Genomic DNA, 111,405 nt, shown 5'->3' on the forward strand with positions numbered 1-111,405 from the left:
AGCAAAGAAATCCCTTGTTTAGCTTAATGAGGAGATTGGGAGGAATATAACTTTCAATCAAAGGATTATATTTTTATTGCAAAAATACACAAAGGTAAAACATAATACACATGGAGAATCGATAAGTATAGATTTCTAGTACTGGTCTGGTGTACCTAACTAGTGGTGGATGCGTGTGTTATGTATTTTGGGTGCATCCGAAAAAGAATCAGAAATGGACAGGAAGTAGGGAGGTATTATAGGGGTTCCTTAATCTGCTAAACCTAGTTGCTGACTAAAGATGGGGGAGCAGGGAGGAATAGGTAGGGAAGAAGGGGGGGGGAGTTTAGACGCAACGATATATTTACCTGTCCGGGGGGAGGGGAAGAGTTGGAGGAAGAGTCTGGCCACTCCGGCCGGTGGGCAGTCAGAGAGAGACCGCATGTGCTCTGAGTTCTCTCTTAAAAGTTGTCTTTGACCTGGAAGTCAATCCAAACTGACCGGAAGTATCCCAGAGCTGTGGGCATGCTCAGTAACACACAATGGTACACGTGGAGTATGTAAAGAAAAGGTGGAAGGGTCCAGAACTCTGTTATCAGCAAAGCTTGGTTCTGGGGGAGGGAGGCAATTTGCATAAGGTGCTTAAGAGTGTTAAAGCTACAACAAAAGAACAATAGACTTCCTCCTCCATAGGTGCATGCTTGTTTTGCATAATCAGGAGACACAGTGATTAGGTTCTGCAAGGAAGTGGGGGTTTGTGTAATTCATGTGTTTGTAGCTTGGTCATGGCCCTTAGAAACATGTGCTGGGGGAGGAGTGGCCTGCTTGCTTGGTCTGTATAGTCCAAAATACATAACTAGATATAAAAACACAACTTGGAAGGGAAAAGGGGATTTTCACGTAACAACATCTTTGCAACAATGTACTTTGGGATGGTGCTGGAGCTCAGTGAAAGCACATATGCTTTGCATGAAAAAGGCCTAGGTTTGATCTAGGCATCTTCAACTAAGCTGGGAAGACCCATCTGAAACTGCCAAGTGTGCTGCAAATAAAAAAAGACAACAGTTTTGACATAGAAGGGCTTGTGGTCCATATCACAATAAGACAGTTTCTTATGATCATATATCACTCCTCTTAACATTTGACTCTCCAGTGCAGACTCCTGGGGCCAGGAAGCAGAAGAAATTTGCCAGTAGACTGACTCCCCAGTCCAGCTTATATTTTCACAATTAGAATAATACAAACTTTAGAAGTAGCAATCCAACTTTGTATTAACACCACAAGCTCTGCCAGAAAGGGTACAGGATCCAAGCTCAGATTTCTCAGCAAGATCAGCAATTTAACTTGCAGCTGTATCACATGTTTATACAGCAGGAAGTCCCATTTTGTTTAATGGGCTTACTCCCTAGTCAGAATGTTTAGGACTGCAGCCTTACTCTGTCTCTAGTGGTCCCATTGGTTACTGAGAAATTTCTGACCCTGCATTTTCTTTTAATTTCAAGGGCAACCCTTGCAATAGGTTGGAACAGGGAAATTGATGTTAGTTACAGAAACAAGCAGTAGCTGTGAGTGGCACTGCTTTTATTCGTAATTAATAACAGGAAAATGTTATCACCACTACTTTGAAGACACCCCTTTGCTTTAGATGGTTCACAGCATGAATGAGAAGGGTGGAATAAAATACCATTTCACACCTATAATACAGAGGTGTCACTGACACATGCTTCAACCATTTGATAATCAAAACATAGACTTGCATATATCTCATTGATCACCACTAGATGGCACAATGAAGGAAGAAAGCCACATGAAATGTAGGTTTCTCATGCTCAGTTCTCACACAATGGCATCACATCTCTTGCTAGCATTGTTCCAACACTCAGACTCTTTATTTCTTATGCTTTGAAGAACTACTGGAACACTTTGTTGACTATTGGTGTTGCTTAAGTAATTATTCAGTTTATATATGTTAACCACGCTGAACTACTGTCTGCAGCACTGCATGCTATGGGGTGGAGGGAGAAAGGATTGTTAACATAATAGAACACATCACATTTATTAGAGGAGAATAATTATTTTGTGGCAAGGTCAGACAAATGGAAGGGGACTGTGAGACAATGATACTGGTTATGTTCATCCTTTTTCTTTATTTTCATTGTTTTTCTTTATAGAAACCATGGCAGCAATGTATTATTATTCAATCCTTTTCTCATTTGGAATCTTAATTGTATTTTGGAACCTTAATATATGAAAAAAGTAACACCTTTCATATTCTATACAAAAGCATTCTCTCAGCTCCAAGCAGGGGTGTGTGTGTGTGTGTTTTAGATAACATGCAATGTTTCAAAGAAAGCTGCAAAGTTTAAATGCAAAATGCAGGTGTGTAACTGTACTAACATAAGGAGTGGTTAGCTATGCTACAGAGCTGCTGTTTTCAAACTCACAGGGAGTTTGAATCTCACAGTAAGTCTTTGCAGGGGCGGGGGAAGGCAGTGGCGCGATCCCCAGGATCGCTCGGCTCAGGGGGGCTGCAGGGGCTTGGTGCACTTGCCCAAGCCCCCTGCAGCCCCCCGGGGGTGCGAGGAGCCCTGCACAACCTTCGGCTGGGCTCCCCAGGTCAGAGAAGGTGACAGCAGAGCGATTGCACCCCGCTCCGCTAAACCGGAAGCGGTGTGCAATCGCTCCTGTTCCCCTTTTGACCGGGCTGCAGGGACTGGGGTGCACCCTCCAGTCCCTCCAGCAGCTGTCCCTGGCTGCGGGGAGCCAGGCGTGAGTGCCTGCAGGGCTCCTCGGGTCAGGGAAAGTGAGAGTGGGGCGAACGCGCTCCACTTCCCTTTTTGCGGAGGCAGAGCGTGATTGCCCCACTCTCACCTTCCCTGACCCGAGGAGCCCTGCAGGCATTTGCGCCCAGCTCCCCGCAGCCAGGGACGGCTGCTGCAGGGACTGGAGGGCGCACCCCAATCCCTGCAGCCCGGTCAAAAGGGGAAGAGGAGCAATCGTGCACCGCTTCCGGTTTAGCAGAGCGGGGCGCGATCGCTCCGCTATCACCTTCCCTGACCTGGGGAGCCCTGCTGAAAGTTGCGCAGGGCTCCCTGCACCCCCGGGGGGCTGCAGGGGGTTTGGGCAAGTGCACCAAGTCCCTGCAGCCCCCCTGAGCGGCACAATCCTGGGGATTGCGCCGCTGCATCCTCCCTGCCTCCTGGCTGCCCCCGCCCCTTAAGGGGAAAGGGACCAGGACCCTCCCACTGTTACAGAGTATTGCAGGAAAGCTGAAGCTACCTTAACCCATTTCTGCCCACAGGTATGCATATTTGATCACTGTTGCATATATGCAATGTTGGGCAGGAATGGCTTAATATGTGAGGTTGAGAGATGGAAAGAACAAAGACATTTTCAGCAGAAACAGATCCCTGCTGATGACTTTTATGAAGAAATGATATATTATTGAGAATAAAAAATTCCATACTATGAATACTTGGTAGAACTGGGTTATTTGTGATTACCTAATCTATGACAATGATTTAAGTATGCTTATGTGATGAATAATCTCCCCTTTTGTTTTTGTATGACTGAGATTTCAAAAGACTCATTTACCAGTACCAAAATTTCAATAAATTATTTTTTATGAAAGCAGAAAAACAAGTTATTAATACCAAATCATCACCAGCTTTCACGTCCTTATACAACTCTTTACCCCATATCACATTCTCCCCCATATCCTTCCAAAAAGCATCATATGAACCAAAATATTCAACATTCTGAACTTTAATGAAACTCTACCGGAATAGTCACAAAAAGGACTACAGGAATGGGTTTCTGCTTAGTTCAAAAGCAGATGCAAAGACTTTTCCTGATAATGTTTGAAAATTTTTCTTCTTCAAGTCTAGGAGGGGGCCAGCGTGGAAAAAAACGATTCCCTATTTTTCACACAAAGTTTTGGGCAATGGCCAAGATTTTGGAAAATTCTCCTTGCCTCTTCCTCAGCAGAGAGGGGATTGGGGTCTTGATCCTTGTCCCGACTGGATTCCCATTATCTTCTATGAGCACCACGTTGTTGGAATCAAACCTGGGCGTCATGCAAGGGCCAGGCATCTTGTGGCCAACGATTAAGGCTTTCTTCTTCTCCCCTTTGATGGCCAAAAGGATTTTGTCCCCTACTTTACCTACTCCAGTTTTGTTGTATACATGGATGCATTTTGGTGGCCGGTGATATGGTGTGTTCCCCAAGGCACTGTTATCTACCACTCGAACACGGGTCATCTTCTGGATCGCATTGCATACGCCACTGATGCTGGAAACAGACAACCAAGAATACTAGACAGAGGCATGGCAACCAGGCAATAAATACAAATTGTTTGCATGAAACAGGGAAGGCAGCTTTAACAGATAGTTTCTCAGAACTGACAGAAAGAGAGAGAAAGATTTGTTTAAAATTATTACTTCCTGTACATCATACAATTGAAGAAAATATATTTTTTCAACACTAGGCAGACCTTCTGGGAAGACTAAAGGCACAAGCCCAGTTCAAGACCACCAAAGTACTCAGCAGATGCTATTACAATGATCTTACATTCAACACATTATTTAAAACTAAAAAAAAATAGTGTAAAACAAAGACATTTCAATAAACTGTAGACCACCTGTACATAGTATGAGGGATTAAAAGCAGTTCTAAGAAACTAGAACTAAATAGCACAGTGACTTCCTTTCTTCAGGAAATGTTTTCCATTCCAGCCTCTCTGTTGAGGAACATGCATGCACTACAGAGGATTTGGAAAACTTTAGAAGGGTCACAATTTCCTCACAATTCCGGCTGCTGCTGATTAGAAACCAATAGCAGGCTTTTGTCCCCTCTTTCCCTAAAGACTGAAAGTGATTCTATAGAGGGACTGTGGCTTATTACTCAGATATGACATGCAAATAAAGCTATAGAATTGTCAAACAATGAGATAAAAAAGCACATTTGGAGCTCATTAGTCAAATATCTTCTGGAATGCTCATGGCAGATGACTATTTGGTGGGTCTATAGAAAGAGTTGCTATAGTCAGTGACAAAACATTGTTGAAAAGTGAAGCAATAGGGACTCTAAAGCTCAAGTGCATAGTGGACTTAATGAGGATTGGGAATTGGCTTCTCTACTAGAAGGCTAAATATTGTGCTGCTCCATTATTTTTATTTTGCTGCTTTTAGAGCATGTTATACTGTATTTTATTATATATCTATGTATTTGCACACTGTATGCCACCTTGGACACCTAATTTACAAGGGGAGGGATATAAATCTTTTAAATAAATTCCACACATTGCTGGCTAAGATTGTACATTGACAGGCTTTTCTGGGGAAAGGGGAACACCTTGATCTCCTTCCTCAAAGAATAAAATAGTTATATACAGGGACTCTTGCCAGTTTGAATCTCAGAGTGACTTCTGAACTGTTACAAAGTGCCCTTGCACTGTGGCTTACTACCAAGTACATTAAATGTGATCAAATATACGGCAATAAAAAGCATATTGGGATAGAATCAAAGGCACTTATTCATAGTGAAAAATGTGTATTATTACCAGTGAGAGTAAACTGAACACATCAAGGTCAGATGTCAAGTTTGTTAAACAGATTACATCTCCACATAAATATATATCACAATAATTTTTTTTTTTAAAGTATCCTGGCACACATTGCCATTTCTAGCACATGCATTCATTGTCCTGCAATTAATTTATGACCCACATTTATAAAGTGGGCATGTACAAATATTTTATTAAAAGAACTGAATTTCCAATGGTTATAAATTAGACACACAACACACACACTTTATATCCTAGTATTATAGGATATAATTTTTTTAAAATCCCAGTATGTAGTAAGATATAAAATGTGTGTGTGTCTCATGTGTACTGCACTTTCTGAATGGCCATAGTACATCAAATGTATTATGATGTAGTCATGGCAACACACCCTGAAAGGTAAATATTACCCCCATGATGCAGGAGAGGCTGAGTGGGAGTGCCTAGTCTAAGAACACCCAGTGAGTCATAACAGAGGAAGAGTCAGACCAGGGAAGTCCCAATTCCCAGCTCAGTTTCTTAGCCATTAGGCCAGATATGAACATAGTCATATGTTTTTAAGGACATCCATTAATTGTTTTTATGTATGAATAGTTACTTACAATTTTGTTTTTCTTGGAGGGCCCTAGTCATGCTTGTTGGGCATGTAAAGTGACCCTGCACAAACCAAGAGTGTACCACAGAATACACTCAACACCTCCCTATAGCTGGAAGTGCGAGAAATTTTTTTTTTTTTGGATTTCAGTGTTCTTCTAAAGTTTTAAGTGCAGAAAGCGGCATTATGTGCTTTTATTCAAAATTTACATTATAATTACAAATTGTATTGCTTTAAAAGTGTACTAGGCAGGTGGTATAGTATCAGCAAATGCAGCCATACTCATTACCCATGCACCCCAATTAAATAATAAACAAAAAGGGGTTTTGGGGCAGTTTTTTTAAAACAAAAATGAGAAGTGCTGAAAAAGGTGCTATGTGTTTTTATTTCATTATCAGCACTTTCTCCCATCTCTACCTCTAGCTAGGTGATCTAGGAGCAATTTTGTAGCAGTGCGCAAGCTGTCAGGGAACCTTGTCTGGGATTACTGATCTTCCCACTGAGGACTGACAATAAGTTTCCAAGAACCCCAGAATTTCAGGAATACACCTGAAAATTCCTCTGCACTTCATCTACTCCACAAAAATATATATTATCTGCTTCTCTTTATAGCAACTCACAGATCAGTAGCTATTAAAACAAAGTAAAAAGGCAGCTTTCATTGGGAATGTGCAAAGGATGAAGAGTTTTCCCCCAATCCCATCCAAGGCTGGGAATCCAAATGCCCAAACGTGCCCAGTCTGTGGCAGTATTCTCTCCTAGCTCAGACAAAGCAGAGGGAAACACTGGGATAGCTAATTGCTAGCCAATACTTGTGGCACAGGCACACATGACCATATTCATGGTGAAAATACCCAATGCTCCCCTATTTTTTTAAGCAGTTTTGGACTCTTCTACCACCTCAGAAGCTTCTGGCATAACTCAGCACTGCAAGGGGGCTGCTGACTCATCCAGAGTCAACTAGACCCTGCGCTCATCTTGCCATACTGTTGCTTTCTCTTTTCTGAAGTGTCTCCCCTAGGACTGAGGATGACATTGAATACTGCAGGCTGGACCATCAGTTTGTTTATCTTCCATAAGGAGATGCATGGACAATTATTTTCTTGACCTGAGAAAACAACTATGAAACCAATTTTAGACATACCTCCTGCCCATTTACCCTGCATAAAAGGGAGATATGCAAACCAGGAACATTTTTTAAGGTCACACAGCAAAGAGCCATAGATTTAAAATCTCTCTAAATATTGGTTATCTTGTATTAATGAAGAATCACATTCTTAAAGATGATAGCAGAAAATACTTTGGTCCTGGAAAACCACACTTGCTTATGTACCAAACCTCAAGAAGTGTTGCCACTTACAAACTAAGATCTGCAACAGCAGCCAGTCTGACCTTAGTGTCCACAGCTCCAATTGCCAAACTGGGGCCTATGGGTGGTTACCCTTTTTGTTCACATTGACTACTCAAAAACTTCCTGATGAAGAGCCAGTTTTTTTTCAGAAGCACTCTCAGTCTACAAAGTATTCATTATTCAAAGGAACCACAAGTGTCAGAAGTCAAGGGTCTTTGTACCCTCTTGAACTTCAAGTATTTGGGACACAACTTGTTCCTCTCACAAGGAGCAGTACACTAAATACCACACCTGTACCCATTTGAACTTAAAGGCATCTTTACGTACAGATGAAGCTGACATATTGAGTCAACCCATTGATCCAAGTTTGCCAAAATGGCAGTGGCTTTACAAGGTCTCAGGCAGAGATTTTTTCCAGCTCTGCTTTCTTTTCATTGGAGATGCCAGGAACTGAACTTGCCTGTTTTTAAAAGAGCAGGATATGGAAAGGTAGGGAAAAAAACAGACTTGAACCCTACAGATAGACAGGCCAAATCTTCAAATCCATTTCAAGCAACATTGGCACCTCGAGATTTATGAAAGGTTGTATTTCTCACGTCACTTATATGCCTACAAATTTGACTCATTTCAATGAATTTACATGTATCTGACTGAACCAGCACACTTCCATGGATAAAGTCAGATTTATAGCTAGAAGACTCTCACCTTTCACCCCAACTTCCCAAAGGAAAGAGAGAGAAACTTGCAGAAACTTTCCAAACTTACAGAGAGATACCACAGCATATTTCTGTTCCTGCTTCTCCTAGTAGCAATCCCAACCATTTTGTCCCATATCCAGCTCATGCTTACTGGGTGTTTATGCTTTTACCACACCCAATCCAGTTTAACAGGAGACAGTGATGCAACACTGTGTTTACCACAAAAGAACTCTGTATTTTGTTTTAACTCTAGTAAAAATGGGAGAAAATTTATTTTATTTGTTCTTTTGTTCTGAAAAGTTCTTTTTTGTATGTACTAGATCAGTGTTTCTCAAACTGTGGGTCAGGACCCACTAGGTGGGTTGTGAGCCAATTTCAGGTGGGTCCCCATTCATTTCAATATTTTATTTTTAATATATTAGATTATGCTACCTTGGTATGTGACTGCATCTGGGGAAATGTTACATCTCTGTATTTTTAACAGGCTACTATGTATATGCTTTTACCAATAATAGTAAATGGTACTTACTCCTAGGTAAGTGTGGGTAGGATTGCAGCCTAGAATTGTTAAAAATTTTCCCGTTTGATGATGCCACTTCCGGTCACGACATCACTTCCAGTGGGTCCTGACAGATTTTCAATCTAAAAAGTGGGTCCCAGTGCTAAAAGTTTGAGAACCACTGTACTAGATTATCTAGGTTGGTCATTTGCCTTTGCCGTACGGTAGCCTTTGGCTACAAGCAGTAAAGTTTGTATATTGGAACTAATTTTGGACTTCTTGTACCACAAGAGAGTCTTCAGCATCTCACATGGGGAATACCTTTGCTTCCACTTAAGTAAAATGAAACTACAAAGTTGAATCCTCTACTGATTGATTTTATTTTCACCCTACCTTTCTCTCCAGGGGACCCTATATACAGACTGTAGAAGAAATTAAGATAAATGCCTACAACATTCTCTAGCCTTCAAGAGAATTCAGTTCTCCAAGAGTTGTTTTTGCTCAGATAAAAAGAGAACAGGTCAGCAACCAGAAATATAAACATTCCTGTAGATACATTTACATGCATTTTTTAAAGTTGCCGACTGCTTTTGCTGGTTCTACTTCAGTGCTCTTAGCACCAGCTAGATAATGCAGGTTGATTTGCACAATATTTTTTTCTATCACTTTAGCTCAATGCTAGGAAAAAGCTTCACCTGCAAAATTTCTGCTTGTTAAACTGCTTTTCAACAGGCTCAAGCAAGGTCAATTTTTATTACAAAAGTAAAATTTAGCAAGTGGCTATATATTATGACAGGTACCAAATTAGAAATATCATTGGCTGCAGAAAGTGTTCGCTGCAGGCCTTTTTGTCCGGTGAGAGTACTGATTGGCAACACCTTCTCAGCACTGCAGCAATGCTCCTTCTGTGGGTCAGACAGAGCAAGGAGGCAGTTGCTTTTCCCAGCCCTGAAGTAGAGCAACATTGTGACAGTGCCCTAGTAAACTTGTGAAAAAGTGGTACAGTAGCAGGGAGGAGAAGGATATTTTTAAAAAAGTTTTACAAGACTACAGCAAATTGAAGCTTGTGTAACTTTTGGTCTTCCACAATTATCACGTCACAATTCCCAGTCATTAGTATATCTTGTCATATTGTACAGAAATTGAGCAACCAGAAAAACTCATCTCAAAAAGACATCTAATTAAACCTCAAAAGTGTAACGCTATCAAGCATCAGGCTATCAGAGGGACATCTTGAATGTACCAGCCAATAATTGGGTATCTGTTACATCCTGATCTTGACAGACTGTCAATGGTACAGTTGAAGCAGCAAGTCCAGAATTATTATATTTGTACAATATAAATTGCACAAATTGTATTATATCTATTTGTGCAAATAGAATTAGCTGCTAAATTGAAATTGATTCAGTGCTCAACTGGAATCTTACAGACTAGAATGGCATAGGAATGGTTAAGGGAAGGACAGAAGGTAGAAAATACATGGAACATGTAATCTAGTAATTTTGCTTCTGGAGAGAATAAGAGAGAGAGAAATACACTGAAGCACCAGATTTTCTTCACAGAGTTGGTTGATATTCCTTTAAGAAATATACACAAGAATAAAGGCACCTTCTGTGCTGCATTCCATTGGGAGCATGGGAACAAATTACCTGAAATTTCGCTGATTGGTTGCTCTGCTTATTTGGGTCAGGAATAACCCTGGGTACCTTTTCAAAAGAGCCATTGGGATTTTGGAAACAAACCCTGGACAGAGAAACAAGACAGGATTATTGACAGTTGCAGAGTTGTTGTATGTGTGTCCATTTATAAAGACATAGCAAACTCAATCCTAAAGACACATTCGGGGGGGGGGGGATTACACTGGTCCAGAAAGCCCTCAAAGCACGCATTGTATTCTTGACAAAAGCACAGCAACATTCCCTCTTTAAATCAGAGTCAGTGCAACTTAGCAGAGTCATGCAACACAGTGGAACCACATTTTAAAAAACACAAAACACTGCAGTGCAGTTCCTATTTTTCAAGGGCATAGATCCTTTCTGTACAGCAATCTCCTAACCTAACAACTGTCAGTTACTAATGGAGAGCATTTTGAGAATACCTGCAAAAGGAGAGAATACAATCTTAATACACTATACTAGACCATTTGACAGCTATACAAGAAGTTCACTTTAGAACTATTAATAATAACCGAAGGAGGCAAATTTCTTTGTTGCTATGTTTCAAGGTAGGCTAGAAAAAAAAATTAGTTACAGGATTTCAAAAGCCTTCCTATAGGTTTGTTTATATGACTGATTTGTACATTGGTCAGGGTTTGGTTTCACTCTTAAGTTGGAAAGTAGTCAACAAAGTTAATAACTTTTTAAAACCAAGTTCAAAATTGGGTACTGGCTAGTGTTATTTCTGGAATAGGCAACAGACATTTTCAGTGGACCATACACAGGTATTACTTTCAACAATATAGAGAATGTGTCTTCAGCAAAAACTGTTACACCACCAAAGCTTTGCTTCAGATTAATTTTTTTCACAGTTAACTACGTATATACAGTTACAACATACAACTATATATTTTACAATATTGCTATTCTTGGATATAGCAACAAAGTTCCTTTTCTGAATTTTTTCTTAAAATAGGGCTACAAAACATAGTACAGTATTCTAAATTGGGAATGAATGAGGAAAACATGAGAAACATTGATATTTGCACATTGTATTTTGGTTGCGCAATTTGCTTTATATAATAAAAGTTCTAAAAGATACCAAAGGATTAAATTCCATGGTGTAAAATCTTCTGGCTCAAAATGACCCACAAGGAAATAGAAAGCTTTTGGCACACCCAGAGCAATAACCACAAAGTAACCACTTTGCTCAAGCAGTGACCACTAAGAAGGAGGTAAATAACTTTGTAACTTTAAGTACCACCATTATCTGCATTCCAAAGATGCGTTTGAAAAAAAAGTTCTCCTTTGCCCTATTATCTCCCAGCAATCATTTTTCAGTTTTGAGAATGGCTCCCCAAAAGACTTCCTAAGGCAGTCCAGCTGGAACACAAGAAGAATTGGGCAATGCCCATGACAGGCAAGGAGAGGGGCATTCTTGTTTGATATTTATACTCTTTTCATAGTTCAATAATTCATGATACACCAATTTTCAGGCTGATGCTGACATCTTCTTCCTTCTGATCAAAGCCACTGATCAAAAATAAGCACTAAACCAAGAACCAATCTGTATTCAGTATAAAGGCAACATGCCAAAAAGGGGTTTCTGACCCAGTGATATTCACAATAACACAGCTATATCTACAGCTTTGCAGCATGGCTATTTCTTCCCCCAGGGGTCATTTGAATGGACATGCTAACATTGAGGATCTCTGCTTAAGCAACAGAAGTGCAAAGGAAAAGGAAATGTTCCTGTTCACTGGAGGTCTTCTGCATACAACCACTCCTTCACTCTGAAGCAAGTTCCACCTTTTTATTTCACTAAATACACAACTATCAGCTAAAGTAAACATTCCACACTTAAGCCAATCAAACCACTACCCTCTGTAAACCCATTTCTGGGCTGCAACACTTCAGGTTGCAGATCACAGAAGTGAATGTTTATGTTACAAAAACATAAAAAAACCTAAATGTCAGGGAGAAGAATTCTAGTCACCACCAGCCATTCTCAACCTTTCTAGGACTAAGGCCCCTTAGCAGCTCTTCTCAGGCCCCAGAGTCCCCCACCCCACCTGTCAAACAAGGATATAACATGGATAAACGTTAAATTATTTATTATTTCAGTCTGTGGCCCACTTCAAATGCGCCCAAGGTTGCCCACGGGCCATATGGCTCCTATGAGAATGGCTGACCTAGTCTGCCAGTTCATTTCCACATGCAAAAAAACTGTCTGTATGGAGGAACATTACAAAGATTTAGCATCTCAGAGAGAACTATCCCACTCTTGACTCCCACTCTGGAGTCTCAAGGGACACCCAAGAGTCTTTTACCAATCAGAATCCAGCATTTGCCACTGCAACCTTTCAAGTGCCATGTGACACATTTCCACACTGCCCTCTCCCAAGGGTTTAAAGTGCCAGCATTGTGAATCTAAGGGCGCAATCCTAACCAACTTTCCAGCACTGGCATTGCTTTGCCAGTGGGGCATGTGCTGCATCCGACTGTTGGGGGGAAGTCACGGAGGCCTCCTCAAGGTAAGGCAGTGTTTGTTCCCTTACCTTGAAGTTGCATTGCCCTTATGTCAGTGCTGGAAAGTTGGTTAGGATTGTGGCCTTAGTCGGATTCCCTCTCCCCCCCCCCCAGGAAACCCAGAACAATTCTTGAAAGTTGAATTCCAGCTAATGTAACAAGAAGTCACTCAAAATAGACTCACCCAACACACTTGCACAACACCCACTTCTCATTCCTTGCCCCTTTCTCAGAGGGTTGGCTAAAAAATATTACAGACTGGTTGGAAAAAATGCAAGCATGTGGTTGCCTCATAATTCAAAACACTGTGTAGCCCTGGAAACTAAATGCTAAGTGGCTTGCTCCCAGATACTGGTACCTAAGAAATGTCAAGTATTTTCCGTACCTGCTCTTAGTTATAAGATTTATTTTTTTTTAAGAAGCCCTTTGCTACTCAAGTAACTCAGTGCTTTAGCACCTCTGTGAGTAGGAAGCTTCAGTGAAACCACCTAGGGCAGTGTTTCTCAACCCCTTGTTGTACTCAAGGTGGTGTCTTGTGGTACGTACAGGATGCCCAGATCCCCACTGCCTGGCAGCAAGAGCAGCAATGCAATGTGACAAGCAGCAGTAAGAGGCTTTGCTTGGAGGGCAGAGCTTCAGCGTGTACTTTTCACAAGCTCAAAATGCCCTCCCATCTGCCCTGAGCCCTATCATTTGTCGCATTGCATCCAGCCTCCCAATTCAAAAGTAACTGGCAATGTCATCAACAGTTACTTCCGGTAGTAGTTCCAACAGGCAGACCATGCAAAGTGGTACAGTGGAGGACAAACACTGAGAAACACTGAACTAGTGGTATAATTAAATAGTTTCTAGGTGTCCAGGTAGACGGAGTGTCATTTAAATCTCCAGCAGAATGGTCCCAATCTGATTGTCCTGATCCAATAAATGTGGAGTAAGTTCTTCTCCTCCCTCCTTGACAGTAAAAGGGATAAAAACAACCTTGAGTAGCTGATAAAGTGAAGCACTTTATTTTTTTGCTCATAAAGCTAGGTGAGTCCTATGTCATCTTTAAGTGGATCCCTGTGTCATCTTTAAGTGGATCACTTACCTGAGAGTAAGTCCCATTACACTCAATGGGGATTTCTTCCAAGCAGACATGCCCAAAACTGTACTATAAAAAACCAGCATATATGTTCACATTTTATAAAGAAGCCAAGAACTGCAATATCAACCAAATTAACTTTCAATCCATGCAAGATACAGTTTTAGGCCAATGACACCAAGTGACATTGGTACACACACACACACACACACACACACACAGAGGAATCAGCATCTACTCAGCTGCTATTAACTCAAGTAGGAGACTGCAAAACACTCTGTTTCCAATTCACTGCTGCAAATTAGTGGATTTGTAAAAGTACAAATTCCAAGACTATCCAGAACAGTTTGTTGAACAATTCTTCTGCGTATGTTCGCTTAGGCTATATTTATAATGTAGAGCTGTCATTTGATTAAAGAAAATCCTGGCAGACTAATCACACATTTTAATAGATTACTTCTGCGTGAATTTACACATCAACAAAACAATCATTCTGAAGGGGGAAAAAAGCACTCTTGTTTTTAAATGATGCACACTTTTGTCACAGCAGGAACCATCTCAGAAAAAGCACTAACTCATCTCAGAGTACTTACAAATGTATAGGTGGTTTCTTAACAAGGCATTCCCCCTTCTCTCACACAATGAAGGCGGAATATCTTGCCTAAAAAGCCATCTATCACCCAGGCATCTGTAAGTATTTCTGCTTTAAAAAGGTTAATTTTTAATATGCTGCCCAGTCAATCAGAACTGCCTTTTAAATCAATCTACAGTCTAATCAACCTAATGAATCTAATCAATCACCTACCACTACAATCCTAATCATATGAACTCAAAAGTAAGCTTGGTGTTTAGTCCCAGGTAAGTGAGCACAGAAATACCATCAAAATGCTGAAGCTCTAGTTTGCATCAGTACAATACATTACTGAATTATAGTCCAAAGTAACCTTGCCATTATAAGATGTACTTGTACTATCATGTGAAAAATTCAGTGCTCAGATGTGATGATTGAAGACTGTATTTGTGAAACTACGCCCATGGATCTCAAGTACTGAATCAGAACTCAGTGCTGGCAGTGGATTCAGCAGAGAATTAACAGAAGTTTTCATCCACTGGCAGATCCCTAAAATTGCTATTATTAAGCACTGAAATAAGATCAAGATGTCTACAAAAGCAAGATAAACCAAACTATTTTCTCAAGCTGCAATCTTATGCTGCAATCCTATACACACCTGAGAATAGGCCTCACTGAAATTCCATGAATAGACATGTATAGGATTGAGCTGTTAGCTCCCTATCTGACAAGAGGGACTATTAATTGGCTATTTCACAAGGTTAAATATTGGCCATTTTGCAAGGTTAAGCACAACAAAAACGGTAAAGCATCTAAGTTAAAGTGGCTGTGTAAACAATTGTAAATACAAGATATTTTGAGTTCAAGTTGATGCCTGGTACAATCCTATATCTTTCATATATCAGCCCCCACTGAATTCAATGGCATACCCCATTGCTCCCAAAGCATGCATCTGAGTGTGACCTACACATGAGTAACCCTAAATACCCTTAATACAAAGTAACTCAGAGTATGCATGCTCAGGTTGATACTGCAATTCATTTAAGGAGGAGATTGCCTCTTATTGCTTCATGATCCCAGTGCAGACCTACAACAGCCCTCTCAAATGCTAATACAGGGCCAACTAACAAGAAACAAATTGTCACACCAAATATTCAAAAAATAAAGTGCTATTGACTATTAATTAATTATTATTATTATTAACTTTATTTCTACCCCACTTTCCTCCCCAGAAGGACTCAAGGCGGCTTACAACAAGGTTAAAACAAATTAAAAAACATCATTTAAAATCAGATGAAAGCATATTAACAACATTAAAACATATTAAACAACATATTAAACAACATATTAAAAACAGTAGTCAGATAAAAAAGTAGTCAGGTAAAAAGAGCACAGAGCAGCAAATCATAAAAGAATCAGGCCTGTAACCAGGTATTTAAAAAGACATTAAAAGATGTTTAAAAAGGCCAGGAACTCAGAAGGCTGGTCTAAACAGAAGGGTCTTCAGGCCTCGCCAAAAAGTTTCGAGAGGGAACAGTTCTTAAGTCAAGGGGAAGGGAATTCCATAGTGTTGGTGCCACTACTGAGAAGGCCCTATTTCTTGCCACCTCCCCACGTACCTCCCTAGGTGGCGGCACTTATAAAAAGGCCTTCTCTGATGACCTAAGAGGACGAGCTGGATTGTACGGGAGTAGGCAATCTCTAAGATACCCTGGCCCAGAGCAGTATAGGGCTTGAAAGGTCAAAACCAGCACCTTGAATTGGGCCCGGAAACGAATGTGCAGCCAATGCAGCCGCTGGAGAAGCTGAATGACAGAGTCAAACCGTCTACCTCCAGTAATTACATGGGCCGCCGCATTCTGCACTAGTTGCAGTTTCCTAACCATCTTCAAGGGAAGCCCCACATAGAGCGTGTTACAATAATTTAACCTCGATGTCACCGTGGCATGGATCACCGTGGCCAGGTCTGCATGATCCAAGTATGGCCGCAGCTGGTGCACCAGCCGAAGCTGAGCAAAGGCCCCCTAGCCACAGCCGCCACCTGGGAATCCAGGATCAGCTGCGAGTCCAGGTGGACCCCCAAGCTGCAGACCTGTTCCTTCAGGGGGAGTGCAACCCCATTCAGAGCAAGCCGATAGTCCAGCACCTGCATCGAGGATTTCCGAACCAGGAGAGCCTCTGTCTTATCCGAATTTAATTTCAGCTTGTTAGCCCCCATCCAGATCCTCCCTACCTCCAGACAGTGCTCCAGGCCCTCAACCGCCACCCTGGAGTCTGGAGGAAAGTAGAGATAGAGCTGGGTGTCATCAGCATATTGATGGCACCCCACTCCAAAACCCCGGATGACCTCTCCCAGTGGTTTCATGTAGATGTTAAATAGCAAAACAGTGCCTCCAACTCCCAACTCGGCCAATCGGCCCAGAAGGATACCATGGTCGATGGTATCGAAACCCGCTGAGAGGTCCAGCAGGACCTGTCCAGTCCCTGGCGTAGGTCATCCACCAAGGCGACCAAGACAGTTTCCTTCCCAAAGCCCGGTCTGAAACCAGACTGAAAAAGATCCAGATAATCTGCTTCATCCAAGACCCCCTGCAGTTGAGACGCCACCACCGGCTCAATTACCTTGCCCAGAAACGGGATGTTGGAGACTGGCCGGTAGTTGTCTAATACAGTGGAATCCAGGGAGGACCTCTTCAGGAGGGGGTGAACCACTGCCCACTTCAAAGCACATGGTAACGTCCCCTCCATCAAGGAAGGGTTGACCACCCTCCCTGTCCACTCAGCCAGTCCAACCCGGGCAGCTCTTATCAGCCAAGCTGGGCAAGCGTCAAGCAGGCAGGCAGATGGCCTCACACTCCAAAGGAGTCTGTCCACATCCTCAGGCTGTAGAAGCTGAAAAGAATCCCACAACACCGGACAAGCAGTTGCCAAGGGGACATCATCAGACACTGTCAATGTGGCATCCAAGTTGTGATGAATATGATCAATTTTATCTGCGAAATGTTGTGCAAACACGTCACAGCGGCTGACCGTGTGTTCCTCCTGGTCTACTGGAGGGGCCTGATGGAGGAAGTCATCAGGAGGACTAGGAAGGAGATGGAAGAGGACTAGGAAGGCATCTCAATTTTTTTTTTTACCAAACCTTTTCTTTGAAAGTTCATGTTACACTTGCTATCCAGACAGCCTTTCTGACAACCCCATAAAGACCTCCCATTTTTTTAGGAAATAAAGAAAAACAGTAACTTTTCTTTGCTACCACCATCTTGTCCCCACTTGCCTTGCCCTGAACTTTTCATTGTGGTTTACTGTGTTGTAGGAAGGCTAAGTATTCTCCCCACCCTTGTGCCTCTGTCTGGAGGCCCTGAACATGTGGAATCAGTGTTCTGAAATGAGAGCCACATGATGCTCCCTGCATCTGCAATATCTGCAATAACAGATATGAACACAAGGCCCATTTCAGGTGTATTTCACCTCCCATTTCACTTGGGAGGTGTACTCAAGATAAGGTGTAAATCTTAAACACATGAACTTGAGAGTACACCTCCCAGAAGACAGTAGGCCAATCCATTGGGCTGGGCAGGAAGCCCCACACTGTTCAAGACAGTTTGCTTCCTACTAAGAGCCAAATCCTACGTTTGTCTACTCAGAAGTAAGTTCCGTTAAAGTCAACAGGGCTTACTCCCAGGTAAGTGTGGATAGGATTGTAGCCTAAGGTTGCAATTCTAGCCACACTTTCCTGGGAGAAGGTCCCACTGCCTATAGTGGAACAGGCATAGTGTTATGCTGTTAATTGGAAAGAAGTCCTGCCGAGCTTAATGGGGTTTAGAGTCCAATGCTATGCATGTCTACTCAGAAGTAAGTCCCATTATAGTCCACAGGACTTACACCCAGGTAAGTGTGGCAGCCTTGAACACCTAAGGGCCACTTACTCACAGGGTGGCATTGCGAGAGCCCTGAGGTGCACCCCCGTGTGCACACTTAAGGAGTAAATCCTGAGGATACTAAGAGGATACTACTTCGGAGTAGCTCTGCTGCACGGCTATAAACCGAGGAGTAAGTCCTTTGGAGGCCTGCAGGGCTCACTTCCGAGTGAGCAAGCAGAGCAGCGGGCTGCCTGCACGTGAGCAAAGAGCTGGCCTAGGCAGCCACCCTGGTTCTTCACATCACCCCCACCGGCCCCCCCAACACAGAACGCCCTTGAGCCGAGCAAAGCGAACCGAACGCACGAGACCGACCGACCCAGCCCACCTGTCACTCATAGGCTCCCGGGACCCAGCCGTGACTGCAACACGCAGGCGCGCGCCAGAGATGCGAAGGTAAAGCAACCTTCCTTCCTTCCTTCCAGGAGAGCGCACATGCGCAGAAGGCGATGGGGAGAGAAGCAGCACCGTCTTGTCCCCGCCCTTTTCCCCGGGCTCCAGCAGGCCACGCCTCCTCTCACTCATCCACTGCCCCCGCCTTATCTCTTCAGCCTGGGCGGCGCGAGCCAAGGAGAAAAGGAGAGGCTGGTAGGCTGCTTGGGAGACCTTCCCCCCTGCTTGGAAAAGGGGCGTCCGCTCCGAGCGCAGCAGAGAGGCCAGGAGGAGCCGGTCGGCGTTTGGCTCGGGGGTGAGTCTCAGCGGCACTGCGATGCCTCCCAGGTCTCCCCTCCGCTCGCAGCCATAGCAGCTCCAGGAGCCTGTTTCCAGGGCAGCCTGGCTGGCAAGTTGCCGGGTCCCTCGGGGGTGTCCCTGGGGCAGGGCTCTGACTGGCTGGCTCCCGCCTCCCCCCTCCTTGCAGTGCGGTGCCTGTTTACTCCCAGGGGAGCTGCTGCGGGTCGGTCTCTCTCTCTCGCCGCCTCCAGGTAGAGAACAATGGCAGGAGCGGCAGCCAGGAGTCCCGCCAAAGGAGCCTGCGCTGCTGCCTCTGCGTGGCTTCCCCTCCCCGTGCCCCTTCTGTAGAGCCCTGCGGCAGGCTCCCAGCCGGGACCGTCTCAAGCCCAAGAGCTGCTGCCCTTGCTGCTTGTGCTCGACGAGGCTCCCGTTCTCCTCCCTCCCTCCGGAGCCCAACACAATGACATTCATTCACCGTTTCGCGACCCCCCCCCCCCAAACTGGTCCAGCTGCGCGGCATCTCCTTGCAGGTTCCTGGATTCTCCTGCACAATGTCAAGGGAAGGGAGGGGGAGATGCTTCGGTCGCCATCAGGCAGGCACCCGAGTGAGCCCGGATCAGGCTGTGCGTGTCAATACATACGTGTCTGCATACATGTATATGAGGCAAAATGGCAAGGGGAGGGGGTGTTTCTTTGTGGCTTTCTCGGGGTGGTGTGATCGCGATGGTGATGGTGTTGATGATGGTCTGCGATGCTGCAGTCAGTCCCCTTCCCTGTGCAGTAAAATGCAGGCAGGGAGGAGCAGGGCGAGAGCCTTTCCAGGCACCAAGTTTCTCTCCCAGCAGCAGAAGATTTCTCTGCAGCCTTTAGAAAATGCACCAAATGCTTCTGGGAAGCAGGCCCGAAGGAGGCGGGCACAGAGGGCAGCAACCGGACCCATGCCGTCCTCTCGGCCCCTCTTCCCTCCCCCTCCCCGCCAAACTTCAGGGATTTTCCTTTGGATCGGGTTGTGAAGATGAGTGATGGTGAGCTGTCACTCGAGAGCTTTTCGCCAGCTGTGCTGGGCTAACAGCAGCACTATGATTGGCTCCTATATGATCGGGGCAATGGGGGTGGGTGGGAGAGGGCAGATACCATCTCCCTTCCTATACGTGTATAGTACTGTACTGATATGCTTGGTACATAACCCCTTTCCAGCATCGGGAGCCTACAACCCATTGTAAGCCTCAACTACAGCTGGATGCATAGGAGGTCATTGAACTTAGACCTTCCAAAGTATTGGGTTTAACCTGCTGCTTCACTGACCTCTGCTATTTATTGCTTCTTCCTTTCCCCTCCAACCTATTTCTCGCTCTTGTCCTTTCACTGCTCCTTTCATCCTCCTTCCTGCATTCTCTCCAGGGTGCTCCTTCTGCTCGGGTTATAAATAAAAAGTTGGCTTGAGTGCCAAGGGAGGCAGGTGGAAGATGGGAATCCTCCAATGTTCCACTTTGACTGTGCTGTGTCTTTTTATTGTGTTTTGTTTTTTAAACCCAAATGAGATTGGCGTGTTCTAAATCAGGGTCTGCGAATGTGGGTGTGACCAGATCTCAGTGTGTCAACATCTAATGCTAACAGCTGGAGGTGACTTGGTTAGTGTTGGTGCGGCAGACTGAACATTTGGAATGCCGAATGAATGTGGAATATTTCTTTGTTGTTAGATAGCATGAAGCCTCACTCCAGCCATGTTTGACTCAGACAGTCGAACTGGCAGTTGCTTTACTAAGTGATAAATACTAATATTGAGTACAAGAGGCTTAGGGTGTGTTATGTCTCTTACATCAACACCATAAGTAAAGTTTATTTTATGTAGCATTTTAATCAATGGTGGACTGTTGCATATGCAACTGTTTTATGGGCATTTTTGGGAATGCAAAGAAAAGATGGATGACTAAGCTCTTTGTCATATATAATAATACTTGTAATGTAAAGTGATTGACGGTTTTGGTATGTTTACACTCACAGCAGCCTGTGAGGAAGGTTACCAGTATTCCCATGTAACAGAGAAACACTAAGGCTTACCCCAAGGTCACACAATTGGGCCAAGCTGATTAGGGATTTGAATACAGACCTCTCAGATCACTCTTTCAGCTATCATTGAACTATTATATGCTTAACTACCTCTTGTTTAGGTTTCTCCAGACAGTTATTTATCCCGTGGTTGGTTTAGCATTGTAGTGCTAAAATAGAATGATGTTGAGGGCAAAGAACCACAAAAGAGAAGTTAGAATTAACTCAAACTCCACTGGCTTTGTAGCCTGTTCATTAATGGTCTTCACTCTGGACTTGTGGTGATTTATCATAGCAATCAGCACAGTCCCTGTGGCTCTTGGTTTTCTGTTCTTTGTAGATCAAGTGAACTATACTGTATAGTTCATGTCTGTTTAACACAGACTATCAGGTTTGGCATCTTTCTGTATATTGGATCTATTTCCCAGGCTGGCAGCAAATACCAAGGAAGAAGTATTGGACTGTTAGTTAACATAAGCTTTGCTAGAGAGTATGAGCCCAATTCTCTTCAAGGGGTGGTTTTGTAGCCCAGCACTGGTAAAGAGAAACACCATCAGTTAACAGCATTTCATATAAATAACATAGGAGGTATGTGGGCCTAACTGATAGGTGATCAGTACCCCCTTTTTTCCTCTCATTTTATTTCTGCTGCAAATTGAGAAGTCATTGTTCCTGGGATGGTTTGAATATCAGGTAATTGAGAAATCAATTTGCTAATGCTTGTCTTTGTACTTTAGAATGGAGCCATGCCTACATTTAGGCTGAATGCTGCCTAAAAGAAACTAGTTTCAGGTTAAATAGCACACCAAATGGATTTTATTTATTTACAACTCTCTGCATGAATGCTTGTACTGGTATGGCTCATCAAATTGCAAGTCAGTCAGTGTTAAGAAGATAAAAAGGCAAAGACTGAAATAAAATTGACCTAGAAGGTTACAGAGTAATTCAAAATGTCAGCTGATGGGAAACAATCATATCAGTGAGAGAGGCTGTTATGATAAGTACTCCCGTACATTATATCCTTGAAAGAGCTTGTGCTTAGTCTTTGAAACTGCTCAGGCAAAGGAAGCTACTGTCTCTGACTTGTTCTAAAAGATAGATTATCAAAAGCACAAGTAAAGCCAGTTAAAATTGGGTTCAAAGGTTTAGACCTTGCTCCTAGGAAACAGGGACAATAAAGCTGATCCTCTCTTACTCTTGTGCTGTGAATCTAAAGGTGCAATTCCTACTGGTTTTAAAATAACCAGTATCTTAAACCTCCAGAGATATGACTTTTTGAGGATCTAGACTGAAGCCATAAGGCAGAGAATGCCCCTGATAAACCATATCTGATCTTTCAAGGGGATTTTTAAAAGATATTTTAGCCATGGAGCACATCTTGAACAATACTGATCATGCTGAACCCAAATATCATGGAACCTACTGATTGACAGCCTGAAGAATGCCCAGCAATCTATTAGAACCCAAACATTTGAAATGATCTTTACAAATTATGAGATTAGCCTAGCAAATATTTTCCTTGAAAAACGCAATGTAATTTGAGATTCATATGCAGTGCAGTCTTACATATATCAACTGTGACCTGCATCAGCTTGATAGCTGACTCAGTTCCACATTAAGCCATGCAGGCAGATCAGACCCTGGAAGGGAGTATGGACTTGGCGGCCACTGCTACTGCTAAACCTGCCCCCTTTGCAGGCCCAGTTCATCCATCCTCACCTCGTTGCTTCCCATTCTACCCTCCACCTGCTCTCTCCCCATCGCTGCCACCGTACCTTCCTCAGTGGGTGGCTGGTGATCCATCAACACTCATGGGAAGGCTACAGTCTTTCTGCTGGTGCTGCCAGAGCACACTTTATGGACACTTCGCAGCAACTAGCACTGGCAAAATGTGTGTTCACTAGAAGAGAAATCCAATAGGATTGAACTGTCAGTTGCCTGTTTGACTTTGGGGCCAACTGCCATAGTGTTTTTCACAATTAGTCTATAAGGGCTAGGATTCAACCAAGGAGAGGGGAACTGGGAACATTGGCAAGCGTTAAAGCATCACACCTGTGACAGGATGAAGGGAAGATCTGCTGAACTGAAGGAAGCCGAAGGAGGAAAGAAAGACAGACAGTAGCACGGTGACCTGAGAGAGAAGTGGTGGTGGCAGCAGCAGTGCAAAAGCACGTCCTAGTCCCCACTAGAATGTGCCTTGCCCACCTCCCATCCTGAGCAGGAAGTGAGGGGTCTAGCCAATTCTCACTGCTGCTGTTTTTGATAGCTCCATCCAACCTTGGAGGAGAAGGCAATATCCTTCCTGCACTGCTCCCCATGTTCCTGATTGACTACATTCCTATTAGCCACTGGGCTTAATCTGAGCCTAAGGTGACTAGCATCAAAGAACCTTCAGGTAGTGCTTCTGGGCGTATGCAGAGCATAGGTGGCAAGCAGAACTCTGCAAGTGGCCTGCCTCTCCTCCCCCAGCAAGATGCTGGGCATGGAAGCAGGGTTTTCACTGGTCTTTCAGCATACAGTCCTCCACCAAACTGTCCACTATTAGAAATGTTCCTTGAAGTTTTTCCTTGCTGTGTTTGTGTTAAAGGCACAAGACTCTTGACCACTATGCAGTTTGGCAGCACTTGAATACAGTACACCTGTGGGTCACAACCTGGTTTTTGGTGGGTTGCAAAACTGACAAATTGACAAGGAAAATGTTTTGAGCCCTATGGAAACTGGAGTAGCATGTATGTGTTTACTTGCTAGTAGGCACACTTGCCTCAGTCCAATTCAAAGGGCAGAGCAAGGGAAACACGCAAGAGAATGGTCCCAATCAGATGAATGTGGTGCTTAAATGCTCCAGAAGATGCCCCCTAACCATAGTAAAAAGGATAAAAACAGGCTTGAGCTGCTGGTAAAATGAAATTTTTTTAAAGTTTTGTAAAAATAGGTAGGTCCCAAGAGAGGGCAGAAGCCTAACCAGCTCCACTCAGAAGTAAGTCATATTTTGTTCAATGGGGCTTACTCTCAGGAAAGTGTGGTTAGGATTGCAGCCAGAGCATCTTTTAAAAAAGTGGGTCCTGGTGCTAAATAGTTTGAGAACCACTGTGGTAAGAACATAAGAAGAGCCTTGCTGCAACAGGCCAAAGGCCCATCTAGTCCAGCTTCCTGTATCTCACAGTGACCCACCAAATACTTCAGGGAGCACACAAGACAGAACCTGTGTCCTGGTGCCCTCCCCTGCCTCTGGCATTCTGGGGTAGCCTAATTCTAAAATCAGGAGCTGCACATACCTATCATGACTTGTAACCTGTGAGTGACTTTTCCTCCAGAAATTTGTCCAATCCCTCTTAAAGGCATCTAGGCAAGATACCATCACTACTTCCTGGGGCAAGGAGTTCCACAGACTAATTACATGCTAGATAAAGAAATATTTCCTTTTGTCTATCCTAACTCTCCCAACACTCAATCTGAGTAGATATCCCCTATGTGTTGTGTGAGAGGGAAAAGAGTGCCTCTCTGTCCACTCCGTCCATCCCCTACATAGTTTTGTATGTCAATCATGTCCCCCCTCAGGTGCTTCTTTTCTAGACTGAAGAGCCCCGAACACTGTAGCCTTTCCTCATAAGGGGAGTGCTGCAGCCCAGTAATCGCTCTTCTGCCCTTTTTCTATTTCCATTATATCTTTTTGAGATGTGGGGACCAGAACTGGATGCGATGCTCCAGGTGTGGCCTTACCATCGATTTGTACAACGGCATTGTAATATTAGCCGTCTTATTCTCAATACCTTTTCTGATAATTCAAAGCAAGGAATTAGCCTTCTTCACCGCTGCCACACATTGGGTTGTCACTTTCATTGAGCTGTCTACCACTGTTTTTGAAATTGGAAAATGTAAAGCACTGAGATAAACCAATACTAGGACATGAACATTTTTCCAACTCAGTAGTAGCAGTTCCTGAATAGCTTCCATTCCGTTCCCCAACACCCAGTCCTTTTTCTCCAAGACCTCTTCCAACATGCTGCCTCAGCAACCACAGTGTCCCTGTTGTGCTTTCCACTCTGCTCGCTACAAGCTTAGTGTCAGGAATTTTGAATGTGAACCACAGCAGTGGATTTCACTCTATTAATCATGCATGTACTTTCATGGTAGATAATGTCTTTGATCTAGTTATGAAATTTGACATTACTTGTTGCAGCATGTGGACTCATATTGGCATTGTTTTGCCCCAAGTAATGATGATCTGGAAAGATCTCTGGTGCTATTTTTTATGTTCTTGTTTTCTTTTTCTTTTTAAGGTTGCATTCTATTTTCTGATCTATTGTTTGGCTTCGCAATCCTATACACACATACCTGGGAATAAACCTAGTGCATTGAACTTGGTGCAACTTACTCCTGAGGAAATATGCATATGATCATGCTGTTGGACACATTGTGCTGAGTGCACACCTTTGGACAGAAATACCTGTGTCCTTATGCTTAGATGGGGGGGGAGGAGTAATGTGTTGATTGTCTGGATCTACTCTTCTGAGCTTTCTGTGAGTCCTTGCAAAGTTGGTCTCATTGAAGCACTGGTCAGTTCTTTCTAATGACAGCTTGACCAGGAGCTAGGTTTCCAGTTAGAAAAAATGTGTTCAACCCAGTTGCAGCTCAAAACCAACAAGCACTGAAGTTCCTTTAAGTAGAAAATGGTGGTGCTCCTCCTGTGTTTAGCAGGGGAAGAAAAACCATCCCTCTTCACCCAGCACGGTGTCTCAAACCAATCGGGGCACACTTTTTATTTATTTACTCAATTAAATTTGATTTTATCTTGGGAGGAGCTACAAATCTTCTTTGTACCAAACCTGCTAACCCAGGTAGCAGGTAGATGCCTTAGCTATGCCATAGACAGAGCAAGTGGGTGGTGAGCTGCTGGGGTGAGGAGGTGGGTTTCTCCCAATTTTCATTTTTTAAAAAGCCTGGGTGTGACATCACTTCCGATTGTGATGTCACTTCTCAGGCATCCTTTTGAACTTGGCACCGGGCTACACAATCATTAGTTACATCACTGATCCCATGGTTAGCCCTGATGCTGTAAATTAGTGGCCTTACACTTGACAAGAGCTGGGACCCACCTTATTTATTTTATGTTAATGTCATTTAGCAACTTATATCTTGCTTTCTTTCCCAAAAGAGGTACACAGAAAGGAGCTCACATCACTTTTAAAACACTTAAAATGAGGGGATTTAAAGGGGGAATCAAAACAATTGACAGAAGTTAAACAACTAAAACAAGCAGTTTCTATCATATTGTATATTAAAAGCCCTTCAGAGTGGGAGGAGTTTCCCACAGCCCAGGGAAAGGCCAGCAATGTGGGAGCCAAACAGATCTTTTGAGGAAGTTTCAGTCCAGTATCTTGTATGACAGAGGAGAGAGCTGCCTCTTTTGTGTCCAGACAAAACCTGTGTTCAACGTGGTTGGGACACATAGGGAAGTCTAACTGGTAGATCTTAAGTGGCAGGCAGGTTCATATGGGAGAAGATGATCCTTTAAGGAGCCAAATCCTAAACCATGTAGGGCTTCAGGAGCCTATGCGCCTGCCGCCTGGGTATCTTTTACACTGGATACTTGACAGCTGTTTCTGCTCTTCCCTACTAAGCACTATGCATACAAGAACATCCTTTTTTCCTGACTGGTAGTGGCCAGTCAGCATTTGTGCAATACTGAACATGTATTCTGTTCATTTTTTCCTTCCAGGCCAAGTGAACAGAGAGGAGTGACCTGGCAACAGCACTCATTCAGTTTTGGAGAGTGGTGGGAGAGTGAAAGGAAGTGAGGCTGGGCAAACCAAAGGGAGTGCCATGGAAGAGCGGGTGGATGAGTGGGAGACTGGGGGGGTTGGCCAAAGCAGCCTTTCCAAAGTCAAAATATCTGGAATTTAACTTGTCTAGAACTCTTAGGATCTGTTTGCTATTCAAATTATGCAAATCTGAGCCTCAAAACAAAATTGTGGTGGCAGAAGTACTGATACAACCTGCTGAAGTCAAGTTGTGACCCACTTCTGATTCCCAACCCACTTGTTCAAAACCTCTGCTGTAAATGGAAGAGCTTCCGCTCTTTCTAAGAGCCTGTTGAGCCACCCTGGAACTGGTCTTAGGATCCGACAGAAGACATTGTCGCAACCACAAAGACAATCTAGTTAGACAACAAACCATTCTTTGCACCCAAGTTTGTGCATGACCAAGGAAATGGAACCTGAGGCTGGAAGGGTTGGGAAACTCTCAGTCTTAAGGGCCTGATTCCAAGGGGACCAAACTAGATGGAGTCTGCACACAGAAGAGGGTGCAGAGGGACACCAAGTGTTTGTTTCCCTTAAGGTGCAGTGGCACAGTTCAAGCTTAAGGCAACCAACTGGGTTATAGATGTTTGCTAGAGGTGGTTTACCATGGCACAGCAGGACCCCCACTCAGGCAAGCCGAAGGGTAATCGTATATGTTCAAAATTAAGAAGGAATTCAAAATGAGGTTCCCAAAACAAAACACTGTATGCTTTTTGGAAGTCTGTGGTAGGGGGAATCTGTTTGGTTCAAGGCGGTCATGCTTCCTTTTCAAAGTATATAATTTTTAACTCCTCATTCTACCTGTTTTTAGGACTTTCCAAGCTCCTGATTGGCACTGCCTGCTTAACAAATTCTTGGGTTAGAGAAGACATAGGGATGTATTTTGAGATGGCAAATGTCTGGGGCACAGTAAGAGAGTTAATGGTGGTAGCCACCAGAACGAACAAGGTTGTGGCAATAATGGGTCTCAAGTTGGTGGAGGCGCTCCTGGGACTAGGGTCCTTTGCCTTGCAGACTTATTTAAATTTGATGGTAGGATGTCCCAATGTTTATATCATGCCTGCTGCGTCTAGGGCAGGGGTGTCCAAAGTTTTTGGCAGGAGGGCCACATCATCTCTCTGACACTGTATCAGGGGCTGGGGGGGGGAAGAATTCATTTACATTTAAAATTTGAATAAATTTACATAAGTTTACATAAATGAATATATTAAAGATGAACTTATATGAAGTTCTTGCAATAGCTCAAGACCTATAAAAGGCCTTGCACAAATCAAGGCTGACCTTTCCTTTGCTGCTGCTACTGCATCACAGACATGAAACAGCAAGCAGTGGAGGGAGTCCTCATCCCACAGCTCGCTCAAGAGGTAAAACAGTTGCCCTCATGCTGAAAGCAGTTGCATCGGACCTGTGCAGGCTCCAGCAAGGCTCTGGAGGGCCAGAGGCTCTTTGGAGACTGGGGGCTTCCTGAGGGCCACATTGAGAGGCCTTGAGGGCCGCAAGTGGCCCCAGGGCCGGGGTTTGGGCACCCCTGGTCTAGGATATCATCTGCAGTCGTCTTTGGGGGATTCCATTCTCCATGTTCCTTTTCATATGGAGGAGGGGGGAAGGAAGAAAAAAAGTTTGTTTTTTTAACCATGTCTTTCATTCTCATTTGACCTTAACCTTGTGTCAGAAGACACTTGTCTACTGCCTCAAGTGGAATAGGTGAGGTCTGCCACATGGTACAGCCACAAACTGACAAAGAACCAAAGAGATGTGCAGTTTCTACAATGCAATAAAGACAGTTGTATTTCCACTTCACCTCTGGCATGTTACTATGACAACAGGATCCTGGTTAGTTAAACCACAGCTCCATTTGTCATCAGAACCCAGAAAGTGAGACCGGTTTATGTACTAGTTTCCATGTCCCACTGTACTGTGTGGAAAGATACTGTGTCGATAAGAACCACTTGACAGAGAGGAACCCCAAAATAAAGCCTAATTGCAAGCTATTGATATATTGCAAAATACATCTGTTCCCCAGATGCATGAGCCCTGAAATTTTCAAGTGCCTTTGACTTAGAACATGCATTTGACAGCTTTTTATCTTTTCCTGATACCTTGATCAATATGCATACAGGTGGACAGTCCCTTCATGAGTTACTGTCACACAACGCAGTTGGTCATTCCAGTAAATACAAAGCAGCACCTCTAATAAATGGTGTTTAAGCAACTTTCTTACCTTTTAATCTTAATAAAAATCATTGTTGAGAGGGGCTCTCTTCTGTTATAGGCATCAATTTTGTGCTAGTTGGAAAGAAGTCTTAAAGTTATTTCATGCACTGTTGGCATACTGTGCCTTATTTTGCCTTCCATTTTGTATTCTAAAAATCCCATTAATCTGGATTTTGTTTGCAATTTTATTAACTGCCTGAATAATAATACAAGACCTGAACACACATCCTCAATATAAATAAATTACTCTGAAGCATAGAGAGTTAAGGACAGGCATAGGTTGATGGCTTATAAACATTGGTGAGAACCTTTGTGTTTAGATGAGGAATTCAATAAAATTTAGGTTGCAATTCTATGCACTGCTTACTTCTGAGTAGACATATATACAATTGCGCTGTCACTAACATCTATACTGTACAGTATTGCAACCTTCATTGTCTATTAAACATGAGGAAAATTGATAGCTGAGATGTCATTAGGAATCTATTATCTGTCAGACTGGCACTTTTCTATATATACAAGTTTGCATTTGTGCTGTTAAATATCACTGTTCTGTATGTTAGCATTATTAAGTAAATTTTTTTCAACATCATTTTTTTAAAGTAATCTTTCATTCTTTCCCCATTTCTGCTTCTCCTCTTATCTCCTTTATGAACTTCACATCTTCTTCCTGTCTCTTTTTCTTTTTATTCATGCTACTTTGGTTACTGTATACTGTTAGAAGAATTTGAAGCAGTTCAAAAGTATATCAGTAATGTTTGTAATTGGTGAGGATTAGACTCCCAAGTACTATACTTGGCATTTAGTAATTCTGAGCATTTATTTAGCATATCAGCAGTGATCTCTGTGTTTGTTTCCGGCAGGAGGAAAGAAAAGTTTAATAAAGATTTAGTGAAATTAATTTTTGCCTTCAAGACTGTTTTCTTGCTGTTTGGGCAAGTGGTGCCAGGAAAGAAAGTATTCCTAGCTGACTTTGTCTCAAGTAAATCAGGCATCTTTGATCCACCATTCATTACAAAGTAGATCCACTGGCAGCTGGAATTTGAGTAATAAGCAAGGTGTGTGGATGCAGCATGTTAGAGCAAGCAGTGTTTCCTTGTGATGCAAAAAACTGACATGGTACATTGCATGATGGAAGAAACACTTGATATTTGTAGGCAGTGCATCTATTTGTCATGCAGTCCATGAAATATAAATGGTGTGTGAGATCCCAGAATGTTTCTTTGTAAAATCTGATGCCATTTTGTCTCCTATGGCTAGGGGTGTTTTTCAGCGACCAACACAGAATGCAAAATAATGAGAATTTCTGCTCAAATAGTGATATAAAACAATATTAAGATCAAAACATGAGAAACCACTCATTTTACAAAATTATACCACTTTTGCTCAATTTTGAGGAATCTACAAGTATTTTTCACAAAGGCAGTAAAGCCCCTGAAGCGTTTCCAATGGTGGAGCAACTGGGGGAGGGGGAGAGAGAGATGTGAGTGGGTGAGAAGAAAGCAATGCCTGAGCAGAGGCACTGTGAAGGAAGCCTGCAGTTCCAGCCTGCCTTGCTCCCTCTTTGCTTTTCTGTACTGTACTCTACAGATTACTGTACTGTAATCTGGAGGTGAAGCAGTTGAGTTCTAAACTGTGGTCTGTGATCAGGTCAATGTGCTTGGATCTGAATCTCCCTCTCTGTAAATACTACTTCTGGGGCTTGTCTATGTGGCACTGCACTTTTGAGAAGCTTGGAAAACCAATGAATATGTATATATGTTTGGTAATAGTCTAACAGTTGAAATGCTTATTGTGCTTTAATGTGCTGTTTGTACAATTTGGAAGAAGAATTTGGACAAAAACGCTTCACAATTTGCTATTTTAATCAAGAAATTTTGGAAAAATATCACCCCAGAAAACAACCCTATCTACGATTTTTTGCATAACTTTAGCATGGCCTAAAGTTTATAAGTTCAGCATCTCTTAAACTGAATTTCTGTGAATCTGGAGTATGCCAATAACAATATGGGAACAACAATGGAGTAAGCACCACAACAATTGAAATACAATAAATAAAACATTATGGTCCAGATCCAAAGAACCGCACAATTAGTGAATTTTAGCTCCACCTGCTGTTCTACCTTTGTCTCATGCTTGCAGAGCACAAGAGACAAGAATGGCGACAGGAGCACTTGCCTCCACCTTCCGAACCTGAAGCTACTTTTGGTTCCATTCCCAGGATCCTCTGGGCTGAGCCATTTTACAAAAAATGGTGGCAGAGATGTAGCTCAACAGGAGGAGAGGGAGTCTGACAAAGATGGTGAGGTGCATGTGCAGTAGCCCACAGACACTGGCATGGGTAGTGGGTGGTTTCAGGTGACTATTTGCTTTGTTTTGATTCAAAAACTATTCTGGCCATTCTGAATTCAGAACATGTAGAGGCAGGGTTGACCTTGGGAGTTGAGGGGTGCAATTGAAAACATTTTTTGTGGGGGGCCCAGGGTCATCACTAATATAAACAGTATGAACAAAAACTACTGACTTTTAAGAATTCAGAACGAAATTAAAATTGTCACTGTTCTCTGTAAAACTTGCAACGCTGTGGTAACTGTATTTAACAAAACAAGAGTAGATAAGCCTGGTGTGGGAGCCTGTTAGGTACAGGATCCAATTGGGAGCAATTGGTCCAATTTGCTTGAAGCTAGCCCTGCGTAGAGGAAGCACATCAAAGGTTATATTTCCGAAAACAACTGTGGCCCTAACTTGACATGGTGGTTGCAGAACTGAGGGCCCAATCCTATCCCACTTTCTAGCACAAATGTAGCTGTGCCAATGGTGCTTACGCTGTATCCTGTAGTGGACCAGCAGCCATGGAGGCCTTCTCAAGGAAAGGGAATGTTTGTTCCTTTATGTTGGGGTTCCATTGTGGCTGCATCAGTGCTGGAAATTTGGGTAGGATTGGCCCCTGAGTGAAGTTGGAGGAGGTCTGATTTTAGTAGTAAAAGGTCCCACAGGTGAGGAGTGCAAAATGTTCCCACCCATGTCTTACTTACCTCCAGTCTTTCCCCAGGTGCTTTTCTCCTCAGCAGAATGCCTCTGCAGAAGTGTGCTCAATCTCAACAAAAGCATTAGAGAAAAGGGCTTCAGGATCATAAGCCATAGTCAGTGGAAGGGTTCTTTACTCCTCTCCTGCATGCCCTTTATACTGTTTAATAAGAACATAAGAACAGCCCCACTGGATCAGGCCATAGGCCCATGTAGTCCAGCTTCCTGTATCTCACAGCTGCCCCACCAAATGCCCCAGTTAACAAGAGACCTGCATCCTGGTGCCCTCCCTTGCATCTGGCATTCTGATACATAGCCCATTTCTAAAATCAGGAGGTTGCACATACACATCATGGCTTATAACCCGTGATAGATTTTTCCTCCAGAAACTTGTCCAATCCCCTTTTAAAGGCGTCCAGGCCAGACGCCATCACCACATCCTGTGGCAAGGAGTTCCACAGACCAACCACACGCTGAGTAAAGAGATGTTTTCTTTTGTCTGTTCTAACTCTCCCAACACTCAATTTTAGTGGATGTCCCCTGGTTGACATCCATATTGAACCATATTTAAACATATCTGCTATTGGGCCTGGCTCCAGGTTTTGAGGTGCTATCAGGCAAGATTCCCTACCTAGGCCTCCTTAAGGAGTTGGATTATGAGATCCTACCAACAATAAAAGCTGGTGTTTCTTTACTTCCTATTCATCATGCAGAGGGCATTGCAGCCCTCACTGAATCTCCCTCTTGCTTTTTCTGTCACCCACCCATCCAGCACCCTAAGGGAGAAGGGGGACAAACAGGCAGGGTAGAGGGTACAAAGGAGGTGCAGCTGTAGAGAGCAGGTTGGCAAACACAGTGTTGGAAAGACAAAGAGCAGGTGGCACCAGCTGCTGCCACTCTCCTCGTTCCCTTTGCCGTCTGTTTGCCCCTGTCCCAGCATTATCAACCCGTTTTGAATACTGCAGTTGGCAGTGGGCTCCCTGCTGGCGTGTGGGCCATGGCAGGTGTCTGACCATGTCAACAGCTGCTATTAGGCCTGCTGCCCTCTTGTCTAGTTTGCCATTGCAATTTACTGAGCAGTAGAAATGGCTTCAAACAGAAAAATGTTGCAACGCATAGTTTTGAGGCATCTTAAATATGAACAGGTTTATTAGGGCACAGGTTTCTGTCACCTGGAGCCCAATTCATTAGGTAAAGTATATGAGGTGACATATTTATTTATTATTATTATTTATTTTTCACATTTTTATACCGCCCTTCCTCCAAAGAGCTCAGGGTGGTTTACACAGCTGCTCCTCCCCTCTTTCTTGTCCTCACAACAACCCTGTGAGGTAGGTGAGGCTGAGAGAAAGTGACTGGCCCAAGGTCACCCAGGAAGCTTTGTGGCTGAGAGGGGATTTGAACCTGGATCAGACTTCAGTTGATAGATGGATACAGAAGGGAACAAGTAGCAACCAGTGGGACCAAAGGGAGCATGAAATGTATGATGTTCAATAAGTCTATGATATTTCTATGGAAAGTTCAAATATATACAAGATAAGAAATGACCCACTGACAGCAGCAGTTCTGTAATTGATGTTGTTGTTATCTGGACTGTAGTGGGAGAGAGACCCGTGGTTCTGATTTAAGACCTAAATGCGTCAAAATCAGATTTGCTGATAAATTTGAATTTAGCAGTTTCACGTTAGAGTTTGCCTTTGAGGTGTCTTTGCTGAAATTCGGCCACATGTATTTGGAGGGATAATTTTTCTTCTTTTCTAACTTGGATCGGAATATCAATGAATCATAAACATTTTGCTATCCAGCTCTCCTTATCTGTCTTTTGGTCATCTCAGCAGTTTGGGATTGAATTTAACATTTAGAAACAAAGAAGATGTAAAGAAAGACGAGCATCTGCCACCCTCTTTGTTTGGAATGTGTGTCACATGTTTGGTGATATTCTGTATAAAAGCACCTTACAAAAATATGTACCAGTAGCACCAACTTGCATTTCTGCTATTATAACTATACTGTGTGTGCCTGTCTTTCTGTTTGTACAAGTACTTGTGAACACACACTCTCCCCGAGTTCTGATCTTTGGTCTAGTGCAGGGGTGCCCAAACCCCGGCCCGGGGGCCACTTGCGGCCCTCGGGGGCTCCCAATCCGGCCCTCAGAGAGCCCCCAGTCTCCAATGAGCTTCTGGCCCTCCGGAGACTTGCTGGAGCCTGTGCTGGCCCAACGCAACTGCTCTCAGCATGAGGATGACTGTTTGACCTCTCACTTGAGCTGTGGGACGAGGGCTCCCTCCACTACTTGCTGTTTCACATCTGTGATGCAGCAGTGGCAGCAAAGGAAAGGCTGGCCTTGCTTTGTGCAAGGTCTTTTATAGGCCTTGAGCTACTGCAAGAGCTTCATTCATTCATATAAGTTCCATCTCTAATAAATTCATTTATGTAAATTTCTACAAATTTTAAATGTAAATTAATTCTTTTTTTCCCCGGCCCCCGACACAGTGTCAGAGAGATAATGTGGCCCTCGTGCCAAAATGTTTGGACACCCCTGGTCTAGTGGAAGAAGTCGCATCCCTTCCACCCAGTAGCCTTATGCTTGAAATCAGGCCTTACTACCACAAATAAAGCCCTTTTCAGGGTTTTGTAGGTGTGGTTCCCTAGCCTGGTCTATCTCTCCCACTGCACAATTCCCCTTGCTGATAGAACATTTGAAAAGGGTTTTGGTTTTTGATTTCTGAGAAAGAATTCCCATTTTAAGATCACCAGTTCAGGTGATTCTTTATCATCCAAACCAGCTCCATGCAATAAGAGGTGTACCGTATTTTTCGCTCTATAAGACGCACCTGACCATAAGACGCACCTAGTTTTTAGAGGAGGAAAACAGGGGAAAAAATATTCTGAACCAAATAGTGTAATAAAATATGTCTCTCCACTGCTCTGTTTCATGCTCCTTAGCATATTTTACTACCTCTAGTTTAAAAGGAATTTTATATGCTAGCCTTTTTTGCTTTATCATCCTTGCACTGGTAGAATGAGGTACTGTAGTATTTTTCTGCAAGTGCATTGTCACTAAGCAATGAACATTTGCATTACCACTGAGCGCCTGCATTTGCATTTCAATTTGCATTTGCATTACCTTTGCATTTGCATTAGCATTGAGCACAGGCAGGACCCTGGTCAGGGGCAGAAGCACCTGCCAAGGAGGCTCTGCTGCTCTGAGAACGCCTGCAGCTTTGCAGTATTCGCTCCATAAGACTTTTTTTTGGGGGGGGGGGGAGTGCGTCTTATGGAGCGAAAAATATGGTACTTAAAGGGCATACAGGGTCCTGGACCTTTCCTTGGTATCTGGGGGAATTCAGAGCTTTTCCTGTAATTGTGGCAGGGGAGGACATCAGCTCTCTGTTTTTCTTTATGTCTAAGACCCTTGGGCATGCTAATCACTGTATGTTACATATGAAGTATACAGTCCAGTGCTGTCTTCGAAGAACTCTGGGAAGAGACGCAAACACAAAGGTTATATTTCTAACAGCAGCACAATTCTATGGATATTTACTCTGAAGTAATTCCACCCTGTTTAGTGGGGCTTACTCTCAGGTAAGTGCGCATAGGATTGTAGTGTTCAAGACAATAGAAACTTGGAAGAAAGAAGAAAAGGGGAGCAGGGGGAAATCCTTGGTCCATTTCCTGCTTTTCATTCTGTGATGCTAGAGGCAGGAAATTGTATGTGCAAATGTCTGTTGGAACCCCAAGAAAAGCTGGGAGAAGGCAGGAAGATAGTGTGTCCTATTTGGATGCCCTGTAAACAGGATAGCTGCAGTTGCCCAAGCAATGTGGTTTGCTTGCAGACCTATGGCCAAGTGGAATGAGGATGCAAGTTGGCAATTAACCTTTTCTTTTCTTATTTTTCCTTTGCTGTTTATTATTTAGATTTCTAGCCTGCCCAGTCCTAAAAGCTGGACACCCACGACAGGTGATGACACTTTATAAACAACAATATCCTAATGCCCTACATCTAAATTGTAACCAGTCTAGTGCCAGGAGTGCAGTATCTCCTATCTGCAGGGTGGTTGGGAGTGAACGCTGATGTAATGGGATAGCCTTGTGACCTAGCTTTGTGTGCCACTTTCTTAAAGAAGAACTACAGAATGATGTGCATTTTGCTATTGAAGTGTATGAGCAGGCAGCCTCAACAGAATTTTTGAAATGGGGAGTGGAGAAGGAAAGCAAAAGATTGACAAAAGTGTTCAGTTACTCCTGTGTGGAGATTATCTTGCTTGTGTTTACTTTTTCTTTTCTTTTTTTAAGAATTGTGTGAGTGATCCCATGTTTAAGTGGTACAGTGTTGGAACTTACGGCTTCTGAAGAATAAAAATAAATAAAACGAGGTTAAAAATAATCTGACACCGGGAGGAGAATAGCGTTGTGCATCATCACTAATGATGTTGCCAGCAATATCCTGTAGGTGTCCGTGAAGCTTGTGTAACTGCATTCCATATGGCATTCACAGCAACTGCAGTTGTCTCTCTTGCTGGGAAGAAATTGTTTTCTCAGAAGCAGAATATTGCTGCTTGAGTGCTAAGAAATTCATTTCCTGCAATGATCAGAGAGATCTTTAGTTCTCCTACCTCACCCCACACACAGACAGTGATCAACTGTACAATTATTGCACACTCATACAGCAATATCTGGAAAGGTCCTAAAATGAACCAATTCCCACTAACTACAAAATTATATCTCATAAAAATGGCCCCATACCAATTTGATCCAGGGCTGCTTCAGACAATACTGCCCAAACTGGCCCCAATTGATTACCTTCCTGTTCTTCCTGGTTTTTTTTTTTTTGTGCAATCTGGAAGAAGTAATAAAAGGAGAGGAGGAGCCAAGGTGAGTGAGCATTTGTTGGGATCAGTCCAGGTAGTGAAGTATTGTCTAAACCAGCCCTTTGGCAGTTGAGATGGTACCCTTGCCTGCAGCCAAATTAATTGAGCAAATAATGTTTTTGGCGTGTGTTTGAAAGATGCTAAATAACAGCATATTTTTACTATTTACAGTGTATGTTTAAACAGAGATCCTGAGGCTTTTGTGTAATGGGCACAACTGGCTTTGCTTCTGAATAATTCAGTGTACATTTTTGTTGTGCAAAGCTCCTGCTTGTGAACCTGCACCAGGAGTGCTGTATGTGTGTGTGAACCAATTTTTCTTTCTGCGCAGAGCATTGGTGAGAAAATCTCCTTCCTGTTGAACTTTTGAAGAATATAATGAAGTGGCATCTTAATTAATGTAATTGTCATATTTGATGAACTGCCCTGTCAGTCTTTCACTAAAAATTATACAAACGGCATTAAGACAGATAATGGAGCATATGCAGCAGCCATGGCTGTTCACCTTCTATATTCAGATGCTACACCACATACAATAGGCAGAAAGATAAGATCCAGATCCAGCTTGCAGCTGGATAACTGACTTAGGGCCCAATCCTGTCCAATTTCCCAGTGCTGATGCAGCTGTGCTGATGGGGCGCGTACTGCATTCTGTGGTGGGGAAGCTGTCACAGAGACCTCCTCAAAGTAAGGGAACAAATGTTCCCTTAGCTTGGGGTTACAGTGTGATAACACTGCTGCTAGACAGTTGGCTAGAATTGGTCCCTCAGTTGGCAGCCGGTCTTTCATACAAGCTTGTGACTTCAGCGTCATTACTTAATGATCAAAAAGGACATAGTGTAAATGGAAATGGTGCAGAAGAGAGCGACTAAGATGATTACTGGGCTGGGGCAGCTTCCTTATGAGGAAAGGCTACAGCATTTGGGCCTCTTCAGCCTAGAAAAGAGACACCTGAGGGGGGACATGATTGAGACATACAAAATTATGCATGGGAAGGATAAAGTGGTTAGAGGGATGCTCTTTACACTCTCACATAATACCAGAACCAGGGGACATCCACTAAAATTGAGGGTTGGAAGAGTTAGGACAGAGAAAAGAAAATATTTCTTTACTCAGCATGTGGTTGGTCTGTGGAACTCCTTGCCGCAGGATGTAGTGACGGCATCTGACCTGGATGCCTTTGAAAGGGGATTGGACAAGTTTCTGGAGGAAAAATCCATTATGGGTTACAAGCCATGATGTGTATGTGCAACCTCCTGATTTTAGAAATGGGCTATGTCAGAATGCCAGATGCAAGGGAGGGCACCAGGATGCCGGTCTCTTGTTATGAGGTGTGCTCCCTGGGGCATTTGGTGGGTCGCTGTGAGATACAGGAAGCTGGACTAGATGGGCCTATGGCCCGATCCAGTGGGGCTGTTCTTATGTTCTTATGATTAATGTGCCAAGCAGCTCTGCCCACAAAGGCAGCATGATGATATCCAGCAGGAGTGGGGAGGCTATGCCAGGCCTGCACATTTAACCCTTTGATATCATCTTTCTGGAAATACAAGCACACGGGCAGAGGCAGAAGGGGAAAAGCACCTAAGAACTCCCTCAGCTGAGGCCACATATTAGAGTAGAGAAGTAAATTGGTAGTGTTAGTTAAATTAAAAGGTCAGTTCTTACTCATATTCTGATACATGGGCTGCTGCCCTGCTAAGTCAAGCTATTCAGCCCTCTCATTTACTATTGTCCTCACTGACTGGCAGCGACTCTTTAAAATTTCAGGAACTTTCCCAGACCTATCTGGAGAGGCTGCCGGGGTTTAAACTTGGGACCTTGGCATGTGAATCATGAGCTTTCCCACTGAGCAGCAGCCCCATCCTCAGTGGCACAATGACAGCTCCCGCCACACCACTGCTACCTGCTGGCTTACTATATGTGATTTAATACATGCACACGGGGCGCAGCTGTCCAGCGCAATATATTTTCCAGCTGAGTGAATTGTTTGCTATGGCTCCAGTTCACACCCTCAGCTAAATCTTATACATCTGGCAGAGTGATGGAGTTGTTTTCCCCCTGCTACTCGGCATTTCTTAATTAGTTGTTGTTGTTTTTAATTGTTACCTTTTAATGGTTCTATTTTGTTTTTATTTGAGGCTTCAATTATTTATGTGCCGTAAGCCTCCTTTTAGTATCTTTGGGACCCGAGAGAGAGGATACATATAAAAGTGCTGGGAGACTTAATATTTTGATTTGTTTAATAGTTGAAGTGCAGTGTTCCAGAGATTGGGGCAAAGTTCTTTGTATCTAGTGCATTCACCCTTGCAGCTTGTCAGTTCAAATGATGTAAGGCCTACACTTAATGTCTGTATCACTATCTCATCAAGACTGTGAAGTCATGGGTGCTACATTTTTACTCAAGTAATAGAATACTGTTCAAAGTAGGAAAGTGGCTCTGGGCAGACTAGTGGCTTGTGAACAGACTTTTTTCCTGGCCTTCTGTACCAGTTTCCAACATGGCATTTTTGAATTTTGGTGTGGTATGCTGGAGAAAGCATGTGAGTGCAAGGCAAGGGAGTGACTCAGCAACAAGTTGATGCATGGAAGAGTTACAGGAAGTATAAGGGGCTTCTTAGAACAGACAGGGTCAAGATTAAACCATCTGCGCAAAGTTCTCTGGAGGTCAGTGATATGAGGCTTTCATTACAATCCTGTGGCTGTCTGCTCAGCAGTGCTATTTTCCATGAAATTTACTCCCAGGTATGTATGTTTAGGATTGTAGCCTGTGAAAAGGTAGTGCAGGACTTGGTGATATTTTAGCTTGGAAACATATTTATCCTGCTTCACGCAAAAGGAAGTTACAGCTCTGGGTTTGCGTGCTGGTTCCCAGGGTCTGGGCATGAAAGTTGGAGTTCAGTACTTGGGTCACATTTCCAGAGTCTTGCTGGTGTAGCAGCACCTCCTCTTACAAGATCTCCTTCTGTCCCCAAAACTGTCTGCTCTCCTCTCCTTGTTGTCAGCTCAGAGAATGCAATTACAAATGTTTCTTGGTGTAACAAATCCAACTGACGACCATTTTCTCTATTGCTGCTGTCTTTTCATTTTTTTTTACACTGTCTTTACACTTCATCCTAGACCGGCAGTAGCCAAACATGCCATCGCTGCGCAATGGAAATGTGGTTCCCTTTTGGACGGCATCTTTCCATTCTGCCTGGGTGCCGCATGTAGTCCTCCCCAATCTGGGAACAGGGATGCTACCCAGCGTCTCAGAAGGCCACACAACAGGACGTCTGGGCAGACGTGACTGCCCCAAGAGGCCCTGTAGCCCAGTCGGGAAAGACTACACACAATGCCTGGGTGAAACATTAAGGTCAGCTCACTGGGCAGTCGGATTCGTCCAAACCCTGAATCGGTCCCTGGGTCAGAGTTTGAGCAACCCTGTCCTAGACAAACTGGTTTCCTTTATTTGAAGCGTGGATGGGGTGGGAAATTACTGTATGTACTTATTGAGACAGTGCAGTATGCCGTACACTCCCAGAAGAGTTCCTGCTGTGATTCTTCACCTTTTGTTTTTACAGAGATATACAAAACATGGATGTTGTCCCAATATCTTCCTGCTGTACACATAGTACTTTCTCAACTATTTGAAGCTGAGCAGCTAGTTAATATGAGAAAATTGATGCTGGGGATCATGGGAGAGGCAGGAGCCACAAGATCCATTCCAAAAAAAGGAGAGCAGAAGCCTCCTATCTAGTTGAAATGGGGAAGCAGTAACTCTTTCCTTTAACAAGGAAGTGAGATTTCAGACTACTAATGAATCACTTGGGAGGGATAGTTGAATCTGAATACAAAGGCAGATACATTCACTCTGATCCTGCCTTGGTGTAAACTGTGAACTCTAACCTCTGAATTTATTTTAAAATATATGACCATTCCTATAGATCAGATCAATAGTCCATTAAATTGTTCTTTTTTTCCCCTAAATGCATCCATTTAATAGTATTACCATTTCCTTTGGCAGTGAGTCCCTAAGATCAATGGGATGGGTCATAGTTCAGTGAAAGAACACATGCATTACATGAGGAAGATCCCAAGTTTGATTTCTGATATCTCCAGGTAGGATCCAAAATCTTGGAGAGCTGTCAGTCAGAGGACATAATACCTTTTGGTGCTTAGATTCATTAGTTACTAGGAGGTGTTTTGACACAAACCTAGCCTTTAGAAAAGAGACAGGCTTTGCCAGTGCCAGAATGAAATTGGACTGCTAGCAGTTGAATTCAAAAAGATTTCAGAGCAGCTTTTAGACACCTGGTTGGGGGGGGGGCGTGACAGAAACTGGGAAGCATCTGGTTTGGGCCAAACATCCCTAAGTGATGAGGGTGCAAATGTTCTAGAATACAGGTTGAGTCCCCCTACTTGGATGGCAAAAATTGCATTAACACAAATCCATTTAAAAAACAATGTCCCATTATTGCCAGGTGATTTTAAAAACAGTCTTGCTGATTTTTGTAATGCATCAAGCAGACAATCAGTCTCTCTTCCGGGTGCTTAGAAAGGCTTCATTCCAATGCAGCAATCCCTCCCTTCTTCAGGAGCAGCAGGTGGGGGGGGGGGAGAATGGCGGAGGTGATAATCACTGCAGTTTAGCATTCTTTCAGGGGAAATGGAGGGGTTGTTTGCCTTGGAATGAAGCTATTCTAAGTACCTGAAGAAGGAATGATTGATGAATTGTCAGCCAGCTTCCCTCCCTTCGCATTAACAAGGCTATTGTTAAATGACTTTTTTTCCTTTAATTTAAAGGGCCCTTCTCATGGCATTGAGATAAACCCCAGGTGAAAAATTTGTGGATAATTAGGTTAATACCTGTGTAGATCATCTAGGAGAAAAGGAATCATTGGTTAATGAGCATACAATAGGACAGGACGTCTGCTCAAAGAGAGTAAAAGACACAGGAGAAAAGGCACACACCAACAGCATTTGGAAGAGGATACAATATACAGACATTCATATGTAAATGCCAGAAGCCTCCAAGCCTAAAGATTTGGCATCTTTTCCAGCCATATAATAAACTTCCTGTATTTTGCCACTTACCTGCCTGGCCTCAGTTCACCTGAGAGTGAGGTGCCACTTGAAATATGTTGCCACAAGATGATGTGATGGCCACTAGCTTGGATGGTTCTAAAAAGGCAGAGATTTTCAGGCTGGGGCATCCCAGCGCCCCTGCCTGAGGGCCCTGGCCTCTGCCCTTAAGGGGCAGGTGCAGCTAGGAGGCAGGGAGGAGGCAGCGGCGCGATCCCCAGGATTGCATAGCTCAGGGGGCTGCAGGGGCTTGGCTGCACTTACCACAGCCTCCTGCAGCCTCCACAGGGTGCAAGGAGCCCTGCGCAAGCATCTGCAGGGCTCCCTGAGGCTTCCAAAGTGAAAGTGGGGTGATTGCACCCCGCCTTCGCTAAACCAGAAGCAGAGCGTGATCACTCCACTTTCACTTCTGACAGGGCTGCAGGGACTGGATGCACTCCCCAGTCCCTGCAGCAGCTGTCCCTGGGTGCAGGGAGCACAATTGCTCACTTTCACTGCTGCTGACCTGGGGAGCCCTGCAGAGGCTCGTGCAGAGCTCCCCGCACCCAGGAACGGCTGCTGCAGGGACTGGGGGGTGCATCCCAGTCCCTGCAGCCCCCCTGAGTGGTGTGAACCTGGGGATCATATCACTGCCTCCCCTGCCTCTGCTGCCTCCCCCCGCCCCCACAAGGACTTACTGTGGGTTTCAAACTCCGGGAGAGTTTGAAAACAGAGTAAAAAGGGATTGAACAAATTCATAAAGGACAAGCCTATTTTTGGTTACTAGTCAGCAGCTGTATGTTTCTGAATCCCTGGAGAAATGCCTCTCTCTCCTGCTTCTGGTCTTCCTGGTGGATTACTCCAGGGGGAAACAATATGCTGGACTAGATGGCTCTTGGTCCTGACCCAGCAAGTCTTTTTTTTTTTTAATGTTCTCATGTCATGCCCGCAATTTGCTACTCTGATTCTAAGGGAACTCTCCAGATCTTGGAACTTCTTACTAACTTGAAAAGGAGGTTTTCCCAAGGTGGGCTCCTTCTTTGCAGATTTTCTAGGTTAGGGTGGTGAAAGCAAGAACTACTTTTTCCCAGTTCATTCCAAACTGACCCTGTTCAGTGTTGGAGCAAGGCGGTGGGTACTGTTTGCTAATTGCTAGGCCCTGTGTCCATCTTAACCTTCCTCTTCCTTTGCAACACCTCTTCTGGGTCTTCCATTAAGTGTTTCTTCTCCAAGTTCACTTTTCAGCCTTTCTCCATCTGTTGAAGGCATTTTGTATCCTGGATCATTTTGCTGCTCCTTCTTGGTACCTTTCTTCCCCTTCTGAAAACTTTATTCTTCTAGAATTCTGTTGATTAGAAAGCGACACAGTATTCAAACTGTCAGTGCACAATTTTTTCCATAAAGGCTTTGATTTTCCTCCTCTATATAATCCTCTAGACCAGGAGTGCCATACAGAGGGCCAAATAGCATTCATCATGTCTGCTGAGGGCCAAAAGTGATGTCATTAGACAGAAAGTAATGTCATTAAACAGGTAATAACCAAAAATAAACACCTTTTCTAACTTGGCTGCAAATGACAGAAGATAAAACATGAAAATCTTGATCGTATTTCAAGATAAGGGACATCCCAATTTTCATGTGGACTGGCCTTTCAGCAGTAACACCTCAGCACTGCTCAGAAGCTTAGAGCCTGAGGGCTGGATAAAAAGCTTTTGAGGGCTGCATCCAGCCCCCAGGTCTTATGTTTGACACCCCTGCTCTATACAGTGTATAACTGTGATGTGCGGTGAGGTCTAAGGCTGGGAAGGCAGACTCAGAAAGGGGGGAGAAGAGATTCTCCTGCACACTGTTGCCAACACTGCTCCTTCACATGTACACGTGTGACCTACACGTGTCATGCGCACATAACTAACATTGGGGATATTAGCAAGCAAGAGGTCAAATCTAGCAGTGCGACAAGGTTTGGGATCGTTGACATGGATGAGTAGTGCAACCAATCTCAAAGTGCCTCAAATTTAGGCTAACAGTAACCACAAGACAGAGCTTTTTAAAGAAGATAAAGAGTTTATTAAAAGAACTAATCTTTTTTTTGGGGGGGGAGAGAGTTCAAAGGGGGGAATCACCTATCCTAGTCTGCTGGTTTGCTTGAGTGTTAAGTCCTTATTGAACAGCAAGGCAGGGCTGCAAAGTTCCCAGTTTCTTCCAAAGTGAAATGCCAGGCTGTACTCCCCCACTGTCTCTGGAGTGAACAAACTCTCCTCTTCTCTTCTGTGTCTTGTTCTAATAATCTGCCTCAAGAACAGGGAAGTTATAGGACTTTTCACAAAAGGAAACAAAGAAATATCTGCAGGACAAAGGAGTTTGGAGAACTTCTTGAGTGATGCATTTTGGGCTTCCTGGCCTTGATTGAGTTTTCTAGAAAAGAGCTTGATGATCCAGGAAGTTTCTACTGAACAATAGTGTGGCAGGGTATGTTATCTCAGGTGGAAGGACTTCTTGGCCTAGAGTCTGAAAAGGAACTACCTAGTTGGGCAATTGTAATTCAATTTCAGGCAGGACTTGTTCTTGCTAGCTATCCTTTGTCAGACCTCAAGCACCCAGATTTAATCAACCATAGAGGGGCCTTTCTCAGCAAAATCTCATCACTTTTCACTAAAGGTTGGCCTGCCCGACTCTGAAATGAAGATGGACACATGTTTGGGGAAAGAGGGTGTTTATAACAACACCTTCCCAGAGCAGGAAAGACCCTACCCTCAAATTATCACTCCCAACCAGCTCCAGAGCAGCCCTTTTGAGCTGCAATAAGGTCATCCTTTGCCTAGATCTCAAGGATCCAATGCTCACCTCTTAGTCCATCTGCCCATCTCCTCTGCAGATTTAACATGCTTTCCCTCTGCCCCCTCAGGCTCAAGACTCAAGCCTTGTGGCTCTCAGTCACTGTCTTCCTCCAGGTTAATGTGGACCCATTTAATAGCACTTGCTGGGAACAGTTGCTCAACCAGCTATGGACTCCCTACCAGTAGTATTATCTAGACTACATTTTACTGTTTTATCTCCAGGTATATCACGGGAGACTTTGTCAAAAGCTTTGCTTGAAATCCTAGGTACACGTCTACAGTGTTCCCATGGTCGAAGATTCGTCACTCTATCAGAGAAGGAGATGAGATTAGCCTGTCATTACTTGTTCTTGACTACCTATGCTGGCTCCTAGAAATCACCCCATTATATTTGTAGTGCTCACAGACATACCATTTAATAATGTGTTCCATGATCTTTCCAGTTATCAGTGTCAGGCTGATTAGTCTGTATGTAGTTTCCCTGATCTTCCTTTTTCAAAGATGAGGGTAACATTTGGTCATCTCTAGGAACCTCAACTGGAGCAACTGGAACTTTGAGATAGACTGCCTCTCTATCTGGAGATTCCATTCCTAACTATAGCAACTAACCAGAACAAAACAGCCTTGCCAAATCAGACCCATTTAGTCCAGCCTCCTGCTTCCCACGGTGCCCTATGTGCCTCTGAGTAGCCCACCAGCAAGAGATAGAGGCATTCCCCTCTCTGTCACTGCTCCCCTACAGCTGGTATTCAGAGGCAGGTGGTCACTGAACCTGGAGGTACTCCTGTTCTCTGGGAGTTCTCAAAGACTGCAGATAGTAACTTTGAGATCACACTCACAAGCCCCTTCTGTACCCTGTGATGTAGTGCATCTGATCCTGGGGTCTTATTCATTTGCGTTAGCTACCTGTTCCCTTAACATCTCTGCTTGTCTGGAGTCATTGTGCACCCAGTTCTTCATTAGTGCAACTGTTAGATTGGGCTGCCATTCCTCTGTGGGAGAAGATGTGCAAAATAAGAACCAAGCAGCTCTGCCTTTTTTCCATCATCTGTTATCACTTCCCCATCTTCTCCACATATCAGGCCTACCACTTCCTTGAAATTTTTCTTCTTTTAAACATCACCACCACCACCCCCCAAAAAACATTTCTTGTTATTTTTGGCATCCTTCTCCAGCTTTGATTCATTCTATGCTTTAGCCTTCTGATATGCTCACTGCAGGTGCGGACTACACTTGCGTACTGTTCTTTGTCAACTGTCCTTCCGCTCCTTGTACATATTCCTCTTGTTTCTCAACTTTTCAGAAAGCTCTGTGTGCAGCCTCTGGCTTCCTTACACAAATCCCAATTCTTCTCATGGGAACCTTTTGCAATTGTGCTTTCAGTGTCTTATTTTTTCAAAATATTCTGCCCTTCATAGACCATTTCTCCTTTGAAGTTCTAGTCATAGAATGTGCGACTACTGCAGATACTCACCTATAAATCTATCTCACAGATAAGCGGAGGGCAGGTTTTTAGCAAAACCTATGCTAAATTTCTATGACCCTCGTATAAGTCAGGGGTTAAACTTAGGGGGGTGTCTGACTAGTTTTGACTGATTTTACCAGAGGCCAGATCCTGAAAATAACTTACCACTAATTGTTACCTAAGAACTGTACAGTCTCTAATTTATTAAACATAGTAAAAGATTATAAGATACACTTTTTATTCTTTTTAAATTCTGGCCTTCACCACCTTTTTGTAAACACTATCCATGCACTGTAAACAACATACCAGTAGAACAGTGGTTCCCAACCTGGGATTCATGTACTCCCAGGGACACTCAACAGGACCTTTAGGGGTACTTAAAAAAGAATGGCATAATGGCAGAAAAAGGCAGATCATGCTCCAGAATGCTTTGCAGGGCCAGCAAGGCAAAAAGGAAGGTAGCTAGTTGGCTGTGAAAGCCCCACCAATAGCTAGTTTTTGGTCATCAATTCATCTATGAACCAGCACAGTAAAAAAACGTCTGCACCATCTGCCATTTCTGCAACTTAGGTAGGAACATGGTTTTATGCACACTTAAAGCTCATACCAAGTGGGGAGTCAAGGCAGACTTCCTAAGCCAAACACTGAGTTTTGTCTGTCTGTGTAGCAACAGTTGGAATGAATAAGGGTCTCCTAAAGAATGGCGATTCAACTGGAAATGAATTTCCTCAGCTAATTTCAGTAGAGTGGCAACAGGAGAAGAAAATTTACCAGTGAAAAATGATTAAATTGGAGTTGCCACAGACCCAAGAGATGTGCTTTATGCCCACTTTTGATATGATTTCTTGATGTACCTATACAAGATCTTCTCTGCTCCATCCCTGGGTTCCAGAAACATCATTGGGTATATCCGCCTCTTCCTACCATCTCACACTATTTCTGCCTATGGTACCTATACATTTCCTCTTTCCCAAGCTAGTTTGTCTCCAGTGTGAATTAACGCACAGTGACTTGCAACCCCACTTGACTCTCCCTCCCCACAGAGGAGTTGTGATGGTCTGCACTTAGGAACATGCTGAGCCTTGACTCTTTTTGGTATGGTTACCAAAGACATATATGTACAATTGTTCATACCTAATACATCTTGCCAGTGTCACCCAGGTGGGGGTTGCCCCCACTATTTGTAAATGAGCAACTTAGAAGAAAACTATTGATCAACATCTCACTTCCTCTTCTAAATTGCGAGATAACAAGACAGAGCAATTTGCTCTATTGCTTAGCCTTTCTCTTAAGATAGGTTAGGAAACGTTTCTTATTTCAGCCCAGCTTGCACTAAAGTGCATTGTGAGCGTGTGATTTGCTTTAGTGGTCCTGGAAAGCCACTGCATTTTATGACATAAGAATATAAGAAGAGCCCCGCTGGATCAGGCCAAGGGCCCATCTACCTAGCTTCCTGTATCTCACAGTGGCCCACCAAATGCCCCAGGGAGCACCCAAGACAACAGACACAACCTGCAGCCTGGTACCCTCCCCTGCATCTGGCAATCAGATGCAGCTTGTCTCTAAAATCAAGAGCTTACACATACCTACTATGACTTGTAACCCATAACGAACTTTTCCTCCAGAAATTTGTCCAATCCCCTCTTAAAGGCATCCAGGCAAGATGCCATCACTACATCCTGTGGCAAGGAGTTCCCCAAACTAATTACAGTGACAGTCTTTGCAGAAACAGTCCACAAACTAATAACAGTCTTTGCCATGTTGAAAAGGAAGGATGACCGCTAGTAGCCGGAATCTGGATTCCAGTCCTGGGTCTTCCTGTTGGATCCCTAGATGACTGGTGGAACATTTATAGAAACTCATCTTTGTATACTTCATATCAGGATGCTGGTGTAAGCGAGGGCAACCTGCCAGGTGTGAAATTCCACCCCTTCTGCATGTTCAAGGCTGTGGCAAGATTAAAGTGACAGGAATAGACTGTAAACAAACTAGGCCAGTTGGCAGCATTCATCTGAGAGAATGTAAAGGAAGACTGAAGGAGGTTCCTCCCTTTGACTTGGATCCTTGTATTTTTCCATGTGCAAGTGTGGTCAGTTTTAATATAGCCCAGGATGAGCTCGAAATATGTATGAATTTCCTCTGAGCTGTGCCCCTATTTAACCTTGCATTTCTCACCCAAGCTGGCCAGTGTTCCCACTCTATATGTGAGTTAGCTCTCCTTGTTGCTTCCTGCTTCCACTGCGGAAGGAAACAGTGAAACTGCAGTAGTCATGGCCATTGTAGGGTAAAGTGCTTGAGAACAAGTACTCAGAAAGTGCCATCTTCTCAGTTAAGACCTGTTGAATTTTGATGTTCCTCAGGTTCTTTAGTCCTTGCAGTGCTTCAGAAGAAACTGAGTTAATCTTATTTCTCAGGGCTTGCACATTTATTTTTCAAGCATCCTATCAAAGTCACAGGCCAAGGGCTGTGGAAGATTTTAAACTGCTTGAAATCTGAATACTTAAGAGATTACCTTCTCCCATTTGATCAGACTTCCCTGTAAGTCACATGGCCATGTAGCTGTAACTGAAGCCACACACAGCTGAACAAGGTTACCATATACCGCCTGTGACTCCATGGCCACGCTTTCCCTTTCAGCACTCAGGAAGTTGATGATGATATCATCGCCAAGAGCTCTGGATGGTAAGAATTGGCCCCAGCAGCCACAGTGGGGCTCCCAGTCCTTGAAGGAAGAATTAGTGAGAACATACTTACAACAAGCTCTACAACCAACCAAAAATGCCATCCTGATCATACTTTGTTTTCATGTATCAAGTTTGTACAGAGAGACCTCTGGAGACCTCTTGGAAACCTGTCCAAATTTCAATATGCAAGATGAGTGGGTTTCCAGTGTGAGATGGTACTTATGCAGTAAGTCCATTGGAAGCTGTGGTGGAATTCCTGAAGGGCCTCCTAGGTATGCCTCCAGATGATGAAGGTATTTTCAGTGTAGCTCAGATGATAGAGGCTTTGAGAGACGGGAACTAAATCAGCCATGAATATGTTGGCACACTGTGGAATGTTTTTCTGTTTATGTGACCAAGAGGCTTGGTCTTCCTACTTAATGCCCAATGAGGGTTGACAGTGATCAATGATTTTATTAGTGTTGAAGCAATTAAGCTGCTCTTGTTTCTGGAAGAGGCAAAGACTGTGGTAAAGTCATCACATTGACAAGCGTCTCTTTATGCAACAAAATCTAATCCTAGGAACTAATTTTTTTATGCTGGCTTCTCCTCACCTGCCCCTGCAGAATTTTGCTGATATTCTCTTCTTTGACCAGGTATGGTTCTCTTCAATTTTGCCCTGGTTTGTGCTGTAGTCTTGCTGTTGTCCTATTCTGTCTGTACCAGTGAAGCGTGTCCCCTTGTCACAGCCGCAGCTTGAAAGACACACTTGGTGCTCTACAGAGTGTTAATTTTGGCCTGTTGATGTAGAACACCTTCATTCACTTGCCCTTCTGGACTGTTGCTTGTTTGCTGCCTTGCTGCCTTCCACCTGAAAGGCTCTATCTTGACATAGTCTGTCACTCAGCAGTTGCTTATTCATTGTCATCTCTACCTAAAAGGCCTTTTCTCTTAGAAATAATGAGAGGATTTTCTGTTGATTATAGAAAGCAACTACAGGAACCCTTTCTTCTGAGCACAGAGCAGCTAGAATTTGTGCATAGTTTCACTGTTTCCTTCTCTAGGGTGGGTTGCTCTTTAGCAATTACAGCCCCATATTAAACAAAAGGTGGTTTTCCCACCTCCAGTCATACTTGCAAGAATCTGAAATGATATCTTTTGATCACTTTTGGCTAATTTGATTTCATTTTCTTTATGAGTGTAGACCTCTTTAAGAGGCAGCTTGAAGAAATCCTTCCTCCTGTTTACAAACAGTCCATAGCAAGTCATCTCATTGACAAGTCAGATGTTTGGTTAGCCACTGGCCTTTCTCTCCTGGGGCTTGATGTTCTTTATGTGGCTTCAGAAACCTCAGCTATCACAGGTTTGTCTGTTTGTGTACACTGCTTTTGGCATACATTGCGGTTGTCTGTGTTTGCTTCTGATTACAGTTCCACTCTTTTCTGCATCCATATATGTGTGTACATACCAATTACTAAATTAAGCATCCCATTATGACCATATGGGAAAAGATTTACTCCCCAGTGCCCTTGGTTATTAACATAGAGCAGCCAGCATGTAACTGTACAACAGTGCACAAGCATTATATAGTTTCATATTTAGCAGAATTTTCTGCAAGGAACAGGAAATATAATAACTGACTAAGGCTGCAACCCTATACACACTTTCCTGGGAGTAAGCCCCACTGAACACAGACTTCTGAGTAGACATGCATAGGACTGGGCTCTAAATATGTTGCACAGATATGACTGCTTGGATTACACAGTCCCTCCTCCTGAAGTACAATGAATTTTACCAATCACTTCTTGCTTATAGGGCCAATACCTCGCTCTGCATATTTATGCATTCAGGGTCATGCTGGTGTTGTGAAGATACAATGCATTGTTTGTGTGGCTTATGTTTTTCTGTACCAGTTTAGTTGGTGCTCAAAGGTGCATGGTGCAGTCTAACTGGTTCTCAACCTGTGTATCTACTGCAAAACATATATTGGTATAGCTATGCAAAACTTACATTGGTATATTCTAGCCATGCCCAAATTACAGAAGGTATGTCTACAGAAGTTGCAGAATCAGCAAGTACAAAACCATAATGATGTGAGCCTTAACAACAAAACTGGTGTAGCACAATGGTGAAAAAACTGAACTGTGAAACAAGACTTTCCTGGTTTGAATTCTGCCTCTGCTAGGAATTCTGTCCGGGTGGGCCTTGGGCAAGTCACTTTCTCTCAGCTCCAGCTTCCCAGCTACAACAGACTTTGTACTTAGTACTTTGGGAAGGGGCCGTAGCTCAATGAAAGAATATCAAGCCCTGGCATCTCTGGGGAAAGCAGAGAACAATTCCTGTCTGAAACTTTGGAGAGCTTCTGCCAGTCAGTGTTGGCGCCATTGAGTTGGTTCAATTGTCTGACTCAGGACAAGGCAATTTCCTAGGTAATAGTCCCAAGGAATGTCACCTGCAGTTCACTGATCTTTCCAGAAACCAGTCACTTCTGTTGTGTTTGTGTGCATGAATGGAATTGACTTACTCTGCAAAAATTGCTAGAACTGAATGATGATTGTAGAGTATTATTATTATTTAATAATTATTATTATTTTCGTTGATTATTTCATTGAATAATAATTATTTTCGTTAATAATAACGTTGATCGTGCAAGGAAAGCACCCTACAGGTAGACCACAGCTGTGATACAAGGCCATCTGCAAGAGGGATCTGAAGGCCTTAGGAGTGGACCTCAACAGGTGGGAAACCCTGGCCTCTCAGCGGCCCGCTTGGAGGTAGGCTGTGCAGCATGGCCTTTCCCAGTTTGAAGAGACACTTGGCCAACGGTCTGAGGCAAAGAAGGAAGGCCAATAGCCAGGGAGACAGACCAGGGACAGACTGCACTTGCTCCCAGTGTGGAAGGGATTGTCACTCCCGAATTGGCCTTTTCAGCCACTCTAGACGCTGTGCCAGAACCACCATCCAGAGCGCAATACCATAGTCTTTCGAGACTGAAGGTTGCCAACACTATTATTATTATTATTATTATTATTATTATTATTATTATTTATATACCGCTTTTCAACAGTATGGGTGTGCACCACTTAACGACAGAGATACTTTCTCATAACCCTGTTATGCAATTAGGTACTTAAGTGAACATTCAGTCCAATCTATTGCCTTTGTTGTGTAAACAGACACTCACTGACAGACACTAGCTGGCTGCACAGGCTACTGGAGATACATTGCCTCTTCTTTGCATTAAGAGCCTCTCTGTTGTATAAACAGATACTCTACTGCAAGAAATGGGAAACAAGATTTCCTCATTAACAGCATCTTTATTGTGCTTTGACCACTGTCATATATTGCTCTGTTGTTGAGCAAAAGGTTGTTAAGCAGCGCACGTCTGTACTAGAAAGAAACTATGATTGAGATATTGTTCTACCTGAAGCGGCAACTCTGATTTGCCCTGGTGATGTACAAGTGCAATTCATGTGCATTAATGCAGCACCATTTTCAGTTGCGTCTATTCTAGAGCATCCTCTGGAGATGCTCTGGTAGTTAATACTCTGGGCAGTGGCGTTCCTGGGGGTCCCCATGCCCAGGGCAACCCCCAGAATTTTGCCCTCCCACACCCCGTTTCACCCCCCTTCTCCGCCCCGCGCATGTGACACAAAAGTAATTGCAGTGACGTCATCATCACCGCAATTACTTCCGCACAGCTGCCTCCTCCGTACCACCTTTAAAAACAAGGGGGAATGGAGGAGGCAGCTGAGGCCCCCCCCTGGAGCCTTCCGCCCCGCGGGGGCTTCCATGGCAGCGGTCTGGGGCTGCTCCCGCCGGCCCCAGACCACTGCAGTGGAGCCTCCGCACAGCTTGTAAGCTGCGCGGAAGGCTCCGTGGGGGCCGGGAGGTGGCGCGCATCCCCTTCGACATTGGAGAGGGCGCGCACCACTTTCACTCCACCCCTGAGGGATGCCTTCAGCGGCGGAGCAGGGGGACCTGGTCGGGAAGTGGCGCACGCCCCTCTGAAGTCAGAGGGAACGCCCGCTGCTTCCACTCCGCCCCTGAGGCACGCCCTCAGCAGCGGAATAAGGCGACCTGGTCGGGAAGCAGCACATGTCACTTCTGCTCCGCCCCTGAAGTGGAGCAGGGCGACCCAGCTGGGAAGCAGTGCACGTCCCCTCTGAAGTCAAAGAGGCGCGCACCACTTCCACTCCACCTTTGAGGGACGCCCTCAGAGGCAGAGCAGGGGCGCCCAGGAGCGTCCTGGGAGGCAGCCAGATGCTGCCTCCGAGGCAGCGTCTTGGCGCCAACTGGGCCGCCCCCCTCCTCCTCCTTTATAGGAGGAGACAAGATGGGCGCCCTAGAGCAGGGGTGCCCAAACCCCGGCCCTGGGGCCACATGTGGCCCTCAGGGAGCCCCCAGTCTCCAGTGAGCCTCTGGCCCTCCGGAGATTTGTTGGAGCCCACACTGGCCCCACGCAACTGCTCTCAGCATGAGGGCAACTGTTTGACCTCTTGTGTGAGCTGTGGGATGAGGGCTCCCTCCACTGCTTGCTGTTTCACATCTGTGATGCAGTAGCGGCAGCAAAGGAAAGGCCAGCCTTGCTTTGTGCAAGGCCTTTTATAGACCTTGAGCTATTGCAACACCTTCATTCATTCATATAAGTTCATCTTTAATATATTCACTTATATAAACTTATGCAAATTTATTCAAATTTTAAATGTAAATTAATTCTTTTTTTTCCCCAGCCCCGGCCCCCGACACAGTGTCAGAGAGATTATGTGGCCCTCCTGCCAAAAACTTTGGACACTCCTGCCCTAGAGCATAAGTGCCTCTCTAGGTTGCCTGTCTCCTATCCTCTTAGAGAGGAGGAGAGGAGGGGAGAGGCGGCTCAGTCGGTGCCCAGGCACTGACGGAGAGGCAGCAAGCTGTCTCTCAGCAGCGCTCCTGGGCGTTCCTCCTGGTGGGGGCAGGGCGAGGCTCCAAGGCATCCCTGGAGGGCCAGTACCCGGGGCTTTTGCCCCGCTTGCCCCTCCCTAGGTATGCCACTGACTCTGGACAACCAAAAGCCAGCAGATGGGAGCTAGAAGACTCCTGAGCAGAAGAAGGCACAAAGTGGAAGAATGCATATTATGCCCTTGAGAAACTAACTTGAGCAGACACTGTTTGTACAACCAAGTGAGAAGTGGTGAAATGGTACTGGAGTTTTATAGGGTACATGCAAGATATACTTAAAAAGTAGATTGTGTTAAACCCTGACCAATGGACTGCAGGAATTTTTCAATGCGTTTTTATATGATGATTTTGAAGACTGGTAGAAAGGGGCAAGATAAAGGATGAGCGTGAAATAGCCCAAGAACAATATACAGTATATTTGTCCTGTCTAAAGAGCGTGTTGGGGGCCACATCAGTGGAGAATGTTACTCCCCCCAGGGAGAAATTAGGGCCTTATATATAAATTAGGAATCTTATATGAAATTGGAATCATAGGGCAACTGCTGAAATTAGGTATGTGCCATTTCAGCCATTTAAAAAGGTTCATGGAATTTTGCGACTAAAACCCGGTTTCTTCTCCTGTTGCTTAGAAAATGTGGGTTGAACTTGGCAGTGGAAGTGACTAGAATCTGCAGTTCCTGAGCTGGTATTACCTTCTTGGGCAAGGTGATTTGACGTCTGCTCAGTCAACTTGAGCTATGTGCATTTAATGTTGATTATCCAAGAGCAACGATTTATCCTAGAATGATCTTCAAGTCTCTGTGCATTCCAAGATTAATATTCTGCTAGAAATATTACTGCCAGAAATTGGATTTACCTCTGAATAAGTATGCATAGGATTGGGCTGCAGAACAATGATTAAACAAAGGTGGTCCCTTTTGTTGCATGCCCATGCTGTGCTCTGTCACAATGGGAGTTCAGACCAAGGATAGACTGTCTTCTCGCTCAACAAGAAGCTTATTGTCCGCAAGCCTTGCCTGTCCAGTCTAGTCGCTGCCTGGTGTCAATCCCTGCTGGGCAGAATGCAAATGACTCTGCACACATCTTGCTGATCTGTTCTTCTTGGACAACTCTGCAAGTGTGTCTGCCTACAATACACAAGGCAGATTGCTTTGTCGAATGTGCAGGGCAGTGCCTGGTAAAATTTCAGAAACTGTCTGCAGTAGCCACTAATGTAGGGCAAGAGAAAAGAGGTCCCTGTCTTCCTCCCCCCTCACCCCCCCATGATTCTGTTATTCTCAATAAGGTACAAATCAGCAGCAATTAAACAGAAGGCAAGTCTGACCACATCCATTTTGCATGTGCCAGTTCAGTGGTTCATGTAACCGATTCCACCTTTGCCTTTCAAAACACACTTATGAGGAACTGGGGACTTGTAATAGGTGGTTGCTTGGGCAAAGGACTATCCATAAAATATGTTCTATTTTATGAGGTCTCTTTCCCTCCCCACCCCCGCAACCATCAACCATTTCAGCTAATACCCAATTTCTCTTTTGTCACAGTTGTGTTACTTCCCTCTCCTTAATGGGCACCAGCTGACCTGGCTACAATTAAAAGCCATTGCTGCTTGTCCGTTCCTCATTGCACATGAAGAAACCATTTAAAGACCCTGTTAACTATCTGAAAACATAAATAACCAAAAATGGGGGAAACACTGGTGGCATGTTGCTCTGTATTAGGAAAACATAATGGAGACATGTGAAAGCCTGTATAAGACCCCTGTTTCCGAAATGCGGAAGACAGTGACTCAGAGGAATAAGGGACAGATTCATGTTGCTCCATAAAGGGACAAATGGTAAGTGAGGATGATGGCTTAGCAAACAATCTTGCCTAATTCAACAGGAAGGGAAGGCAGAGGACTAGAAAGAGACTTTTTCATGAATCACAGTCACAAGAACAGTGCAAAAAAGCCTTTTGCTTTGGATTGACTTATTATTGACCCCATCTATACTCATTGAGTCTTTCCAACAAAAAAATGGTTATTTACCTTCTGCCGTCCCCACTTACACTTCTCTGCTCTCATCTCCTTCATGGAATCTGAACTCAGGCTTGTCCTCACTTAGGGCCCTTTCCCATGATCAGCCACAAAAGGATGCCTTGACTGTATCTGAAAGTTTGTGTGATAGCATGCATGCGCCTTTTCAATATTATTAGTGCAGTGTTCCATCTATGCATAACACAGGTGGAATAGCCTTCCTGTAGAGAGGAAATAGCCCTGTTGTTGGCTATTCTTCACTTTCTTGAATGAAATAACTAGTCCCGTGCAGGAAAAGGTGTACCTCGCCACACAGGTGGGCATATGACACCCCTTTGTCGGATGCTGACTGCTCTTACTTGCTGATGTGCCAGCCTATCTGGTCCTTCCACTCTCTGGCTTACATAAGAACAGCCCCACTGGATCAGGCCATAGGCCCATCTAGTCCAGCTTCCTGTATCTCACAGCGGCCCCACCAAATGCCCCAGGGAGCACACCAGATAACAAGAGACCTCACCCTGGTGCCCTCCCTTGCATCTGGCATTCTGACATAGCCATTTCTAAAATCAGGAGGTTGCACATACACATACAGGAGGTTTGTAAAACGAAGAGGGGGACAGAGCAAAAGAGGACATGGGGAGGAGAGGAAAATGGTGGGCCAAAATGTGTCTAATGCTCTCTAGCCTATCACTTTTGTCTCCACCATACTTCCACCCTGTCCTCTTTTCTTTTCCAGTTCTGGGAATGGGAGAAGGAGAAGCCATGGAGGTGAGCAGATGGAAGGAGGTAGCCACCCCTCCCCCACTGCCTGAGGTGACTAATTCAGTTGGCCTCATGGATGTGCCAACCTTGTAGCCACCAATGGGGAAACAAAGGAGGAAAAAAAACAGCTGGTGAACTTGAAAGGGAGTAGCTTTATATTCAACATGCTTTGATTAGAGACCAGTAAAATATAACCTTTATACACTTCAAAAAAAAGGTTCAAAAAGATGCCACACCAAACAAAATCTAGAACTACCCTTTTTGCACAGCTGTTCAAGAATTTTAAACATGGGGCTCTAGAATGGGATATAGTTGGCTTGCTGCCTTTTCCCCATGTTAAAAAAAAATTATGGATGCAAATATTTTCTGTGACTTAATTAATGATAATTGCTACCCATTTATGATGCCATTACCGCAAAGTTCAAAAATCTAAGAGATATCAGATAATGATGTAGTCACTGAATGGTTGGTATTAAGAAAGCTTTTGATGAATGGTTGGAAGAGAGGGCTTTACCTTTTTTCCCCTTGCAATTACTGCCTTGCAATTGGCCCCTAATATAAGGATCACCTATCAGTTTAGAGGTGCTTATTGTGAACTGTGGCGTTCAAATGAGGGGCCAGGGGGTGTAGGCCTCAGGTGCCAAAGTACAGGGGAGGTGACAAAGATTTTTAAAATCTTGGCATTTTTGAATAATACAATCATGTGATACATAATTTGATGTGTAATTTCTTGCAGAATGCAATGAAGCAAACAGCGTTGAAATATCTCTAGGTTACTAGCATATCAAATCCAGAAAAGGAGAAAACAACTGCCTTATGCAACAAAAAGTGGATTACACTGTGCATCTTGTAATCAAAGGTGTACACTGTAACAAAAAAGTTACACTGGGAATAAATAGCTTGAAGCAAGCATTCCAGAAAATCAAATATATTCTTCATAAATGTATGTGTGTTTTGCTTTTCTTCTGTATTACAAAAACACAGCTTTTTTTGGTATGTAGGATGGATCACAAGCCTGCTGCATATTTTCTTGATGGGCTTTCCTTCCGTGTTTTGATTTGGGCTATGATCTCTAATGTTCACTACATATGTAAAACCTATTATATATAAGTTCAATAAAAGAAAATATTCACCGTCTGTGCTTCTTCTCTGGCCATTATTATTATTCAGTTCATATCATGACTATTACTGAAAATAATTTTGTCATAGGGAGGTTGCCAAAAATTTAGGGGCCCCAGGTGCCAAATGACCTTGTACGCCACTAGCTTGCAATTCAACAAGCCTACCTATGCCAGATCCAATGAATAGGGAGTGGTTGCTGTGACTGTACTTCCTTCTTGAGGCCTGATATTCATAATATTTCTCTCTCCCCCCCCCCTTTACCGATGCAAGCAGAAAAGGGTAAGTGATAATACCCACTATAAACACTGTGGACATCACAGTATCCACAGGGTACAATCCAGCAACTTAGGAGGCACATTGTGCCATGTTCACAGAGGATAAAATTTACTTGCATACACCCCTGTCTGGATGCACTAGTTGTGCAATTCAACCTAAGCAAATGTCCAGAGCAGCATCTAGGCATGTTTTGAGGGATGAGTTTCTGTTGTAGCCTAAGAATGTAGACAAGATGCTTGGGTAAATCTGTACTACCTTTGTCCTACCTGGCTCAAAACATTTAGCAAAAGAGGACTGGTTGATAGAGTCTAGAACATAATAAATGACTTCACGCCACTGATTGTTCACAAATCTTCTGTGCTTGAGTGAGGTGCTCAAGAAGATGGTGGTGGTTGGGTTGCAGACATTCTTGGATGAGATTGATTTTCTGGAACCATTTCAATCTGACTTCAGGCTAGTTTTGACATGAAACTGCCTTATGATTAAAAAGAATAACTTATTATGGGCAAAAGAACTGGAAACTGCACCCTTGCTATTTCTCCAGAATCATTTAATAGCTTCTTTCTGGATAGGCAGGTTGGAGTTGGGGTTGAGGTTGCATGGATAGAACCATAAATGCTGTCTGGAGAGCCAGTTCCAGAAACTGGTGCTAGGGGGGTGTTGCTCATTCCCGTTGCATTCATGCTACAGACAGTGTTTGTCCTCCATGCTTTTTAACTTCTGCATGAAGCCACTGAATAAGACTAAGCAGGGATTTTTCTTCAGAACACTGGTAGAAACCAGCACATGTGCACCCTCACTCCTTCAAATCTGATTCAAGTGAAGTGGTGGAGGTGCTACCTTGATGTCTAGGTTCAGAAATGAACTGGATACAGGCCAACAAATTGAAGCTAGCTTCTGATAAGATGGAAGTGCTGTTGGTGGGTGGTTCTTCTTTTCAGGGATTTGGTGTTCAACTTGTTCTAGGTGGGATGGCCTTCTTCTTAAAGGGTGAGGTTCACTGCCTGGGAATGCTCATAGATCCAGCTCTGTCATTGGATGCCCAAGTGCCTCTGTGACATAGAACACCTTTCACAGATGTGCCTATCTGGGCAGGGAAAGCCTGGTCATAGTTACCCATGTCCTGGTAATGTTCAAATTTCGCTATTGCAATAGGTGGTATATGGGGCCGCCTTTGAGGATCGTTCAGAAACTGCAGTTCAGAATACAGCTGCTTAGTTGCTGGTGCTGAGAATGCATCTCACCAGTCTGGAACAGCTCTTAGTCCATTTCAGTGCACAATTCAAAGTGCTGGCACTTTTCTTAAAACAGCCCCGTACAGCTGAGAAAAATGGGCTTGACCTGGAAGGATTTAAGCTATGAATGCAGCATACTTAGTATTTTAACTGGCCCAGATATTTCTGCACCCAGTTGTTTCACAGGGTATCCCTCAGACTCCTAGCTTTCCTTGCTGTCAAGGAACTTTTAATGTCTGAACTGTATCTAATGGGCAGTAATAGCAACCATTCATCCATGTCATTACATTTGTGACCGAGGAGTGTGAGGCTAATTAGCATGTGAAACATTAGGATGTTTCATGGACATTCTGAAACTGGGGCTCCAAGTGGCTGCTGGTGGAAATGGATAATGGATGTAAAAATGCCCTACGTCCTGCTCTAGGGTATATGGCTGATCATACCTGTTTGGACAGGAATCCTTTTTGAGGGGCTGGGGAGAGCAGTATGTGATTTGCCTTGTGAGCTTTATTTTCCATGTAAAGCTTATTTCAATTTTTTTACAACACAAAGTGAACAAACTTAAAATCCTTTTAACTGTTCATAGGTTTTGATGTCAGTTGCTGGCCAATCCCAATGGCGGTTTGCCATTCCGCTGTTGGACTGCCAACATGATATTGCCAGTGATGGCATTCATTCCTTTCCCCCTCCCCAGATGTATCCTGACTTACAAGAAAAAAGGGACAGGTTTCAGTGGCAAGTCCACAAACTGGGTCAAGGAGTTTGCCAGCATAGTGGTATCCCTCTCAGAGTTGGGCCCCAGCATGCCATGGTATAAGGAGTTCTCCAGTGCAAGGCTCTGGTTAATAGTGTGAGTTCTGAGCTAGAAACTCCTGGTTGAAATCTGAGTTCACCCATGAACTTTTTGGGTGCCTTTAAGCAAGGTAGTTGCTCTTGACCTCTGTCTCTTTATCCCATGGAGCTCTGAATATTGATCTGTCTTTCACAGTAGTTGTAAGGATGTCTGGGAATGTATGCAAAGCACTTCAAGTGTTTATAAACAGACCTGTCTGTCTAAATGCAAAGTGTTCGTATTATCTGGGAGTGGTCCATGATGGACAATATACCCATCCTGTTACTTGAGTCATACTCATTTAAAATTCTCTGTGACCCAAAGCAGGTGTTCCACATTCCAGGATGGACTATCTGTGATTCATCTGACTCCATCTGTGTTTCAGCTGTAGAAGACTAGGGGGTGTTAGTAGCAGCTTTCTGATAATGGTCAGAAAGGGAAGACTATAGTCTCTACTGCAGAAGATTGGGGGGGGGGGTGTATAACAAGGATAGTTATGTGTGTGCGTTTTTGTCGTATCCTCCATCAAATGGTAGCGCAGGGCTTCTAGGTTAGGGACAGGATGGGGTCCTAGAAAGCCCAACCCAAGACATTTTAGAGTCTGACCTGAACATCAAAATGGTACTGTCCTCCCCCACACACACATCTCCTCCACTGGGCTCAATTTACTCTTATGGGCTTCCATTCATTTCACTAAGCAGGAGGACCTTCAGTCTAGAAAAAAGGCACCTGTGGGGAGTACGATTGAGATGTACAAAATTATTCAGGGGATTCATAAAGTGGATAGGGGGAGGTTATTTTCCCCTCTCACGCAGCACCAGAACCAGAGGACATCCACTAAAATTGAGTGTTGGGAGGGTTAGGACAGACAAAAGAAAATATTTATTGACCCAGTGTGTAATTAGTCTGTGGAACTCCTTGCCGCAGGATATGGTGATGGCATCTGGCCTAGATGCCTTTAAAAGGAGATTGGACAAATTTCTGGAGGAAAAGTCCACTGCAGGTTACAAGCCATGATGGCTATGTGCAACGTCCTGATTTTAGAAGTAGGCTACTTCAGAATACCAGATACAAGGGAGGACACCAGGGTAAAGGTCTCCTGTTGTCTTATGTGCTTCCTGAGGCATCAGGTGGACCACTGTGAGATATAGGAGTCTGGATTAGATGGACTTTTAACCCGATCCAGCTGGGCTTTTCTTATGTTCCTATGACCACACTGCCTGTTGTACCCCATGGGTCAGATCTGCCTATCCTGGCACTAAACTGCTCCATTAGATAAGAATCGGCCTTTTCAGCCACCCTAGACGCTGTTCCAGAACCACCATTCAGAGGGCGATACCATAGTCTTTCGAGACTGAAGGTTTCGAGACTGAGGTTCCCACCTCTATTTTATGTTGTGCAGTGGATCAAACTGACAGTCAGTGACTGGCCCAGTCAGTATCATGGCTGTTGTGCACTCTCCCTACCTCTTCCCCAACCCACATTCCTGTTCCCCCCCCCCCTCGTGTCTGTCTCATTAATGGTATGAAAAGGATTCACACCATTTTCCCCACCTGCTTTCCCAGGGCTCAGTCCTGTTGCTCTGTTTTTTTGTCTCCTCATCCATCCACAGCTGCGGTAGCAACTTGCTATCTTTTCACTTTATCTCTCCATTTAATTTAATGCATTGCATGGCTCCCTTCCCAGATTCTTCGCACCTCCTATTAAGCATGTGAGGTCCCAGCCTTTTGGTGATTCCGTCTAGGCGCTGCTTGTCAATCAGGGCTCTGCATGGCCCTTTGTTTATCACTTTTCTGCCAGCCTGAATCCTTGAGAGCATGCCTCCTTCAAGTCAATAGGAATTAATTTCGGAAAGCAGGGGGGACTCTTGCGGCAGAACAGTGGAGATTTGTCAGCAAAGTGCATTTCATGAGCAGCCTGAGAACACAGTCACTGTTGGGGGGCTGATATGTTTTTCAAACTAAATAGCACCATTGCAGAGTCAAAATTTGGATGAGAGCGGTGGCCATGGTGTGTGTTTTTGTTTTCATTTTTAATTAGACCTTGTTTGCACTAGTTGTTACTGCTCGTTAGCATCAGATTTGAGGGATAGATTGTGCTTGTTTGACCTGTGAGTGGAATTAGAAAACGTTAATTAAATAGAAACATAGTTCAACAATATAACATGGTTGTTTGAAGAGAAGGCACTTTTCAGAGTCAGAACCTGGAATGCTACCTCTTGTCACTTTGTAAATTTGTGCTCTCTGCAACAAAAGAAAAGGGAGGCTGTGGCCAGGTATTTATGGCCACTTGGATAGAACAAATGATGTTGTCTAGAATGTACACTTGGCCAGCACTGGATGTTCCCACTTTTCCATGGGGCAGCAGCAACTAGCACTTGGGGTTTCCAGGCTTTGGAGCATTTGGGTTTTTATTCCTTTATTAAGCATTTATGTATTACCTTTCAAATAAGAATTTTCCAAGGTGAAATTATTAGTTCAAGTCTAAAGCCAAACAATAAGCTCCCTAAAAGTAGTAGGCAACCTTCAGTCTCAAAAGACTATGGTATTGTGCTCTGAATGGTGGTTCTGGAACAGCGTCTAGTGTGGCTGAAAAGGCCAATTCGGGAGTGACAATCCCTTCCACACTGGGAGCAAGTGCAGTCTGTCCCTGGTCTGTCTCCCTGGCTATGGGCCTTCCCTCTTTGCCTCTTTGCCTCAGACTGTTGGCCAAGTGTCTCTTCAAACTGGGAAAGGCCATGCTGCACAGCCTGCCTAAAAACATAACCAAATATCTTCTGGAAATTCCCAGGTGTTTCAAAAGAGCAAGTCATGTTCCAGAAGACATGAAAACTTGGCTTAAACACTCTGCAAATGTATCAAAATTGTGCATTTTAGGTTATTTTGATGCTGTGTCAGATCAGCAAGGCGTGTTATAGTCCTGCTTTCAGTCTTGATCATTCAAACAAGCTCATTTTTATGTTTTAATTGTGATCCTTTTTGAAACTAGGGTTCCTACAGGATAGTGGTCAAAAGGATAAGAACTTGGGATAATAACATAGGAAAGACTTCTTGAAGCAGAATCGCACAAATTCAGCAATGAAAAGCCAATGAGCATAGATTAAAATTCGGTTAGTGAGAACTAAATGGAAGTAGTATACCACTGAATACCAGATGGTAGGGACAAAAAGAAATTAGCAGAGGGCTGTTACTTTCATCCCTGTTTGTGTGCTTCCTGGAGATCTCTTATGTACATAAGAATAATGAATTTGAATATTTTAGGAAGGACAGCTCTCTTTATCCATTCGGGTCATTAGGAAGGTGGATATCAATATTCTTCCTTACCAACCACATGAATTTTTCTTAACCCTTGGCTTATAGCTTCCATCAACAAAAGGTTATAATCTTGGAACAAAGACCACCAAGGCTTCTCAATGTCTTCGCTTCCTTCTTCGTCCAGCCAAAGTTTGGCAGTACAGAAATTTGCAGCCAATCTCTTTTTGAGCCTGTGTAGCAGAAAAGGCTACTGCATAGAAGGGACTTAAGGAGCTGGGAAACAAAAATGGGCCAACAGATCCCTCCAGATCTTCTTGTGCCATTTCTGGTTTGCTTCTAATCAGGTTTTCTTCCCTTTTCTGCAGGTAAGACAATGCAGCAATAGAGATGCTTCCCTTTGTGATTGCCACCCTGGGCTCAGCAGGGCCTACCTGCAAGAACGGCAACTGCAACAACAGCACTAAGGATTACTGCTACAGCGCCCGCATCCGCAGTACTGTGCTGCAGGGCTTGCCCTTTGGAGGAGTGCCCACTGTCCTTGCCCTTGATTTTATGTGCTTTCTTGTAAGTACGCATGTGCTGTTTTTCTTGTAAGTACACAAGTGCTTGGCTCAGGTATTAGAGGCAGCCCAAAACGTTGAGGGGTCTGATTCAGAAAATTGAACTGATGCTTCACAAGGGGATAAATGTAATAATATAAACATTTGACAACTTGATGCTGGACAGTGGAACTAGGGCTGGCCCATCCATGAGGCTGACTTAGATAATTACCTAAGGCAGGAGATGGAGGGGGTGTCCATTTCTGTCCACCCACTCACCTCCACTGCTTCTTTTCTCACTTCCTGAATTGGAAAAGGGGGAGATGAAGCTAAAGAGGATGTGTGAAGGAGCAGAGAGTGATGGGCTAGAGCTCTGGACCACTCTTCTCTCCTCCCCACTTTCTCTTCTGTTCTGCCCAGCTCAACTGGGGCATTTGGTGGGCCGCTGTGAGATACAGGAAGCTGGACTAGATGGGCCTATGGCCTGATCCAGTGGGGCTGTTCTTATGTTCTCTTCCTTTGCTCTTCCCATTCACTGGACTGGGAAGAGCAAAGGAAGAGCTGGACAGAGCAGAAGAGAAAATGGGGAGGAGAAAAGAGTGGTCTGGAGGCCCCCATTCCCTGGACTGAAAGAGGCTGCACATCACCAGGTAAGGGGAGCAGCGTTTGGCATACCGCTTCAGGCACCAGGAGGTCTTGGGACTGCCCTAAATCTACTACCTGAAGCATGCCACCTCATTGTATCATTGCCATTATAGGGAATCGGTGTACATGATGAAATGGACATGCAACCATGGATGTTGCCTTCTGAGAATCTGTTTCTTTAATTGTGTTTCTCTTGTGCTGGAGCACATGTTTAAGAACAAAAAACATGGAAAAATTACTAGCATTTATAGTGTTGTGTTGAGAGGTCAGTATTAAAAATGATTGATTTGACTAAACGCCAAAATAGAAGAGATATCAAATGCAACACTGTCCTGTTTGGGACTTCTTTTTTTCCTTTGAACAGTACCTGCCCTGGTTCCCTAGAGCTTGCTGTAATGGGGCCTCCAGTGCTCAGAGCAGCTTTGAAGGAATTTTGTGCAGAAAAGCAGTATAGAAGTAGGAGTTGCAACACCCCCTACCGCCTTCCACACGTGGGCCCTTGTACAGCTGTTACTTTGAAGAAAATATAAGGCTCAAACTAGATAAACATATGTATTTGTATTTGCTAGTTTTGACCTAAGCAGGCTTAATTTCATAAAGATTCAGTTTTTCCCCCTTTTTTGTAAGGAGTCTTCTGAATGTATATAGAATTGAGACTAAACTGAGTTGATCTCATCCAAGGGTGTTACATTTGAATACGTTGGAGGATCAAATTCTCCACCCACCAGATACTGTACCATCAGTTCCTTCTAAATTAGGCAGTAAACTTGGAGAAATTGGACGTTTTCCCTGCAGCTCTGGCAAGTTATCTCATAAATGTGCATGGCATGGACACAATACCCAGAAGGTATTATGCTATGCAGACACATACTTGCGTTGTTGTGTCTTGGGGCCCAACAGCCAAGCAGCCCTATCCCTCACATACAGTAACAGCTGTTAGCAAATCAGCTCTTTAGGCCTGGGACGCAGTACAGATGTTGGCAAATTTCTCCCAGCTTGCATTCACAGCATAATTTTTGGAGCTGGAAACAGCATGCATGTGCACATGCGCCCCCCAAAATGGAGGAGGTGAAATTCTTGAGTTCTGAGAATTATTTCTCCACCTTCTCTTTACCTTGCATAAAGACAGCAGGAAAAACAGCAACCAAGGCCTTCATGTGGGGAGGAAGAAGAGATTTTGTCCCCCTTCTCTTTGCTCTTCCCCATCATTATGGCACAATCCAGGTGAAGAGGAACAGTGGCCAAGCAAGGCTAATTAGCCTTGATTTTTCCTTCCTCCTCCCTCTTCTGTTGTCATTCTCCTTGGGTGAAAGGTGTGGCAGTCTTTGGGGTTTGCTGTCTTCCTTCTTTTAAATTCCTACTTGACAGCACTGCTGCCACTCATTTCATGGCATTCTGGAGCAGGCCATGGCCATAGGGTGGGGGATAAAGAAGGGGAAGAATGTCCCTGCATGAGTGACTTTGCCGCTGCTTCTATTGTCCCTGCTGCCCTCCAGGCAAGAAAGGTGAAAGTGAAGGGCTGATAGGAAGGGTGTGAAGAATTTCTCCAGGCACCTCAAATTTGGCTTAGTGCAGTGGTATTCAAACTGGGGTGTCGCGGCGCCCCAGCCTGTGGGTCCTGGCCTCTGCCCCCTTAAGGGGCGGGGTAGCCAGGAGACAGGGGGAAGGCAGCAGCGCGATCCGCAGGATCGTGCCACTCAGGGGGGTGCAGGGGCTTGGGTGCACTTGCCCAAGCCTTCTGCAGCCTCCCAGGGGTGTGGGGAGCCCTGCGCAACCTTTGGCAGGACTCCCCAGATCAGGAAAAGTGAAAGCGTAGTGATCGTGGCCCGCTCCACAAAACCGGAAGCGGAGCACGATCACTCTGCTTTCCCTTCTGACGGGGCTGCAGGGACTGGGGTGCACCCTCCAGTCCCTGCAGCAGCCATCCCTGTGTGCGGCGAGTCCTGCGCAAGCGCCTGCAAGGTGCCCCAGGTCAGGGAAAGGGAGAGTGGGGCGATTGCACTCCGCTTTTGTGGAGGCAGAGCAGATCGCTCCACTCTCCCTTTCCCTGACCTGGGGCGCCCTGCATGCTTTGCTTTAGTATCTTTTTCCATAGTCATGAAGGCTAAAATCTTCATTTTAAAGAGAGTTGAGATAACACATGAATCTGTGTTGCCGACTTCTGCACAAACATTTCCACACTCCAGGAAGCATACTGCTGCTGGAGTAATCTGTGCGCTTTATTAGAATGTGTGATTCTGACAAAGAGCATTTTCATACGTTGCAATGTGTGCAGAAATTGTTTTGTGATGCCCTGGCAGAAGTTGTTCTTCCCACTTCTGGAATTCTGGTTTTTGATATAGAGAAAATGGAGCCTCAATATATATCATTGGTAACAACACAGTGACCATATCTCTACCACATTGGCTGGGCAGAGGGCAGGGTGTCTGCCAGCCAAGGTAACTTTGCCTTACATTTCCTTATTTGCCCTTCTCCAGATGCTGCTGTTTGTTTTTTCCATTCTGCGTAAAGTGGCCTGGGATTATGGGCGTCTAGCACTGGTGACTGATGCTGACAGGCAAGTAAAACTATCTCTTTGTACTAGATGCTGGAGCAATGTCTTTTGGTGTTCAGTAACAGCCACGATGAGATTAGGTCTGATATATTTCTAAAACAGAAGTTGTTGCAGTTTAAGACTTTGTAATTTGTCAATGTCTCAAGACCAGGTTGCTGCCAACAAAACAATATGGTCCTTCCTTCTAGCCACATTCTAGGCCCAGTCTGACTGGTCTTGTGTGGTTCACAAAGAATTAACTGAAGGGCATCTACCAGGGCCTTGTGTTGCAAGGCACTCATCTCTTCTTTCTATTCATAGAGAAAAGCAGAAATATAAATCATTTAAATAAATACATTTCAAGCCTGCCCATCCAAATCTCAGAGGGAAAGCGCAGTGTGGTTGATCACACCCTTAGAACTTCCTTCTTGACCACTTCCAGACTCCCTAAATTAGGGGTGTGGGACAGCCCCTAGCATCCTCCTAGGATGCTCAAGGACATTTGGCCATCTGAAGCCTGGCAGTACTCAGCCCCAAAGACATGGCCCTCCGACAGACAACCCACAGCTGATAAAATGTTGCTAGATATAGTCAGAGCCATGGAAGTGACTTTGGTGGCTAGAAAAACAGCTCATGGAAGGAAGTCGAGTCTTAGATTTTACTGACGCTCGTTTTCTAATCAGTTTGGGAGCAGCGTGCTAGGCTGACGGATGCTGCCTCTTTTATTTTTGTTTGGATGTTGGTTGCCTTTTTTCAGTCTGCAGGAATGCAAGGTGGCAAGAGTGGCTGGTTCAGAAGCAGTGGGAGGGTCTCTTGAGTCAGAAGCTTGGTATTGGCTTGGGAAAAGGTCTGGTGAAAGAGTTGGTAGTTACAGCCTCCACCACTGAAAAGGAGAGAAGCAACTTTTCATCATTTCTAAAACGTCATTGCCCACAAGTAAGAAGAGCCAGATCCTCAACGAATGGGAGCAAGAACCTTGGATAATAGAGGATTTAGGAACTCTTGCTTATACTGTGCAACATTTCCCATCCTGCTGGTGTCGTCCATTGCTGTTGACCAGTTCTCATCCCCCAAGCTCAGGAGAAGGAACAGGTTAAAAACATCATTAAGATGTATCTTAAGAAATTATGCAGAAGGAAGCTTCCACAAGGGAAATTCCCTTCTCCTTCTTCCCCACATTTGGGAGGACTCTGTTTGCCCTCAACCCCGAATAGCCACTCCTAAGGAGGCATGGCAGGGCTGCAGTGGAAGAAGGAAACGGCCACAAATATAAGATGAAGGCATCTGACTTAAGTAGAGCACTCTCTCTCTTTCTTTCGTACAAAGTTCCTCAGCCTGGTTTCTAGCAATTCTCCTAACGTGCAGGAGAGACTGAGGGGGCTGCTGTGGGGTGGAGGGAACAAGGAAGTTCTCTTCTGAGAACTTTGGAAAACTTTCCTGCAGGATGACTTAGGATGCACCTGCTGTAAAGACCATTTTCGTTCTTGTAGTTGAAGTGATGAGGGGCAGGTACAAATTATGCTTTAAAAAAATAAGTTATGAGGATCATGCTTCTTAATCCCTAGGTTTCAGAGAGGGACCATAGCTCAGTGGAAGAACATCAGCTTTGCATGCAGAAGGTTCCAGGTTCAATTCCCTGCATCGCCAGGTAGGGCAGAGAAAAACTCCAGTCTGAAACCTTGGAGAGCCAGTGTTGGCTATTCTAAGTTAAAAGGACTGATGGTCTTGCTCAGTAGAAGTTAGTCGCCTGTGTTTTTTATAGAACGAGAGACAGATACTTTCTAAATGAAGGTCAGCCTGACATGAAATCCACAGACTTCCTATTAAAATGGAATAGATAACTTTTTGAAATGCTGTAGATTTTGTGTAAGCCAATTATTGTCTTTGGGGAAAGGAGAAGTTGGTAAAAGTCAGTGTGTTCCACAGAGCCTTGTAGATAGTGGTTTACCAAGGGTGGATGGGGACGTTGTCCACCCAGGATGCCAGCAATAAGAGGGTGCCAGTGTTGGGTGCCTGTTGCTTCAGCTGCTGGCTGGCATATTCCTTCCCATCAGGTGTTCCAGAGCTCAATGGCAAGCCCAGGGCAACCTGTTGCTTTGAATTTCAGGTAGATCGGACCTCACCCAGGTTATCATGAAGCAGGGGGCAAAGTCTACCCTTTGCTTCATGGCCAGTAACTTTGGACTCTGCCAGGTCTACCCATAGCTTCAAGTGTCCAAGGGCAAGAGAGTGGGAATCACCCATCCCTGAGTATCCAATACCCTGGGTACACCACTGCTTGTAAAGCTAAGGGTTGCTCTAGGGCAGGGTTGCCCAAACCCCTCAGGGACCCCTAAACTGGCCTACAGGGAGCCCCAGTCTCCAATTGAGCCTCTGGCCCTCCGGAGACTTGCTGAAACCCGCACTGGCCCTACAGGACTACTCTCAACGCATGGGCCGACTGTTTGAGCTCTTGCGCAAGCTGTGGGCGAAGTGCTGCCTCCACTGTTTTCTATTTCACGTCTGTGAAGCAGTAGCTGCAGCAAAGGCAAGTTCAACCTTGATTTGCCCAAAGTCTTTTATAGGGCTTGAGTGATCACGAGATCTTCATTCATTCATACAAGTTCAATCTCTAATATATTCATTTTTGTAAAATTTATGTAAATTTATTCAAATTTTAAATGTAAATTGATTCTTTTTTTCCCTGGTCCCCAACACAAAGTTTGACCCTCCTGCCAAAAAGTTTGGACACCCTTGTTCTAGGGAATGGGAATATTTTGAAATTGAGGACAGCTCCTAAGAATTGTATATTTCCCTCGAAAGATCGTGCAGTTTTTAAGGGCTTTCCTTGGTTAAGTTTGACAAGCACCGTTACAGGCTCTAGTTGTCAAGTGTGACTAGAACAAACCCAAAAGCCTAGGAACTTTGAGCATTAAGAACTTCAGAGGTCATGAAGAGCAGGTTAAAATTGACTCTAAGAGGGAAACATCTGAAAATTGGTGGCAAGTAGTATCAAAGAGATGTGCACCCACTCTTTGGGTGCAGTCCTAACCCATTTTCCAGCACTGACATAAGGGCAATGCAGCTCTGAGGTAAGGGAACAAACATTCCCTTACTTTGAGGAGGCTCTGTGAATGACTCCCAACTGCAGGATGCAGCACACGTCCCATTGGCACCACTTTGCCAGTCCTGGAAAGTGGGTTAGGATTTGGGCCTTAGTCTACCCCCAGAGCTGGTGCAGCCATCTACATTAAGGTGGTCAGGTTGACCTCCATATTTTCTCTCTCTCTCTCTCTCTCTCTCTCTCTCTCTCTCTCTTATTTAATGTCCCTTGGCAAAATCTACCTGTGCTGAGCCACATAGAAGTGCTTCCCATTCCTAGTGACTTTTTTGACCAAGGACATGAAACCATTGGTACTTTTATCAATCTGGTACTTTCATCAGATCTGTGCTTTCATCAACTTCCAAGCCCCCTAAAAAGAACTGAGAATCTTGAGAAGATAAGGGGAAAAAAACTTCTATATCCTGATGCTTTAGACCCAGCCCCTGCCTAAACCTGTTGAATCACGGACCATGGAATCTCTCAGATGATATGATTGCAGCCTTCTGTGATCTAATCTCCAGGAACTTGTTTTGGGGGGACAACAAATGTCTCATGTCCTCTCTAAATATGTAATCTTGGGTGCATCCTTGTACGTTGGTGCTTTATCCTGAACATGGTTCTACTCCCAAGAGTGTAGAAATTCCCTTTCATGATTATCTCTATCGTTCCATTTGTTCTGGGAGAGCAAACTGCCAAGGTTTTTTTCAAACAGAAAGTTAAGCTAACCTTATAGCGCCACGTTGAGACCACATAACATGTCTGTCCATGCACATCTGTAGAAGTTATTTGTGGAACATGTAAAATTATTTTGGTTGATAGCCGTGAGATTGGACCTGACAAACTGGGAGAGACATAGCAAGAAAAGGCAAATGCCTCTTCCCTAACCAAGACCTCACTGATGATGAGGTGCTAAAGGAACCAGCACAGCTACAGTGACAGGAATTGCTGGCTTTCCTGCTTGCCCTTGCTCCCCCACGCCACACCACCCCTCACTGTGCTACATGCAAGCAGTGTCAGAAGCAGCTTTCTTCCTTCTGTAGTCTGAGCGCTTTTGTATTGGGCTTTGAGACAACTTGTACACTGTGATAATTTGAAAATAAAAGGATGAACTTGCCTTCTTTAATAAAAGTTGAGTGGCACCAATCGGGAAAACTTTACTGGTGTTTTGGAAATGGTGTATTGGTATCCTTGTGAGTAAGACAGTACTGCATCTGGCAGTTCTTGCAAGCTGCTGCAAACACTACAAATGATGCTGGCTGGAGAGTGAAGTGAGCGACCAGGAAACTTGAGCTGCTTGACTCTTACAATGGCAATATAAAATGACTGCAACTCTATTTGTTCTGCGACATTGATACCCCCCCCTTTCCTCCGGGGAGCTCAGTGTGGAGCAAAACGATTTCTACGGTGGCTCAGTTCAGGCAGTTCAACAAACCATGATTTATTTCAACAAACCACGATTTATTATATTCCAACAGCAAATCCAGTGAGTTCTTTGGTATAAGACAGGGGTCTTCAAACTTTTTGGCCAGAGGGCCACATCAAATATCTGGAGTGGTGTTGAGGGCTGGAAAAAAATTTGAATATAAAATTTAAATAAATTAGAGATGGAACTTAGATGAGTGAATAAATGAATGAATGGGCTCATTCATTCAACCTCTCTGGCCCTCAGGCATATGCAGATGATCTTACTTTCATTCTTGAGGATCCAAAGCAGTCCTTAAAATATTTGATAGATAACTTGACAGAATATGGAGAAATGGCAGGACTGAAGATAAATTATGATAAAACGAAACTACTAGTGAAAAACATTAGAAAACAAGAGAAACAGCAAATACAAGAATTTGGTATTATTGTTACAAATAAAGTTAAATATCTGGGTATTATCTTAACAGATAAACCCAGTGCATTGATGGAAAATAACTATTTAAAGTTAATGGAGATTAAGAATAACTTAAACAGATGGAATAGATTGAACTTATCGTTGTTGGGGAGAATAGCAACAATAAAAACAAACGTTACCGAAAATACTATTTTTATTCCAGACAATTCCAGTGATATTAAAGAAATAATTTTTCCAAGAATTGAATACAGTTATGGCCAACTTTATTTGGCAAGGATAAAAAGCAAGAGTGAAGATGAAACTATTGCAAGATGCTAAAGAGCGAGCTGGCCTTGGAATGCCTAATTGGGAAATTTATTATTATGCAGCAGCAATGAACTGGATAAAAGACTGGGCAGAATTGGAAAAATCTAGAGAGTTGAAACTAGAATTACATGATTTGCAGATTGGTCCCTATGCCTTTATGATTTATGATAAAGCTAAATACCAGTTACTTTAAACAACATTTGATAAAAAAGGGCACTGTTATTTGCTTGGGAACAAATAAGATATAATGGGAAAATCCCGAGATGGGTCAAACCACTAGAAATTAATACAAAGCCAATGTGGATACGGGAATCACAAAATAAGAGATATGACAACTTATTAGACGATAAAGCAGATCTTTATTCAAAAGAAGAGTTATTGGAGAAAGGGATTAAATTGGATTGGCTGACAGAATTACAAGTTAAAACAAGATGGATGGAAGATAAAAAAAAAAAAGAAGGAATCTACCCATTGGAGACAGAATTTGATAAAATATTCTTATCAAATGAGGAACACTATATTAAGAAGATGTACCAATATTTGTTAAACATGAAAGTGGAAGATGAGTCGGTAAAAGAGGTGATGATCCTGTCGGCAAAGATATTGGACATAATATAACAATGAACAATTGGGAACAGATTTGGAAAAGAAATATGAAGATAATCTAAGCAACAACAATGAAAGAATATCTATAAAATCTTTTATAGATGGTACCTACCTCCAGACAGGCTTGCAAAAATGTATCCTGGTACATGTAATAGATGCTGGAAGTGTAAGGAGGCGAAGGGATCTTTTTACCATATGTGGTGGCTCTGTTCTAAGGCAAAAGAATTCTGGAGAAAAGTACATATGAATATTCAAATTATGTTTAAATGTGTTATACCCTGTGAGCCAGAGATATTCCTATTGAATATTTTTCCTGAAAGCTGTAACAATGTTACAAGACATATTCTGTTGTATACAATTATTGCAGCAAGATTAATCTATGCTCAGATGTGGAAAAGCTCAGAAATTCCCATTATAGATATGTGGATTAAGAAATTTTATGAAATTATTGAAATAGATGTCTTAACTGAAAGATTGAAGGATGGTAAGATAGAAATAATACAGCAATTATGGAATCCGTTTTACAAATGGATAGATAAACGATTATAAGTCATTCAAGTAAAATCAAAATAGATGAACGTAAATATATGAGTGTTCATGACAACTATAGACTAGTTTAGTTTGAAAGTTTTGTTAAATTGGTATTGACATTATAGAATGGAGGAAAGTAGTAATTTTTTCTGATGGTGATTTAAAATGGTAATAACTACAGTTCTGCGAATTCCCAATGTTTTTTCCCTTTGTATTACCTTTAACCCATGTATATTTGGTTCCTGTACCCATATTCAATTAAAAAAAATGTCCTTGACAAGTCAAAAACAATGTGAATCCAGGCAATATTTGTCTTAATTCTGAGAGCATCTCACACGTTCCCTGGTCCCCCCCTTTATGCACCCTCTACAAGTTCTTAGCCCCACAGGCTAAGAACCCCTGCTATAGGGTCACAATACATGCTGAAATAATTGCGCATGTTGATTTCTTCCCAGCTCCTGAAAGCAAGTTCCCCTATGTTTATTCTTATTAGAGAAAGGGAGTCATCCTGTTGTCTATAGATTGGAAAGGGCTATGATGGACATAAAGTGCCAGTGTGACCGAATGGACTTTCCATTAAAATTGAAGTTCATTCAGAGACTTTCAAGGTTTTCTTTGTTCCCATTGACCATTTCCAAAATGGAAATAATTATGCTGCCATACCAATGTCTACATGCTTGCCTAGAAATAAGGATAAACCTGTTTCAAGCTGTGCATTCATCTTTCTGTAATGTAGGGCAAGAGGTTAAATCTGCAAGGTCCATCTAGAACCCCTGAGAGAGGTTCAGTTTCCAGAACAGTTGCCACAACGAGATGAGAAGGAAACCAGGATGCTTGATGAACCAGAGTATGCTTCTAGCACAAGGGAAATAAATTCCTCTGCCAGGAAAGATACAAGACTAGCAGAACTGGTTCGTCCAGTAGAAAGAACTGAGATTTTCCTAGCTGGACAGTTGTGCCTGAAGACAGAGAGAGAGGGAGAGAGAGAGAGAGAAGATTTTAAAATCAGTGGTGTAAGTGAAGGTACAAAAATACCTCTTGCAGGTACTGTTGATCTTGTAACCCTACTTTTAATCATGTTCATGTAACCCACTCACATTTGTAGCCATACCCCCCTCCTTTTCTTAAAGAAACCAACTTGAAGTACAATTAAACAGAATGCCTCAGGTATGTGCAGACTTTCCCTTGGTCAAGAACACTGTTAGAACTATGTCTCGGGGGGGGGGGGGCGGCAGGATCAGGGTCACTGCCCCAGTGGCAGCACCACTTTTCATTTTTCATGAGGCACTTTGGAAGGCCAGAAACAGCATGAGGGACTTCTTGGTTGTTAGGTCCCACCTCTATCATGTCAAATATGGATGTTTTGCCTGACAGCGCCAGGTCCTGGAACCATCTGTGCTCCTCCAAGGGGTTCTATGATGATTCTCCTGTGCAGGCCTGACTTGACATCTTTGAAATATGAAGCCTTGTCCCCTTAAGAGCATTCTGATAACAACATCCAACAACACTATGAAAGTGCATGCCTTAAGGCCCAATCCTATCCAACTTTCCAGTGCCGGTGCAGCCTAGAGGTAAGAGAACAAATGCTCCCTAACCTGGAGGAGGCTTCTGTGTCTGCTCCCCCAGCACAGGATGCAGCGCATGCCTCATTGGCATGACTGCATCAACATTGGGAAGTTGGATAGGATTGGGGCCTTCGTGTGTCTCTCTATTCCACTGCTAAGCCTTTTGCCAGTACTCCATATCCACTTATGTGCACCACCGGCATGTGTGTGCATCTGTCTGTGTTGCTTTCTGGTATTGTGAGCAGAAGATGAACATGTGATGCTGGTGAAGGTGGCAGCATGATGCAGGCCAGGAGCATCTAGAACACAAACTCCCAGGAAAATTCTTCCTTGTAGTTTCCTTCCCATGGCAGAGAGACCTTTATAAGAAGGCATAAGCCAGGAAGGGGGATATATTGGAGAAAAATGGAACAAAGGTTGCCTCTTACCTATTAATAGCGACATCAGCAAATGTGTCATTTCGCAAAGTAGCATAAGCAGAAAAGATGGGATCTTCGTTCCAAAGAGTTTACAGTATGTATTTCAAAGTACAGGAGATCAAAATAATTTTTTTTTAAAAAGGCATGGGGGGGAAGCAGGAGAGCCTTGCAACAAGGGATGAATGTGAACAAATGCAGGTATCGGCCTCATTTCAGCTTCAGGTGATAGCGATCCTAAAGGCACCAACTATTATCAACATGTTGGCTGTAAAGAGTGTTTCTGTTGGGTTAGGCACCCAGAACCTTATTGTCTTGGGAAGGTGACCACCATTGCTGTGCATTTTAAATTTTGTTTGGAAGTTTGTGTCTTTAAATTTCAAAACAGCTGTTCAGCCAAGCGTCAGATAAATACTGGTCCAGCCCATTTATTACGTATTATTATTATTATTATTATTATTATTATTATTATTATTATTATTTTAATTTATATCCCGCCTTTATGCCCAAAGGGCACACAAGGCGGCTTACAGCAATTAAAAATACAACATTAAAGACAATAATTAAAACAATTTAGCAATAATTAAAAATCTAAACAACAAACCCCGTGGATTGTCATATAAAAAGCAAGAAAGCCAGCCAGCCAGCCTGTCAACAATTAAAAGCTTTTTGAAATAAAAAGGTCTTCAGTCCATGCCGAAATGTTAGCAAAGAGGGAGCAGTTCTCAATTCTAAGGGGAGGGTATTCCAAAGTTCGGGGGCCACCACCGAGAAGGCCCTCTTCCTGGCCGCCGCCCTTCTCACCTCTCTTGGTGGCAGCACAGTCAAAAGGGCCCCCCCAGATGATCTAAGAGCCCAGGCAGGATTGTAAGGAAGGAGGCGGTCCCTCAAATACCCCGGACCTGAGCTGTAAAGGGCTTTAAAAGTCAAAACTAGCACCTTGAATTGGGCCCGGAACAGAACCAGCAGCCAGTGTAGCCACCGGAGCAACGGCTTGACAGAGTCAAACCAACGTGCCCCAGCAACCACACGAGCAGCCGCGTTCTGTACTAGTTGTAATTTCCGGACCGTCTTCAAAGGCAGACCCACATAGAGCGCATTGTAATAATCTAATCTAGTTGTCACTAGGGCATGGGTTACTGTGGCCAGTAAATACTGTGTATTTATACACAGGTTTTTTATACAGGAATTTGACTCAACACAAATGGCCCCTGCAAATGAGAAGGAATGTGCTGGAGAAGGGGAAAAATGCACCCCTTTAAAATCAGTTTAAAAAACTGAACAGTCCTTTAACAATAGCCTTGTTAATGAGAGAGAGAGAGAGAGAGAGAGAGTAGCTGGCTGACAATCCCTCAATCCTTCTCTCTCCATGCGACCCCTCCCTTCCCCCTGAGCACCTGAAAGAAAGGTGAGCACTTTGCATTGGTGAAGGGAGGGGCTGAGTGAAGCTCCTTTCTAAGCATCTTGAGGGAAACTGATTGTTGGATTGTCGTCTTAATGACTCTATCTTAACATCACAAAGCTCACCAAGGCTGTTTTTAAATCACTGGAGCAAAGAAACTTTGTTTTTTTAAATTGATTTGCTATAGTGCATCCATGTGCCATCCATGTAAGTGCTTGAATAATGAGGCTCCACCTGTAGCATCATGTCTGCATGCGGTTCTCTGATGTTCATGCAACAACACTTTGCTTAGCAGTAGAGCGGATACAATGGGAATGTAGAACTGATTTATCCAACACTGTAGTGAGTAGGGAAACTTCCATTGAGAGGAGATGGATCCTATTTCTCAGCAGCGTACAGCACTGCACAATCTTCAGTCACAGAATGAAACTCGTTCTCTTCATCTGGTTGGATGTGACAAAAGGGTTCCTCTCCAAGACCATGAAAGGCCACCCAGGGAGAGTGGAGGGTCCTGGCACCTTATTGAAAGTTCTCGTTTGCTTGTCATGCTCCCCTTTTTCATTTTTTTTCTTTCTGTTCTCATCTCAGGCAGCGGCGCTGGCAGCAGGAACGAGAGGAGCGGGAATAGTACGTTGTAGTTTTTTTTCAGGGTGCTCCCTTCCTTCTTTCCTTAGTCCTTTTTCCTTGTCTTCTTTTGCTTCTGGTCTAACCTTTGGTGGGCTGGCAGAGCTCTGAATCTATCCACTTTGATCAGTGTACACTGTTTCTAACCTGTGCCATTCAAACTACACTATATTGCACTTATTAAGGTCTTCCACTCTTACTCCCTCCTGTTTCCTCTATATTCTGTAAGTCACCTTGTGCAAAATGGACCGCATAGTTCAAGCTACTAGTGAGCAAGCAGTTCTAAATTTGTCCAAAGACATTCTTTATGGTAACTTCATGTGTTCCAGAACTGAGCCAGCCTGGTGTTAGACAGTCAGGCTCTGTTGCAGAGCCCTGAGTCCTGCAAAGATAACTGCTCAGGCTAGTCACTGCTAAGGCCTGGTAGTGCCTATGCCATTAGCCTAGGGCACCCTACCCTATATTGCACTGCCTGCCTCTTTACTGGTACAGTTCAGAAGTTCAAAAGCTTTGACTTATTCTGGTCCGTCCCCCCCGAAGTGTGTGTGCATCTCTTTATCCCTTACTACCTAATCCACTCCCTCTACACATCCATGGACATACACACCTGACTATGAATTGGTCACTGATTTTTATTTAGGAATAGAAAGGGCAGCCTCATGCCAGAGAGTCCATCCTCACTCTCAGTCAGAACTGGGGATCTGGCAGATCCACTATAATCCACACCCACATCACCTCTTTCTACTTCTTGCATCACATGGGCTGAGCATCTTGCTGAAATCTGCCTGGCAACATTCTGTCCTTTGGCACCACCTTGTGGACTGTCCCTCTGTGCTCACTTTTTATCTGGAAGCATTACCATTACATAGGTGCCTATGAGAGTTGCTGTTGCACAGAATCTGCATTGAAGAGGTTGGCTCTTTGACACTCCATCTGAAAAGTGCTTGGGGCATGAAGCGAGTCCTGCCTTTATTTTTCTAACTCAGTGGTGCACAGTCTTTTTGACAAGCATATCATGGTGCCAAATATTTCAGAGCTGCAGCAGTGCCACTCTTGTGCACACTTCAGCACATATGGAGCCCCAAGTAGGGCTTACCATCATTTTAGCACTACTTGTAAAGACTGAGAGAGCAGGCAGGCGTGTGGGCTCCACGCCATAAGCACACCCAGATGGCTCTTCTCAGGTGTTCCACAAACTCATGCTTGAGTTGCAGGTTGGCCACCCACATGCTAGTTTCTTGTACTTCTAAGTTTTTAAGATTAACACTTTTTTTTTTGTTGGGAGACATTTTTTCATAATTCCACAATTATTTTTTAAACAATTTCCCCACCTGCATCTAGTTACCCAGGCCCCTGTGCATTACATCTTCGTAGTTATAAAGTACCTAGGAAAAAGCCCTTACCACCAAACCAACTCTTGCAGTAGTTCTGTCTTGTCTGCTCTCACCCCAGTTGCCAAAACACAGTTGTGAAGGACCTGGATTACAAATTTGAGCCCAACCTAAGCAGAGTAAAGAAAGCAACTACAATAAAACCCTATCAAGGAATTGTACCAGAAACAAGCTAGCTGACCTGCATACTAATGTGGAGACTGAGAGCAGTAGTTAACAGGAAGCAGGAAGTTAATGATCACTTTTGGTCTGCATTCTAGGCTGCAGGCTACCTGCCTGCTTGTCTTGCTATAAACGTTCTGCTTATAGTGTTGGTAAAAGCAAGACATTATTGCCTCATATGATTGTAATAAAAATAAATCAAGATAATGGGGGGGGGTGCACAGGGATCTGTGGATATTGGATCAGCAGATATCGGGGTATACCTGTATATATTATCTTCCAGTGGCGTTTTGCAAGCTATAAAGTGCTTTACAAGTTGTATTGCTTTTAGGGTCAAACCAGGCAATTTTTTAAGCACAAGATTAGGACTAGTGTGCTTCTTATTTTTTATGTCCAGTAAATAACAGCCAGATAAGAGTGTCCTGTGGATTGGAACTGTACTGTGTGTGGTGGGGTGGGGGGAGGTTCTTTTAATCCTCTGCCCCGTCACAGTTTCAGTCCAGGGCAGTCCAGTCCAGTTTCCCTGGGCAGAGGTTGCTGGTTTTCAGGGCAGGAGGGAGGGATAGCTACATGAAGAAAATTCAGATTTAGACTATGACAGAAATTGGGTTCAAGTTTGTTCATTCAAGTGTGCGCGCGCACACACTCCTGATTTGACTGCTGTTGTCCTTGAATAGATGTGAAGCACATTAGCCCTCATTTCTTACAGGAAGTAGCATCTGGTTTGACTGTTACTTAACCTCACATATAAATTACTTCAAGCTAAGAGATGATTTATTTAACTCTTAGTTGCCTTTTCCTTCACAAAGACAATCTAGGAAAGTAACTGTATTGTGTGTGAATCGTATGGAATATTGTGTCCTTGCAGCTACAAGCCTACAGACTTGGAGGCTGCTGCGCAATTTCATATTTGTGTAAAAAATTGTAACAGTTAGGTCCAAATTCTAACCAACTTTCCAGCACTGGCATACCTGTGGGCCAATGGGGCGTGAGCTGCATCCTCAGCTCACGGCCTCAGCTCATTGGCCAGCTGCATCCTCAGCACTGGCCAATGGGGCATGAGCTGCATCCTCAGCTGGGTGGATGGTCACATAGGCCTCCTCAAGGTAAGGGAATGTTTGTTCCCTTACCTTGGAGATGCATTGCCCTTACCTCAGTGCTGGAAAGTAGGTTAGGATTGTGCCCTGAGTTACTTAAACATTTTTGTTCCACCTTTTGTTTCCTCACAGTGAGCCAAAGGTGACTGACAACAGAAATAAATAGCATACGTAAATGAAACCATATCATAGTTATGAACAGGGCTGTGTGTATGCTGCAGTTCTGTGGGAGTTTAGAAAGTGCCATCTGTTAAAATGGGCCTGCTGAAATCTGTAAAGCCAGAAAGGTGACTGAAAAAACTCTTTTGCCTCATTCCATGGCTATGCTGTTTTTACTAAATGTAGATGAAGAACATAAGAAGAGATTTGCTGAATGAGGTCAAGGGCCCATCTATTTGAGCTTCCTGTATCTCTCAGTGGCCCACCAGTTGCCTCAGGGGAGCATACAAAACAACAGGATACCTGTATCCTGTTGCCACTCTCTGGCATCTGGCATTTAGAAATAAGCTACCTCTAAAACCTGGAGGCTGCATATAGTCATCGTAGCTTGTAACCTGTGGTGGACTTTTTACTCCATAAAAGTTATCCAGATTGAGAAAATGTGCATCATTTTTTAAAAACTTGCATAATCTACTCAGGCTGGAAAATTCATCTTTTTCTGGCACTAAATTTGGACTGCATTTTATTGTTTTGTAGTGCAGAATGTGCGCACACCAGCCCTACTTATGAAGCAGCCCTCAGTAAGCACCACAGAGAACCATTTTCAATCCCAAGGTTCCATCCACCATAATGGAGTCCAGTTATTTGGTTCCATGAGAGTTGGGTTTGCCACTGCAGAGCGGTGCCTCCAGAGTGGGGTGTTTAAGGAAAGAAAGGGACAATCTCTGCTAACAGCCTTTCTCTTTTGGCTTTTCTCTCTGGTCTCTACGGATGTTTTCTCTTCATCTTGCCTGTGACCAACTGACTTAACCACTCTGACTTTCTGGATTCTTGGCCTCCTCCCTCCCCTGCACCTGTCTTCTCTGACTGACTGTCTTCTCTATTATGATTCCAGTGTGGCATCTGCCTTGCATTCTGACAGCCACGATCGCTATGAGCGCCTCACCTCTGTCTCCAGCTCTGTAGACTTCGACCAAAGAGACAATGTGAGTTGGCATTAAAACAGGACAGGGTTGTTTTCATTTCTAACAGTACCACTTGTAGGCCCTTGATGACTGGCTGAGAAGTAGAGGAGCTGCTCCAAACTGGCCCGCTCAGCTCTACCAATGAGAGCCATTCTGTCGGCCATGACACTTGAATGAAACCTCCACGTCCAGAGGCAGTACATTTCTGTATATAAAAGGGGACAGAATGGGGGGAGCACTGTTATTTTGCCACTTAAAGTGACTTATAGTGGATATCTTGTGACTTTTTCTCAGGTGAACTTGTCTGCCTTTTCATACATGTAGCTCTCTTCAGGACACCCACCTCATGGGGGGGGGGAGAAATTTATGTCAAATTTATGTTGGAGGTGTTAATAAGGCTGCCCCAAGTGCCCTTCCAGCCGGGATGTACAAGAAGGGAGGCTTGCCACAAGGTACTGTTAGTAGAGGGTTTGCAAACCTTCTGGGCTGAATTGCCTGACTTTTTCTAGTTGAGACAATTTGTACTCAGTAGAACTCAGCCGAGAGCTTGCCATCCCAGCCTGGCCCTCTTACCCACCAGCGGCTCCTGTTGGCTTCAGGAGGCTATTGAACAGGACAGGGCCAAGCAACCCCTCACCTGGACTTGGGGTCCCTACTGCAAGCTTGGGTGGTTATCTGAGCTGGCAGTACCCCCACCTCCTCACAATAAATTAAGACTATTCTGGTCCATACCTTTTTTTCCAGTTCTTCCTTTGCAAGAAGAACCTAGTGAGTCTGGAGTTCTGGGGTAGGCTGACAGTATTGATAACATAGGATAGAAGTGAAAGAATTCTGATTAACTTGAATTCCTTTACCTCTGCATAGGGCTTCTGCTCCTGGTTGACAGCCATCTTCAGGATAAAGTAAGTTATCCAATGTCCATTCAGTTGGTCATTCATTCCAGCTCTTTGATGCCACCAACAGCCAGAGGTGTCCTGGTGGCAAGAGTTCTCGCTCTTCAGGGTTGTGTCTCTATTTGTTGTGGGGTGGGTTTGGCATTTCGGTGTCTAGAGGTTGCCAGCCAAGAAAAGGTTGCCACCACCCCCTCCCTTTACTCAAGGTGAACGCATTCAAAGGGACAGATCCCAGCCTCCCTTGATGAGACTGAAAAGAAGAGAACCTCTGGATCCCCATTGTGCAAATGGGCAGAGAAGACACTGATAGAGGCAGAGTGCTTCAAAAATAGTAATCTTTGCATTGTTCTCTACTGCCTTGAACTGCATTTATTCATTTGTTTTGCCTTTCTTGTGCTCCAAAAGTAAAGGCGTTGCTATGTATTCAGTCCTAGGAAGGCATAATTGTGAATTTCTCTCAGTCCATGTTTAAGACCCTGGTGAAAGCACTTCCAGACACCTGCATCCATAATTTTCAAAGCACGCAGTGTACTCTACTCCCTGTTCCAAGATGATGAAACTCTTTGGGCGTATGGAACAGGAAGTAGGAGGAGTGCGCTAAAGGGAATGAAAACTGGAATAATGACTCCAGCTCTCATACACGTGGGAACTAGAGATTAATTCCCAAACATCAAACAGGAGAAGAAATAGAAGATCTATGGATACAGCTGTTTCCACGAGATGCAGTTTTGCCTACCTTCTCTGCCTCATTCCAAGTCTCCCAGGGAGTAGGCAGTTGGATATGTCCTCCACCCTGTCCAACTGAAGTTTTAAAAAAAACTGAAAACCAATTGCAAAGGACAGTTGCCTGTTTTTGGAAAGGACATGACTCAAGTAAGGGGAGCTCCTATTCATGACAGTGCCTTCAAGTTATGTTGCCCTGAAATGTTGGCTGCACTATCACAACTTGACCAAATAGCCTCTTAGCTAGCAAGTGCCTCACAACCTGTCTGTTCCTTTCCAGGGATGATGAGATCCGGGATAAGTGCGGAGGCGATGCTGTCCATTACCTCTCCTTCCAGCGGCACATCATAGGACTGCTAGTAGCCGTGGGTGTCCTCTCTGTGGGCATTGTGCTGCCAGTGAATTTCTCAGGGGACCTGCTAGGTGAGTGGGTAGCATTTTCCTCTTAGCCTTGCTGAAAAAGAATTAGACATGCTCACTCAGTGCTGAGCCCCACTCATTTTAGAGCTAGCTGAAAGGTCTAGGTCAGTGTTTCTCAAACTGTGGGTCAGGACCCACTAGGTGGGTCGTGAGCCAATGTCAGGTGGGTTCCCATTCATTTCAATATTTTATTTTTAATATATTCAACGATGCTACCATGATTGACATGTGACTGACATATGAGGAAATACCATGGTATGTGACAGACCCGTACTTTTAACAAGCTACTTTGTATATTCTTTTAACAATGATAGTCAATGGGGCTTACTCCTGGGTAACAATGGGTAGGATTGCAGCCTAGAATTGTTAAAAATTTTCCTGCTTGATGATGTCACTTCCGGTCATGACATCACTTCTGGTGGGTCCTGACAGATTCTTAATCTAAAAAGTGAGTCCCGATGCTAAATGTGTGAGAACCACTGGTCTAGGTCATTCAGGAGAGGAGTGTGCCATCCTGACCCAACCAGCTTGTCATGACACAGCAGGACAATCTAGGAGTACTGATTTGGAACAAAAGGGGTGAGCATGAAAAGAAACACACTAGTTCTCGGTAAAAGAGAAAGGAAATAGGAGTGTCTTTGAGAAACAAATGCAGCGCGCTTCTTGTATGCTCCTCCATACTCACCACAAGACATCAGGGAATATTCTTGATCAGGACTTACAAAATAAAATCTTTGCACATAACTGAGATTTACAGGATACAAGTTCAGGACCCACAAGGAATTACTGGAAGAGGCTGTGCATTGAATCACTGTGGAAATTCCTCCTTTTGTTCCGTTGTTGTAGCAAAGGATCCTGAGTAGTGCCCTCTACATCGACTAGTGGCAGCTCTCCAGGGTTTCAGATGGGATCTTTCCGAGCTCTGACTGAAGAAGCCAGGGACTGAACCTATGCAAAGCAGGGACCCTTCCACTGAGCCACTTAGGCTCTGTGTACCCCGTCTTTGGCCTTCTTGTTTGGACTTCCTTTTGTAACCGTTTTTCTGTATGCCTGGTGATGAACTGCCAGAGTTCAGTGATTGGGGAAAAAGAGGTGTCCATCTGGCTTCCACTGCTGCTCTAACTCTGTCTCCCCTCCCAGCCAAACTCCATCTTAACCAGCAGGTGCCTCTAGGCCATGCTGAATGATACTGAGTATGATAAGGCCCTTTGGCAGGCCACTGGTGCAAGATGTATTTTTCGTTCCTCTCGTCGTGGTTGTGGAGAATTTGGTATTACTAAATATTTTTTACATTTAGTATTACTAAGCAATGTGGCTTTTCCAAGGAATTGTAGTTGCTTTCAATCAATCACAAGTTATTCAGAAGAAAGTACCAAGGCTGGAACTTGAATCTCTGGGGGAGCCTCAAACAGAAGTATGTAAATGAATAATTGCTGCAGGAGAAGAAAGATTGAGCACCAGCAGAAGGGTATGGAAGATTTCAGAGAATTGAGCATTGATGAATATATCTTTTTTTACTTTCTGGTGCATTATTTATCAGAAACCACTTTGGATTTCTATATTAGAAACAGAGTAGAAAAGGCATCAAAATAAATAAATCATTTCAAGTACATGCTTTTCATGTTTCCCTTATCTGTTTCTTGCCAGAGAACAACCCCTATAGCTTTGGGAGAACAACTATCGCTAACTTGAATTCAGAGTAAGTGCATTGAGGGGGTGGTGTTTAAGTGAGAGTCAATGTGTGTGTGAGTGTCTGTAAAAACTGAAGGGGAAAATGTGGGGCATCTGGATTGATGCTGGTCTCTGCAGCAGGCACCCCCTGCTTGAATGTACCACCTTTCCTTCCCAACAGGGATAACCTCCTATGGCTGCACACATCTTTTGCCTTCCTGTACCTGTTGCTGACTGTGTACAGCATGCGTCGCCATACCTCCAAGATGCGCTACAAGGAAGATGACTTGGTAAGTCCAGCACCTTGCTAGGCATGTCTGTTATGGTTATTATTTACATTTCTATCCCACACTTCCTTCAGGGAGCTCAAGGTAGCTTACAAGGTTTTTCTCCCCCCTCTGTTCTGTCCTTCAACACCCTTGTGAGCTAGGTTTGACTGAAGGGTGGTGATTGGTCCAAAGTCATACAGTGAACTTCACAGCTGAGTGGACGTTTGAGACTTGGTCTCCCCAGTCTTAATCCAACACTATAGCATCTACATCACGTTGGCTTTTATCCCACTCTCATTGGAACAGCTTCCTAGCAATTTCAAGGCCCATTTGTCAACCTTGTTGTAACTACAGTAGCCTGAAGCATTCTAAAAACTATGATAGCCCTTCCCTATCAGTATTCAGCAAGAAGTGCTTTGAGAACCTCCTCCTCCTCTGCTCTTGTTTTGGGTTTAGTTTGTTTTATATTTAAATGTACGGGCAGCTTTTTTGCTACAGTGGTTCTCAAAGTGACAGACAAGAATAAAACTGTCAGGGCCCCTCCCAGATGCCCTGACCCCCGACTTACCCTGGAGCAGGCGTCCCTGCCCTTGAAGGGGGCAGAGTAGGGTGGCTCACCCCAACCAGCCAGAGGGAGCTGGCAGGGCAAACAAGGAACATTGCAGGATACAAGCCAGGAACAGGAAAGGCCTTTTCTGCCCCACCTGGAGGAAGGGGAGGGGCCAAAGGGGGCGGGCTTGCTCCATAAAACAGGGAGGCCAGGAATGAGAGGCAGTCAGTGTGAAGCAGGGAGCTGTGAGGTCAACAGCTCCTGCTCCTAGGCCAGGTTTGGTAGCTCTGCTAGAGAGGAGGACAAGGGTGCTGGGACCCCCTCCCCCCTTTAGCCTATCTGAGGCCTCCCTGGGGGTGGAACAAGCCTGCTCCAGGCGCCTCCAGGGCAGGGACCCTACAAACCATAATAATGTATTATCAAAGTCATACAGTTGGCCATGGGCATTGTCATTATGATCACAGCAATGGTTTTTGACTGGTGTTAGACTGCTGTGACTCCTTTTAATGGTGACTTCACTATTACATGAAGTAGTATGTCTCAGAAACTGCTGGACCACCACTCTGCCCTTTGCAGACGCAGCTTTCTTGCATCGCCAATGCCAACCCCTTGCCACGGCTGTGCCATTGTCTCCCCAGCCCCTTGCCACAGTTGTGGATTTGCTGAGTGAAGTGGCTTTTTATGCCACTCTGGCATACTTCTCACCTCTTATGTGTTCCAGGTGAAGCGAACTCTCTTCATCAATGGCATCTCAAAGTATGCTGAACCGGAGAAGATCAAGAAACATTTTGAGTGAGTCTGCCTGCCTGCCTGCCTGCCCACACTTTCAGCTCTGCCATCAAATAAGGAAATTCTCAGCCAATTTTTTTCTCCATAGACAACTCTGTGGCCCAGTAAATCAAAGGGGGCCTGGATGGAGATGCAGAGATGAAAGTCCCTGCTCCTCACCCCCCATCATATGAATTAAAGGCATTCAGTTTCCCTCTCCTGGCAACTTCAGAGTCTCCACATGTAGTGGATAACTTTCCAAAGCTGGACACATACAGCTTCCTGCAGAACTGACTTCAGTCACAGTCCTTGATGGGGTGGGACTCCCACCTGGTATCCTGGAGAGTGTGTTCATCCTGCAGATCTCAGCCTCTGCTTCTTTTCTGATTACAGGGAGGCTTATGCCAATTGCACGGTGCTGGAGGCACGCCCATGTTATGATGTGGCCAGGCTGATGTTCCTTGATGCAGAGAGGTAGGGTCCAGAGAACGTGGAGCAGCAGTTGCTGAATTTTGCAGACCAGAAGATTAAGAATTAAAATAAAATACAGCAGCTAGTTCAGTGGTTCCCAAGCTGTGAGCCATGGCTTCCTGGCAAACCATGAAAACCAGGCAGGGGAGCAGTGGAATCCTTGCAAAAACCAGCCACCCTATACAGGGTGTTTCTCAAACTGTGGGTTGGGACCCACTAGGTGGGTCACAAACCAATTTCAGGTGGGTCCCCATTCAAGTCAATATTTTATTTTTAATATATTAGACTTGATGTTCCTATGGTATGTGACTGCATTTGGGGAAATGTTACAGATCTGTACTTTGAATAGGCTACTATGTATATGCTTTTAACATTGATAGACAATGGGGCTTCCTCCTGGGTAAGTGTGGGTAGGATTACAGCCTAGGATTGTTAAAAAATTTCCTGCTTGGTGATGTCACTTCAGGTCATGACATCACTTCCGGTGGGTCCTGACATTCTCATTCTAAAAAGTGGGTCTCGGTGCTAAATGTGTGAGAACCACTGGTGTATAGAATTGTAGCCCTAATGGGGAGCTGCAGCCAATGGCTCAGTAGGTCAAGGAAGCTGCCAGTCAAACAAATTTAGAAACCACTGAGCTAGTCCATTGTAAGGCTGTATGTACACTACACAACCATATCCATCTCTAGCACTTTAGGGAGCAAATTACAGGACAAATTACATCCAACAGCAGTAGATGTTGGGTGTGGACCCAGGAGTGGTGCAGGCGATGGCACAGTAGAAAGGTCAGAAAGCAGGGGAGTAGGTACTGGGCCAGAACTGGGTAGCATGAGTTCGAAATGGTGCAGTGCAGTGCCCACGCAAGGATTGCAAAGCAGAAAGAGCTCCTGGTCAGGACTGAAAGGGTGAACTCATAAGTGACTTGGGAACACTTAGGACGCTGGGTAGAAGACACCCAGACATCCTCTTCTCCTGCATTCTTCTGTTTCAGGAAAAAGGCAGAGCGTGGGAAAATCTACTTTACCAATTTGCATTCCAAGGAGAACACCCTGTCCATGATCAACCCTAAGCCCTGTGGTCATCTTTGCTGCTGTACCATAAAAGGATGTGAAGAGGTACAGAGAAGGGACCAAGTGGAGGGGTTGATAAGAGACCGCAGGATGCTATTAACAAGTAGCATGGATGAAAGATTTTAGGAGGCTGGAGAACTGCCATCACACTTGCAACCCATGCATAGAGATAAGGGTGATAGAGCCCATGCTACTGAGCTCACACCGCTCGCCTTTGCTGCTGGCACTTTATCTCTTTCTTACACAATTCCACACGTCAGTGAATGCTCTGTGGTGAACAATTGCAGTCGTTCTTCCTGTCCATCTTTGCTGCACCATTTTGTTGCTATACCTCAATAATCAAAATAGTCTTTTTTTTGTTGTTGTTCTCACCACTGCAAGGCATTCAATGTAGGTTTGTCCAATTTTATACTTGCAGCAATCCTATTGGTTAGATTAATTTGAGGCGGTACTGACTTCCCTTGAACCACACAAATAAGCTTCATAGAACTCAAACATATAAAGCTGATTGAGTGAACCTGTTGGTCCATCTCGCTCAGTGTTCTCTACTGTGACTGGCAGAGGCTCTCCAGGGTTTCAGACAAGGCTTTCTTTCCCAGGCGGAGCTAGAGATGCAGGCTTTAAACCTTCTTCCAAAGCTCATACTCTACTACTGAATTATGGCCCCTCCGCAAGGACTGGACCGTGCTTCATGACCAAATAGGGACTTGAATCCTAGTTTTCCTAGTTCATCCAAAATCAATCTACTGAATGCTAACTCTTTAGCATTCAGTAGATTGTGAAGCCAAAACATCAAGAAGCTGGACCAGATGAATAGGACTTAATCCCAATCACTAGGCAGTTAACAGATCCCAAAGAGGCATGGTAACATCAAATGTTAGAGTAGCACTCAGGGTACTCAATAACCTAATGGGGTTGATAGGATTATAGAACTCCTGTACTCTGACCCATGTGTGTTCTTGCCTAGGTGGAGGCCATTGAGTACTACACCAAACTAGAGGAAAAGCTCAAGGAAGACTACAAGAGGGAAAAGGAGAAGGTGAACGAGAAGCCATTGGGCATGGCCTTTGTCACCTTCCATAATGAGGCCATTACAGCCATGTGAGTACAGAGAGTTCAGGGAGGGGAAGCATAGCTCATCTGACTGGGAAGGGATAGAGGAAAAACAGCAAGTCAGAGGTGTTGCCTTGCTGGATAAAGCTGAGGCACAGCTAACCTAACATTCTTGTCCAGCAGTGGCTAGTCTGGAAGCGGGGAAGAAAGGAAAATTGCCATTGTCTGCTAATTGGGATCTGCAACCATGGATTTCACTTAGTGACTGTGAGAGAGCCATTGATAGGCCAACATTCATAGAAGCATCTAATTCTTTGTTGAAATCCAGCTGCTACCACATCATGTGGTAGGAAGTTCCACACATTAATTATACATTCAGTGAGGAAGTACTTCTTGTTGTCTTTGCTAAACCGCCATCATCTCCAGGTGGCTTACAGTTTTGTAACCCTTTTATCATGTTTCCTACACTTTAAGAGGTGCCTAAATTAATGCCTTTATTCAGCACTAATTGGGGCTAATTGTGAAAATATTTGAGTAGCACAATAGCTATTGCCATACTGCACAGGCCTGTGAAGCACCCTAGCCAACTTCCAGGGATGTGTGCCTCATCCTCTCCCTTTTTCCTCCAGAATCCTTAAAGACTTCAATGTATGCAAGTGCCAGGGATGCAAGTGTCGCGGAGAACCAAGGAGCTCCTCCTGCAGCGAGTCCCTCCATATCTCCAACTGGGCGGTTTCCTATGCGCCTGACCCTCAGAACATTTACTGGTAAATGAAATGCTGCCCAACATGACCTAGTAAGGGCTGTTGCCATTCAGGCACTGGTCACTATAGGACTAAGAAATTTTTCTAAAGTGTTGGGTTAGATCAGGCGATGGTGATGCCATTTTTGTTGGTGATGGTGTTTTTAAGGCATGAGATGTTTTTAAGCCATTTCTGCCCAACATTGCATATATGCAACAGGGATCAAATGTGTACACCTGTGGGCTGGGAAGAAATGGGTTAAGGGGAATTCAGGCACCTGAGGAGTTGACACTCCATAGTTTTTCAAGCTGTAGTTATTGTCTCTAGTGTTTTGACTTCTGTTCCATTTAAATTTAATTCTTCACCATGTGTCCCCCTTAGGGAGCATCTCTCTATTCGCGGCTTCATCTGGTGGTTCCGCTGCCTGATTATCAATGTGGTGCTCTTCATCCTGCTTTTCTTCCTCACAACTCCGGCCATCATCATCACCACTATGGACAAGTTCAATGTCACCAAGCCTGTGGAGTATCTGAACGTAAGGCCTTGACCAAGGATTTGGTAACAAAAGGGCCTTCCCTTCCCCCTTTAGCCCCCATGGTCACAGCCTCTGAAAAAAGTCCCTCCCTGAGATTTTGAAATGCTATTAGGGATCAGGAAGTTGTATTTGTTTTAGCCTTGATAGGAGAATCCTGCTAAAATATTTTCCTGGGCTACATCACTGCATGCTTTGTATCTTTCAGTTATTGTATGTTCTCTGCAAGTTATCTTGTACAACTTAAAACTAATGACTTTTTCTTTGTGTTTGTGTCTCTCTCTCCCTTCCCAGAATCCCATCATTACCCAGTTCTTTCCCACCCTGCTGTTGTGGTGCTTCTCTGCTCTACTTCCTACAATTGTGTACTACTCAGCATTCTTTGAAGCCCACTGGACCAGGTGAGATGGATTGTGGTGTCTGTCTGAGGGTTGACTTTGCTTAGAGTTGCTCCTTCACAATCAGGGGATTGGGTACATTAACAAAAACAGAAATACATTTTCTGAATTACTGTTTCTGCAAACTTTATGCCCCTTTTCAACCCTTTTAACTAGCGCATGCATACTCTTTGAGTGTTGTTAGATTTGGATTTAATATTATATCCATTTTATAGTTATATTTTGAGTTACACTGGAAACCATTATGGAAAAATGCTGTATAGCAGTGGTTCTCAGCCTTTTTAGCCCGGGACCCACTTCTGAGAATGAAAATCTGTCTGGGGCCCACTGGAAGTGATGTCATAGCCAGAAATGACATCATCAAATAGGAAGTGACATCAATGTGATGTCAGAGCCGGAAGTGATGTCATCAAGCAGGAAGTTCTTGCCTAGAAACTCAAACTGTAAATGACAAGAGACAGTATTCCAGCTCAGACACTTCTTCCAATTCTCCCTGCCCTCACTACCATTGCTGTCAAGCAAAAAATAAAACATCTGGAACAAAACATTTGTGTATTTATTTACTACTGTTTTTATTTCTGTCTTTATTTACAAAATCTCAAGCTACTTCTTGTATTGTGCTTGAAACTAACAAACACTGATGTGGCTATTGATACTGCGCTCAGTACTAGCCAGAAACAAGTGCACCCTACTCATGCACCTCCATACAAGAAGTAGCTTGAGCATTTGTAAATAAAGGAAATAAAAACAGTAGTATCCCCCTCAGAGGGAAGATAAAAAGGGATGCTTCCCCCTCATCTCCCCCAAGCCTAAGCACGCCTACTCAGAATTGACTCCCATTATTGGCAGTGGGGCTTACTCCCAGGTAAGAGTAGACAGAATTGCAGCCTAAGAGAGAAGTAAGAAGAGGGGAAGGGTGCACATCAGAGAAGCGGCTGGGGGAGCAGCACTCTCCCTGGGTGCTTCCCCCCCCCCACATGCTAGGCTTGCCCTCCCCCAACTCCTGGGTGCTTTCTTGGCAGACAGGCAGCCAGAGATCCCCCCTTACCCCAGCAAAGATATAAAGAGAGGACATGCTAGCCAGGGCAGGAAAGGATCGTGGCTTCCAGGTGATTTCAGAAAGGGGGAGAGGTTGTGATGCAGATGACGAGAATGGCAGTGGGGTGGCAGCGGCGGCGATGCTGCTATCAAAGCAGGCTCACAAGAGGGGAGATCACGCGGGTCTGCCTCTGCTCACCCAAGCCCTGTGTTCAGGTCTCTGCCTACAGTCTCCAGCCTAGTCCAGCTGCGGGGGGGGGGGGGGGAAGCTGCTCTGTCTTGCAACCCTGAGGCAGCCCATCCCATCAGGCAACCAAGCTGACAAAGGTTGGAGGGGAGAAGCCTGGCTGGCTCGTCCACGTCTCTCCCGGTCCTCCTTTGCCTGCAATCCAAGCCTGCACTCCACGATTGGCCCCCCGAGGGAAGCCTCCAAGTGCAGAGGGAGGTCTAGCTGGAAGGCAGGAGCACGCTTTCTGGGGAAATGTGGAACGCTGCTTTCTTTGAACATGTGCAAGCCGCTCTTAGTTACGTCTCAATGCTGGGAAGTTTATGGCAATGCCCAGGCTTTGCCCACTTCTAAAATGGCATCGCCTAGGTCTTTTGCCATCTTCCAAGATGGCTGCCGCCAGGTTCTCACAACCCACCAGAAATCAGATCGTGACCCGCCAAGTGGGTCCCGACCCACAGTTTGAGAACCACTGCTATATAGTTTTAAAACTGAATGAATAATACTGCAATCCTATACATATTTACTGGGGAGTAGGTTCCATTTAACTCAATGGGATTTACTTCTAAGTAGATATAAAGAGAACTGTGCTGTAAATCTAGGCAACCTCACTACCCAGTTGATATTATGTTATACAGATGTCTCTTTCTGTGTCTGCAAGCAGGAACCTGAGAGTATCTTAGCTGCATAGATCAGAAGTCTGCAAGTACTCACAACTAAATATTCTTTCAATTCCTTCCTAGATCTGTTATGGAGGCTGAATTTTTAGTATAATTTCTGACACGAAAAAGTTGCATCATGTTGGCTTTTCCCTTAGTTCCCTTTATTGTTCCATGAGGAACAATAAAAATGTTCTAAATTTCTTTCAAGTATCAAAACTTTAAAAGTCAGTGGGGTTAGGTAATTTGGACTATTGAAGAGCTCAAGATTCAAATCCTGCTCAGCCACAAAATAAAAGCTTCCTGACCTTGGCCCCCCCCCCTCTCTCTGCCAAGCTGATCTCACACATTTACTGTGAGGATAGACTGGGTAAAGAGAACCACATACACCACCCTGCTCTGCATGATGGAAGGGTCAATTAAAATGTCAATTCATTCAGATTCAATAATAGATTTGGCAGCATGGGTTTTGTTCACAAGAAGGCTTCAATATGAGAGATTGAAAACCGAAAATGAACATGTGGTGATTTATTCATGTTATAAAATAGAGTTCAACCATGCATGTTGAACACATTTCATCTTTCCTCAATGCCTGTGTTCTTTTCTGAAAAATGAAAATGCTGGACTTGGAAGAATGAGGGGAAATCGTAACTAACTCCTTGATTGGTATTTTCACTGTTTATGCTGCTAATTTCCCCCTTGCTAATCACACCTGCACTGTCTCTCTTCCACAAAGCTGTTAGAAAGGATCTGCCCTCTGGTTTCTCTCCTCATAAAGAGCCAGGATGGTGTAGTGGTTTGGGAGTTGGACTTAGACCTGGTCCAGGTTGAAATGCCTGCTCAGCCATGAAGCTTCCTGGTTACCTTTTGACCAGTCACTATCTCTCACCCTAACCTACTTCACAGGGTTGTTGTGAGGACAAAAGGAGGGAAGGAAACATTTACACCACTCTTGAGTTCCTTGGAGGAAAAGAGGTATAAAAATGTGAAAAATATCTGCTAACATTCTCTGTGCCAACAGGTCTGGAGAGAACAGGACGACTATGCACAAGTGCTATACCTTCCTCATCTTCATGGTCTTGCTTCTGCCATCACTGGGCCTGAGCAGGTAAAAGGAGGGAAGCTAATTGGGAGAAGAATGTATTATGTTTTATTAATTACTAATATGCAGGAATGTTTACAAAAGTTGTTGATTTGCATCACCATAGAATGGGCCACTTTGCCATTTTGATAGAATAAAGTAGAAATTAGGCCTCAGAACTGGAGGAAGTGCAATTTTTTAGAAGTAAATAATAGTTGATGCTGTTGCATTCGTTTTTTCCCCCCATGTAGTAGAATATCAACATCATCTTCTGTGACTTAAAAATATGATAAAGCCAGCAACATAGAACCCAAATTATGAGCATTATGTATACAGAATGGAACCATCTTTCTGTTCTGTTACTGATTCCTATTAAAGTCACGTTGTAGGGTTTTTGTTTGTTTGTTTTAAATTATCCATATATTAGTCCTGTGTAAATTTAGTGCTGACATAAGGCCAAGAACTTTTTTCAGAGGGGAGAGAGAAAAAAAAGAGGAACAATAACAAAAAGATTTGAGCTGTTAGACACATCCTGAAATATTTTGTTGGTCATTATCTGAGCCAGAGAGCTGACCTTGACCTGACATTGCAAGTAGGAGGTGCATGATGACAAAGCTTATGTATCTCAAATGCCTCTTAGTAATTATGCTGCCCTCTTTGTTTTTAATGTTTCTTTTTCTAGCCTGGATGTATTTTTCCGCTGGCTGTTTGACAAAAAATTCCTGGCTGAAGCTACTGTGAGATTTGAGTAAGTGATGTCTTAAAGTAAGTGAGGTGGAGGGGGAAGACTGGTTCAACAGCACACATTGTTTATAATATTATCTGTCTGTCTTCTTCACAATGCATGCTTGCCCTGCTTCCTGCCATTCTCCAGATAATACCAGCCAACCAAGCATCTCCAATATTTGTCCCAAACTCTGTCGTTCCCTGCATCTGTGTTGCTTTCTTTGGTACTGCAAGTGACTCCTGATACCTTATCTCAGTTAAGGCCATATTTCCTTAAATCATGAATTAAGTCTTGTTTAAAATATTTCTATCCCGCCTGTTGCCTTTTATCAAACCAGCTCTCAACACAGGTTTAAAGCATGTATCAATCAAAACAAAGAATTAAAAATAAAAGGACTGAAATGATGGGAAAGGCAAAAGAAAGTTAACACAAGGCATAAATAACCAATCAAACCAAGCAGAAGGTCTGCTTGAAACTTTCAGCCTCCTGCAAAATAGTGGTCAAAAGGGGACCAACTGCAGCTCATGCAGGACAGGATCCCATATCTTGTATACGTTCAGGCTGGCAGGCTGCTCTTTGTGAACCTGGTCCCTCTTTTCTTTTCCCAGATGTGTGTTTTTGCCAGACAATGGAGCATTCTTTGTGAACTATGTAATTGCCTCTGCATTCATTGGGAACGCAATGGACTTGCTGCGCATCCCTGGCCTGCTGATGTACATGATCCGGCTCTGCCTAGCCCGCTCAGCTGCTGAACGCAGGAATGTCAAACGGGTATGTGAATCAGGCTGAAACGAGAGAAGGCCAGTAAGAATGGAGCTAAACAGATGATGCATCACCACGTAATGTGTGGCTACCAGCAGGGCATGGCTGAGAAGGGGGGAATTAATATCGTCCACTTCTTGGTGTGGAACTGATCTGTGAGAAAAGATCCAGTGCTTTTGTTAACCACTGCCCACACCTTTGCAGGAAGGTCTGCCTTGCAGTGTGAGAAATGCAGATAGACACGCCCAGTCTTGCAAATACATTGCATTGGTTGTGTTTAGTGGTTGATTAACATCAACAATCAACATCAACATTAATCAAGTGGTTGATTAACATCAACAATCAACATCAACATTAGCTGGTTGATTTCCATCATCAGAGGAAAATCAGAGCTGCTGTCAGTAAAAAAGTGCAGATGAGAGACTCTGTTGCTACTGATTCAACACAGACCAAGACAGGCTGTACCAAAGACTCTTCAGGAGGGACCAATACCTGATATTCCATGGTCTTTTCTTCAGAATTTGTTCTGAAATGCAACACTGCAAAGCTAACTTTTGACCTTAACCAAGTTAATCCCTGCCAATTTTCTAAATGGCAAGAGGTTTGGATTAGGTATTATAGGGGAAACTACCTCTTAGGCCCTCCCCTAGTAGAAGTGCATATCACCCCCTTCTGAGCAAAGGCTCAATCCCCAAATACGGGCCTATCTCATAGGAGCCACCATCCACACTAGAATCAGTTGAGTGTGTTTTGTGTGCTTCTAAGGTAGAAGTGTGAAGCTTATTCATATATCCTTGTGTCTAGTATGGTGGCATCCATCCTACCTTTCCCATTTTTCCCTCTTAACACTGCAGCATTCTTGCAGGGTATTACTGGATCTTTCTTCAAAACATTGGTCCTCTGTGGAATAGTTTTGTAGAAAAATGGAGAGAGGTTAAAGCTAGGGCAGTCCCATGATTAAAGACATCACTGATATTGTCTGTGATTTAGTCAGTTCAATTTGCATGACTTATTTATGAGTAAGACCAGAAGTTCTGAAAGAAAAAGCATACTCCTTTATTAGATGATCCATGTGCGTGCCATGGCGGGCATCAACTTATAAGAGACTTCCCTGCTATATTTGAAAAAAAGGAGAATGCTGTTTTCAGATGGGACTTGCCATTTGTAGTTTGTACGAGCATTCAATATAATTTTTTTTTAAACAAAAATCTGTTTCCTGATTAATCAGGGACTCCTTTTTATCTCAAACTTTGTTCCTCAGTTATTATAACAGATTAGTTACCTGTTGCAGCCCTTTTCATATCGTTTAGATTTTTCTGTTGAATTCTTAAATCCTTTCACCTGCTGGCCTCAGTGCAGACAGCACATTGGACTGACCTCCTCCCAGAGTGTTTGCACATTGCCCTTTTTCATAGCAACTAGAAAACAAGGCTTTCACCATCTTGGCATGAGAGTTGTTATCCAGCAAAAGCTTTTGAACTGCTATGAACCAACCGACTCCCATCGGTGATAGTGCTGATGGAATATGCAGACACATGGACCTGTGAGCTGTCTTGGTTTTTCATACTTTCAAGAGGTGCTCACTTGGGTTCCTCCCTCAGGCTTGTTTGTACCTGCCTTGCTGATAGGATTTGTGTCTTCTCTCTGTCTTTCAGCATCAGGCCTATGAATTCCAGTTTGGAGCTGCTTATGCTTGGATGATGTGTGTCTTCACTGTGGTGATGACCTACAGTATCACTTGCCCCATCATTGTTCCCTTTGGTAAGCACTGCATCAACCCCTTGGCTGTTCTTCATTTAGCAGTATTTTGGATATTAGATATTTTAAGCAGAGAAGCACATGTCTGCATTGGATTTTGTATGAGCTCATTGTAATGGGTTTCTTAAGACGATAACAGGGCAGTAGTCTGTGAGCCCACAAGCTTTAGGTTCAAGCTGGTTTGGATAAGAATGATAAACCCCTGCATTTCCTGGTTAATTGCCTACTGGAACCTGAAGAAACTATCTCAGTGCATCTGCCATTTTGAAGTAGGTGATTCCCATTCTTCCATGGAATGCTGGTGGCGCTCATGTCATGCACTGCTGCTTTTGCCCACATGGGGCTCAGGCACCAGGCTCCTATCTGCCCATTGGCTGGGCAAGAAGACGGAGCCAAGGCCGTGGGACACAGCTGATCTGCCCACTATTAGGGCATTGGCAGCAAAACCCCACCTACCAAACCCCTTCAATCTGAAGGCTAGCTGGTCACCCTAATGGGGGCCAGTAGGAATCTCTTGCAACTGTTGATCTCGTCTGATCTTGGAAGCTAAGCAGGGTCAGGCCTGGTTAGTACTTGGATGGGAGACCGCCTGGGAATACCGGGTGCTGTAGGCTTATACCATAGTCTTTCGAGACTGAAGGTTGCCAACCACCAAGATTGGCTGGAGCAGATAGTGGTTTTTTTGCCTACCCCAGACTGGAGCTTGGGTGTGGTTTAATACGTTCAGGTGGTGACCAAGACACCGTGTGGGCAGGGGTAGGTAAGTAAGAAGGTCTTGGTGTCCATTGTGGGGGGCAAGGCTGGGGCAAAACCAGACCTGCTCATGCTGGCTTTCCCGGCTGGATAAGGCAGGCTGGTTGTCCCCTGGCTGGCCAGGCAGGGATACCCAAGTGGAGGCTCCCATGGGATCTTGTTGCTCAGCCCCTCAACCCCTTTCAGGGATGGCAATGAGAGGTTTGACAGGGATTTGCCTGTCAGGCACTGGAGCCTAATGGTTTGCCTGTACCCTCAGGAGAGGTAGACGGGCAGCTCTGTTTCCCCCAGTAGAGCCCGCACAACTTTAGATTTTGTTGTCCCTACTGCAGTTTCTTAAATAGTTAATAAAGTGGCCTATTAAAAGTGCCTGTGTCTCTTTTGCGGGGTGCAGGGTATAAGGAAACTGCTTATCACCATAAACTGATCATTAATATCTCATTACCTCTGCCATTCAGCAAGGCATCCAAGCTGATCTCTTACCTTCCCCACTCCACCTCTTATTCTGCTAGGCCTGATGTATATGCTACTGAAGCACCTGGTGGACAGGTACAACCTATATTATGCTTATCTGCCAGCCAAGCTGGATAAGAAGATCCATTCAGGAGCTGTGAACCAGGTGGTGGCAGCACCTATCCTCTGTCTTTTTTGGCTCCTCTTCTTCTCCACCGTGCGCACAGGTAAGCAGTCTACAGGAGGTGGGTTTTGTGGGCTAGGCGCTGCCTTCATTGGTGGACTTTTTTTGTCTTATTCAAACCGGTCTGTGAATTTTTGCCTTAACAAAATATAAAATCTTTCACTGAGGTGTTTATCTCACAGTTGCTGGGAGCAGGGAGAAGATTTTCTGGACAGAAATTGCAATGGAGCAGGAAAGCATTTAAAAATAATTCTCTCAGCATACAAAACTTGCACCAAATCGTACTACCCACCATTTCAGGGAACTGTTTGAGGGATTTAAAGAACCACTCCTAGACCATTACCTACCGCAGACACTCGCCCACAAGTCGACCCCATAGATAAGTCGAGGGCAAGTTTTGAGACAACAATCATGGAATTTTCTATGACCATCAGATAAGTCAGGGGTTAAACTTAGGGGGGTGTCTGACTATAGTTTTGTCTGATTTTACCCGAGGCCAGATTCTGAAAAATAACCTACCACTAATTGTTACCTAAGAACTGGAGTCTCTAATTTATTAAAAACACAGTAAAAGATCACAAGATACATTTTTATTCTTTTTAAAATTCTGGTCTTCACCACCTTTTTGTAAACACTATCAGAGTAAGTGCACTGTAAACAACATACCAGTGGTTCCCAACCTGGTATTCATGTACTTCCAGGGACACTCAACAGGACCTTTAGGGGTACTTGAAAAAGAATGGAATAATGGCAGAAAAAGGCAGGCCATACTCCAGAATGCCTTGCAAGACAGGAATGCCTTGCAAGGACCAGCAAGGCAGAAAGGGAGGTAGCTAGTTGGCTGTGAAAGCCCCACCAATAGCTAGTTTTTGGTCATCAATTCATGGATGAACCAGTGATTGAAAACCAGAACAGTAAAAATGCTGAAACATAATATGGAAAGTGATCAATCACCCAGAATTTCTCAGCACACTTCTGGTGCAAAACAGTGCAAAGGCAGAGTCTTCAGTTCTTCAAACAGATAAAAAGAGAAAACACTGTGATGAATACATGAAGTCTGGGCTTTCATATGGAGGGGATGAGGGCTTGTCTTACTAATTACAAAATTTTGCTAATATGAAGGGTACAATTTATGAAAATGTGCTGCCAAGGGATATGCAAGTGAAAAAGGTTGAATCATGAATCAAAGACACTTTGAAGGTGTCTGGTGTGTTAAGCCAGAAGCTCTACATGCAGCATATAACACATAACTGGGAGTGTGCAATTCAATTCACAGCAGAGAGATGCAGCTGCATATATTTGCAACCCTTTTTACTCAGAAGTAGACCAACTGCTTCCATGGGTGTTATTCTGAAGTAATGGTGCACTGAATTGTAGCCTGGGAAGGAGGGTCCCATCCTGGTGTTTCAAAAAACAGACCTGCTTTGCAAGCATTTGCAAAGCAGAACCAGGCTGCAGCAGAAGGAAGGAGAATAAAAGGTTAACCAATTGCTTCTAAGGAGCTGTGCCTGCCTGCTGCTTGAGAAACTTGGGCCTGTCTGCCTTTGAGAAAGGAAACTTTTCAGAGTTGAAAGGCTCTGCCCTCTGATTGACCTAGAGATAAGGCAAAGTGAGTATTGGAGCTTGATTATTTGGCAAAAATTTTATGTACTATACATGAGTATCTACGGTACTTAAACCTATCCATTAAAGATAGGTTTAAAGTAACATCTAGCTTGGCCTAGATGAGGAAAGCACAAGTGAGGGAAGTGAGGTGGTTCCCCTGTTATTCACGCCAGGCCCTTTTGTATCACAGGGCTGAGGGCTCATGTAGAGCTCTCAGAAGCAAGGAGGAAACCTGCTGAGTTGTGTGTCTCTCTTTTTCTCAGGGTTTGTGGCTCTCACATCCATGTTCACCTTTGTGGTTCTTGTCATCACCATCGTGATCTGTTTGTGTCACGTTTGCTTTGGACACTTCAAATACCTCAGTGCTCACAATTACAAGGTAATATGTGAAAATATATTTGAGGGGAGGGCCTTTTCAGGGTGACCAGGATTGTGTTGAAGCTCCAGAAAGTCGCTTCACATATTTTTCCTAAAGAGATAGAAATAATCCCATTTGTGCTGTCATGTGCGAAGAACATGCACTTGGATCTCTATACCCCCTTGTTCAAATTGGTATTAGTAGAACCCTATTCTTTCCCTTTCATCATAATCATTCTATCCCTGTTGGAGGCAGTTGCTGATTGGGGGGGGGGGGGAGATAGTTACCACTTTTCTTTCCCCAAGTGCTTCACACAACATCAGCAGTGATGTAGGAATTCTGTAAGCAGGGCCAGTGATGTGGTTCCTTCCCTCATGAATGTTGCCCAGCTCCCAGAGGGGACAATGCTGGCAAACAAACCTAATCATGGGAGTCTTTCTACAGTCTACTACAGGAGCAGTGTAGGGAGAAGCCCTGAAGCAACTTCCACAGTGATGCAGTAATGAAGGAGGGTGTCTCGTTGGAAAGTTTGAAAACTTTTTCTGCTTCCTTTCCAAATGCATAACATCTGAACTCCATTCCAGAACTTCCCTGCACTACCACTCTCAGTGACCTCCTAGCTGAATTATTTATTGAAACATGTAAACTGGCTTTTCATCCAAAAATCAAAAGCAATGTCAGAGAGAGAGGGAGAGAAATAAAACAGTATAATGTCAAAATTATTGTCACATAGGAGGAGGACAGCCTGAAATCAATCTCAGAACTCCTGAACCCAAACAACCAGCAGAATAGCCATGTCGTTATCAAGCACCACAAAGGAAGAGGCGATAGAGGCCTGGTGAAGGAAATTCAAAAGATCCAGAAATATTCCTACAGGGTAGATCAGGATGGCACTGACAAGCTGCTGCCCAGTTTCATGCCACACTGTTCTCTTACAGATCGATCACACAGAGGTGGATGCTGTAGATGGAAGGCAAAATGGACGGCCTGCTGCCAACCCACCTGCGCCTAAATCAGCTGTGAGTCTCCAGCTCCTCCGTTTGCCTTCTGCATCATCAGATGTTCTTTGCCCTCTTATGTCTGAGTTTGGGGAGGAGGGAGAGGCCTTTACAGATTTCCTGTCAGACACCCACCTTTTTGGCTATACGCGTGCAGCATCCAAGGAACTTGGGCAGCAAACAGGCTTCTCTGTTACTGGCCCTATTTGAGATGATGGACCTGCAACCTCTTTTTTTCTCCCCCAATGCTGTTCGTTCACTTTCTGCCTCTGTCTCTCAGCTGGACAATGAAACCAGACTGGTCAGTGCCCCTTTCTCTTTCGCTTTCTGGCTCTAATGCATTGGCATGTGCTGCGAGTGCTGCAGAAAGAGCTGGGGCCGACATATCCCAATGCAAATTGTTTTAACAAGAATGGGGACATTAGTTCATCAGAGGCTTTTGTGATAACACCCCTTCCCTGTACCCCAAATTCTCTGAAGTCAGAATTGCCTTTCCAGAGGCGCTGTGGAAGTTCTTATGGAGAGCACAAAACAGTATCTCACATGGCTTCCAGTAGCCCGACAAAATCCAGAGTAGATCAGCTTATTTTTTGTTTAGTTTCTAGCCCAAATAATAGTAGAGAGAAATTTGAAAAGAGATTGGTTGGTTTTGCTACAAATATAGAAAATTAAGGGGGGCCTGTATCATCATCATCATCTACATTCATCTATATAGCATTTGAGTTATGCAAAAAAAAAAAAAAAAACTTTACAAGCTTTCACTCTGATGCAGATTCCCATTTGCACATATAGAAGTGCATAAGTCAGTTTTCCCATTTGCTGCACAATGGAGAAAGACAATCTACTTCGTGTGCATGGAGCTGCACCTTCCATTGAAGTGAATGGTGAAATATTTGGAATTTGGGGAGCTTTGTATCAAAGCTCTTTTGCCTGCAAGAGATAAGTGGATTGACGTATTTATCTGTCTTTGCCCTTATAATCTGTTCATGGTTATAACAGATCACGCTATTTACATTTTATAGATAGAGAACTGAGGTTCTAAGTTTTTGACTGGTTCAACATACTGCAGTCAGGCTGCAATCCTCTGCACACTTTCCTCACTGAACATAATGGGACTTACTTCTGCATAGACATGCCTAGGATTGTACTGTTTGTCTCTTGTAGGCAGACTTACTAATTATAGGCATGGCAGGATTTGAATTGCTGCCACTTTTGGGGGATGATGGAATGAAAACATGGAATTTTCCAGGCTTTTATAATGGCCCACAGTGTTGGCCTGCAGTGCCATTGAAGCACATTTTCTTTAGATGAATTTTAGGTACACAAGTACACAGGAAGCTGCCTTCTATTGAATCAGTCAGTTTAGCAGTCAGTGTTGTCTACACCTGTGTTTCTCAATGGGTGGTACTTGAGGTGGTGTCTGGTGGTACCCATGAGACCCGCAGACCCCCACTGCCTGGCAGCGAGACCAGCAATACAACATGACAAGCAGCAGTAGGAGGCTTGACGTTCAACATTGCAGTGTGCTTTTCACACACTCAGAAAAAGCTCTGAGCCTCTTACTGGTGCTTGGTGCATCACATCTGGCCTCCCAATCCAGGAGTAATTGGTGATGACACCATTGCCAGTTACTTCCGATGGTACTTTCAATGGGTGGAACATGCAAGTGCTACGATGGGTAACGAATGTTGAGAAGCACTGGTCTACACTGACTGAGTAGCAGTGGTTCTCTACGGTTTTAAACAACTGTTTTGCCCATCCCTATCTGGAGATGTCAAGGATTGAACCTGGCACTTTCTGCATGCAAAGCATGTGCTGTACCATGGAGCTAAGATCCTTCCCCCAAATTCTTCTCTCCCACTCCAAAAGAACTGAAGAGTTGAGGCCTTCAATGTGATGTGATATGACCATGGGTCCAGTGAAGTTCAGGCAGGAAGCTCTGTCTTAATGCCTGGGTACCCACACTGGGATGCCTCAAAGGGGGGTTGTTTCAAAAAACATCCCTTGGAACTCTCTTAACAGAGGACAGCATCAAGACTCTCTGAAGCTTCAGAACTCAGCTGTGAGGGTCCTCAGTGCAAATAGTTCCAAGCTGCAGGATTGTTTTCTCCTCCAATTTTATATTCATTAAATTAGGGCTGTCTGCCATCTTTGAACATAAAGCCACATGCTACACTTCGGTGTTTAAGCATTATCCTTCATGAAAAAATCCTTTTATTTTAAAAAATCCTTTTTATCCTGCCCCATCATTCTGTAAAACATACAAGATAGGGTTCCTTTCTAAGCCAGCATGACTGCTCTCAGGCTCCCAAATGCATGGCACTTACCCATCATGCTCTGCTGCCAGGATTCCCAGAGAGACAGAGACAGCTAACTGGTCCATTTATTGATGTGTTTTTTCTTCATATCAACTCCACAGCAGAAGTACATTGCCCAAGTCCTGCAAGATTCTCCTCCAGAGGGTGATGTGGCTGAGTCCGAGGAACAGGGGTCCCAAGACGAGGAGCTCATCAACCCAAACGGCATGAATGATACAGATTTCCAATCATGCGAGGACAGCCTGATAGAAAACGAGATCCATCACTAGAGACCTGGGAATGCAAGAAGGGCAGGGGAGGCTGAAGATGATGCTGCGCACGCTGTATGTGTGTGTGAATGTATGTGCGTGACTGTGAGTGAGTGATAGAGGAAAAGACCAAGGAAATGGAGGAAGGAGCAACACGAGACAGGTGCCAGCCACTGCTCCCTTCCACCCACCTGACTGCATAGTGGTTGCTCATTCCAAGGTGAGGAGGGATCTCTGCATCAGACCTCCATTCCCTGTCTTTCCTATCACAGTCCTCTCCATCCTCATCGATCTGGATAGGCGGGGGATTTCTTTTACAAGCTACCTACCATTAACACCTCCCAAAACCCTACAAACCCAAGATGGAGCAGAGGAAAGAACCTTGCTGCTTGCCTCTGCAGAAGGGGCACAGAAGCAAGGACAACAGAAGCCCGGATGCTTCCTGGTGGTGGCAAGTGTCTCTTCCTTCAGAGAGCACACCCTCCCCATCAAACTCCATTCTCTTTTTCCCCATATAGAATCATGAACACTAATAATTTATTAGGCTTAAAAGAGAATTGAGCTTTAATCAAGGTACTGAATTTCCAAACTGGGAGTTGGAGGCTTTGAACCGGGCAGGAATAATTGTTTCCAGCCACACAGAGCTGTTTTTACCCATGTGTAAATCTACATTTACACATTACACATTTACATTTACACATTTACATTTACACATTACATCAGCAAGCATTTCATCTTCGGTGCCCGAGACACAGCACTGCGGTAAGTGGGGGTCTCTCCCAGTCCTTTCTGCTCTGTCACTCCAGGGAACGCTGCAGATAGGCAACCTAGAGCCAGAGAGGCTGTGTGGAGAGGCCCTGCAACCATGAACACTACCCAATGAAAGCCCCAGTTGGAGAGTGCTACCCAGCCACGGAGACGGCCAAGGAATGGCTGCTAGCAGAAAATGCGGCTCCAGTGACAAAATAGCCCCTTGCAGAGCAAGGGGGATTGCAGGGGGTGGGCAGAAACGATGGCCCAATTCAGGCTGACAGTACTTCGGCCCCTGTAAGCTATGGTAACCCACATGGAATAATGCCAGGGGGGTCTTGAACCTGGGACACAGTGAGCTGGATTATGCAGCATGTTTGCACATTTGTTTTTAACGTGGACTAAAACCCAACAATAGGGAGGAGGAGGAGAAATAGGAGAAAGGTTCATCTAGGAGAAGAGACCACTGAATCCCAGGCAGTTATGGGGTTTTCAAGCTTCCCCAATTCACCTCAGAGCCTTGCATGAGGTCTCTTGTGCATTCAGTTAGTGGCAGCTCAGTGCACATTACCAACCCTGCCGCCTTGCATGCGACTCCAAGGACTTGCCTTCTTACTCAAGGTGTCACTTTCTCCTTAAGGGTCGTTTAAGCTTCCATCCAACTACTGTATGCATCATTTGCACAGAAGTTTGGGACTACCCGGAGTTTGACCAATAGGCTTTTAGCTTCTGTAAAATTGGCCTGAGCCAAAGGTTGTCATAGAATCGATTACTATGTGCACTTTAATAAACCTCTTTGGAATGGTACTTCCAGCCTCACAGGGAAAAGGCAAGAGAAGGGACAGATGGAGCAGAGGGGTTGACATAAATCTCTCACCATTTAGGGTGGCTATAGGGGATACGTAGGGAAGCACTGGGTTCACATTCATTTCTGGTGAATCTTGGCTGCTACTGGGAACATTGGGAACACTGGGTCTAGGTGAGTCAGTTCCTGAGTTCTTAGAATATCTTCTTTGAACCACCACCATCCCTTTCCCCACACAGCTTCCCCACCCCGCGCTGTTTACCTATTTTAATTTTTGCCTTCCCCTCCACTACCGTGTTCCTTGCCTGCCAGAAGCCATCCTTGTGGGGTGCTACCAGTGTTAAGTAAAAGCAGAGATACAGTCCCACACATGCACACACACCACCTCACAGTGGAGGGCCAGGCAATGAGTGTAATTAACTGTCCTTCTAGCCAGGGGCTTGAAGCATTTTATAGATGATACTGAACCAAGTCTCTCTCTCTCTCTACTGCTGGGCAGAACTATGGAGGGATGGTACCCCCCCCCATGTCAAAGCAAGAAACTGCAGTATAGGAAGGAGAGATTTCACCAAGACTTGCATAAAGTTACAGGCAGTCAGGAATCAAACCAAGAAGTTGTTTGCTTTAAATGTTTTGACTAGGAATCCCAGAAAACTGGGTGGGGGAGGAGCTGGACTTCCTACTCCCCCCTAGGAGGAGACATGAGAGTTTGAAGAACCCAATTCACACCTGGGAGCTGGATCACGGCTTGTGATGGGTTTTCTTCTGTGGTGTTGACAAGGGGGTGGTAGAGCCCATGTGTATAGTGTCCCCATTCTCCTCACCACCACCGTCACTCTCCCCCCCCCCGCCACACATTATTGCTGAAATGCACATGGATTTTGTTTTAATTGTTTGTTCCGAGATGTTCTCTGATACTGTCTAGAAATAGTACGTGCCCCTATGCCAGGGTTTCCTGTCCATATCTCTATCGGTCCACCTTGGCACCATATTTCTAAGCCCAGCCACCACTGCCCCATCTGCATCAGCCCCACAACCTCAACTTTTCCTCGGTTCAGCAAGAGCTGACTGGGATGGCTCTGATCTCTCTGTGCCTGCAGCCGCAGCAGAGAACTGACCTATGCTGGTGATTCACGGATGTGTTGGGTGCGGACCATTGGTGCTCCCCTGCAAGGAGCTGTGTTCTAATTGGCACTATGTCTGCGTAGAGATGTGTATAATAACCTGTATATATTTGTGTAAAAAAAAAAAAAGGAACTTATCATACTTCTCGTCTTGGTGTGATTTTTGTGTGGGGATAGCTTGATGGAGAGGTGGCAGGACCGGCTTGTTGCCTTGAAAAATTCATGCTCCTCAACGCTTGGAGGGATTGCTGGGCTGTACATGTAGTTCATCAAAGTTGGGAGTAGCTAATGCATTGGTAGCTCCCTGGTAGCCACTTTTTCCATTGCAATAGCTCTGCTTCAGCATCAGGCTTGATATGCACAGAAGTAAAGGAGAGGCAGAGGTACTTCACTCTAGGGATAGGCACGCACATTTTGTTCACATTTTGTCACCCAAGTATGTAGACACTTCTGTCTATTGCAGCAGTTAGTAATGCTTCAGGGATCTTGGTTCGTCTTGTCTAGGATGCAGCTATGAAATCTAGCAAAATCCAGATTAACCAGACAAAATGTTAGGACACAGCTAGTGAACAGGTGTACTCTGGACGGCTTGACTAACAGTTTGTCTCCAAATCTATACACACACTAGTTTTGGTTCTCATCCAAGGGTACTCTAGTGCTTCAGGCCAACAATGGCAGTTCTTGGAATACTAGACTGCAGGGAAGTGGTATGGCATAGTTAAAAATGAGGCCCTCAGTATCAGAAGCCTACTTGCAAGTGATTTGTGCTTAAGCTGGATGTGCACAAGAGTCCCTCCTTAGGGCTGAGTTATTCAGCTTAAAAAAAGAGCTGAATCTTGGACTAAGGACTTATGAAGAATGCAAGCAGTTCCAGCTATTTGTTGTATTTATGTATAAAAATTTTATATCCTGTCTTTAAAAAAAGGCCCCCTAGGTTGATAAGAAAATTTGACAGAACATTACAGGAGCTCAAAATACAATATTTAAAAAAAAAAACCAAAGTGATGTCAAAGAGATCATTCAGGCTCCTCCCAAATGAAAAAACCAGGTTATAGCAGAAGGCCATCAGTGGCACAGAGCCACAGTCAAAAGGGCTATGAGTGACTCAAGTTGGATTTCATGTTTCCATTTCCCCACCATCACTTCCTCCACCCTGGAAGCGAATGATTTATTACAGGGTTACATCTGCCATAACTTCCCAACTTCATATCTTTTCCTCTATTATGGGTCTTTGCTGATCATTTTCATGGTCCCTGAATCCTGAGGCTATTAAAATGTTACCCCCAGTTAAATGTGTACTTTCATGACTAGATTAGGACACCTAACCCCACTATATCAGTGGACCCCATATTCATTTTCAGTGACATATGGGTACGTAGCCTTGGACTACCTCACAACTTGCTTTGTCACAGCTTTCAATTTCTTGGAGAGCACTGTTGAAAAATGATCATTTAAGGGGAAGGGCAGAGCTGGACTGTTGACTTACACTTCATGTTTCTGCACTGTAGTAGGCTGCAACATTATCAAATCTGCTGGCATTCCATCACTGTGGTGATTCCTGTTAGGAGTGCACACACAATAGGCTTAACTGCTGGATTAATTTAGTGGCAATGTAAAAGGGTGGGCACAACCCGCACCACAAACTTTGTAACCCAACAAAGTGCTCTCTAAGGGCCCAATCCTATCCATCTTTCCAGCTCCAGTGTAGCCGCAATGCAGTCCCATGGTAAAGGAACACATGTACCTGTACCTTGAGAAGGCCCCAGTGACTGCTGCTCCACCACAAGATGCAGCACACACCCCACTGGCACAACTGCACCAGCAGTGGGAAATTGGATAGAATTGGGCTCTAAATGACTACACCCTTCCCATTTCACAGAAGCTGATAAGCTTTAATGCATGTTTCCACTGCTTCAGTCTTGAAAGAAGGTTCCATAATAAAGTCAACAAATGTATTTCTCCATTAATGAAAAGGGAGGGGGGGAGAATCCATACTAACTTCTACTAATTAACCAAATGAAAAAAAACAAAAACGTGGTGAAGGGCTAGTGGCTACTTTCATCTTGGGACATCCTGAACACAAGTTATATTTGGACTGTTGAGGATCTCCCTGCATAACTGAGAATTAAACCCTTTTGCCTGTTCAAAGAATTCCATTTTAAAATTTAAAAATCTTGCATTCTCTTTTTTGCAGCAGATCTAAATTCAAGAAAAGAAATTTTTTCTTTGTGTTTCATAAGCAAAATACCCCTGTCTGTGTTTTCCCTCATGTGTTTCAAGGGCAATTTAGATTGGGAAAAGAGTGTAGTGAAGAAGAACCCCTTTCTCCCAATATTTGATGCCATTCAAACCCTACCTTTTTTAAAGTGAATATCAATAATTCTGGTCCTAGATCTCCTATGTATTGTATTATGGCATATCCTAAGGCTTCTGGCACCAAGGGGAGCTTCCCTTCCAAAGGAAATCCCTACCTTTGAAACCCTGGTCCATATTGTGACCAAGCAGGGGGGAGGGGAGAGGACACTCCAACTTCGCCATACAGCGTCGGCACAACATGGGAAGCAGCAGTTGGCCTTTTCAGCCACACTAGACGCTGTTCCAAAACCACCTTTCAGAGCGCGATACCATAGTCTTTCGAGACTGAAGGTTGCCAACACCAGGGGGGAGGGGTAAGCCTCCCCACCTCCACTCCTGCTACATTCCTAATCTGGTTCAGGGTCCCCAAGCTTGATAGTCTAACAACAAACAACCAGCTCTCAAAGCACCACTGAGGCAAGAGGGGCAGGAGATGAGGCATAACATGCCTTTGTTAGGACCTGTAATAATCTTGTTATATTGTACGTTGCCCGGCAAGTATTATTACAAGTGTTACAAATGCACTTTAGTTTTTGTTTTGCCAGTAGCAACAGGCTCAAGGGCCCTGCTTGCAGGTGGGGACTGTGGTGGGTATGGGAGCAGTAGGGGGCCTTAATGCTATCCTACATAGTCCCGATCCCTGAAGAAGAAGAAGGCCATCCAACTACTATTCACCACTAGGGTTACCAGATACAAAGGGGTACAGAGTTTCTCTGCCTTTAACCATTACATAGAAGAGAGAATTTGGGCAGGTGCAGCTTTTTAAACCCTTTCATACTGAGCTCCACCACTGGTTGACAAAAGCATGGTGCCACAAAGAAATGTTGGGACCCACATGGAGGAAGCTAATGCTGACATCACAAGGAACCGGTCCCCTTAGTATCTTAAGTAAGTATCCATGTAGAGCTGCACTGGCCAAAATTCTCTCTTCTATACAATGATTATAGGTAGAGGCACTCTGTCCCCCTTTACATCTGGTCACCCTAGAGACCTTTGTTTCTCAGACTGTGTGTCAGGACCCACTAGGTGGGTCGTGAGCCAATTTCAGGTGGATCCCCATTCATTTCACTATTTTATTTTTAATTCATTAGACTTGATGCTACCGTGGTACATGCCTGCATTTGGAGAAATGTGACAGATCAGTACTTTTAACAGGCTACTATATACATACTCGTTTATGCTTTGAACAGTGATAGTCAAAGGGACATACTCCTGGGTAAGTGTGGGTAGGGTTGCCGCCTAGGATTGTTCAAACTCTTCCTGCTTGAAGATGTCACTTCCGGCCATGACATCACTTCTGGTGGGTCCTGACAGATTCTCATTCTAAAAAGTGGGTCTCAAGAGTTTGCTGTTGTCCACTCCTCCAGGTGACAACTCAGGAGGCGATTTGCTACCCGAGGACCGTTCCGCTCTGGGCCCCCAGATGGGGCTGGAGCGCAGCTTTTCACTTCTTGCTCGCCTGCAGCCTGGGCGGGGCGGGGCGGCTCTTTTCTCCACGGATGCAGCAGGAGCCACTGCAGGCGGCCTTGGGAAGTCCCAGCTGGCGCAGAGTCAGGCTGCGGGCGCCTGCAACGGGAGCCCTCGGTTCCGCGCCGAGCTTGCAGAAGGTGCTCTGCCTGCACGCCCCGTGCCTGGAGCCGCCGCCCTTCACTGCTCGGCAGCGGGGCAAGGCTTCCGTCCCGGGTGGTGGCGCCTCTCCCCGCCCCATGACGGTTCTGGGCCGGAGCCCGGCTGACTCAGAGGGGCGGCCGAGATTCCCGAAAGACGCAGCCGGGCCTGTGGTCGGAGTGGCAGGAGGCGGCTGCGGGGCTCTTAAAGGCGCCCGAGCCGGGCTGACTTGGCAGGCGGGGCTCACGGGCTGCGATCCTATTCGCACTCTCCGGAGAGCCAGCTCCGTTGACTATAATGGGACTTGCTTCTGAATAAACAGGCGTCGGATTGTCTCTTGGTCAGGAATCGGTGGCCAGGGCCTCGAGGAGGAATTTTACCAGGGGGTAGAAAGTCTCCTTGGGGCCCCTTCCCCCAAGGGGAGGGGGTGAAGTAGACGGGGCAGTGGGGCGATGGGAGCGGGCAGAGCCTGGGAAAGTCTTTGGAGCTTCCCAATCCAGAGCCCTGGTCTACCTGCCTAGGCAGCATCAGCAGCAAGATACAGTAATACGGAAAAGTGTCTCTAAAATCTTTGGAATAGAGAAAATCGTGCAGAAAATTAGCCTCATCTATTTAAGCTCACACTAGAAAGCGAAGTGTCCTGTGGGTACCCAA

General features: G+C 44.3%; 2 protein-coding genes across 7 annotated transcripts; one reads left to right on the forward strand and one right to left on the reverse strand.

Annotated features, from left to right (window-relative positions):
* Positions 1–3,584: 3,584 nt before the first annotated feature.
* On the reverse strand, positions 3,585–18,948 carry MRPL14 (mitochondrial ribosomal protein L14). Of its 3 annotated transcripts, none has more exons than XM_066618607.1 (3): positions 18,771–18,948; positions 10,336–10,429; positions 3,585–4,270 (listed from the first exon to the last, which is right to left on the reverse strand). In XM_066618607.1, the coding sequence occupies exons 2-3, from the start codon at positions 10,407–10,409 to the stop codon at positions 3,904–3,906; spliced, it is 441 nt and encodes a 146-aa protein (XP_066474704.1). In that variant the 5' UTR covers positions 10,410–10,429; positions 18,771–18,948; the 3' UTR covers positions 3,585–3,903. The 3 variants fall into 3 exon arrangements, with proteins under 3 accessions (XP_066474704.1, XP_066474703.1, XP_066474706.1); XM_066618606.1 differs by lacking the exon at positions 18,771–18,948 and adding an exon at positions 17,145–17,268; XM_066618609.1 differs by lacking the exon at positions 18,771–18,948 and adding an exon at positions 13,958–13,979.
* TMEM63B (transmembrane protein 63B) lies at positions 18,896–106,928 on the forward strand. 4 transcript variants are annotated; one of them, XM_066618603.1, is made up of 24 exons: positions 18,896–19,130; positions 63,883–64,081; positions 67,179–67,262; positions 77,575–77,609; positions 81,311–81,401; positions 82,245–82,282; positions 83,277–83,419; positions 85,064–85,115; positions 85,269–85,377; positions 86,628–86,698; positions 87,068–87,148; positions 88,137–88,260; positions 89,183–89,316; positions 89,898–90,035; positions 90,393–90,546; positions 90,838–90,944; positions 93,886–93,972; positions 94,628–94,693; positions 95,281–95,443; positions 97,090–97,195; positions 98,458–98,625; positions 100,451–100,566; positions 101,484–101,564; positions 103,966–106,928. In XM_066618603.1, the coding sequence occupies exons 2-24, from the start codon at positions 63,905–63,907 to the stop codon at positions 104,128–104,130; spliced, it is 2,490 nt and encodes an 829-aa protein (XP_066474700.1). In that variant the 5' UTR covers positions 18,896–19,130; positions 63,883–63,904; the 3' UTR covers positions 104,131–106,928. The 4 variants fall into 4 exon arrangements, with proteins under 4 accessions (XP_066474700.1, XP_066474699.1, XP_066474701.1 ...); XM_066618602.1 differs by having other exon boundaries at positions 18,897–19,130; positions 103,963–106,928; XM_066618604.1 differs by lacking the exon at positions 77,575–77,609 and having other exon boundaries at positions 18,897–19,130; positions 67,179–67,258; positions 103,963–106,928.
* The last annotated feature ends 4,477 nt before the right edge of the window (positions 106,929–111,405 follow it).

The sequence above is a fragment of the Tiliqua scincoides genome, chromosome 1, assembly GCF_035046505.1.
Source record: "Tiliqua scincoides isolate rTilSci1 chromosome 1, rTilSci1.hap2, whole genome shotgun sequence".
NCBI classification, from domain to species: Eukaryota; Metazoa; Chordata; class Lepidosauria; order Squamata; family Scincidae; genus Tiliqua; species Tiliqua scincoides.

What these genes read in the sequence shown, in the direction of transcription:
- MRPL14 (XM_066618606.1), bottom strand. Translation starts at nt 17,253, where the DNA reads ATGTGCTTTGAAGTGGGCAGTGGTTCACCCCCTCCTGAAGAGGTCCTC. An exon ending in ACATCCCGTTTCTGGGCAAG is followed by an intron (nt 10,430 to 17,144) that starts GTAATTGAGCCG and finishes TTCTCTGTCCAG; the next exon opens with GGTTTGTTTCCAAAATCCCA. An exon ending in ACCAATCAGCGAAATTTCAG is followed by an intron (nt 4,271 to 10,335) that starts GTAATTTGTTCC and finishes GTCTGTTTCCAG; the next exon opens with CATCAGTGGCGTATGCAATG.
- TMEM63B (XM_066618602.1), top strand. Translation starts at nt 63,905, where the DNA reads ATGCTTCCCTTTGTGATTGCCACCCTGGGCTCAGCAGGGCCTACCTGC. An exon ending in TGACTGATGCTGACAGGCAA is followed by an intron (nt 67,263 to 77,574) that starts GTAAAACTATCT and finishes CATCTCAGGCAG; the next exon opens with CGGCGCTGGCAGCAGGAACG. An exon ending in GACCCTCAGAACATTTACTG is followed by an intron (nt 90,036 to 90,392) that starts GTAAATGAAATG and finishes TGTCCCCCTTAG; the next exon opens with GGAGCATCTCTCTATTCGCG.